Source organism: Brassica napus, chromosome C4 (assembly GCF_020379485.1).
Source record: "Brassica napus cultivar Da-Ae chromosome C4, Da-Ae, whole genome shotgun sequence".
Taxonomy (NCBI): Eukaryota; Viridiplantae; Streptophyta; class Magnoliopsida; order Brassicales; family Brassicaceae; genus Brassica; species Brassica napus.
In genome coordinates this window covers 3,087,905-3,228,239 of record NC_063447.1, presented here as the reverse complement: position 1 = coordinate 3,228,239, position 140,335 = coordinate 3,087,905, and the positions used below count along the sequence as shown (strand labels likewise).

Below are 140,335 nucleotides of genomic sequence, written 5' to 3'. Positions count from 1 at the left end.
ATATCTGAAAATTGCCATCTTGTGCGGCTGCAACTAACATAGTTCCTCCATACTTTCCACTTAGGTGAGTTCCATCCACCACAATGACCCTTCTCTGATACTTAAAACCTTTGATAGAAGCTCCAAAAGAGAGAAATAGATACTTAAATCTTTTCATAGAATCAAGTTCTATCGCCGTGATAGAATCAGGATTTGCAATGGAGATTTGCTCGAGATATGATGCCAGACGCGAATACCCTTCTTCTGCTGATCCTCTCACCAATCTTTGTGCATATAACAGTGCTCTGTATGAAGTGGTGTAATCAAGCGCCATGCCAAACATGTTCCTCATTGCATCAGTGATATGCTGCGGAGTTATCCCATCAATGATTCCAACACGATCAATGAAAAGACTACCTACATACTTCGGAGTACAGTGTCTCCGCTGAGCGATTCGGTCTCCCGCTGAGCATAAATGTTTTTCCACATACTTTGTTACCCAAAACGTGTTTGTCCCATGTTTGACACTCGCTCTGACCTTCCATCCACAATAGCTAACCGGACATGTTGCCACAACGAGAGTTTTCGTTGATTTGTATAATCTGAAAGAAAACTTACCCCTCACTGCTGCCAACCGCAGCTCTGAAAGCAGTGCACCCTTGCTAACAAAACTCTGGTTGACATAGATGGTACCATTCGATTTTCCTCCTTCAATAGCATTTGTCTTAGCATATGCCTTTTGGATTTCTTCAAAACAAATATTATCATCATCTTCCTCGTCCTCATCTGGAACCTTTCCATAAAGACTGTAATCCCCACCATTCTGATCCGTTTCACCAACAATAGAATTATCAGCATCCTCCTCCCCATTTTCCTCCTCCCCATCTTGATTTTCATCTTCAACAAACTCATTATCACCAACATCTTCATCATCACCACCAACATCTTCTTCCCATTCACCAGCTTCATCATTATCACCAACATCTTTTTCCCATTCACCAGCTTCATCAATATCCCTTTTCTCTGAAACCGTTTCGACCTTGCTGCGGCTTGATACACAAAGACATACTCTATGGGTTTTGAGTATCTCCAGCAAGTTTCGAACTTGTCTATCACTTGTAACATGAATGGGAAGACTGCCTGGAGCCATCATCATTTCTGCTGGTAATGAGTAGCTAATCTCCACACTCACTGTTCTCATGTCCAGGTTATAATCTTCTTGAGCCATTGCAACAAGTTCAGCATGTGTTGAATCTTCATTCAATAAAAACAATCTTGCTCCTTTGAGATCATCAACCACAAAATCCCAACGGAAATCTCTCAACAACCATTCTCCATACACTGCATGTAACTGAAAAATCATCTGCAAATATTCAAAATAAAACACATTAGTAAACATAGAGAAAATGAAGAAGTTCAATAAACATTGCCGCAGACGACTTAGCATTAAGTCGTCCAGAAGACTTAAAGGTAAGTCGTCTAAAGAGGTCACTTTTGCAATTGAAAATTAAAAGGGACGACTTAATTCTAAGTCGTCCGGCTTTGTTTGTTAAAAAAAAAACTTCAGACGACTTATATATAAGTCGTCTACGAGAAACGGGCTAGTTTTGCATTTGACCGAATCGTGTCAGATCTTTGACTATTTCTGGACGACTTATAATTCAGTCGTCTCTGGGAAAGTTAAAATTTCAATATTTTATGAAAACTTGACGACTTACGTGTAAGTCGTCCTAAGGTTAGTTTTGTAATTGAAAAATAAAACTTGAAATTTAACTTTCTCCAGACGACTTAGATGAAAGTCGTCCAGCTAAACGACTTAATTTAAGGTCGTCCGGGATAAGCAAGGTTTGACCAGAAAATTGGGAAAAATTCTGGACGACTTTGCTTTCCCCGGACGACTTTAAATTAAGTCTTCTGGAGGGACGACTTTATATTAAGTCGTCTGGTTAAAGTTAAATTATGAAGTTTTATTTTTCAATTACAAAACTAACCTAGGACGACTTACGTGTAAGTCGTCAAGTTTTCATAAAATATTAAATTTTAACTTTCCCAGAGACGACTGAATTATAAGTCGTCCAGAAATAGTCAAAGATCTGACACGATTCGGTCAAATGCAAAACTAGCCCGTTTCTCGTAGACGACGTATATATAAGTCGTCTGGAGTGTTTTTTTTTAACAAACAAAGCTGGACGACTTAATTTAAGTCGTCCGTTTGACCAGAAGACTCATCAGTAAGTCTTCTACATACAGATGACTTACTAGTAAGTCTTCTACGCGAACAGATCTTGAAAAAAAATTCAAATTCGTACCTTAAACTAGGTGAGATGACTTCGTTTGCACACAGGGTCTTCTCCAACCACCCAGAACCTCAAACGAAAGCAACCGTAAGTAAAAACGAAAGAAATATGGCTCTGTCAACCATAGCCCATATTTTGAATCAAAAGCTTGAGTTTTTTGGATGAATATAGAGAGAAAGTGAAAGAAATGTTGTTTTTAGTTCATAACAATTGAAACAGAGAGAGTGTAAAGAGATTTACGTGCATTAAAGGGCATTAAAAGCTCCAAACAGTTCGTACAAGGTTGTTGCCACTATTCATTGCAGTGGCAATATTGTAAATACTTGAAGAAGATGAGGTTGAGACAGTAAAGAAGCCATTTTCGAAAAAAAAAAAAAAAAAATGTTAATGGCATTTTCGTAGATAAAATGCAGGTGTGGGGTTAAAATCTCAAAATAAAAAGGAGTCAAAAGAAAATGTTAGTTTTCTGTTTGACTTCAAGTTTTGAGTCACTTTTGCAAAAAGCCCAAAAAACTAAGATACCGTATCTTATATTATGTTAAGAACTTCAATTTAAGAAACGTGCAATAAACATGCTCTTATACCTTCTGGCCTTTCTAAGACTAAATATATTTTTTTTCTGCTTTTAGATTTTGTGAATTTGTACTAAATATTCTTTTTTTTTTTTTGTAACACAAACTTCATTAGCTAGAACTTAAAACCCCAAAGGGTACAAAACAGAGTTTTCAGAAAACAGAGCATGTTTTGCCAACACATCGGCCTCACTGTTCCTGCTACGAGGAATCCAAATAAAAGAACAAAATCTGAAAGGAACAGCACAATGGAGGATATCCGCAACTATTCCATACAGTTCCGGAGGTGCCGACTGCGGCTTGAGCGCTGCTACCAGTTGAGTAGAGTCAGACTCGAAGATAACCTGCTGGATTCCCAACTCTTTACACTTCATAATCGCAGCTCGAAGGGCCAAGCCCTCAGCACTAAGCGGAGATCTGACTGATCTCGATGCAGTTTCAAACTAAACCTTACTACCTGTATGCTTCATAACCCAGCCGAATCCTGCTGTATTCGAGTCACCCCTCCACGCCGCATCGACCGCAACTACTGTAGTTCCTTCCGGTAGCCTCAGAGGAAGGGGTATTGCCTTCTTACGTGGTGTCACCTTTTCCTGGGCCAGGAACCATTCTCGGGCCATAACCACCGCCTTGGTAATAGTTTCTTCCGGGGTTGATGTCTTGTTATTGAAAATCAGGTTGTTCCTGGCTATCCAGATCGCCCATAAAATCCATGGGACCAAAGACCCATCTTGTAGGCCGACTGGGGGAAGTGAGACTACTCTACAAAGGTCGGGCCACAACTCTGCCAAATCTACCAATCCTCTAAGGTCAAAGCATGTGCTAAGCGGAGCCAACTCCCAAACCTTCTTAGCAAACCTGCAATGAAGAAGAAGATGATTCGTAGATTCAATCTCATTGCATCTTTTGCAGTGTTGATCAACGTTTATATGGCGTGCCACCAGTCTCTCTCCTACTGCTAGAGCTCCTTGAAAGATCTTCCATAGGAAGAGCTTAACCTTTGGCGCCACTGGTAGCCTCCACACATCTCTATGCCAGTTACTCAGAGTTGAGTTAGCAAAATGGCCATCATCACATTCTTCCAGGGCGGCGTAGTAACCTGACTTAGTAGTGAAAGCGCCAGATTTTGTCTTCAGCCAAACCAGCTTATCCGGAGCCCCGGTAGTACTCGGTTTAATGAGCTTGATTCTCTCCTCTTCAAAGGGGATCCATCGTTGAATAGCTTCGCTGTCCCATTCCCGCGTGTTTGGCAGGAAAAGGTCTGACACTGTAAGGGATAAGCTGTCTTCATTTGCTGGTCCCATTGGTCGCTCCTGTTGGGTGAGACTCAGCCATGCATCGTCCCAAACTCCAACTGAAGCACCGTCACCAATCACCCAACCCGCATGCTTAAGCGCCAAATTTCTCCCTACCAGGATCCCATGCCACCCGTGGGAGACCGATGAAGCTTGTTGCACTGTAAGGAAGCTTTCCTCATGACAATATTTGCCAAACAAAACTCTACTGAGCAGGCAAGAGGGGTTATTGATGAGCCGCCAGCTAAGCTTGGCCAGGAAAGCATCATTAAAACATTCAAAGTCTCTCACCCCCAGTCCACCCAGAGATTTAGTTTGTTTCATTTTGTCCCACGACACCCAAGCCATCTTCTTGTTCCCATCCGGTCCATCCCACCAAAAGCGGGTGAGGGCCGATTGGATTCTTCTAATCAGTGATGCAGGAAGCTTAAAGCATGTCATGGAGTATGAAGGAATGGGTGAGAGGACACTCTGTAGCATCGTTAACTTTCCAGCGGTAGAGAGTTTCCGATTAGCCCAGCTCTTTGCCTTTTGTTCAATTCTACTAACTATTGAGTTGAAGAGATCTTTCTTTTTGCGCCCAAAGTGCTCGGGGAGGCCGAGATACTTGCCAACTCCTCCCTCACCATGAATTTGCAATATGTCTGCAACCCTTCCTTTCAGCGCATCCGGAGTTAGCTTGGAGTAGGTTACCGAAGATTTTGCTACATTTATGGACTGACCGGAAGCTGGTTTATATTTTTGCCAAATCTCCTTGAGGGCTAAACTGCTGGTCTCAGTTGCTCGAACGAAAAACATAGTATCGTCCGCAAAAAGTAGATGGTTTACTTGAGGACACCCTCGCGCAACCCGGATTCCTTTTAGACGACCATTTGCTTGGGCTTTGTTACATAGTCCCGAGAGAACTTCACTACACAATATGAAGATGTATGGTGAGAGTGGGTCTCCTTGCCGGATTCCCCTACTCGGTTTAACTCTTCCTCTAGGCGAGCCGTTGATGAGGAAGGCGTATGTAACTGAAGTCACGCAAGCCATGATCAAAGTAACCCATCGGCGATGAAACCCCAATCTCAGCAGAACATGCTCAATAAAGTTTCACTCTAATCTGTCATAGGCTTTGCTCATGTCGGTCTTGACCGCCATTGAGCATCTCTTCTCAGCATCAGAAGTCTTCAGATAGTGCAAAACCTCATGCGTGATTAAGACATTATCTGAGATGGCTCTACCGGCAACAAAAGCGGACTGGTTTTCTGAGACAATAGATGGAAGCAGAGGCTGCAGTCTCTTGGATAGCAACTTAGAGATAATTTTGTAGTATACATTGCACAGGGCTATCGGTCGATAGTCAGCCACTGATTTCGGAGACTGTATCTTCGGTATCAATCGGATAAAGGTCTCATTTACTCTGTTCGGGAGAGAACAAGTAGCAAAGAAAGCTTGTATCTCCTCCACAATTTCCTTTCCAATGGAATCCCAATTGGAATGGAAAAAACTAGCTGAGAACCCATCGGGTCCGGGCGCTTTGTCGGAGTGAATCGAGAAGACTGCATCCTTAATCTCTTATGACGTGGGGGGGCTAATCAGTTGCTCATTCTCAGGATCAGAGATAATTGGCTGGAGTGCTTCCTCGACTATCTCTCTCCTGTCTCCGTGGCCAGTAGTGAATAATGTCTGGAAATAATTCACTATAGCTTTGCTGATTTTGTCCTCCGTGTAAACCAACTCTCCTGATGCATCCTCGAGAACAGAGAAGGCATTGATCCGCTTACGATTTCTGGTAATAGCATGAAAGAAGCCTGAGTTTCTATCTCCCAATCGGAGCCACAGTAAGCGACTTCTCTGTTTCCAATACTCTTCTTCTTTCCTGTATCATTTGCCATGTCCGTTTCGGCTGCTTCCAGAGCCTCCTTCATCTTATCGATAGCAAGTCTACTGTTACGTTGTTGCTTCTTACTCCAGTAGGAGATTGCGCTTCGGGTAAGGGCTATACGCTGGGTGACTGACTTATTACGAGCTTCCCTCCACGTGGTTTTGATCAGTTCCTGAACTTCAGGGTTATCTCGCAGTCGTCGATCAAAACGAAAGACGCCCCTTCTCCGTTTCTTCTCAGGTTCGAAAATGGAGGCAATAGGTTTATGATCACTTCCTTCGTATGTAAGATACACGCTTCTGGCTGTAGGGAAGCGCTCTGCCCAATTGGAGTTGGCAGCAGCTCTATCAAGCCTACATCGGACCAAATAATCACCTCGCTGCCCTCGCCAAGAGAGAGGATCCCCCGAGTACTAAAGATCATATAGGTCTCCTTCTGAGTAAAAGGTTCGAAGATCATTGTAGGAGCTTTCAGGTCTTTGTAGTCCCCCCTCTTTCTCAGTTTCATTTAAAATGTCATTGAAATCTCCTGTAATGAACCAGGGGGCATCTCTAGCATCTGATACTGATATCAAATAAGTCCACAACTCGCGGCGCTTAATATAGTCTGTGTCAGCATACACAAACGAGGAGAAGAAGCTCTTGCCCTCATATTCCACTACCGTATCGATCAGGTTAGCATTTGCTTCAATGACTTCCACTTTAACTCTTTCCTTCCAGAGTAAAGCTAAACCTCCCGCACCATGCCCCATTGGGGAAACGATCTCAAAAAAATCAAAGCCTAGCTGCTCAAGTTTCTTCATTACAAACTCGTTGGGATTTTTTGTTTCAGAGAGAAAGAGGATATACGAATCAATATCACGCTTGATATCCTTCAGATGTTGGACCGTCGAGGGATTCCCTAACCCTCGAACGTTCCAACTTACAATTTTTAAGGACCGAGAGTTGACGGATTGTGAAAATCCGTCTTCCTCTTGCGGGCTGGTGGAATGAGATTGCAGAGGGGTTGGTTATCTGAGCTTCGCGTTCCTGATCTTTGCGGTTCATCCCTGCGAGAAGCTTTACCCACTGCCCCAGTACCACCGCTGCCACGAGCTGTACTCAGCTTTCTTCTAGCCAAAGGCGGTTTGGTCTGTTGGGTCTTCTTCTTCTTTGAGCAGGAGCCCTGGAGCGTTTTTGGACTACTCTGAATTCTTCTTGGCCCTGGTGGTCGACCAGGTTTGCGTTTTAAGATCGGTTCTGCCATCTCAGGTGGAGCAGTCTCTATCGAGGGCCCGAGCCGTTGGAGAGCCGGAACCCGGGGGCTTACAGTTGTTGGTTCCTCTAAAGGGGTCATCTCATGGCTAGCTAACTCCGCCAGGAGCATAATTGTACCTGCTTCCTCAACCTCCCCTTCTTCTTCTGCTAGTCTAAATCTCTCTTGACGCGCCGCTCTTTCGGTAGGATCAACACAATTGGTGTACTTTGTCATGACATCTCTAACTTCTTCCATAGCTCCCTCAAGGGCTTCGTGAGGGATTTGTTGCAGTAACTGAGGTGATCCCTCCTGAAGGGGAACCCCCCTAGCAGGAGTCTCATTTACACTCCTTGAAGAGCTTGATCTTTCCCGTCTTTGAGTTTCTCCCATAGTTTGTTGTTTCCTCTCTGTTCTTGGACTGGCCTCCTTCTGCTCCTTAGAGTATAAATTTCCTTTAATGGGGGGGGGGGATTTTGGGGAGTTGCCCCTGATTATTTCTCTATACTCCATCTGCCTTTTATTTGCTTTACCTCTAGAGAGGAGAGTCTCTCCTCTGTCCCTAGGTGCTTCATAGCGGGATCTTTTGTAGGCTGGAGGTTCTCTGTGGTAACCACCACTTAGTCTATCTTTCAGGAAATCCCGAGATCTTTTGTACGTCTGATGAGAAGTATTGTCATGGGTGACATCTCTTCTTCTCTCGTAGTGTGGCGGGATATTTTGAGATCTAGAGGAGACCCTGTTGTTAGTGGTTTCCCTATCGCTCCCCGTGTGGTGGTTCATTGAGGATTGAATTGGTGGTGGGTCTTTTTCCGCAAGTTGGCGTGCTGCTTCCGCTCTCTTCTGAGCTTTGAGTTCCAGACAGTCTCTGAGTTCGTGATCCAGACGACCGCAGACAGTGCAATGTTTCTCTAGTTTTTCATAAACTAGAGTGGCCGTGACCTCTTCTTCCTCCGAGAATTCCACTACGGTTTGTTTGATGAGTGGGAGCCGACCATTGATGTGGACTTTCATTCGGAATACAAGGGACGTAATCTCCGCTGTATCATAGATTCCAATGTTTTCTCCAATGGTACGTATCGTCGCCTCTGTCCACAAATGGACAGGGATTCCTTGGACCTTAATCCAGAATGGTATTAAAGATGGGAAGTCTGGTGATGTAGTTGGCTGCCATCTCCCAAGGATAATCATCCATTTAGCATAGTGGAAAGGTCGCTGCTCCAGAACCGCTAAGAGATCTGACTCCTGAGCGAACTGAAATTGGAAAAGACCTTGGCCAAGGTCCGAGCCCACTGGTTTCACCTCTGTCTTCCAATGTTCAGTGAAAAAAGGGATGAGAGACCAGACTTTCTGGACTGAGGGATTGGTGACTTTGCCTATGATGGTAAGAGTATGCTTCTTGAGTAAGGCAGAGTTATCCGACGCCGGAATCTTAACTCTGGCTGTTCGCGGGGCCTGGTAGGGTTCCAATTGTAAACCCTTACCCTTATCTACAGCTGGTAAGCGTCTATGAGCCATGGTTTCAGGTTTGTAGGATACTGGGAGTATTACTATCAGAACTAGTAGCCACCAGTAAGGGAGATAGTAACTGGGGAGAGCTTTCCTAATCTGCAGACAGCTTGAGGATTAGGGTCTTTCCTTCTTCATCAGTTAAGCCCTTCTAGCAGGCATGGGTAGCCGGAGAGGTGGACGGAGGCGGTCCCTCCGACCATGTCGGGGGAGTGAACCCGGCGGAAAGGTCTGCACGCTCAAAGGGAGAGTTGTAATATCCACAAGCAGAAAGAATTTGAAAAAGATTTCTGGTTTGCAGGAAAAAGATGCTAAACCCGGAAAGAAACCGCTAGATAAACCGAGATTGCTACAAAGGTCAATTTGCTATGGACCGTTCTTGGTTAGTGTGCCTGGGAGAGAAAAATCTTTTTTTGCACCTTGACCCATTTGAAAATGTACTAAATATTCTAAATAATGAAAAACGTACTGTTTTTTTCTTCTAAATTTGGTTGTCTTTTTTCATCTACTAAGTTTTTTTTTTTTAAACAATCTCTAATATATGCCGAAAATATGGTTTAGACTTCTCCAAATAATAGTGCACATGATGATAGTATATTAATTACAATTAATATTCCGAGACTTTTAAAATGGAGTGGCGGCTTGACGGTGTAGCGTTATGCGGAGGGTTACAGCCTTTGTTGATCAAAAACTCTGGTGATTAATTTGAGTGATATGGGTTATGTAGGTAGTTATAGGGAGAAGTTGTTGTAAGCTGAGTAAGTTTGAGATTCAAGGGTGTGAGAATGTGACAGTGAAGGGAGTAAGCACAATGGTTACTCTTCTAAGGAATGGATCTATTGCTGTAAGAACTTGGATGCAACAGCTTCGTTGAAGGCGGCTGAGCCGAAACTAGCGAGACTAACCATGATGATGATGATGATTATGAGAGGTGTCAAAAAGAGGTGCAAGTATTCGTTTCCAAGAAGTGGTGGGAATGGGTTCTGTTGAAGACAGTGTAGGAGAAGCTGGAGTATCTGCCTTTATGGATCAGTGTTGGTGAGTTTCTAACAACATTACCAATGACAGGACTAGAGGACTGTCCTAACTTGGAAGAGATTAGGATCAAGAAAGAAGGAGACTGCAGAGGTAAACACAAGCTAGATGAGCCAGAGCTAGACCTAAGCTGTCTTGCTCTCTATCCAAAGCTCTCTAAGATGCAACTAGATTGTTGGGACACATTCGGTGACGTATTGACTGCACCTCCCTGCACATGCAGATGGATTAGAGTTTGTGGAGAGATTCTTCTTGACTGGAATTGGTAACTTGAGCTTAAGAGCGAGCTCAATTGAGAAATGTATAAGACCATTTAAATAAGCCCAATAAATTTCTTCAATAAACCTTCAAAATATAGGGCAATAAACTCCCTCAATCTATTGATACATCTTTGTTTTCCAGCTCTCGTGAAACTCCATGCTCCTCGCAAGTCATTGTCATGACCTAATCTGTTGAGCTAAGTCTTTAACTTAAGCCAAAAATGCTCAGCGCAAACCACGACGGTGTCCAGTTGGTTCCAGTAAATTATCAAATATATTTGAAGTACTAATGATGTAATTTAAGAAGTTAATAGCTACATTTATATGCTTCATTTTCGTTTTAAATTATACACTTTAAAGTTAAGAACATAACTATAAATTAAGAGTTTCAGATTTTAATTTATATATTTATTAAAATAAATAAATTTTCGTTTGTTTTTAGAATCAAGGTTTTGTTCGACTTGCTGATGATAAAAACGGTCCACTTACTTCTGGTAAACCATAGGTATCATTCATTATATGACACGTGAAATTTCTGGAACTGCTTCGTTACAAGACGTCCACGTCATCAATAAATTGATATGAAATTTGAATGAAAAAAATGCAAACGACATGCAATGGAACATTGTGAAACTGAGAAAGCTTGTGTGTTACTTTAAAGGAAAATCTAGCTAAGGAAACGAAGTTTCACTTCACTTCACGTCACCACTTATCTACTTACACGTCATTCTCATTTTCCACCGCTTCTTTATTTCTTCGGCTATTAAATTCACAACCGGGCCAAAGCACACCAAAGCTTCCACTATATAGACAAAGGTGGCTTAAAATAGATAATTCAATAATTTCTTTTTTTAAGTATTAATTTGGGTGTTGGAGTTGTGTGATGCGTACATTGTTCAATGATCTTACACTTGATACACGATGAATAATAGAAAGAGATATCAAATCAAATTGATAAACAAAAATCTTGAGACATCATTAACTATTTTTGATGAACGATTAAAATAGAAAATTCGCTAATGGTATCGCATCATAGCCAGTTAGTTAGTAATAACTCGAATTAATGTATTTCTGGAATGGTTATTAGAAAATTATGGAGTTTGGATAACAGAGCATAATATAGGTCAAGGATGGGAAAATGATCTTGAAAATATAATATATATTATTGACTTGGGTTCTATTATCTTTGATTAAAGAAACGATTGAGAGTATGTCATGTTTATCCGTTTAACAAAGTCTTGGACTATTGTAATGTACAATCAGTGCACTATTGTTTCGAGAAACCTCTTTAGTTATAGTTGCATGTAATATAATGTCATGAGACTACTCGATGATCAATATTTACTTCCTGATTGAATACATGTATCCACTTTCATATTGTGTAATTGTAACCATGTACTTTTATTGTAACAACCCGCCCCGTGGGACCCAGGCTGACAGCGCTGCAGCGCACCGACCCCAACCCCTCCATTATGGGAACTACCTGCCCCATAATTAGGTTGTTGGTGAGATTCGAACCCCCGACCTCACCCTTTAACAGCCTTCCCACAAGACAAGCTGTCACCAATTGAACTGCAGATCAATTGGTGACAGCTTGTCTTGTGGGAAGGCTGTTAAAGGGTGAGGTCGGGGGTTCGAATCTCACCAACAACCTAATTATGGGGCAGGTAGTTCCCATAATGGAGGGGTTGGGGTCGGTGCGCTGCAGCGCTGTCAGCCTGGGTCCCACGGGGCGGGTTGTTACATAAAAAGTCGACTTTTTATGTAACAACCCGCCCCGTGGGACCCAGGCTGACAGCGCTGCAGCGCACCGACCCCAACCCCTCCATTATGGGAACTACCTGCCCCATAATTAGGTTGTTGGTGAGATTCGAACCCCCGACCTCACCCTTTAACAGCCTTCCCACAAGACAAGCTGTCACCAATTGAACTGCAGATCAATTGGTGACAGCTTGTCTTGTGGGAAGGCTGTTAAAGGGTGAGGTCGGGGGTTCGAATCTCACCAACAACCTAATTATGGGGCAGGTAGTTCCCATAATGGAGGGGTTGGGGTCGGTGCGCTGCAGCGCTGTCAGCCTGGGTCCCACGGGGCGGGTTGTTACATTTATATTGGTGAAAGCGTATTTAATTATTGTTTTCCCGATTGCGAAGTTGAGAATTGTCGAATGCTAATGACAATGATATTATGCTATCAAAACATATCATTTCATAAAAATGTTTCCATGTTTTCTTAGTATATATACAGGCGTATATGACACTATGAATATAAGCAAACACATAAGGAAAAATAAAATCTGATGTCAAAAGTAACTCTCATAAAATTTTATGCAATATATGATATAGTCAGAAAAACGATTGTTTGTATAGAAATTATAATTGTATAGAAGTCTAGACTTCTACATGGTAACAATTACTTCTACATGGTAACAATTTTTGGTTGTGAAGATCAAATATATTATGGAATTGGCGCCATAACTATAGTCAATTAATCCAAAACATCACAGAGACACATAACCAAAACAAGAGTCAAAATCAACCTCTCACTCTCTCCCTCACGTTCCTACTTTAATTGCATATTTTCTCTAAAGATCAATCTGCCTTTGTTCCTTATAGATGCATGCATCTAACATACTTTTCTTCTTTTCCTCAAGAATATATATCAAACGACTTTGTCTCTACGCCTCTTATTTGGTTTGCTCATAGATGTGTTGTTGGGCAAAATGAAAAGAGGAGAGCTAAAATTTACCCAACTATTTCAAAAGTATAACTCATATAAAAAATAAAATATGATGAATATATCTTTTAAAATATAATCTTACAAGGTTAATTAATGAGAGTAAGGTAACAAAATCAGCAACAACTACGAAACAAGCAAAACTGATTGCTATAGCGTAACTTTAAATAATGATCTGTGACATGTACAAAATGTATAATAGATCCAGCAAAGAAGGTGAAATGATTTAGTTGAAAATGTCTCATATGAATAGACCTTTTGTTCTCGATAAGGAACTAATTTCTCAGTCACTGTTGCAAAAAAAAAAACAGAAAAGGTTATGATATTACCAATGCAGATACAACTTTGTATTTTAAAATATTGTTAAAGTCAGTTATTAATTTTTTTAAAAGTTTAATGGATAACTCAATGAGCATAATCACGAAAGCGTACAGTGGCTTGCAACTATAATTTATTTTCTTACCTTCTTTTTGCCTTAGAAAGTGAGAAGATTAAGATACGTAGGGCACGCATTATCTCATCCCTACTCATCTTGCCGGTCACAAAACACATATGCACATATGTACAGGTGACACATGCGTCGACATATAAAGGCGACTATTAATCCACTGAAGTACCCACGCTCTTATGTCCATGCTTATACAAGTAACTGAATTAATTGTGTATAAATGTACTATTAAGTTATAATTGTAATACAGTTTTATCTTAAAAACTAGAATTTTGGGGATTATATAATTAATATGCAAGCTTAAATTATACGTCAAGCATTCGTACTCTCTGGGGATTATAGAAGTCTTTTAGATGTTTTTTTTGTTTAAACATCAACTTTCATTTACCAAATCGTGAATATATACAAGGTTTCAATTGCATAGAGATTTTAACCCCACATACAATGCCGAAATCTATTATTATCTAGTAACACTTAGAAGGATCTTACGCTACCCAATCATGATCAACATCGTATTTTTTACCACTACAAAGACGAATTCATCCCTCGACTCGGGATGAACCGCCTCTTAAACCACCTAATTATATCACAAAAGCGAGAGTACAAAGCAACTTCAAACCACTCCATTCACCCTAACTTAAGAATACTAATCAAAGTCCACAACGGCTGAAGCCATAAGATTGGAATGGTGCGCTTGTCCAACCATAACGACACCGGAAGGTGCATTTTCTCAGTCGGAGGATCCCATGGTATGAAGCTTCAACTTGACTCTTGCAAGGGGGATTAGTTAAGCTTATACGGATGCCGAGAGACACGAGTCTCCATTATCCGCTTGAGCCACAGCACCATTCCTGTGCAACTTTACTCTTTGCATGGGCAATGGTTTCTTTTTAAAATATTGATGTATTAAGATTTAAAGTTTATGAATTCTAATTTCTATAGAATAAAAATATTAACAGTTGTAAAAAGAAGATTAATCAGGATCCTTCTTGAATGCATTATTTGTAAGTAGGAGAAAACATAAACTTTTTTTTTTTTTATCAACTAATAACTTTAATATAAAAAGAGCATAAAAGCCCAAGAGATAGTTCAAGTACAAAGCTGGACTTTAGCAATTGAGTCCGCTAACCCATTAAAATCTCTAGGAAGAAACGAGAAACAACAGAATTGAAAAGATGAAGATAGAGAAACGATATCCGATAGTACTCCAAAGAGCTATGTAGGTCCCCGTTTCTGGTTGATTGCTCTCATGAGCACTTGTGAATCTGATCTAAGCCAGATTTTGGTGAAACCGAGGGAGGACGCGTGGAGAAGGGCTTCTCTAACAGCTAAAGCCTCGGCCATACATGCAGACGAGACGTGAAGTTGGTTAGATGAGCCTCTGTTGATCTCCATATCAGACGAGTCGAAGAAAATCCAGCCAAAGCCCGCCTTAGTTGATGATGCGATCCAGGCCGCGTCGGTATTACATGTGATTGTGTTTGGTGTTAGCTCTTTCTCCGGCGTTGATCTAAGATTCAGCTTCAGGGCCTTTTGGGGAGCGAGTTGTGCTGCTTCCCATTCTCGTGCTGCTTTGATGGCTTTGATTAGCGCTTCCTCAGGCGTCGAGATCCTTTTCTCGAAGAGTAGCCGGTTCTTTTCAACCTAGATGATCCAACAGATCCAGGGAAAGATGTTGATCGAGATACCAATCGGGGGAAGGTTTCTCCAATGTAGTGAGGCCAGGAGGTTCGCCGAAAGGGAATCACAACTAGAAGAATCGAAAGGAGTTTCCCATGGACCTAAGCTCCACAAATCCCGAGCGAACCGACATTGAAAGAGGAGGTGGTCTGTAGTTTCAATGGCTCCACATCTGCAGCAAGCGGTATTCTCTCTCATTCCTCTTTTTTTGTAGATTGAAGCCCGTGGGTAGGGCCTCATGTAGGCTCTTCCATAAGAACAACTTTATTTTTGGTGCTGTTCTGTTTGACCAAACTAACTTTCTCCAGTCGATACTGTTTGTTGTTGCAGGAGACGAGACTTCAGCGATGTTTTGTGTCAGTGCCATGTACCCTGTTTTCGTCGTGTACTCCCCCGACGATTTGAGGTTCCATATGTAGGTGTCGTGTGTCCCCAGACGGCTCGGCCTTATTTGGAGGATGCGCTCTGCGAGTTCCGGTAAGGTTATATTAATCTTCGCGACATTCCATTCCCGTGTCTCTTTAGATAGGAGGTCAGCCACTAAGAGATCTTGGTCTTGTAGTGTAGATGGTCCAAATGGACGGGTGTTGCTGCCATTATCAATCCAAGAGTCCTTCCAAACCTTAGTACTCTCCCCGTCCCCAATAGATTTCCCTAGGTGGCTGATTAGAAGGTCTCTCCCCGCTATGATTCCCTTCCAGCCATGGGAGGAACCCCCTTGAGATGGAACTGATAGGAAAGATTTACTGTGACAGTATTTCCCTAGGAGAATACGAGAGAGTAGACAATGTGGTTTAGTAAGAATCCTCCAAGCTATCTTCCCTAGTAGAGCGATGTTGAATAGCTCCACGTCTCTGAAGCCTAATCCACCCAAATTCTTAGGTTTCGTTAGCTTATCCTAAGAGATCCAGCAAATTTTTTTGTTTCCTTTGTTGTCATCCCACCAAAACTGTGTGAGAACTGACTGAATCTTCTTGCAGAGGCTTTTAGGGAGTTCAAAGCAAGACATAGCAAAGGTTGGAATAGGAGAAAGGACCGACTGGAGCATTGTTATTTTGCCGGCTGTGGAGAGGTAGCGTGAAGACCATGATACTGCTTTCTGCTTCATACGATCCACTATGGAGGAGAACAAGTCCTTTTTTCCCTTCCAAAATGTTCTGGTAAGCCCAAGTACTTCTCCACTCCTCCCTCTTTGTCTATTCCTAGTTGCAGTTTGACCATTGAGCGCACCTCCTGGGGAGTTTTTGATGAGAAAGAGATTGACGATTTAGCAGAATTGATCTTCTGTCCTGAGGCATACTCATAGTCTTGTAGAATTTGAAGTAGAGTAGCACAGCATAGGGGATTAGTTTTAGTGAAAAACATTGTATCATCTGCAAACAGTAGATGATTAATCCTTGGGCTGTGGTTTGAGACTCTGATTCCTGCTAGCGTGCCTTCCTGTTATGCTTTTTTGCAGAGGCCAGACAACACTTCCCCACATAGGATGAAGATATATGGGGAAAGCGGGTCCCCTTGGCGTATTCCTCGATGTGGGGTGACGGTCCCAACTACTGTGTTGTCTATGAGAAAGGAGTAAGATACCGTTGTGATACATTGCATAACCCAACTGATCCAGACCTCGCAGAAACCCATCCTTTCCAGTACCCGCTTGATGAAAGACTACTCGAGGCGATCGTACGCTTTGCTGATGTCGGTCTTTACTGCCATAGTGCAATGAATCTCCGCAGCCGAGATCTTCAGGTAATGTAATACTACATGTGTAATAAGAACATTATCTGAGATAGCTCTTCCTGGTATTAATGCAGATTGATTTTCCGAGATTGAGTCTTGTAGAATAGGTTTGAGTCTTATAGACAGTAGCTTGAAAATCACTTTGTAATAGATGTTACAAAGAGTAATAGGCCTATAATCAGCTACACTTTTTGGCACGTGTATCTTGGGTATAAGTCTCACATGAGTAGCATTGATCTTGTCTGGGAGACAGCCTGATGAAAAGAAACCTCTAATTTCGTGGACCAATGCAGGTCCCACCAGATCCCAGTTTGTTTGGAAGAAGCTAGCTGAGAAGCCATCTGCACCAGGAGCTTTATCTGGGTGGATTGCAAAGAGGGCTTCTTTGATCTCTAGTGGTGACGGCAAACCGGTGAGGGAGTTGTTCATTGCTTCAGAGATACAAGGTGTAAGGGCTCTTATTATTATATCTGAGGGATCCAGGTTTGAAGAGGTGAAGATATCTTGAAAATAAGAGGAGATAACCTCCACTATCTTGTCGTCCTCATAAACCGGGATACCTGCAGAATTCTCAATGACTGGAATCCTGTTTCTTGCTCTGCGACCCTTTGTAGAAGCATGAAAAAATTCCGTGTTTTGATCTCCAAGGGCTAGCCAAAGTTGGCGGCTACGTTGTTTCCAGAACTCCTCCTCCGCTTTATACGCCTGCAGGAGCTTTTGGTTGATGTTTGAGATGAGGACATCATCTGAAGTTGAGCTTCCCATCGATGTATCAAGAGCCGCTTTTAGATCTTCAATGGACTTCTGGCTGTTGATATAGTGAATTATGCTCCAGTCCGCAACTGCCCTTCGAACTCGGGAGATCTTCATCATCACAGGGCTGTTTTCATCTCTGTTCCAGGCCCTCTTGACGAGTTTAAGTACCTCTGGATTGTCTCGCAATCTCCTATCATACCGAAATATTCGACGTCCTTTGCGGAGAGATGCGTTGAACACGGATAGAACAGGACGATGATCAGACCCTTCATATTGTAGATAGTGGCAGCGTCCGTACGGGAAAAGGTCTGACCATGAGCTATTTGCCAAAGCCCTGTCCAATCTGCAGTGCATCGTGTGTGAGTGTCTAACTCCTCGCCAGGAAAGAAAATTCCATGTATGTTTAAGATCAAAGAGGTCGTTTGACGATAGGAATGTTCGAAAGGTGCTGGAGGAACTTTCCGGTGGATCTCTGCCTCCCATCTTCTCGGAGTTGTCTATGAGATCATTGAAATCTCCCGTAAGGAACCAGGGTTCAGATCTCGGGTCTACTAGCGAAGTAAGATGATCCCAAACTCTCTGTGTATTTTGTATTTCTGGGGCTCCATAAACAAAGGTACTGAAGAACTTCGTATCTTTGTAACAGATAACATCATCGATGAAGTTTTGATTGGAGGACAGTATCTGAATATGGATATTGGATCTCCATAGGAGAGCCAAGCCGCCTGCGCCTGGCGATTCAGAAGGGACAAGAAAGTAGGAATCCATGTTCAATGGCTCCAACTCTTTCAGTACAAAGGTATCAGAGTTCTTTGTTTCCATCAGAAAAATTATATCAGGGGAATTTTTTTTATTCAGTGTGATGAGTCTCTGGACTGTTGTGGGATTCCCAAGCCCACAGCAGTTCCAGCTCAGAACCTCTAAGGAAGCGTACGTCTTTGTGCAGGAAAATCCAGTTGGTTTCCGGCTGGCGAGTGCTCCCTCGAAGGTGGAGAAGGTCCCGGATTAGAGGGTTGGGATTGAGGTCCCGAGATGTCAGCGGGGGCATCAGCGGTGATGGTAGCTCCCACCTTGGGAGGTTTCGGAACATTCTATTTTGAGCCTCTCTTTTGAATTTTACCGCCTGACATCTCACACCCACCTTGTTTCTACTTCCCAAAAAGGAAAGTTCTTCCTTTTACCCAACAGTTTCACGGTTTTAAACAATCAAAACCACCTTGGGGTAACTCCCGCCGGTCCCTCCGGTCTACCGGATCGATTCCAGAGTTGATGGTCACTCCTCTGAATCGAGTCCTCAACGCATCCTCCGCTTCCCCTGTCTACGTCTACTCAACTCTCTGCATTTACACGAACTCGAACGCACAACCACCTTGACCATGACGACCTACAGCGCAACCTCCTCTTGACGTTCCTCCCAAGAGCTACCTCGCAAACGTATCAAGGCCCACGAGCTTGATACATCCGCTCTTGTCAAGGAAAACTCCCTCACTCTGATAGGGCGCGTAATGAACCCAGCTGAGCAGTGTGTAGAAGCATTTATCTCAGCGCTCCCAAGGAAATGGATCTTGCGGGGTAGAGTCTCCGGATCTGCCCTAGGAAGGAATTGTTTTCAGTTCAGATTTGAACTAGAAGAAGACCTAAAATGGGTTTTAGCTAACAGACCATATCACTTCTGCCACTGGATGCTCGTTCTACAAAGATGGGAGCCAATTATCTCTCCGAGCTTCCCCTCTCAGATCCCGTTCTGGATTCGTCTGGAAGGCCTCCCACTCCACTATTGGCATGAACAAATGATGTATAACATTGCATTTGAGCTGGGAACCCTGGAAGACTACGCCATTACAAAATCCTCTGTAAAGATCAGGTTGTCGGTTAATGCGCTTGAACCTTTAGTTAAAGAAGCCCTGATAGAGTTTGCTCCAGGCCAAGAACTAGTGGTAGCCTTGGAATACGAGAACCTAGAACTTCACTGCTTTGTGTGCTTTAGTCTATCTCACTTGGCCTCTAAATGCCACACACGCAACACCTCGCCACAAAGAGCCCCTGCTACAAGCTCTCTGAATGAACCTAACAGCCGTCAGTTAGAGCGAAGGGGTTATCACCACACGTCTCCGTTGAAGCTCCCTCCTAGAGAAGAAAATTTCAGCCAGCGCGTTGATAGATATGGAAGACCGTTTGGCGAAAGAATCAAGCCTGCACAGCCACGAGGCCAACCTCTACGCAACAAATTGACTCCTCTAGCTCAAGATGTCAGCCCTCAGGGAGAGGTGCCCAACCGAGACTCATATGCTCCGTCGAGTCCCCAAAGTCAGCTAGCCCACACTGACTATGGCTCAGGAGACGCCCCACTCCGCCATCAAGCGAGACGCTCCCCGCGATCCCCGCGACCCTTGCAGCAACTGCAATGGCGTGAAAAACGTAAACAGCCTCTTCACTCAACTCCGGACCGGAGCAAGGGCCCTGTAACTTTGCTTACACCCACTGATAACAACTCTAGGCTGAGACCTCCCCTGGAACGTAATTTAGCCACCTCCGACTTCCCAGCTCTCCCCACAATTCCAACTACTGAGGAAGTTCTGAATGAACTGCGGGAGGTTACAATCCAATATGCCAGTTGTGCTGATCCGGTGGAAAGAGCAGCGAGACAGCAGCGGATTCTACAAAGTGAAACTGAAGGCTTAATGGAGAAAACAGCTGCGTCCATTATCGAAGCTGCAACTGTGAACTATCATAATGTCTTGCGTGGCAGCTCTTCTACGGAACACGACACTCAACGTGAGAACACTATTGTACAAGCTCCCCCTTTACCAGCAAGCACCTCCACGCTCCCTCCTCCAGAAAGGAAGAGAGGTCGTCCCACGGGGACATCTAAGATAGCTAAAACGTCAAAAACTTCAAAGAGCCAAGCGAGTGGAGCTCAAAAAGCTCTAGCGGGAGCTAGTTCTAGAAAGCGTAATCTTCTGACCCCTCAAAGCTCACCAGCTGCCTCTTCTACTCCTCGAGCACCCAGAAGGAGAGTCTCCACACCCAGAAAACATAAACTATAAGTTTATAAATAATTCAGTTTTCTTCACACGGAAGGTAATTCACTTTATCAGAATTCATGCCAGGTAAATAAACTCGTAGGACTATCATTATAATGATTAGCCATTATTTGTATCGCATACGTAAATTACCTTTTAATTAGCACGCATGTAATCATGAAATGGACTATGGATCGTAAAATAGTCCATCAGACATTTTTTAACTTTGTTGACGAACAGAAATACACACGTAGACAGTGTAAAATATGTATAATCCCAATCATACAGTGCAAATTATTATCTACAAAATTTTATTATATGGTAAACTAGACAAATTACTTTTTATAACAGTACTATATAATCAAACGTGGTTTGATCCCTTTTAAATCATTACACATAGAGATTTGATACGTCAACACTGCTAATGTTTTAGTTCATCAGCAAATATAGAATAATGAATAAACTAACAAATGGATAATGGTAGAGATGACAATCATGGACTTGGACCGCGGGTCTGTCCCGTAAAGGACTGTAGCGGGATGGTATTGGGACGAGGTTTTCTAGGCTCGCAAATTTGCGGACTTCACGGGACGGGTCTTTGCGGGACTAGGCCTTTTGCGGGATGGGCCGAAACGGGTCATGCGGGATTACAGGGACCCGCATTTTTTTTTCATTTCTTATTTTACCTGAAAAAACGAAAGAGAGAGAGAGAGAGAGAGAGAGAGAGAGAGAGAGAGAGAGAGAGAAAGAGGTTCTTGTGACTTTTCCCCATAAAACATAAGGAGTTCTGGCGATGATGATTCGAGCTCCGGTGATGGTGATTCGAGATCTGGCGATGACGACTCCAGCTCCAGCGATGACGATTCGAGTTCTGGTAGTGTTTTGATTTGGTTTTCTCTTTTTATTACACACAACTATGAATTGCTTTATTACAATGTGGATTTCTTGTTTAAGTTGATTGGTTTTGTTTTCAGTACTGTGAAATGGCGTTTTTCTTAAATTAAATTTGGTTACAATGATATTATTTAGGAGAAAAGTTAGTTGTATATCATGTCACTTGTATAATTTGACGAAGTGATTCACGATTTTTTTTGAAATCCAAAGAATTACAAAGAGAGATGGTTTGATGAAGACATACAACACTTGAGCCAAGTTATTACAAAGACAACAACTCAATCAGATTCAAACTTAATAAAATCTTAGGCTGATAACAAAAAAAAAAGTTTTTAACTCAAGAATGCAAGCACAAACGGAAGTTTATGGCATTGATTTTGATAAGGCTTTAGTGAATCTTAATGAGCTCTCTTCAACTCTCTTACACAACTTTTCAACTTGAACATTCATGAAGGAAGTTGTAGTAGGCGGTTTGATAAGGAGGCATCCCGCGGGACGGCCCGCGAAGGCCTATATGTTTTGCGGTATGGGTTTGGACCAGCATTTTGAGGACCGCAGCCCGCGCGGGACAGACCCGCTGTGACCCGTTCGATGACTAACCCGCCGCGGTTCGGGACGGGACGGGATGGGTAAACCTGTTTGACATCTCTAGATAATGGTACAATGGTGGGAGATTTGTCATGCAATTATATCAACCATTCATAATTTCAATCACTTTCTAATTGTATTGAAAGTTCAACACATTGAAGTAGTCTGGCTTTGGTTTCAAAATTCTCAACTTTGCTTAAGAAAAATCACAACTAAGCTGGACACATCATATCTTTTAGTGGTTATTTATCAATATTTTGTAATTATTAGTAGACCACGGTACGATGAAAATATTTAACATTATTTTTTTTCGGATTTAAAATATGCAACCATGATAAGATTCGATATTATATGTGGATAACCGAAAATTCAACACATAGACTGATGTTTCTCTTATATCAAACTACCAATACATGTAGTTTGCCATGCAAGTAATTTTTACGGTAGTATTTTCATGTCATCTTTTACAAAATTGTGCTTCTTTATAAACAAAATTTTCTATTTAATCATTTCATCGTATTTTTAAACTGATATTAGGAGGAAAATGTTTCACTTATCTAACATACATATACTTAAAGAAAATCTAACAACCGCTAAGATTCTAGTTCAAACACATTTCTAAACTTAAAACATTTGCTATGAGATAAAACGCTAAAAATTATAAAGAAAAAGGAGAAATAGATGACATTTCGAAGAGTGATGACTTGATGAGGATGTACTATTACTATATCTATCAAAGTTTTGCCGGGAAAAGTACCAATTTCGATCCCAACAATTTCAGTCGTGCCAAATACGACCCGAACAATTGATCAGTGCCAAATACGACCTCAACTCAATTATAATTCAAAAAAATTACCCGAACTTCTTAAAACGTGCCTAAATCTACATTGACTCTAACAGAAGTTAGTCAGCCATTAACAAGATAAAACGACGTCGTTTTGATATACGAGAAAAAATGTCAATTTCGACCCCAACACTCTCAGTCGTGCCAAATAGGACACGAACAAATGGTCAGTGCCAAAAACGACTTCAACTCAATTATAATTTAAGAAAAATCACCCAAACTTTTTAAAACGTGTCTAAATCTACATTGACTCTAACAGAAGTCAGTCAACCGTTAACAAGATAAGACGACGTCGTTTTGATATATATATATATATATTTTAAAAATATGTTCATTTCGGGACTCAAACCCGTGCCGGGATATCCTCTTAAAGGGGCACACTAACAATTAGACTAAAATAATTTTTTGAAATATTTTTACAAATTGAAATTCCCCACTATATAAACTACTATTCTTTTTCATCTTATCCAATTTAAAACTTTGGTGATTGCTTTATATATTTTAGTTATTGTTTAATATGTCTAATATTTTGTACAACATATCTTAGTGAAAGAAAGGTAAAAGGCCTCTTAACATTTTTGAACAAAATATCAAAATATATAATATTAACTTTGAAAAATAAAAAAAATTCCACTTAAGTTTAAAAATTAAAAATAATTTAAATAAGAAAATTGTATAAATAAATTCAAAGTTTTAAGCATATTTATGATCGTATAATAATAAAAATATTTATTTATATTTTAGTAAGATATAAGTTTATTAAAGATATGATAAATAAAAAAACATGTTAATGTATTCATATAAATCAGAAAAAATTGTCACCAAAATTTTAAATTGGATAAGATGAAGAATAATAGTAGTTTATATAATTTCAAATTTGTAATAGTATTTAAAAAAATTACTTTTATCTAGTTGTCAGTGTGCCCATTTAAAATGGTATCACAACACGGTTTGAGTTTAGGAATGAACATATATATATTTTTTAAATACATATATAAATATATATATATCAAAACGATGTCGTCTTATCTTGTTAACGGTTGACTAATTTCTGTTAGAGTCAATATAGATTTATGCATGTTTTAAGAAGTTCAAGTAATTTTACTTAAATTATAATTAAATTGATGTCGGTTTTAGCACTGACTATTTGTTCGGATCCTATTTGGCACGACCGAGAGAACAAAATGTTTTCTTTTCCACAACTTTACTTTAGACTTTGGAGGACATCGAAAGTACTTCACAGCTAATAATACCTACAATTCATATCATTGACGGAACTTTAAACAACGAGCGAATCAGTATTGATTGATTCCCGGAAGCCAATACTTTTTACCTTTTTAGATAAAAATATGGGTATAAACTTAATATTGGGCTAATATTCGTTATTTGATTGCGTGGAAAAATATTTTGCTTATTTGATTGCCATATTTTGCTAATATTTGTTCATCTTAGTCATTATTGATTACGCGAGAGATTGTTCTATTTTCTCTTTCCTTAGAACAAGTAAAAGAAAAGAAATTTATAAGTTATTACAAATGAAAAATAATGGGATTGTAATTCGATATGGGAGTAACGAGTAAGATCAGTTCGTGAGAAGGTGGACTTTCTGAGTTAGGATTTTTCTCGAACAAGTAGGGTCCAAAAAGATGCACTGCTCTTGCTCTTAAGATCTATACATCACATTCAACTTCTCATATGCTTATCGCCACTTAAATTTTTTTATGATCTGGTGTATTTTATTCTATTATTAAAATATATATTTGCAAAGCTTTTTCAAAAAAAATATATACTATTTAGGCCATATATTTTATATACATTAGCTAGTTCAAAACGCAAACGATAGAAAAAGGAAACTGTGTTTAATTCATTAATATTGATGTCCGTAGAAAAAATGGACCAATTAGTATGTATATTGGTGCTTTTATTCAACACCCTACTTTAATATCCATATCAGTTTTTTCTTCCACATCAGCTCTTTTTCTCACACAATAATTAATTCAATAAATATTTAAATTTTAATCATCTAGAAATTTTGTTTTAAAAATCATCATTATATCCATCTATTTAATTCATCAAATCTTCTTATTAAAAATAAACAATTATCAAATCTAAGTCATTTTAAAATAATCTATAACTAAACCTTTAATATTCTAAAATAACTAAGAGTTCAAATGTAGATTCTATTTTTAAAAACTCATTTTTAAAGATAGAAACAATTTTTTTGAAAATTAATTAGAAATTAAAATAAAAAAATTATTAAATAGTTTAATAAATAGATTATTTTTATTAAATAATTGAGATAAAATAGTTAGAGTGTATAAAAAATTTCTTCAATTTTAATAATTAATAACATAACGACATGTGACCTTTTTTGGACTCTATTTTATGATATTCAACTCCAAATAATCCACCAAAGTTTTTTTGGTTTTTCAACACCTTCATTACGGATAATTTATTCGGTCTAAGAGCATCCGTAACGGTAGTTTTTCACCAGTTCTTAGCACTAGTTCCTAGGTTAATCTGAATAAAATACTATTAACAAAGCTAAGTTTGCTAAAAATCGGTCCGTAATTAAAGAGTTTAAGCACTGAGTCCTTAGTGACGTGGCTTTCGAGATATCTTCGAAGATTGAACGAAGCTTTCGACGATATCTTCGAAGATACATACAACAAGGAGGCCCAACCCAATAAGCAAAGGAAACATGCTTATATAGAACGAAACAGCGAAGAAGGACACAACCGTTTATGGAATGACTACTTCAGCGAAGATCCGACATTTCCGGCACATTTATTCAGACGCCGTTTCCGTATGAACAAGGAATTATTCTTGCGTATTGTCTATCGCCTCTTAGAGGACGTTCCATTCTTTCGACAAAGAAGAGATGCAACCGGGAGGTTTGGTCTTTCTCCACTACAAAAATGTACGGCAGCAATTCGTCTGCTTGCTTATGGTTCTGCAGCTGACACGGTTGACGAATATCTCCGACTTGGTGAAAGTACGACAAGTTCAAGAAGCAACCCAGAAAGATGTGCAGCGGGCTTTTGGAGTATTGCAAGCTCGATTTGCGATTGTGAAAAACTCGGCTCTTTCATGGGACAAGAAAAATATAGGGAAGATTATGAGAACATGTATCATACTACACAATATGATAGTCGAAAATGAACGAGATGGATACACTCAGTACGATACATCTAAATTTGAAGAAGGAGATGTAACCAAAAGTTCACGGGTGGATATGTCTTATAGTACCGGCATGCCTACAAATCTCGGTAATATGCTTGGCATTCGGAATCATGTTCGCGATAGGCGTATACATGAACAATTGAAAAATTATTTAATTGAAAATATTTGGAACAAATTTGGTGATGAAGTTAATAATTATTGTATCTTTATATTTAATCATCCAATAAATAAAAATTTTAATTTCACATGTTTTAAAATTTAATTTTTTTTTATTCCTAAGAACTCCAAATTAGAGAACATAATTGGACATACAATTTTGAAACTCCGCGACGATGTCTTTGTCTTTTTTATTTAATTTTTTGTAAAAAATAATAATAATTTAATAATGCTAAGGACTCCAACAACAAGAGACATTTATCTAAGAGCACCCGCAACGGGAGTTCTTAAGTGAGAATCCTTAGAAAAAAATAATTAAATAATCAGTGGACTTCACCAAAAGTTAAGAATTCAATCCTTAAAATTCTTAAATAAGAACTTTTTTTTAGTGAATCCTTGCACTATTCGCGGGTCTCCAGGCGATCCGCGATCGGTTGATATATTTTTTTTTTATTTGAAAAAGAAAAAAAAAATAATACTTAAAATATCAAAATACACTTTTTATAAGAATGTAACACCATTACGGGTGCTCTAAAGCTATCAAAAATTAAATAAAAAAGACAAAGACATCGTCACGGGGCTATCTTCCTCCCGACACATCAGCTCTCTTCTTCTTCTTCACTAAAATCTTGAACAAATTCAAAAAACAAACACTTCCAAGATTTGCTTTCTCTTCTCTTCTCTCATGGCTCCCTCCACCATCACTACCACACTCTCCGACCTCCCTGACGTCATCTTATCCAATATCTCCGCCCTCGTCACCGACACACGAGCTCGCAACTCCCTCTCCCTCGTCTCCCGCAAGTTCCTCGCCCTCGAGCGATCAACACGCTCTCACCTCACTCTCCGCGGCAACGCGCGTGACCTCCACCTCCTCCCCGGCTGTTTCCGATCCATCTCCCACCTCGATCTCTCCTTCCTCTCCCCGTGGGGTCACTCTCTCCTCTCCTCTCTCCCCACTGACCACCAGAACCTACTCGCTCTCCGTCTCCGCCTCTGCTTCCCTTCCCTCGACTCCCTCGCCGTATACTCGCGCTCTCCGACCTCCCTCGAGCTTCTCCTCCCTCAATGGCCGAGGATCCGCCACGTCAAGCTCGTCCGCTGGCACCAGAGACCTTCTCAGATCCCTCTGGGCGGCGACTTCGTCTCAGTCTTCGAGCACTGCGGCTTCCTCGAGTCTCTTGATCTCTCCGCTTTCTACCACTGGACGGAAGACTTGCCTCCCGTTCTCCTCCGTTACGCTGACGTGGCGGCGAGGCTCATTCGTTTGAATCTATTAACGGCGTCGTTTAACGAAGGTTACAAGTCTAGCGAGATCGTTGATATAACCAAAGCTTGTCCTAACCTTAGAGACTTCCGTGTAGCGTGCACGTTTGATCCACGTTACTTCGAGTTCGTCGGTGACGAGACTCTCTCCGCCGTATCCACCACCTGTCCTAAACTAACAGTCCTCCACATGGTTGACACGGCGGCTCTAACGAGTCCTAGAGCTATTCCTGATGGTGGAGACTCAGCTGTTACAGTGGGGACGCTAGTGGAAGTTTTCTCAGCTCTACCATGTCTAGAGGAGCTTGTGCTTGACGTAGGGAAGAATGTGAAGCAGAGTGGTGTGGCTTTAGAGGCATTAAACTCGAAATGCAAGAAGTTAAGAGCTTTGAAGTTAGGACAGTTTCATAGTGTTTGCTCTGCTACAGAGTGGCGGCTAGAGGGTGTAGCTTTATGCGGAGGGTTACAGTCTTTGTCGATTAAAAACTCGGGGGACTTGACTGATATGGGCTTGGTGGCTATAGGGAGAGGATGTTGTAAGCTGAGTAAGTTTGAGGTTCAAGGTTGTGAGAATGTGACGGTGAAGGGAGTAAGAACAATGGTTACTCTTCTGAGGAAGACTTTGACTGATGTTAGGATCTCTTGCTGTAAGAACTTAGATGCAACAGCTTCGTTGAAGGCGGTTGAACCGATCTATGATCGGATCAAGAAACTGCATATTGATTGTGTTTGGTCTAGTGTAGAGGAGGAAGGAGGTGTGGAGGAGACTAACCATGATGATGATGATGATTATGAGAGGAGTCGGAAGAGGTGCAAGTATTCATCGGGTGAATCGTTGAATGGGTTCTGTTCTGAAGAGAGAGTGTGGGAGAAGCTAGAGTATCTGTCTTTATGGATCAATGTTGGTGAGTTTCTAACACCATTACCAATGACAGGACTAGATGACTGTCCAAACTTGGAAGAGATTAGGATCAAGATAGAAGGAGACTGCAGAGGCAAACACAAGCCAGCTGAGCCAGAGCTAGGCCTAAGTTGCCTTGCTCTTTATCCAAAGCTCTCCAAGATGCAACTAGATTGCGGCGACACTATCGGTTACGCATTGACTGCACCTCCCATGCAGATGGATTTGAGCTCGTGGGAGAGATTCTTCTTGATTGGAATTGGTAACTTGAGCTTGAGTGAGCTAGATTATTGGCCACCACAAGATAGAGATGTGAACCAGAGGAGTCTTTATCTTCCAGGTGCAGGTCTGTTACAGGAATGTTTAACTCTGAGGAAGCTTTTCATCCATGGAACGGCTTATGAGCATTTCATGAATTTTTTGTTGAGGATCCCTAACTTAAGGGATGTGCAGCTTAGAGAAGACTATTACCCAGCACCTGAGAATGATATGAGTACAGAGATGAGAGTTGGCTCTTGTAGTAGATTCGAGGACCAGTTGAACAGCCGCAACATCATTGACTGATACTAAACACTAAGTAACTTCCACCCCCATTATTACATATGTATTGACTTCAGCTTCAGTTCACTCTAAATGTTATGTTTGTAAAAGGAAAGATCAAGATGATATACACAATTTGCAATGATGAATGATTTCAGAAATGAAAAAAAAAAAAAAACAATTTTTACATTATAACTCAATGAAGATTCCACATATTCAGAGAAAGAACCCTTGGCTCAAATCAACTAAACATTTTATCTTGTAAAGATAGTAAGTGCCAGTACATAAAATATTTTGCGTATGTACAATCCCGTTTGCAGTAATATAAAAAAAGATCCCAAATCTAAGAAGAGTGTGATATTAAATAAAAATCCGAATCTGCTTCACCAATAATGTAGAGGAATCAAGAGAGATATAACACGTACAAATTAAGTTCTAATAACAGGACCCCTGTACTGAACTCTTCGTATCACAAAGTCATCAGGCGGTTGATATTCCTCAAGCCAAGTCACGTCTGCTACCACTTCCCCATCCACTTCTACTTCACCTGCTCCGTTTCACATCGCAAAGTAAATTACAAGTCACTGTATAGCTTGAATTGTTGTGTTCTGTACTGATTAAATTTGAAACAACCTGACTATATTAACATGATAATTGTGTTTCGAGAGCTTAGAGTATTACCGGGCAAGTCTTCCCTTCTGGATTTACGGAAGTAAGTACAATGCCGATCATGGTCTGAAGAGTAAGGTGGAGCTAAGATATCAATAATAGCACAATGGGTGATGGCTTTAAAACAATGAATGTTGCCACCGCTTCTCGGGTATAACGTGGTTGCTGGGGTTGGAGCCGTCATCTCAGTATCCTTCACCAGTTTCGCGGGTCTTCCTGCTTATGAATTAAGAGTTTACAATTTAGACAACAAGAGTGATTCGTTAGAACTTGAGAGCTAGAGAAGAACAACAGTAATACCTTGTGATGGATCTTCTCGTTCGGTCAGGTCAGGCTCTATCCAGTCATATGACTTCACATGCATTGAACCATATATGAGCTTGCTGACCACAGTCATGCCCGGATGGTTATGAAGTGGTATCATAGATGAAGGTGGCATACAGAAAATTCCAATCTGTTTTGACAGAAAAAAAAATGAACCAAAGTGAGAGATAGTGATAGTAGAAGTACAATGAGGACAAGACATCAGCGAGAGACACTCGGAATATGACTCAAACTGTGGTTACTCATACTTTCTAGATCATTTGTCATAGGCATTTTTTGGGCAGACTTCAGGTTCATGGCTTGAATGGTTGGTTCCTGAGATTCTCTCAAGGAGTATGGATGCCCCCTATTCCCCTAACTTTGAATATGCCGAAGAAGAGAACATTAAATGTCAACTAAAACGTCTCAGGATTGGCTATAGAACATTTTTGACTTCTTATCTCTACTGAGAGTTTGGTTTTGACACATAAGCATTCCTATATAAACCTAGGAACAAGAATGGGGCTCCTATGCTATGTTTCATCTAGGACATCCTAAGTTAGATCACAAAAATACACACACTTTTCTGAAGACTTTCAAAACCCCCTAGTAGTAGCCATCCATAAACTTTAGCACCATTTAATACATCAGCCATAGAGTTGTCAATGAGTAATGCTTACAGAGAAACTGTCACACTCATGCAAATGAAGATACTTTATTGCTGGGGGAGACTGGTTACTTCCATTGAGAGGACCAGACCTAGTCCGTGCCAGCTGAGCTTCCTGCTCGATTCCAACATCAGAGGGCTTGATTTTCTCTGGAACATAAAATACAAATGAGATTCTAAGTGCAACAGGAAGACCACTGGCATATAAGACAAGAAAACGTAAAGTAAGATAAACGATTACTGCCACCAACAACAACACCTTAACCAAAACAATCATATAAAAACTTTCACATGTTGGGGACCATAATAAATCATTAACAATGATGAGAGAAATAAGAGAGTGGAGAAAGATGTAGATACCCAAGACATTGCGAACTTTCTGGAGAGCCTCCTCAGGGATTGGCCCGTCTGAAGAGAATGAGGCCTTGCAAGTATTGTAAAGCCTCTGAGCAAAGTAAGGCATGATCTGAAATCCAAATTCTCAGGCTCGGCAGTTATCTCCCAAACCAGTGAAAGGAAAAAAAACAGAGGAACAGAGCTTCTTCTTCTTCTAAAACACAAGCGGTGACGATACTAAAACTTGATGGAAGATATCATATCCACTTGATCTACATCATACAAGCATCTGAAACAAAGAAGAGAGCATTATCTCAAAACTCTCATCTCTCACTCTCTCTCTCAATAAAAAATAAAAAATAAATAAAAACAGAAACTTTTTAACTAAAGATGAGCATAACACACAGACTGGTTCAAAATCAATAGCCGTAAAGGTTAATTAAAATCACGGAACCACATTGATTGTGTAATCGAAACTGAGTCAAGGTGAAGCTACTCGCATCATATAACGGCTCTCATAAGCCCGACACTAGAGAGTTCACATTGCTCTGCATATAATCGAATTGAGCTAAACTGATGATTCAATACACAGATTCCAATAAGACATTGTGATCCGATTCTCAATACAGATTAAGATTCATCAAATCGGAGATTCGTTTTCTCAGGTACACATTAAGAGTCGAATCTGAGTTAAATTAGCAGCCACAAAGCAAAAAAGAAAACGGCAGATAAGTTTGTTGTGAAGAAGAAGAAGAAGAAGAACCTGAAACAGAGCCCGTCGCGTAAGATCCGGAAGGAATCGGGTGCAAGTTGAAGAAGGATGAAGAAGAGTAATAATTTATTTATTTTTAGCTATAAAAGAGTAAATAATTATTTATTTATTTATTCTTCAAGTGGGAGGCAATATTACGAAACTACCCCTTAACATTCACCTAACTTAATATCTTCTCTCTAAAGCTCTCTCGAGAGAGAAAGAAAACCCTAAGATTGATTGATTGATTTTTGATTGGAGAAGGAGACGAAAAGCATGGCAGGAACTGGACCGATGACTCAGGACTGGGAGCCCGTGGTGATCCGTAAGAGAGCCCCTAACTCCGCCGCCAAGCGCGACGAGAAAACTGTCAACGCCGCTCGTCGCGCCGGCGCCGATATCGAAACCGTCAGAAAACGTTTGTTTCTTAATTCATGAGGCTGATTCTGATTCCTAGTTATAATCCGCTTAAAAGCATAGGCTCTCTCTGGAATCAATTTATATTATATTAGATTTGGTATTTTGGATTTGCGATTTTTTTGTCCTCGATTCGATTTGAGCTTTAGGGTTGATATTATATTATCAGATTGATATTTTAATCTTTGAATTTGAAATTCAAGATATTTCTTTTGTGCTGTGTTTAGATAATGCTGGAACCAACAAGGCAGCATCAAGCAGCACTTCCCTCAACACAAAGACGCTTGATGACGACACTGAGAACCTTACTCGTAATCTCTCTTCACTTTCGCCTGATGCCTTAGTTTTGGTTTGAGGTCTATTAATATTTGAAGACTCTTATGGCATGTGATGGTTATAGTGTATTGATGTTTTTTTTTTTTTTTTGTCTACGTTTGATTCCAGATGAGCGTGTGCCTACAGAGCTAAAGAAAGCTATTATGCAAGCCCGCACTGAGAAGAAGCTAACCCAGTCCCAACTTGCTCAAGTATTTTTTAACCCCCTTCTCTGTCTCTCTTGTTATTTACCTTTAACTCAGGTAGATAACTTGTTTGTTTGTTTCTTTATGTAGCTCATCAATGAGAAGCCACAAGTGATCCAAGAGTACGAGTCTGGTAAAGCTATCCCCAACCAGCAGATCCTTTCTAAGCTCGAGAGAGCACTTGGTGCTAAGCTCCGTGGTAAGAAGTGATGATCATCAAGTCCTGAAGATGAACAAATCTTAATCGCTGTTTCACTTTTCTTAAGGACTATGTGGTAAACAACAATCAGTGCTTCCATGTAATGTCGTCAAATCTTTTCTCGTATAAGCAAAGATAAACCGTTTGAAAGTTTCGTTTATGTTTTCACTCTTATAATCTTTGGGAGTATTGTTATTAGCAATTATAGTAGAGTCTCACAATTCACAAACTTCCAGGCATTTACAAACCATACATCAAGAAAAAAATCAAATCAAACCAAAAATCAAAGATAATTAGTCAAACTCGACCACGGGCATGTCTTCATCGTGGGGAGTAGCCATGACCCAATCACCATCTTCATTCTTGAGCATACCTTTGTTTTTCTCCACCCACCAACACTCGGGAACCAAACACTCCTCTTTCAACAGGGCACAAGATTTGTTAACCAACGCTATGTTTCTGTTCACTTTCATCTCGTACTTCTGGTTCTTCCCATTCCATCCCGCTACTACATGTAACATCGCCTACATCCATTGAAACCATAAACCATTAAGACCAATGTCGGTTCTGTTTTATTTCAAAAGCCAATATTTGTGTTGTTGAGTCTATAGATAATGACTTGCCTGAAGGTTATGCCAGTCACCAGGATGATGGGTTTCTTTAAGATAAGGTGAAACTCTTGTATCGATTTTGAGTTTGGTCCCAATGTTGACGTACCCCATTATCTTAGCTGGATAACGTGTGATAAGATCAATTTCGTTTTTCACGTGCAATATCCTCACGTTATCATGTCTGTTGATTCTGTTTAAGAATTCTCTGTTGCCAACTCTCGGAGAACCAAACACAATAGCTGTCACCGGGGTCACGTCGCTAGAGCCGCTTGTAACGTTTTCTGCCAGGTCCAGTGCTGCGAGAGTCGCTATAGTTGCACCTAGACTGTGTCCCGTGAGGACTATGCTAGGCTTCTCGTCCTTGTATAGCTCTAGCAGCTCTCTTATCTATGTAGTTACAAGCCGGGTTTGACTCATATCAAGTAATCAAACAAAATTCGTGTCTTATGAATATGTGGTTTTATAAAAGAAAACTAGCTTTTGAACATGTTTTTACATTTTGTAATTGAAAACATTTATGATTGATCAACAATTTTTCAATTATTGGTTGATCCTATTGTTTTTGGATGTTCAAGCAATCAAAATGACAAGTTACATAAGTTATTTGTCATTTGATCATTTTTTACTAAATGAACTATTTTCTATTTCATTTATTAATAAATTAACTATTTAGCATGCTTGTGCATATTTCATAACAAAATTGATAACATATCTTATCAAATTTAAATGGATCAAAATTTGCTTTATATGCCAAATATTCATCCCAATTATTTCGTTTGATCATTATCTTGTAATAACTCTGATGTTATATTTTCATTTGTTTTGTGTGTGTGTGTGTTTTATTTCTTAGTGTTGGGGCCAACTTATACTTATACGAGTTAAATGAAAAAATGATTGCATCTTCTTTAGTTCACTACCTTAGTCAGAAGCTGTGAACGTGCACTCATCTTGGTGAAAGGTGAGTCAGGATTAGCCGTTGTATAAATAGTGAACCATCCAAGCATAACCTCAGGACCATCTCGACCGTCCATCAACAGTTCCTCTACCGAAGTCAACTTGGCTCCCATCACATTAACCCACTCGTAGTTCCTCGTCGTCCCACGAAACACAACATAGATCTCTCTCCTTCCAATCTCAGCCGTCCGCTCATCAGACGTCACCGTGATATAACCGATCCAATTAGTCTCACGGTCCCAAGACTCTCTTGACATGGAGCTTAGAAAGAAGGCTTCGTGGTCACTTACACGAGCCGTGGCGTAAAGGAACGAAACCACGTCGTAGTGTCTAGCGTCGTCGAGCATGACTTTGTGGAAGAAGGATGGTTTGCCATAACGGCTGGCTCCACAGTAGATGGAGTTTTGGTCGTTTATGAAAGTGTCGTAAGTGGCTTGACAGAAATCGCCTGCTCGAAGGATAAGACGGCGAAGTGAGTGGTCAAGTGGTTCCAAAAGGTTTTGCCAATTGTCTTGGCCGAGAAGCTCTTCCCATGATGGTTCGGCCATGATTTGATGATATGATTTCGTGTGTATTGTGTGTAACAAGTAACACATTGATTGAGGTTTTATATACATGTAATCGTGATAACCACTTTTTCTTTATTAATGAACATTTGAATTGATCTTGTATATATATGCCTTGGAATATGCTAGTGTTCACTGTTAAACTGGTCAACACTCAACACCGGATATTAAATCTAAACCAGTTGTTATCAAAAGTTTGATATATATATTAGTTTTACCTTTTGATTTCGAAATGTGAGTAAGACACTAAAACTTGGTTACTCTATTCCAGTTATAAAGTTATGGACCAAATATGGAAGCCATATAAGGTTCCTTAATATTTCTATACCAAAATATGGTTGAATCTCAAAAATATTAGTTATGATCAAATACAGATTAATTAGAAAACATAGCAATTTTTTTTTATAAGATATCTAAAAATTTAGTATATTTTTTTATAAAAAGAGGCAGAAAGTTTTCAATCACACTTACTTATACGACATAATTATCATAATATAATTGAGTAAAATGAGTTTAAAAATGACATTGATTTATTTAATGGTTTTATAACCGGCATTTTATTTGTTTTTATTAAGATTTACATATGACAGTTCTATTTTTTATGACTAGCCCCAAGGATCATGTCAAGGTTATAGAAGCTCAAGGTGCTGTGGCAGAGAGTGGAAGACCAGACATTTGCTTGGTTATTGGAAAAATGATTCTTCTAACTCCTGATGACATGTTCGAGCTATTGTTGGGACAGTTTAGCCACTTTTGATCTCTTTAGAAAGACTCTCTTTCACTCTCATTGTCTCTGTTGTTTTCTTATGTATTAGAAAACACATGATGAATCTAAGCCAATGTTGAATTTGCCAAACTAGAGTGCCATCTTGTCTAGAGAAATCAAGAGAATGGGGTGTTAATTGTTGATAAGTGTATTTACTCTACAAGTTCAAGATATTTACTTCTATGGCTATCAACGTTTAAAATTGAAGTTGGAAATTAATTGTCACATAGAGGAAACAAAGTCAAGGTCTATGGAAACATAGTCAAGGTCTAAAATAACGAGGAAACTACAAATAAGGTCTAAAAAGAAACACACTCTCTCTCTCTCTCTCCTAAAAAGAGCTTCAGTTGCTACGGATGGAGTCGTAGATGCCCCACTGTGCTCCCGTCAAAGACCCAATCATCAGAATTCTTGGTAGCAGTCCTCTTGTGAAGAGTCCGGCTAATCATATCTTCTGCACCGTCTGCAAGAAAAATACTCATTTCATCAGCAAACATAATCAATAGTTTGTGTCTCAAGAAAGTGTAAGAATTTACCTCTGCGATTGTTGTTCCCTTGGCATGGTTAACGAAAGACACCATGTTGTCTGCAGGGTTGGAGATGATGGCGCAGAGAGCTCCACTGACATATCCTCCTCCGGACACCACAAACCGTGTAAATCCAAGCAAACCATCAGTCTCATAACTAAACAGTTGTCAATCTAAATTTTATCTAACCATCTTTGTTAAAGTAGGTATGTGAGAGATATAAATCTAACAAACATGATATCTTTCATATACTAAATCACAAGTCAATTAACCAATAATTTTATAACATATCATTTATCTAAAAAGTAAAATGGTAAATGCACTATTTCTCCATGAAAACTATCATATATCTATCAAACTATCACCTCATATCTCCCCCAATTATAAGTTATAAACTTATTTTTTTCCTAAATCAATGGTTCAAATCTATTTATCCCCGAATTAATAGTTCAAAACTTAATTACACATAGACGATGGTTTAATCGGTTTATTTTTAACCAAACAATTTTAAAACCAAACAAAAATTCAATTTTATTAGTTTTACCTTTTGATTTTGAAATATGATTAGGACATGAAAACTTGGTTTATCAATTCCAATTATAAAGTTGTTGACCTAGTGTGGAAGCCATTTTGGTCACAAATGGTTTGATTAAGATTCACTAATTAATATTTCTATTCTAATCCAAAATACGATGATTGAAATTTCCTGGTTGAAGCAAATTGTTGTTTCTCTGGTGATTCCGGACAATAATCTCGACTCCACTGTATCCATTTCTAGCTTAGCTGAGAGCTATGGCTATGATCGATGTCGCGATCTCTTTGTCTCAATTCGATCTGCGAAGTAAGTGTAGAATTCTCGTTTTCTTTTTGATTTGCTGAGTGATCTTTTGATCAAATCAATGTACTAAAAGTTATTAATTAATCTAATCACTTTACATATTAATCTTTTGTATTTATCAAACATAGTTGTCCCAAAAAAAAAAAAAAAAAATACAAACATTTAAACGTCTCTTTTATGATCTCAATCGAATTTGAGAAAGCCCATAGAGAAAGCCCAATAAAGTAGGATCATCACAGGAATGATAAGAAGCAGCTACGATGCTCGTCGTCGGCGAAGCAAACGGATATTTCTCCGGCGACTCGCTCAACGGATCTCTTCGGTATTTTCATCTGCTGGCGATCTAAACCTATCTCCGACCTCCACTGTATCCATATGGCTCTAATCGATGTCGCCATATCCTGTCTCAATTCGATCCGCGAAGTAAGTGTTAATGATTCATGATCCGAAAGTGCCTTTGATGAGAGTAATTGGGAATTTCAAGTTTTCAACTTTTGTGTGTGTTTTGGCAGATAGAACAGGATGTGAAGGATGCAATTGTGTATATTGATGCTGGGTGCACTGAAAGTTTCCAGCTTGCAGGAGCTTTCCCTTTGTTCTTGGAGCTAGGTGCCCGTTCCGTCTGTAGCCTTGAGAACATGACTTCCCTCGACGCGGTAAGCTTGTGTAGATTCTGGTTTCACAATGATGGTTAAGGAAGAGGGGATCAAACCTTTTTTATATTTGTTGGTAATTGATTTGAGGATGTAGACAGAGAATGGGAAGATTGTTATCAAAGTCAGCTTAAACACCACTTAGATTGTCTTTCCCAAAGTTATTTTTTCTTTTTTTTCTGTTTCTTGTAATTGGTCTGTTTGATTCGATATTCTGAGCTAATGTCAAAGGATGTGACTGTTGATGTCTTTTTGCTATATATAGGTGGCTGATTGGAATTCAAAGGTTGATTGTGCAAACAGAATTGTGATTATGACTTCTCGCCTTCTCAATGATGCTCATCGATATATGCTACGGTGCCTAAGCACGCATGAAGGCGTTCAGCGCTGCTCAGTATTCACCTCTATTTCTGAGGTGCAACTCTATCCTTGATCTCAATTTTTTTTATCTGGAACAGAAGAGTTGGGTACATTTGTATTGGTACTTTTATACAACGTGTTTATTATAATCAGTCTAAGTGGAATTGAGTCACTTATCTAATTACTTCACTAATTTTATCTGGTAGGGATCTCACTCAGCCTGCCCTGATTCACCACTTGGTCCAGACGCGTATAGGGAGTACGAAACTTTACTTGTTCAGGACTACAATGAACATACCAAGAAGAGCGAAAAAATATCGAGAGACAAAGGGGTTCCTAAGTTCTCTTCCGCACTTGAATCCCTCACGATGGAGCCTATCACAAGTGACAATGTTGGTGATTCATCAGGTGATGCAGAAGGTTTGGTAGTCTCGGTGCACCACTTCCCCTTGATTATTTGTCCTTTTACTCCTAGAGCGTTTGTCTTACCTTCCCAAGGATCAGTTGCCGAAGCCTCCTTGTCCCGTCAACATGAAGATTCTCTTAGTTTTGGACTGCCTCCTATAAGCACTGGATCTATGTCTGATACTGATGATGTTCCTCCTGGTGCAACTCTTACCGCACATTTTCTCTACCAGCTAGCTCTTAAGGTAAGTTAACAACACTAGAAGATTTCTCCTGTTTATTTATCTGAAGTTTGTGACCACGTCATTGTAGATGGAGTTGAAGTTGGAGATATTTTCACTTGGTGATGTATCAAAGAACGTTGGGAAGATTATGACAGACATGTCAAGTCTTTATGATGTAGGGCGTCGAAAGAGAACTGCCGGCTTGTTACTTGTTGACCGTACACTTGATCTTATCACTCCCTGCTGCCACGGGGACTCACTTTTCGATCGAATCTTTTCATCATTGCCTCGTGGAGAGAGATTTTCTACACAAGCACAGCTTAAGCAAGGGGTTCCAAGCATCGACCGTCCTTCTCTTCATGTTCAGGTGCCTCTTGGGGAGCTGTTAAATGAAGAACCAAGCAAGATTAAAGAGTCTGGTCTTCCTGAAGGAGTTGAAGCTTTCTTACGTGGCTGGGATTCATACACTGCTGATCCACAAAATGAATCTGACAAGAAATCTATTGAGCTACTAAACGGATCGCTTGTAGCCACTGAATGTTTTAGAGGGACGCCTTACTTAGAGGCCATGATTGAAAGAAGAACGAAGGATGGAAGTGTACTGGTGAAGAAATGGCTTCAAGAAGCTCTGCGCCGCGAAAACATCTCTGTTAACGTGAGGGCTCGTCCTGGTTACGCCACGAAACCTGAGCTCCAGGCCATGGTCAAGGCGTTGTCGCAAAGCCAGTCGTCTTTGTTGAGAAACAAAGGGATTATTCAGTTAGCGGCAGCTACAGCCGCTGCGCTTGATGAATCCCAAAGCGCCAAATGGGATGCTTTCAGCAGTGCGGAGATGATGTTAAATGTAAGCGCTGGTGATACGAGCCAAGGTCTGGCTGCTCAAATCAGTGACCTGATAAACAAAAGTGCTTTGGCAGAACTTCAAGCGAAGAAGAACGAGAAACCAGATTCATCATCATCACGAGGGCTTCTCTCTTTCCGAGACGCATTGCTTCTTACAGTAGTTGGTTACATTCTTGCCGGAGAGAATTTTCCTACAGCTGGCTCAGGGGGACCGTTCTCTTGGCAAGAAGAGCATTTTCTCAAAGAAGCCATTGTCGATACTGTTCTCGAGAATCCTTCAGCAGGGAATCTCAAGTTTCTAAATGGGTTGACAGAAGAGCTTGAGAGCAGGTTGAACCGCCTAAAGTCAGAGGACGCCAAAGAGACTCCCTCTGATGATCAGTTAGACATTGATGCGCTTGATGATGATCCATGGGGAAAATGGGGAGATGAGGAAGATGAAGAAGACAATAACAATAGTAAAGCGGACGAGTCTTATGACGATATGCAGCTAAAACTTGATTTGCGTGATAGAGTAGACAGCTTCTTTAAGTTTCTCCACAAGCTGTCGAGTCTAAGAACAAGGAATGTACCATTAAGAGAAGGCTCATTGGCTTCGGAGAGCAGCTTCCCGGGAGATCCATCTGGAAACAAAGGGCTACTCTATAGGCTTATAACAAAGGTGTTGAGCAAAGAGGAGATACCAGGTTTAGAATATCATTCCTCAACTGTAGGAAGGCTTTTCAAAAGCGGGTTTGGAAGGTTTGGTCTTGGTCAGGTTAGTTCTCTCTCTATGTTATTTCTTCCATTTCCCTCATCCCATGAGAAATTAAGAATACACATTGATGTTTCTCAAAACTATTGCAGGCAAAACCAAGCCTTGCAGACCAGAGTGTAATTCTTGTCTTTGTCATTGGAGGAATCAATGGTCGAGAGGTGGGTTACTTCACCACAAAGTCACTCAATATCTCTGGTTTTAGACTTTATATTTGTAGTAACGGTCTCTGTTTTCTTCATTGTCAAGGTTATGGAAGCTCAAGAGGCTGTGGGGGAGAGCGGAAGACCAGACATTGGCTTGGTTATTGGGGGAACAACTCTCCTTACTCCCGAAGACATGTTCGAGCTATTGTTAGGACAGTTCAGCCACTTTTGATTTTTTTTTCAAAAACAAACTCACTCTCTTTCATTGTCTCTCTTGTTATTATGTATTAGAAAACACAGTGAATCTAAGTGAGTGTTTAACCTACAAAACTACCATTCCTCTCTCTTTGTAGTACTTCCTTTTTTAACTCATCCCCCATGACAATACACATTGATTGTATTTAGCAAATGTTCCCTCCGCCTTAGTCATAGTTTTTCTTGTAGTTTTGGGATCTATGAATTTGTTTTGTAGTATCTTTTTTTTTGGCAACTGTTTTGATAATTCAAATATTTGAGTTTGGTTTTTAGATATCCAATTGAATTTGGTATGAAGTTTAGATGATACTCTAACCGAAATACTGTTAGCACAATTTCACCAATGCATATTGATATTAGCAAGTAGCACACTACTAAAACACTTGCGTATATATTTCTTTAGTAGTTTAGCGTTTGCTTCATGTGATAGCTTGCCTGGTCCTACAAGGTTACAGCAAGAACTACTGTTCAGTTGTCTCTTTGGCGATAACAAAAAAAAAAAAAAAAGAACCCACCAAGTGTGTGCCATTGACATTTCCAGCTCACGGACCATCCTTGGTTTTCCAAGCTCTTTTGCATTCAAGCTCAGGGCAGGCTGATGACCAGGGGCCAGCAGTGCACCCGCCCAGGGCCCATTGTTGGAAGGGGCCCATAATCTTTTTTTTTAATGTAGTAGTGTAATTCTATTTTTTGTAAACTATACGTATAATGTTTTAGAAAAACGAAATTAATAAATACAAAATTTATAAATCTAACTTTATGGAAACAAAATCTTATTTATGTTAATTTGATTAAACTTTTACCAAATTATAATTAATATTAAAATATTATAATCAACATTAAAAGTAGTTATCTAATGTGAAATTTTTAGGCATGAGTGTATTTCATCAAGACGTCTTCAGTGACAATACAATTTTAATACTCTCAAAATCGTTGATTCTTCAAGGATTCTTACATTGTTGATTAGTTTATGTAAGTGATCTTTAATATTTTTTTTTACTATCCTGTTTTTTGTTTAGAGATTACTTATTTTTTTTGGTAGAGCAAAATATTTTTTTCGTTTCTAAAACGTTTGAGGATTTTTTTTTGTTTTCTTGTTTCAGGTATCCATTTCAGTTTCACTTTCAGCTTCATCAATTCATTTTTTGATTCTTAAATCCAGGGGTACTTTTCTTTTTACTTAAATTTTAGAAATTAACTTGACTTTTGAAGTATAGCCGACTAAAGATATTATATTTTGAAGGTTTTTGTATGAAAAAATGATTTCATTCTCAAGAAAAAAAAAGCTATAAAAAGAGCAAGACTGTTTTACTTTTATGGTTGTGCTTACCTTTTCAAACGAAAAGGATTTTATTTTACCCTGTAACTACAATTTCAAAATTTTAATTTCATCGGTTAAGGGTCACTTTTTTTAATTTTGCCCTAGGGCCCGTAATAGGTTTGAGCCGGCCCTGTTCAAGCTTAAGCAACATCAAATCCCAACCACCGCCATTACATTCATACGCTTTCAGACAAGACACCAACCGAGGTTTCTTTGTTTGTTCTGTCTGAAAGCTTTGAGCCGATTGCTAGGACAGTTCATAATAAGCTATGTATTGAAAACACACAGTGAATCTAACTTACAAAACTTGAGGTCCATTTTCGAAAGAAAACAAGAGACTCGGGTATTAACCGTGAACAAGCGTTTTTACATATATGGTCCCTGAGGTTTTGTAATTTCAGAGAAAAAGCATTAATTAAGATAGAAATCTCAAATCCCCTTTAAACCTCGAAGAATCACACTTCACACGAAAAACCTCAGAGTGAACACAATGGCAGCAATGAAGCTCCTTCTCTCTCAAGCTCGCCGCCAATCTCTCACCAGACCCTTCTCCTCCCCATTCCCACAAATCCACAAACTCTTCTCATCTTCTCCATCCTCAGATCCGAATCCAAACCCTCCGCCGCCGAATGAATCCCCCAAAAAGCTCGAGCCGGTGTCGTACGCCGCCAAACCCTCGGAAGATCTTTCTCGCTTGACGCGAGAAGAGATGCGATACACGAAAGACTCTCCTTCGCTCGCTCCCGTCTCCTACGCGCAGCGCGTGGCTCCTCTCCCGGAGGATCGCGTCGTGAGCGAGGAAGATCGGGAGAGGACGCCGGAGGAGGTGGAGACGGAGAGGAAGAGGATCGAATCGGAGAATCGAGCTAGGAGAAGGTTCTTGAGAGCTACAGCTGTGGAGGAGGATACCTCTTCGCTCCCTTTGCCGACGCTGCTTAAGCCGGAGCTGAAGCATGGGAAGAAACCTATTTTCGATCTCATGGAGGCCATTAGAGAGATAAAGGTCAACACTTTTTTAATTTACATCATTGGTTTTGTGTGTGTTTTGATATCAAAGTATTAAACTTTTGCTTGTCTCGTAGCTATATAATGTGGATATAGCGGTAGACGCTGTGGTTGTGTTTAGAAGTTGCTAAGCTCTCACTGCTTGTGTTTTTATCCACATGGTTCGTTTTGTGTGTGTATTATATCAAAGGCTTAAACTTTTGTGTGTTTGATGTTTCGTATTAGTTGAGTTTCGTTATTGTTATAATGTGAACATAGAAGGCTATCAAAGGAGGCTAGGAAGCTGTGTTAGACACTGTGGTTGTGTTTAGAAGTTGCTAAACTCTTCGCTTGTTTCACCTTGGGGAACTTTAAACGAGTAAAGATGATGAAAGTTTTGTTTAATGGTACTACTGTGAGAGGTGTGGATTATATGAAACTTGTAATTGGTGTTGTTGTGTTTGACTTTTAAGTAGAGTGAGTGAGGAGAGAATGATCAGGACTCTATATATTTATACCTTGGTTCGTATGCTGTTTCCATTTTTGATGGTTCAGGGCAATGCTAAGGCCAAGTTTGATGAAACTCTTGAGGCTCATGTGAGATTAGGCATCGAAAAAGGCCGATCTGAGCTTGTAATATTCTCATTCTTATCCTGTTTTTGGAATCATTTTCCCTGTTTCTCATGTTTGGACCGACTGTGATCACTGTTTTAAACTGCAGATTGTTCGTGGTACTTTGGCTCTACCACACTCTGTTAAAAAGGTACCAATAAATGTCTCCTTAATCCTTCATGTGACGTTTTTATATATAAGCCATTTAGTAAATATAAATGATCTTCCTTGTTCAGGATGTGAGAGTGGCTTTCTTTGCCGAAGGTGCTGATGCAGAGGATGCAAAGGCTGCAGGAGCTGATGTTGTCGGTGGTCTTGAGCTTATTGAGGAAATCCTGAGTAATGCATTGTACTTCATCTCCTTCCATAAATCACTTCTCACATGACATTTGATTGGTAGATGATTATTCACACTTTATTTGCAGAAAGTGGCAAGATCGACTTTGATAGATGTCTTGCAACTCCGAAAATGATGCCCCGTGTTTACAAGGTTCTTAGCATTTAAGCACTTATATTCATTTATAACATGGTGAAGGTGATATATTCTCACTCAATATGCAAATGGTTTTGTGTGGTTGGTTGCAGATATCAAGGATTCTTAACAATCATGGTCTGATGCCTAACCCCAAAGTAAGTTGGTTTATTCACTCACTCAACATCTTACTCTAATGTATCAGTCACTTTAATTACGTTGAACTAAATCAACATATGTTATATCTGTTGTAGCAAGGGAGTGTGACCAAGGATGTGATGAAAGCAGTGAAAGACGCAAAAGCAGGACATACCAAATTCAGAATGGATAAAACTTCCATTCTTCATGTGCCACTTGGAAAGGTTACATCTCTCCCCCCAAAAGACTTTATAAAATTCATTATCTATATATATTCATGACAAGAACGATTTCCTAACCAGATGAGCTTTCCTGAGGATGCTTTGAGGGAGAACGTTGGTGCATTCATGAACGCCCTTTTACTGGCTAAGCCTGCCGGATTGAAAAAGAGTAATAACTCCATACCCCCAAGCTTATAAGTTTGTATGGGGAGATCTTTGTTTTGCTGATTTGAGTGTGTTTTCTGCAGCTTCGAAATATGCTGGTTATGTGAATGCATTCCACTTGTGTAGCACGGTAAGCTTGTGAACCAGTTCCATGTTTTAGACTCTCAAGTAAGCTGTTAAAATAAAACAGATATTGATGCTGGTTGTATATGCAGATGGGAAAGGGTTATCCTGTATCGATACAGTCGTTATCTAGAGCAGCAGATCACTATACCAAATTACAGCTCAAGTGAGTGAGAAGTAGACTCCAAAAGATAAAAGCTTGTTGTTTGCATGCGTTATTTTTATTTTCTCCCGGGGGAAGTTTTATTACTTGTTTCCTAATGCTGAATCTTTGAAAACAGTGTTATGATTTTGTTGTTTACTAGGGGGTTAGTCTTTTTCATAGCTCAATGGATTCGATTGATTGATAAAATCAGTCAAATTCATGTCAAAATAATGAAATGACATTGTTTAAATTGTTACTCACCTCATTACTTATTTTTAAAAACATGACTTGGATCTTGCATTCTTATGAAGCTCTTGGAAGCATGGTAAGAGTTATTACATTGGTTTACAAGCCAACTTCTTCAAGACTATGTGTTCGGTTTTTGAAAAACTCTTGTTCTCAGTTTAGTTTTTTTTTTACTTGTCTGAATCTTATGATTCTTATCTACCTACTACAGTTACGTAATAGAAACCTATCTGATTTCGTGTGAGAGATCTCAAGCAAACCGATTGAAAAGAAAAAAAAACTTGGCGGGTAGTTGAAGCGTGAAGACACACCGCACTCCACTAGCTAACACGTGCCACCATCGGTTAAGCACGCTTTCGCCGGTCGCCGTTAGATTCATCTCAGATTCCAAACAAAAGCTTCCCATGGTTCTTATCCCGCCACGTCAGCAACGTCACCCTCGTACTCCCTTTAACTTCTTCTCCTTCTCTTCACAAAAAAAAAAAGGATTTTTAAAAAATATTAATTCAAAAAAATATCGACTTTCTCGGGGAACGAATCTGATCAGAGACTTCTTCAATGGCGCAGCTACTCTCCCCTGTCTGCACCGATCTTCTCAAGTTTCAGAGCTCTGTTCTCAGCTCCAGATCGCGTCATTTATCAGCAAAGACTAGCGGTGCTGCTGCTTCGTCTTGGTGCTTACGAAAGAGGCGAAGCAGCGGCTCCATCGGAAGATTGAGAGTTGCAACAGAGGACGCTTCTTCTCTCTCCACCGGCGACGTCGCGGATGATTACTACGCCGTTCTCGGATTGGTAAAGTTTGTAACTTTGTATAACATCCATCCAAAAAAGGTTCTGACTTTATCTCTCTCTCTCTCTCTCTCTCTGTTTTCAACAACAGCTTCCAGATGCGACGCCAGAGGAGATCAAGAAAGCTTATTATAACTGTATGAAGTCTTGTCATCCTGACTTGAGTGGGAATGACCCTGAAACCACAAACTTCTGCATGTTCATTAACGATGTCTACGAGGTAAAAGCTTTGACTTTTCAATAACTTTTTTTGGTAAGTCTCAGTGGTGTTTAAGGTGTTTGTTTGTGTTTGCAGATTCTTAGTGACCCTGTGCAGAGAATGGTTTACGATGAGATCCATGGGTACGCAGTGACTGCTACCAATCCTTTTCTCGATGATTCTAGCCCGAAAGATCATGTCTTTGTTGATGAGTTTGCTTGTATAGGTAAGTTTCTTAAGATTTAGTTTCATTTGAGGGAGGCCAAGGCTGATGATGATAATGTGTTTATTGTGTTAATAGGATGCAAGAACTGTGCCAATGTGGCTCCGGATATATTTAAGATTGAGGAAGACTTTGGAAGAGCAAGGGCTTGTAACCAGCGTGGTAACCCTGATTTGCTTCAGCAAGCAGTTGAAACATGGTTAGCCTCTTGTGTTCTGTTACATGCTGCAAGTGATTGTGGAGAAACTGATTAGGAGTTGCCTTCTTTTTGTGTTTCAGCCCGGTTGATTGTATCTACCAGACTTCTGCGGCGCAGTTGTCATTGCTCGAAGATGAGATGCGTAGGGTTGAAAGAGTTAATGTAAGACTGAGCATTTTCTCTTTTAACTCTCTCATTGTTAGGCATTTCTATATTGGTTGTTGTCATTTGATGGGTTCAGGTTGCTCTGATGCTTTCTGGAATGGGGTCAGGAGCTGTTGATGTTTTCAGAATGGTAAGAACCTCGGTAGTAGTTCTTCATCTTTCATATAACTGATGATCAATCTTTGGATTCATTGCAGGCGAGATCTCGATGGGAAAAGAGGCAAGCAAAAGTCTTGGTATGAACTATCATCACATGCACATTCTAAATCTCTTCTCTTAGATGACATAAGAGCACTTTGTACTTTTCTTATGTTTTTCAGAATCAAGCTAGAAGTAGAATGATGAAGCGGAAAAGCACAGACGAAGAACCTTCCTATTGGGATAACCTCTGGGGGAAAGATAATCAATACCAGAAAAGCGGTAAGCATTAATAGTAAACTCCTCTCTTCCTCTTTGTCCAATGATCATATAATAACACATTTACTCTATGTCTGTGACAGAGGAAGAAGTACAAGAACGGGCACAGCGAGCCGCCGCAGCAGCCAGGAGATGGAGGGAATACTCACGAAGAGGCGTGGATAAGAGGCCCACCTTCAAACTCCCTGACTCCTCCTCCTCCAGAGGAGACAACTGAAACCACCACCTTCAGACATGATAGTAAAGTATATATGTAATAACTTCACCGTTCTAGAAGACTTGTATAGCTTTCTTCCCACATCGATTTGTGGAAGATGAAAAACAAGTGTATAAAACATTTTCACTTTTATATGTTATACTCTTATGTATATAAAGTCTCCAACGCCTAGATAAAATAGTGGACACCTAAAATATTTTCAGTAATTTTAGTAACCAGATAGTGTTGCAAACTTAAGAGATGATTTCAGATAATAATATCCATAAACACCAACAACCAGTGATCTGATATATTTGTTTATTGAATGTTCTAAAGAGCTCTGCCTTAACCATCAGTTAAGGACAATTATTCTGTGGAACACAAAAAGAAAATTCTTAATTCTTTGCATTTGGGTAGAGAGCCCAATCTCTTATTCTTTGTGGTGCAGTGTGTTGTAACTGTAAGGTATATGATAATGAACCTAAGCTGAAGATCCAGCCAAACGTCTTCTTGATGCATTAGAAGTCGAGACTTGACTCAACTTGTCTGACTCCTTTGGCTCATCCCTCTCTCTAACTGGTGTGTAATGCCTAAGCCACACTCCCGTGTACACCTAACCATTCAAAAAAATCCTAAATGAGACAATCCAAGTTTCAAAACATCTTATCTCTGCATGTGAGCTACTAACTATATATTACCTGTTGTGGCCTCATGATCTTGGTGTCAGGATCATCCAACGACTCTTTCCAATGAGACAAGTATCCAGCCATGCGAGGAATAGCAAACAAGACAGTAAAGAACTCTGGTGGAAACCCCATTGCCCTATATTCAACAGGTCCAGAGTTAGATGTTGAGTGAAAATGAACATGAAACCAAACTTTTTACCTGTATATTAAACCAGAGTAGAAATCAACATTTGGATAAAGCTTCCTCTTAACAAAGTAATCATCAGAAAGAGCTGCCTTCTCCAGAGCAACGGCTACTTCAATTAGAGGATCTCTTCCAACTATGGAGAACACTTCATCCGCTAGCTTTTTGATGACTTTAGCTCTTGGGTCATAGTTTTTGTACACACGGTGCCCAAAACCAGACATCTTCCTCTTCCTAAGACAGTCAAAAGAGATGAAAAACATTGATGGAAAGTCTCCTTAATTAGCATATAGTTTCAAGCATTTGAGTGGTTTTACCTGTTTTTCACACCCTCAATGAACTCTGGAATGTTATCAACACTCCCAATCTCTGACAACATCTTAAGCACAGCCTAATGGAACCAAAGCCATGAGCATACAAATACATCAGAAGAATGTACGTATGAATAGATAGCACACCTCGTTTGCACCACCATGAAGTGGACCGTAAAGCGCACCCACAGCTCCAGCAACAGCAGTGTACACATCAACACCACTACATGAACACACTTATTAGTCTCTCCATCAAAGTGACCAAGACTCAAAAATCAAAGAGGTGTGAGTCTACCTAGAGGCAAGATGCCTAGCAGCAGCGGTGGAGCAGTTCATTTCATGCTCCGCGTGCAGTATGAAGAGGATGTCCAGCACCCGAGCAAGCCGAGGGTTAGGTTTGTAGGATCGGTCTCCCCTGTGAGAAGATACAAGTTCATGTCAGGTCTCCATTGCATGTGATATAATGAGATGATGGTGAGGGACATGCATACATGGAATCGAGCATATAGAGGAAGTTCTCAGCATAAGAAAGGCTTCCTGAAGGGAGAACGGGAGGCCTCCCTGCCATCCTCAAGTAAGCAGCTGCTGCAATAGTTGGTGCCTTCCCAATAATGCGAATAATTTGTTTATCTCTAACTTGCTTTGAGTCGTAAATATCCTGTCCCTGCAACCAATAGATAAATTCTAGTTAAATGTTTATAAGTAAAAATGTAATAGTGAGCTTAGAAAGGCCTGACATGATTATTAGCGGAAGAGTGTAATCTTTAACTTACCCTGAGAGCAGGATTAGCATCAGGGTGGAAGATGGAAAGAGCACTCATTGCACTCACAAGAACTCCCATGGGGTGTGCATCATGAGGCATGGACTGTATTATATCCTGCACGGAAGTTATCAAGAAACTCCAGTTAAGGTATGAGAAACATCTTGCGTAATTACTTGGATGGACCAGGATCATCACAGAAAGTACTATTCTAAAGTCTAGTTTTGGTATATGTTAATTCTGGAAATGTTTTAAATCATAAGCGCTAGGAAGATATACTCATAATCATGGGGTACAGTGCCTAGTATGCCTTTTAAGATTAGGAATGATACATTTATTGGGATAAAGATGTTTTGCTAAAGGAAAAAGTAAATCGAGTTTTGAGGCTAGTATAAATACGAGTCTAAGATATTGTACATTTGTTCATTCACATAATCAATATACAAACTCTACCTAAATAGTATTTGCCTCGATTCGTTTTTCTCTCTTAAATTTCTTTGCTAACTTAAATTCGCGTTTGTTCACAATAGTATCAAAATTAAAAGTTCACATGGAACAAAGGAGTAGGAACTCACTAGAACTCCTTGTGGCACAGCTGAATGCTGAGAAACAGCAAACTCCCAATCAGATAGCTGACTTTCAGAGGGTAGATTCCCATACACTGCCCAAGGACAAAAAAAATTCATCAATACAGTTTGATCCTAGCAACCAAAAATACAAGTATTTATACATCCAAAACTTTCAGACAATAAGTTATACTAGCTAGTTCAACAACATCAAGAAGCTGCAACATGATCCAATACTTACTCAGAAGATATGCAACCTCAAGAAAAGTACTGTTCTCAGCCATTTCCTCTATTGGATACCCACGATAACGTAGGATCCCTTCATCTCCGTCGATGTAAGAGATCGAGGACCGAACAGGAGCCGTGTTCAAGTAACCAGGATCGTACAGTTTAATCCCTTTGTCCTCCTTCCCCATCGAAATCTACAAAACCAGTTCAGATCTCAGTTAAACTAACAATCAGTTACTTGTCCCTTACGCATAAGCTCTCATCAAACCTAACAATAACAAGACTCTACTACATACCTTCTTGAGATCAACGGCTTTAACGGTACCATCATCTGAGACTGGAACCTGATACTTCTTCCCTGTGCGCTCGTCGACGACCGTCAAGGCTCCCTTCAAGGATCCAAGCGGTGGAGGATTGATATCCGCCGACGTGGTCCACCGCTCGATGGCTGGAGATCCTGATTCCAAGGAATTAGCTGATGACAGATGCGCTGAGAGAACGGCTAACCGAGCTCTAACTCTCTCTGATATCTCCTCCATCTTTCAACACAACAAAAGATTATTACACAACAAAGAAATGTTGTTGAAGAAGAAGAAGAAGAAGGAAAGGGAAGTTTAAGCAAGCTATATAACACGTGTTTCTTTCGCATGCGGACAAGAGTATTGACTGGGACCTACATATCCAGCTTTGCGACCTATCTCTTTAAGTTAACCTACTCTAGGTGATTGAAGAGTAAAATATACGCACTTCTAAAGATACGACACGTGTTACTTAGCTCCATGCTCGTTGCTTTCAACGCTTGGAAAAGCAAGTAGAAGTCCTCGATTTGCTAAATTTGATCCTTTGAATTAAAAAAGAAAACAAAACACAATAATTGGCAAAGTTGATGGGCCAAATTTTTAATGTAGGCTTATGGATGAGTAAATGGGCCACTTGATAGCACGTTCACTCATTTTTTGTTACAATTGCAAGTTTGGAACCAAACCAACATTGATGTTATGTATTTAGAAACAAAAAAATAACTAAAAGGTTTTGGGTTCTAAGTAAATCTTCTTGGATAGAAACTCATATCATTTAATTTTCACTTGAAAACATAATTTTGAATAAGATTTGAATTTTATTATGTTAGATAATCCAGAAGTTTTTTTTGGGTCTTTTGACATGGATGAGCTTTAGGTTCTGTTTATGTTTCTATCATTATTATGCTTGTTTTTGGTTTTGGTTATGTACGACATTCGGCTTCCATAATGCAATACAGTTTCAGAGTTAAAAAAAAGAAGAAGATAATCCAGAAGTCTTTTTTTTGAACTTTAATTGAAGAAGCGAGAAAGTTTTAACCATTAAATCAATATATTGTGGGTCATGTTATGTATTATGATGGCATATATGATGTCTCATTATCCAATAAAGCATATACTGACAAGAGATTAGTCGCTAAAATCTAACGCAAAATTGCATATAGTAGAGCCATAAAATAGTCAGTCATGAATGAGTAAACTAATTATAGTTAAATGACTCGAACTACAATCTAGACCTACATGACTCGAACTACAATTATAGACCTACATGGTGAGCTATAATATACTGTGACTGCGTACCAACATATGTATAGTTATCAAATACATGAGAATTGATTCTCTCGTGTTTATTTATTAATTTTTGTGGAGAGTGATAGGTCTCTAATAAATGAAATGTTAAAAGCGACATGTCGTATATAGTTTCACTTGTACCTAAAATTGGAATTCTGAGTTCCCCCACGTGAGGCTCTGAATATATGAGAGTGATAGCTATTTCTTTCAATTCATACGTCTTATACTGAGTTATACTAAACGAATGATCTCCTTTTGTCTTGCTAACCCATTATAAATCAAAACTCATGAATTATTATTTCTAATTAAAAGATAAGTTGCACTGGTGAATAACTATGTATTTTTCATGCATGAATTTAAGCCTGTTACACGTCTAGGAAATTACTAAAATCAATTTATTTTACAATAACACATTTTACATCAAGCAAGGCTATATAGTAACTGTTAAAATTAACAGCAAGAAAGTACGTGAAAAATAGATATTACATACTATTGTATAAAAAGGTTTTTCATATTAATGGAATTTCACCCCCAAAAACAACAATGAAAAGAGAAATGTGTGAAAGCGGCAAAGGAAAGGCTATTTTTGCAGGAAGAAAGCATGCGAAAGAGTAGTTGGATTTAGACAGATGACTGACGAAATAGTATTATTTTCTAGTTTCTCCTATTTTTGGTGTTTTCAGTGATTATCATTAAAATATAGAATCATTAAATATACTTAACCTCTCATTAGTCACAATCACATCCACATCCACAATATAAGAAGATGATTATATACTAAAATTTGTTGACTCAATCATTTGAGGGTGTCATCACGTCAAGAGTACGTAGTATGACAGCATGACGCAAACTTTCATATTGGTCTAAACCATGCATGTAAGTTTGATTCTTGAAAAATCAACACAATAACAACACAATAAGCTGAGTTGTCTGTCCAGCAGTTGACACCTCAACTTTTTAGAAGTCTGAAGAGGTGACATGTCAATAAATGAAAAAAGTGTAGCACCAATAAGAACATTTCGTTTTTCCATGTCATCGTGTGGTGCTTTACGTTTTCTTTTTCCTTGATTTGCCCACGATGAATTGGAGAATAAACTAGAGACTTAGAGAGAGAGAGATCAGTTCGTCGTTGAAGAACGATGCCGAAGATGAAACATCTTTTGGAAACTCCACATCGGATGAAGTAGTGGTGTTGGCTGCGGATTCAAAGACCATCACAGGTTAGACGAGTCGCCTAGACCAATGATCGATCCCGCCTCTATTCAGTAGCTCTAGCTCGAGCCCATTTTTTACTTTATATGTCTCTTCGTTAGGTTTCGGCAACGTCTAGAACGTGATCTGCCAGCGGCTGTGGATGGTGTTTATTTCAATTTGATTAAGGAAAAAGTATCAAGCCCATTTAGCTATGGCAATCAGCTTGTCTGATCCTGATCTGACAGAGAATGCAGATGCAGCTCAGCTTGATGCTGCTAAGCGGATTAGCCTTAAGGTTAAGGCTCCGGTCACCGACACAAACTTGAACCAGAAAGTGAAAGATGGTTTTTGCGATGTGCATGTGATTACATCTAACTCCTTTCACAAGGGAAGATACAATGTGTATGGTTTTTGTTGTGTATGGGATCTTCAAGCGATCTCTGTTTCAGAAAATGTAGATTACAAGGTGATTTTGAATTTTTGGTGAACTGGTTAATTGATCTTGAACTGAAAGAGCTGGAGAGTAGAACATTTATTTTGTCTTTCGAGTGTCCAGACTTTGTTCGTGGTCAGGTGTAAGTGATTTGACTCAGAAAACTCCATATATAGTTGTAGAGTATATGGGTGGCCCCGTTGAGAATGCGGATGAAGCATTGAGAAGGTGGATGCATCGAAGCTATGAATTAAGGAACAACTTTACAACAGTTCTAAATTATTTCAAGTTTGTCTATTCTATCTAAAATAGTTGTATATATATCAAGTTATAAAAGTAAATATTTAGATATTAAACTTTAATTATTTACATTATATCAGTTTGCATATTTTCCATATTACAAGTTACAATGAAATATGGAAGATATAATGAAATGTGAAAACTGATATAATGTAAATAACCAAAGTTTCCACGACAAAAATATGGAAGATAAGAGGTTGCGGAAATAAAGTAAGAGGGAGTATGGCATTGACAAGTGATAACAAAATAATTTTTGTGAGAGGTACACGAGCTTTTTTATAGTAAATATAGAAATATTACACAATATATATGGGATTAAATTTATAAATCAAAGTGATATATTCGAACTACAAAACTTCAAAAAGAAGTATACACACAAGTTAATAGTGATATTCTTTTATTTTGAAAGGTTTAGGTTTATATCCAAATTAGACTAAATATGAGAGTTGATACCAAATACAAAATAATAAACATGTTCTTGATATTATGAAAGTACATATTTACTTTTTGTTTAAGTTTTAGTTTTATCCATTTTAAATATTTATGTTCAAAAAAATATACTAAATTAAATATATTATTCTTTTGTTTATATTATTAATTTATATCAGATACTAAAATAACAGTTAGAAACAAAATATATGAAGACTCCCGCGGCGTAGCGCGGGTTATTAACTAGTTGAGCTCAATAACACCAAAAAACATAATTTACTACTCTTTCCGTTTTTTTAAATGGAAGTTTTGGTATTTTCACACATATTAAGAAAATATATTATTCATGCATTGTTTTTAAAATTTTAATGTTTTTTAACCAATAGTTTTAAATTTTATTGAAATTTGCAATTTTTGTATAGGATAATAGGAAACATAAAAAAAAATTTAAAACTTATATCTTAGTGAAACGGAGGGAGTATCTAACTAAAATTTCATCTTCTCTCCTCCTTTCTCTTCCTATCTCTCTCTTCAACTCTCTCTCTAAAAATCGAATTTTCCTCTCTTTTTTTTTTTGTTATTCTGCAAATAAGCCCTTGATTCTTTGATAATTATGCAAAAATTCTCATATACACACATTTATTTGATAAAACCAAAACATGTGTATAACACACTTATCACACATATCAGGATGTAATTAGCTTTTATTCACCTGAAATTTTACATATATTTCCATAAATCAATACTAGTACTATTTTGCGACTCTTCAATATTTTTGTATGGTCAGACTGAAATTCAGGTTGTGTCGTTTCGTTTATATCAGTGCACTGCACCACTCTTCCTCCGAACAGCTCTCCCTTTTTTTTTTTTGTTCATTACACTCTATCTATTAAATATTTATATATTATCTAAAACAAATTTCTTGAAATTTTTAAATTATTATCCAATAGTAGAAAACAAAAAACGTCGTTTCATCTGTTATTTTCCTTTTCTATACACACACATTTATATACACACGGCTATGAACTTGTTCAGGACCCATATACACACCTAACCCCATAATGACTTGAAAATTTTATTAATAATCTGAAAATATTTAAACTAAAAACAACATAAACTACATTGAAACCATCGTCTACTTTGGGAACAAACACAAATCTCCTCTCTTTTTCAGGGACCTAATATTTAAATTGTCTTTATTCTGTTTTTTTTCTATTACCGATGATGACGTAATCCCAGAAACAGAACCACCTGAAACAGAGCATTAGCCAACAAGCAAGATCCGTAACAACACCGAGAAGTAGACGCTTGAGATTTCTTCGACGACGGATGAATAGTAACATTCCTCCCGCAGAGATCAACTCCTGTCTTAACGACACTAAACTCATCCTCCGGATTCAGACACAACCCTCTGTTCCCGCTCAAATCCAAATTCTTACCCAACCGTCTCAAAAAACTCGAATCAAACGGAACCACGCCGATCAGCGAGTTCCTGCTCAGATTCAGATGGAATACATGAGGCAAAGCACCAAACCCTGGTGGGATCTCTCCCGTTAACTTATTATCAGCGAGAGACAGCGAGCTGAGATTCATCAGCCTCGTGTAACTCTCCGGGATCGCGCCGGAGTATCCCGAGTTCTCGAGCTGGATCTCTTGAAGCTTGGGGAGGAGCCCCAGCTCGACGGGGAGGGGCACGTGCATTGGATTGTTATCCAATATGAAGTACTGTAAGCTCTCGAGCTTCGAGATCCCTTTCGGGAAAGCTCCTCTGAGTCTGTTGTTGCTCAGCGCTATAAACGATAAAGACCGAAGCTTTTCGACTCCTTGCGGGATGGCTCCGGAGAGAGCGTTCGAGCTCAAGTCGAGTTTTTGAAGCGTGCCCAGTTGGGAGATCGTCGGAGGGATGAGGCCCGTTAGCGAGTTGTAGCTTAGGTCTAACCCCACGAGGCTGTTGAGGTTTCCCAGTGTTAGAGGGATTGCGCCTGTGAGCTTGTTGTAGCTGAGATCGAGGTGGAGGAGACTCTTCAGGGAGAAGAGAACGGGAGGGATGGCTCCGGTTAGTTTGTTCTGTGAGAGGGTGAGGATTTGTAAGGATGTGAGGGATGAGATGAGAGGAGGGATTTGTCCCGAGAGGGAAGGGTTTGATCTGAGGCTGAGCTGTTGGAGAGAGGAGTTAGGGAGGAGCTTGATGGGGAAGATGATTGTGGTTGGGGAGTGAGTGAAGCAGTTGAAGAAGAAGACTGATTGTAGAAAAGGGAGGGTGAAGATCAAGTGAGGGAACGAAGCTGAGGATTTACAAGACGGGTTAGGAGCTGAGCCGAAATCGAGTCTTGAGACGTGAGGTAACCGGTCTGGACCGGTTTTGCATTCGATCCCTGGCCAGGACGAGCCAGGTGCGCAAGGGTTTGGGTGAGACTGACGCCATTGTTGATCTGATGACATTGAGTCCATGATTGTGAAGAGAGTCTCTGACTCAGAAGGAGGCATTGAGACTGTGTTGGCTTCGCAGAGGAAGATAGGTGTTATCAGGAGATGGAAGAGGAGTGAGGAAGGAGAGGGTAAAGCTCTTTTAGTCTTCATTGTGTAATAGAGACAGAGAGAGAGAGTTTTTGGTGATATTATTATACTGAGAATTCTTTAGTATTTTTTAATGATGTTAATTAGAATCTTTTAAGTGTGTGTTTGAGTGAAGGGTTTAAGGATTATGGGACAAGACAAGACAGAGACACGTGAACAAATCAAAATCTAAACAAGGTATGATAAAAAAAGTGAAGAGTTGAAGAAGAAAGCTAGTAAAGAATACAAAATAGGTTTCGAGTGTGTGTGAGAGATGCAATTATAAATGGAAGTGACTGAAAGTGACACGTGTGGGGTCGTGAGAGACAAAGAGGTAGGGACTCTCAGGAACATGAGATTGGTAAGAGAAGGGTAGACACAAATTAGAAAAAGAGTACTTGATGGGTTTTGTAAGGCCATACACACATGTTTCTTCTTTATTCAAGCACTTTTTGTTTGAACCGATTTTGAGGTACTTATCTTTGTTGGTGTTATTCTCGTGAATACATTAGCTCCTTGACTCTCTCAGGTTATGTGGAGTGAGTCTCTCTCTTTCTAACCATGTGATAATTATAAATGGTCTTACAAACAAACAGAAACTGACACTGTATTAACAACACACTCTAATTCATTAAAGGATATGTTAAAAATCACAAATTGAAAACAAAATGAGGCTTAAGAAAATATGTAAAAAACATTGACCATGAAACACAATGTCCGTTCCAACTAACCGGATACAAGCATCAATTTTGAAGAAAACAATACATGGTAAGAATTTGATGCAAGAGGTCAAAAGACAGCACACCAGATGACAATCACAATGTGTAGTTAATCCAGGCTGTCTCGACTGTATCTCACAATAGTTCTTGACTGTTCACTCAATAGTTCTTGAATTTTATCTATCAAGTACTTCAATTCATTTTCCTCTTTAGATATCTTGTTTAATCAAAAAGCTAATAAGGAAAGGCTCTTCAAAAGTAGTGGGCACAGTATGTCTCCCTATTCCATCATCCATTGTTTGAATTGTAGCCCAAACAAATCATATATTGTTAAGAAATAACTTATAATTTATAGTATCGAGAAATTTAAATAAGAGTAGAATTTGATACCCGTAGGAAGCAAATAACACTAGTATAAGGGAGAGAGTTTATTATAAGGAAGAAGAAGAATATGTAATGGTTCTTTGATTATAAACTCTTGTTCTTGTTTATGGTGTACAAAAGAGTGAGATGAGTGATGATATTTATAGTGAACAACAATACATAAAATAACAAAGATAGTGCTTAATTTGGTAAATGAGTGGGTGATCATAGTGTTTGATGAGTAGATGATCATAGTGCTTGAGGAGTGGATGATCATAGTGCTTGAGTTTGGTAAAGAAGTGGATGATCATTTCAATGCTTAATTTATAACACTCCCCCTTGATCATCCATCTTGTATTACGTGGTGCCTCGTTAAAAACCTAGTCATGGAAAACCCAATGGGAAAAACCGTAGTAAAAGTAAAAAGAGTACAACTACGTAAGCTCCCCCTCGAATGAGTAGTCATAGAACCTTTAGAACAATGATAGATTTTCATCTCTCAAATTGTAACATTCTCTTTGGTTGTCTATCTTTTGTATGTTCTTTGTTGCCTCGTTAAAACCTTGTCATGGAAAAACCCAATGGGAAAAAAAAAACCATGATAAGGAAAAAGAGTACAACCACACTTACTATCATATTTCTTTCTCTGGAAATAATATCTTCAGGATATGCATTCCAATCAACTCTCTTCAGAGAATTAAGCTTAAGAGAATAAACTCTATTCATTTCTATTATGATATCTAGGGCCTTTAGACTTCTTGTCCATAATTCTCTTTTGACTTAGACAATAGTTTATTGGTCTATTTGGATTTCAAACCAAATTTCTTACATATAATCGTATAGAAATTCGTCTCGTACATACGAATTATTCATTTGTAACTATAGAAGTTACTATTATGATTTTCTTTCTTTTCATATGAAATTACATCTTTCAGTAATGAAAAAGATTAATAATTTTCTTAAATAACACTCTTACGTATGGTATTTCAGGACCAAACATATACGAGCGTCTTAAATAAAATACTTTAAGGATCTTTATGATAACATCTTAGTTTTAGATCTCCAGTTTAGAATACATAAAACAATATAGTATTGTCAAGAGTTTTCTTCCAAAATATAATTTTTCTATAACTCTTCAGGAGTTTTGATTATATTCAAATCATGATTCTATTGATTTATAATCTCTTGATAAATACAAATGGATACATTTGTTAACCTTATAATATTTCATATATTCCATAAAATAGTTTGTTTCAATTCGATCGAATATGCAGAGTTCCCGGGAACATGATTTTGATATCATCAATCCTTCATGGATTATACTTTCAGGGATTAACATTTTTCAAGTGAATTGTTTCATTCAAGTTCTTCCTTTATTACCAGACTATAAGGAACTTGAAACTAGTTGCATCTACCACATGAAATTATGTCTCTTCACAATTAATTTCATATTGATCCTTCTTTGTGTGCAACGGTTCATTTACATCTCAACACCTTTTAGTGTATGGACTACTGGTCCAAATACTTCTCTATTTCACAAGAAGTTTATATCTTTGTCTATTGCATCTTTCTGATTTGGCCAATCATTTCTTTGTGTACACTTTTCAATAGACTTTCTTTCATGATCCTCTTTCTCATTTATTATATCAACTGCTACTTTGCATGTATAATATCATCGACGTCAATTTTCTTATCGGTTCCATTTTGTTTCATACATGACATAACTTATTGAGATCTCTTCATTTGTCTCAGGTACCTGAATTTTCGTCAGTCATGTTTAATTTCTCTTCTAGAGATCATACAAAACTATATTGCCTCGTTTTGACCATTATCAATATATGCTCCTTTTTCATTTACGAGGATTTATCTTTGGAACCAATCTGTCTACCACGCTGCAGGCGTGACTAGCAGTTTGATATTGTTCTTGTAGAACATTTATTCTTATTGGAGCATTTACAGCTGGTATATGTGACTTGATCACTATATTTATATGGGTCGTGTCTGGCAACTGCTTTAGTAAGTTTTGAAATGAATTATCTTTTGGACTTCTATTTCACATTGTGTTTAGCCCGAGGATCAATGATAATTCATTTCAACTTATTTTCTTTTCCAGCTGTTTATTTTCTCCCCCTTATGTTGGAAGTACTAACTCACTTTTAGAATTCATGTATAGCCTTACTTATAGTTTTCGGGGATGGCTCTGGATTCTTAAGTGTCAATAGAGATTTATATCCAACATATATTTCCAACCTCATTTGAAAACACATCTTCATTTGAAGCTCTGTGGCGGAGCAACATCCAACATTCTTAGATGAAAATGATTGGTTTCTGATTCTATACCAATGATGGGGAGAACTAGTGAAAATTTATTGGCTTGATGCGATCCAATGTTGCTCAAAATGTTTAGCACTTATCTCAGTGAATGTGCTATAGTCGTTAAAGACTTTAAGAAGTGAATTCACCAATATTATAAAAATGCATAGTGGGTGATCAGTCCACTAACATCTTCGTTATTTATGCCAATATCTTATTTTGGCTGGTGAAAACCATATTACCCTTTTATCTTATGGGTAAGCAACATATGTCAAATCATTCGGAAGAATCTTCTGGTTCTTATATGACTATGCATATGACCTTTAAGTATATATTCGCATTATTAATGAACCAAAATGGTCTAACTGATTCATGCCAAATGTAAACTTCTAGTTTACTATACATTTATCTTCATTATACTAATCTTTGTGTAGTACAATATATAAGAGGCTGTAGATATTTTCTCTAAAATACTTATACTGCTTTGAGAATTATTTCTGATTGAAATGTATATATCATTTCGTTTGCTTATTGTCTCAACATAAGTGTCTCAAAATCTTACGGATTTACTTTGAGAAAAATTCATTAATCTTAGTTTTAGTGTAAACATAATCTTCTGGATGTTTGACTTATCATAAAAAGTGAGATTCTTTAACTCTTCCCCTCGAGAGTATAATACTACAGGTTTATCAATCTCGAATGTATCTCATTTTCTTAATCAACAACATATCCTACATGGGTTATGTATTTTTCGTAGATCCTTTTAACTTTTGATACTTATAAAAATACAATACCTTAAGAACTTTAAATTGCATTCTTAAGAACTTTAAATTAAATTTTTATGTGCAGTAATACTATGTATACTTCTGGAGCATCATATATATCCTCTTTTTAAGCATTCTATAAGTTTTACTACCTTGTATTGTACACACAATAAATTTTCTTTCATCTTCAGATGAATTCATAATTTCTTTTCTTTATTACCATGTTTATTTTCTCAACTTTAAGTGAGAGTATGAGTTCTATAAAGAAACTCTTTGGACCTTGACCTCATTTATGCTCACGTCTAAAACCACAATTTATGAGTTTTTAAATGTCATATTCTCTTCAGGAGAATGAATCATAATCAACTAGACGTGATTTATCAATAGATATTTTTTCAATATATATGCATCATAAAACAATTTCTTGAAGAAATTTTACTTTTAAACTTAACATCCAACATAGTTGGCTTTATTTACCGACTTCAGGTCTTGTAATCTTTAAATGCAAAATACAAAATGAGCTTTAGGTAATCACTTCAGGTGATAATACCTTTTTTATATATATTATCTTCCAAAACTTATGGATCTTTTAGAGTCAAGCTTTAAACTTAAAATCCTCAATATAAATGGTAATAAAATCAAAATATTTCAAATATATATAAATATGTATTAACAAAGGTGTCTTATTATATCAGAAAATAAATAAAACTTTCATAGTAATTATTATATAAACTATATTATTACTCTCATGCTTTTTAACAAAGTTTAACCTATCAATCAATTTAATGAACAAATTTATATCACTGCCAACTTCATGCAAATTGATTTATCTAATCAAGTTTGTTAAACTTGTATATAAAGCATAAAAATACTTATCTTATAAACAGAAGTATATCGGCGATGAAAGTTTCAGCTGTTCACGTTTCTGAATTGGCTGATAACTTGTACATATCTTTCCGAGAGAATACACAATCCTGAAAACTTTAAATTTTTGCTCATATAAACATGGCCATTACATTAGTAAATATCAACATATAATCCAAATTCTTTTATGATATTAGACCAAAGACTAATCGACAACAAAACTAACCGATTACAAATAATTTCTTTTATGATGTTAGACCATGAATCATAAAGTATGTTTCCTTAATACCATTAAATCATGAAGCATATTAAAGTATAATAAGCAAAATTTAATTCATAAAATAACTATTATTCTTACATATAGACAAGCGTTGATATATATATATATATATATATATCATTGTCTAAAATGACTATATATATATATATATATTTTTTTTTTTTAGAATTTCGCAATTTTAAAATGAATCATTTATTATGAACTTCATAATTTAAAAACCGTTTACATTAATCATACAAGAAATTACAAGGAGAAGCGATGTAAATAAAATTAAACCGATATTCATCTTAAATTCACTCGGAGTAAATTCTCCAACGAATAAACCATAAATAGAAACACAAATAAAAATGGCACATAAAAACAAAAGTGCGCGAATCATCTTTCTTGAAATGAAAAATCGGAGGAGAGCGATTTGAAATTTTTGAGAGAAGATGAAATGTTTTGGATGATGAAATGGAGTGAAAATGAGTTGTATTTATAGATGAAAATTACTGTTCATGACCGTTGGAGAAAGGGGAAATTTTTGAAAAATTTTCTTTGTGACCGTTGGGGTTAAATCGAGTGCACCAAAAATTAGTCTGAAAATATCGTATTAAACGGTCAATCAAATCTATAAAATTTCATAAAAGTGAAAAATTATGACAATGAAATATTTATGTTATATGACAACAAATCATGCGACGGCTCAGCCGATCAATGCAGAATAATAAATAAATTATACGGCGGCTCGGCCGACCAATTAATAATAAACAGAATATAAGGCGGCTCAGCCGACCAATAAATAATAAACAGGATATAAGGCGGCTCGGCCGACCAATAAATAATAAACAGGATATAAGGCGGCTCGGCCGACCAATAAATAAATTAAATTACTAGTAAATAATATAGGCGGTATTCCGGCCATTATAACATGATATAAATAATAGTAGAGGCGGTATACCGACCATTATAACAGGGTATAAATGATACAAATAAATTTTACCGAATCGCAGAGTGATCGTGCTGATAACGTGTTAAGAAATAACTTATAATTTATAGTATCGAGAAATTTAAATAAGAGTAGAATTTGATACCCGTAGGAAGCAAATAACACTAGTATAAGGGAGAGAGTTTATTATAAGGAAGAAGAAGAATATGTAATGGTTCTTTGATTATAAACTTTTGTTCTTGTTTATGGTGTACAAAAGAGTGAGATGAGTGATGGTATTTATAGTGAACAACAATACATAAAATAACAAAGATAGTGCTTAATTTGGTAAATGAGTGGGTGATCGTAGTGTTTGATGAGTAGATGATCATAGTGCTTGAGTTGGTAAAGAAGTGGATGATCATAGTGCTTGAGTTTGGTAAAGAAGTGGATGATCATTTCAATGCTTAATTTATAACATATATATAATATTACTTGTAGCTTAATGCAACACAAGGGCAACAACCATTAGCAACAACATATACACTCTTTTTATCTATAAACCAAATTAATTCAAGAGGTTCTTAAATATCAATACAAAAGATATTTTCAGTTGTTGTAAGTTACTATTAGAAAATGTCAGAAACATGCTAATTAGAAGAAGAAAAACGTAGAGAAGAAAAGAAAAAAAAAGGTCAAAATTTCAAACGTTGAGTGATTGTACTACACTTGGCAATAATGTAGCAGATTCTTTTTTTTTTTGTAAGTAGGTACATGTATGTGTTGTATATGTAGTGAATGATCTAATCTCTAGCCTTGACTCACTTGAGTTGTAAAATCATATATGGCCTACAACGAATTGATCAAACAAACGGTCATAAAAGTACCTGAAATAGTAGTACAAGACTCTTAAAACCTACCATTACCAACACCATCATATTAATCTAATACTTCTTTCACATTTCTTCTTCCCTTAAACTGTTGCCGGTTTTTTATGCATCAAGAAAGCAAAAATAAAACACTCACTATGTCATTTTTGTTATTTTTTTTATTTAATCCAAAGTAATGCTTTCTGGATCTCTCATTCATCTTCTTTTCAGTGCTTTTAGATTTGACACCACTTCCAATTATATTATCTCCTTTTGCTTTGTGCAGAGTTTTTCCTACATATATCTATGCACCATCAAGATATACTCTATTATATAAATCCATAGTTACAGTCTGAATATAATGATTCCTCGGATTATCAAATGCTATATGTTTATCTACCTACAAAAGCGGGTTTATAATTCTGTTATTCAGTAGCAGTTGATTGATAAACATGGAAGAATATCTGCAGGTATTTTCTTACAAAGATATATTTAATCTGAAACAGCTCATGTGGGTGAGGGTAAATCAATAGTGCTAATAGCTTACAATAGTATTCATAGCTTTCTTCTCTCTAGACCATGTGAATTAAACAGGTTACCTGTGGTACAAAACGCAAACAAGAGAGGGAAAAAAAATTTGAATCTACATGAGAAAAACTGTTGGAAGAAGTTACACACTGTTGTTACATCTGTCTGTCCTTATTTGTTGTTTTTGTCTGAATATGTGAATCAAATCCAACTTCAAAAAGAATCTCAAGGTGTATAATATAAGAAGCAAACAAGAGGCTTTTAAAAAACATGTTTGTACATAGTTTTTTGGGGTCATTTGGTCACTCCTTTGTTGTGTAATCACCAAGATTTCCATCTAAAAATAAGAATGGTCCATTAACCCCTCTAAGAAGACAAGACAAAAGCTACTGTAGAAGCTTTAGAGCAAGAGGGAACATCTTTATCAAAAAGAAGAAAACCGATTAAATCTGGATACTGTACCTTTTAATTATATCATGGGCTCCCTTTTCTGAAACAACATGAAAAAAAAAACTGCAGAAGATGATAGAAAAGCAAAACAAAACTTATATGATTATGTTTCTGAAACACTTTTGGTCTTGAGTCTGCTTTAGCATTTGCGTTGAAGAAGCTTTTCTGCTCAGTTAGTTGAACATCCTCATAAAATTGCTTGCATAGGCCATTGGCTTCACATCCGGGTGAGGCTGTGAAATCACAAGAAAAAAAAACAGAATATCAGAAGAATATTCAAAAGAATCTAAAACAATGATGCAAAAGCTAATACTAGACTCACCACTGCTGTGAATGTAACAATGTTTGGCTTCATATCTGGAGCTTCAAAGCGAATGAAGGCTCCCTTGTTACCCATCTGCAACAATATAAAAGTTGATGTCTAAGTAAGAATCAAGTATGCAAGTTGGTGTTGTCACAAAGCTGATAAGAGGAGTTTCAGATGTTTACCTGATCACAGTAGTTTGGTGCAGAGAAGACGGTGATGAGTTTACCATCATGATCAACCTCGTATCCTTCATCCTTTACTTCATGTGACCGCACCACCAAATCTTCCACATTATAAAAAAAAACTATCAGTCGATATCAGAATCAATTGGTGAACACCATCTATTACACAGGGAAGCTACACTGACCTAGATTGTTGTCTTCCAAAAACCTTTTCGTTACATCTCCACCAAATGAGAGACCAACTCCTCTCTTGCTTGGGCCTCTTCCAGGGAGAGATTGAGGATCACTCCACAACAGCTCACACATCAATCCTGAAAAAAAAAAACATTTAACAAGATTAGATGTATTCACAAAAAAAAATTTACAAAAGATGTGTATCAGTGTATATGATGGAAACATACCTTCCTCAGGAGGCTCACAGAATCGATCAATGGCTCTGATGTCTGAGAGCTTAACGCCATCGACACTGAAGAGGCCTCCATGCACCACAAATATCTTCTGGTTGATCACGTGAGCCAAAGGAAGATAACAGAAGACCTCGGCAAAGAGCTCAACGAACTTCTCACTCAACTTGGACCGAACCTCACCCTCAAAGCCATATATCTTGTTCATGCTCTTGCTTTCGTGATTCCCTCTAGCTAGATAAATGGCTGAAAATTAACAAACAACAATATGGTTAAGCAAGAGAAGTAATACAACAAGTTATCAGAGTAGTTAGAAGAACTTACATGAGGGACTCATGCATTTAAACGCAAACAGCGTCAGGATTATCTCGACAGAAAAGGAACCTCTGTCCACAAAGTCACCATTGAACAAGTATGGATTCTCCTCGGAAGGGAGGCCGTTAAGTTCAAAAATATTCAGGAGATCATAGAACTGCGAAAGTAAAATAACGTGTCAAAAGCAGAACCAATACAGGTATACAACACACTACACAGTCCTTGATAAAATCAGTTAGTATAATGCAATTTCAAACATGTACAGTCAAAGAGAACTGAAGATTATGGAGGCTCTCAGATTCATTTGAGAGAAACGAAAGCCTACCTGACCATGAACATCACCGCAGACCGTGAAATGTTTGCCGTTAGGTACACTGATATCAACCAGGGAAGGCAGTGCTTGCAAGATTTTCCTTGTCTGTAAGACAATTTGATATGCATACCTACAAATATTAAGCAAAAGATTAAAGCCGTTAGCCTACAAACAAATGAACAATGTGTTAATTAAGCTCAACACTACACCAAACTATACAAACCGCTTATGCAATGTCTTTTGGTTCTTGAACTCTTCCAGCATCTGTTTCACAAAATCCAAGGTGACTTCCTCTCCCTCGATTCTAGCACCAGAGTATTGTGATTCAACCTCTACAATGATATTGCAAAGAAGAATATATCAGTAGAATTGATAAAGGGGATACAACCTCTATTATGTGACAACAGGTAGAAGATTGATTACTAGTCTAAAGCTACAACTACTGAATGAAAGACATGTCATAACAAACAGAAAGATAAGCAAGTAAGATGGAGAGATACCAATTGTGTGGAAGTCAATAGACTCAGCCACCGAGATCCGTTCAGATACAGGTACAGAGATTGCTTCTTCAAATTTCAGTTTCTTCACTGCTTTCTCGCACTCCCTTAGCTTTCTTGTCGCATCAGGGTCATTAGGACAAATCCTTTTAACCTTAAAATAAAAAAATAGTAGACCATGTCAGCTATACATGAGACACACACACAAATCTCTCTTAACAGATAAAGTGATTCCATCACCAAACTCTTCATACATATTATTATATCATTTGATCAGATCAAAACAATCAAGCCTCCAACATTTCATCTTTAACTATTTTGACATTGCTCTAAAAAAGTCTAGGACAAGATTCAAGAACTATCAGAATGACAGCTACCAAACGATAGAGGTTGCTTACAAACATTACCTGTTGGAAATCTTTTAAAGCATCCTTAAATTTTCCCATGGCAAGATAAGCAGCACCGCGTCTGTAATAGCCCTGTGATTCAGTTTATATAATCAGCAAACCAACAAGGCTGAATGTGTAAGTGATAACAAGAGTAAGCAAACAATGTTTACCTTGGAGTATTTTGGATCAACTTCAATGGCCTTTGATGCATCCTGTATCGCACTGCCATATTCCTCCAACTTCGTGTGAGCAAACGCACGGTTTGCCCAATACACAGCGTTGTTGCCGTTGAGTTCGATAGCTTGTGTATAAAGATCAATAGCCTGGGAGAACTTGTGACCTGTAAGCAACTAATAATAATTAGATTCCCAATAAAACAGTGTTGAAAATTGAAATCAAAACTGGTTCTGAAAGATTCTGTTAATGGTTTTTTTTAATGAAAATGTACAACAGACCTTTAAAGGCTTCGTTGGCCTGATTCTTCATCTCCTCGGCCCGTGAAACATCATTCTCAGTCTCCATGTTAACTTATCTCTAACTCAGATTTTTTTGGCTGTCTTAGTTATTCAGTGAAGCCAGAACTGATTGAACACAAAGAGTAATAATCACAATCAGCATCTACTCAAAAATTCAATTAAGTAATTAAGTTCTACTTAAAAATGAGTAATTTTAGAGCTTTAAAGATTGCAATGATACTCTCAACCTAAGTAAAGTTTAAATCTTTATTCATCATAATACATCAAATTGACTTTAGACACATGTAACGAGATTCAGAAGTCATTCCACACAAAAAAAAAAAAAATCATTCGTACACAATCAGTTAAGTTGAAACATGAACAGAGAACATAAAGTTGTTCTGCATCGTTTGGACATCATCTAAGGCAAATTCATGGACGTAAGAAGTGGATAAGGTCAGTTACAGATAAATTCAATGAAAAGATGTATTGAAAAAACTCAGATAAGATATACAAAAAGCAAAACAGGACAAACAATAGAAGGAAGACATGTGTTTTGTCTGAAAATTAGCAGAAGTCCAATTAATTAACGAAGGTAGATTTGATACCTTAGCGACAGAGGAAGACGTAAGAGAGGTCGACGAGTGTGAGGCAGGCGGGTTTTAAGAGAAGGCCAACGAAACCTAGGTTGGTCAATAGATTTTTATGCGCTTTGAATCTATGGCAAGGGTTTTTGGAAGAAAAAAAAAAGTATTTAACTTTCTTACTAAATTAATTTACCAGTAGCAAGAGGGAAGTCGAATATAAAAAAAAACTATAATTTCATATATGGAAAATAAGATAAAACAGTTCGTACGTAAATATATCTCGTGTGCTGGTATGGGGCTTTTGGGCCTAGTAGTCACGGGTTTATAAGTCAAGAGACGAAGACCGGTTAATTCCAATAGTAAACATGTTAAGACTTTATACTGAACGGTTTAATTATCAACTTAAATACTTCTACAACAAAAATTCAATATACAATAATTTTTCGGTTTTGAATTAACCCAGTTTATAATATCATATAATTCAATAAGGAATAATTTTTAAAAAGTCTTATGTAAATATAAATTAATAATTTGTATATATATAAATTTTATATAAGTATAATTAACAAAACATTATATTATTTTTTAGAATAGAATTCATTTCTATTTTCCTTAACACTTCAATATATTTTGATATATTTGGAAAAATTGTATCTAAATTCAGATTTAAATTTTATGAAACATACTTTATATACACTAAATAATATAATAAAATAACTAAAATTTTAATTTCTAAAAAATAATTAATGTAGATACTGTAATATATTTTTATTTTATAAAAATATATTCTAAATACATAAATTGTAGTTTTAGAAATTAATAAAATATCATAGTCTCAATATTAATAATTTTTTTAGAGTTTTTACTGTATATAAGTATATAAGTGTACTTAAGTATTACACTTTATAACTGGATTACACGGTTTAGTTAAACTAAAATAAACCATTCAATATAAAGTCTAATAAAATAAAAACTTACTTTCAGCTTGTTATAAAGATGTGCTTCTCGATTATTTGGGTTAAGGCACAAGAGTGTTAGATTCTTATGTTAATTCGAAACGTCTCCTGATGTTTGTTTAATCAAACCAAGAGTCATCGAAAATGAATCCGATTAGTGTTTTTTTTAAAGACAGACGGCTTCTGTATTAGTATCTTTGCTCAGAGAAGAACACAAATTTTTTACCGTTCATTTCCAACCATATCATTTTTTAACCATCGAAGTTTTACGCTATACAATCTATAACACATAAACATACAAACACTTTCGAAATCAAGAAAGCAAAGAGCAATGTTTCTTGATTCTTAATCTTCCATCTCAATGCTTTTTTGTTTCTCGTTCAGCCTAAAATTAAACACAGAATAATAAAGTTAAAATCCAAAACATGTATTGGATTATATATTTGTAAGAAAAAATAACAAAAATGAATCATACCGCTTTGATTGCTTTCTCAACAGAATCCCATCCAAACCGGTCAACATAATCTTGAACTGATTTTCTAGCATCAAGACTCATCATCTGTAAAACTCTTCTCTGTTCATCTGTATAGCTCGTTCCTTCTCCAACATGCATTCCAAACTGAACGTATTTTCTCACAAAATTGGAGTAGATGTACGCTGCACCACTGAACATTGGTAACACCAACCACATGCAGAACAAAAGTTTCAAGTATGGCCAAAACGGTAGCCTGCAAAATACCAAAGACAACAATTAATATTTTATATTAGTCTTATGTACATATTATAGTAGTACTTGTATTTCTGAATCGTAATAGAATTTTAAGAGGAGTGTCATTATTATTACCAGGCAAGCACTCTCCAAACGGATAATTCGAATATTGTAATTAAGGAGTAAATGATCCAATATGTAAGCCATTGTTGATCATCTAACATCGTTGGACTCTCTATTGCTCGTAACGATGCATACCTATTCATTCATTGAGTTAATAATTATTTATTTTTATATATAAACCATGAAGTTTAAAAATTGATTCACTTACAAAGGGTAGAGAAGCATAACTCCCGGCCTGCATGTACCAAGAACATGAAGATGTTAAATAAACTTAAAAAAAAATCTTACGAGACAAAGATTTGAATGAAAAACATACCCAATCAGAGCATCAAAACGTTTTGCAATTACAATAAGTACACCCATTTTTTAGCTTTTACTCTGTCTGTCTTAAAAGATTTTGTTCTTTTTGTTTATCTCTTTGAACAAACGTCTTTAGCACTATGGCGTTGGATATATACACAAAAGTTAAAATTTTCTTCAAGCAAGAATCTTTTGTGAATAAGGTAACAAGCAAGGTAAAGGATCTGCAACCTGTTGATACATTTCATGAACTTATATATTTCTTCCATGTTCGAGGAAAATAAAAAAATTGGAGTAATTGTGGGTGAAAATTTCACATGAAGGGAAAACTAAAGTATTAGGTTTAGTATAACTCTCTTCAGTTAATATTTTAATATTTTAAACGAGATTCTTTTCTTTGTGCACAAGAGTGAGTCATCAATAACTCGTGCATTAATTACTGATATTGGACGTATTATACAAGTTGATAATGATCATTTAGTCCGCGGCTTTGTGCAATTTGGGTAATTTACTTGTCTAATCTGAGCCTTTAACTGATTTTTCTTACCCATGTACAATGTATACTTGTCTTCATTAAATTAAGTTTATTAGTGATCATTTTATGTGAGAAAGATTAGTATTTTTTGTCACTGAGCTGGTAAAAGTAACATTTATGTTGCCTCTCTTTCTACGCAACTATATACTTTTCTTTTCATTATTATCTTATTTGATGAGGAGTTTTTTTTGTCACTGGGCTTGTAAACAATCACCTAATATGAAATTGTAGTTTCTTCACACGCTAACTTGATGGAGAATCAGAGCATTCAAATTTCAAACCACGTGAAGAAAATTTACAACGAAAGTAAATAAAGCCCTACCAGATCTCAAGTTCCTTCCTGAAATTATGTTTACACAATCTAAAGCTTAATTTGTAATGAAGGTGGATATGTAGATGTTGCTCGTGAAGAAAATTGAATAGAAAGTAAGTACAAGGAAAATGATGGGGGTATGGGTAAAACCAAAAGGAGTTATATAGTTGCCTTTTGTAACTAAAATTAATTAATGCAAATCTATGATAGGGTTTATGGATAATGACTACACATGTGATCATAAGTAATCCTCCCTGGGCTCTCTTCTCTCATTTACTAGATTAGTTTCATCTTCCCTAATTATATTGTCCCCTGCATGTGATGCAATTCCTTGCTTGAATTAATATGTGGATGATATTACGGCAAAACAATAAACCTCTAATATTTAAGATGCCGTTGGACTAACCAATTTTCCAAGAATAAGACTCTCGAACATAAGATTTCGAAAAGACAAAACCAATGAAACTATTTATCGAGCCATTTGTTCTTAAATCTTAACCCAAACCATTATTATTTTTCTTAAGTTCTGCGTTTGATTTTACTTTTTAGTCTAAGAACACTAATATTTTATGTTTTTTTATTTAACTTGAAATATCACACTTAGTATCCAAACGTAAACACAAATTCAAAATGTATAAAAGGGCAATTAATTAAACCTGAATTATCACATTCTTGGCTCTCATGATACATGATAAGTTGTAAAACTTCATGTCAGTTGGGTTAAGTTTTGTTTAATTGGAATACAATAATTCAAAAATATAATAGCATTAATACTATACCAGCTTCATATCAATGTAGGAGTAGGGCAATAAAAAGAAAAGAAGAAATAAAAAAAGGATTTACCCAAAAAGGAGAATTTCCAAAAGTTGATTCTGATGAGAAACAGAGCCCATACCTCTCTTTTTTTCCATAGACATGAAAGAAAAATTGGATGGTCCTCCTTCAATGCTCTCTCCCACCCAATCCAAACCCAACTCTCTTCGTCTTCTTTATTTTTCTATTTTGTTATTTTCTACTCCTTAATTCCCATCAATTTTCAGATTGCGATCTAAATGTATATATACATAGAGAATTAAAAGAATTAGGTATGAGATTTTTGTTTTAGAGTAATGGTCCATTTTCTTTCTTTATTTTTATTTTATAACATTTCAGTTTGAATAAAACTACCAAACCTTCTGTTTTCTGCAAGTGGGGTTTTAAATACTTTCAAGGAAATATTCTTTTAACAGAAATTGTAAACCAAAACAGAAATCAAAACAAAAATAAAGTGCGAAGCAGCAGTTAAGTGGTACTGAATTAATTAATAAGAATAGTATCTTTAGCCAAGAACATTTTAATTCTCTTAGCTAGATTTCATCTTCCCTTCTCACTTCTCCTTCTTTTATTTCTGATCACAGTCTTACAAACCCAGGTATAACAATTAATATGACGCACACTAAGTTAACCTAAAAACTCAAGTTTTATAATCAGAGGTTCTTCCTTTTTTTTCTTCATCCAATTCTTGAATCTTGGAGTGTTTTTCATTTCATCTTCTTTTTTTGGTAATCATACGCTCTTGCTTTTCTCCCTTGAGATCGATCTTAGAACCTAGATAGTAGCTAGCTACCCTTAGCTATAGTAGATGGAGTCCAAAAATATTTTATTTGATCTCTCTCAGCTTGTGTGTAGTGTTTGACTGTGTTTGGTTTATCTTTAAGCTATAGGGTTGATATAAATGGAGGGTGGTGCGAGTGATGAGGTAGCAGAGAGCAGCAAGAAGATAGGGAGAGGGAAGATAGAGATAAAGAGGATAGAGAACACCACGAATCGCCAAGTCACTTTCTGCAAAAGACGCAATGGTCTGCTTAAGAAAGCTTATGAGCTCTCTGTCTTGTGTGACGCTGAGGTTGCTCTTGTCATCTTCTCCACTCGAGGTCGTCTCTACGAGTACGCCAACAACAGGTAAGATAAACATCTATTAACTTCTTTTAGATCTTGATTGTTTGTTTTCTCTGGGTTTTGAATCTTTATGGTTTCTTTTCTCTTCTTTTAAAGTTTCTCTGAGCCTCAACTCTTTGTTGAAAACTTTGATTTATATGTGTGTACCAAAATTAGGGTTTGTACCCAAGAACCCTAGTTTTGCTTTGGGGGAAACTCTAGTCTATTTGCTTCTCTTTCTTGAAAAAGCTGTGAGGTCTTCTATGATAATAATTAATAAGCATCTCCATACCTTGTACCAGTCACTTTTTCTTTTCTTTTACTAGATCTTTATAGTACAGCCTATCTGTATGTATCTATGTATGTCAGTTCTACATGACATTTCGATAAATTTGATGACCCATCAGGTTTATTTCTGCAGATTGATCATAATTAGGATTCCATCATAGTATTGAAAAAAGTAGGGTTCTTGACAAAATATAATATTATATGTCATCATATATGGCTATATAAAGCTAAGTAGATTCCTTAAAAACTTGATACACTAGCTAGGGGGAGACGGGTGTTTTGTCTTCTGACACTTCTCTATAAAACCAGTCATTTGATCTGTTAAATCAAGAAATGTTTAGGGGACAAAGCTTGTGGTTGTGTCACTAATTAATTAATCATCAATCAATCAAAAAATAAAAATAAACAGAAAATTTGACTTTTGATTATTATTTCCCCCACTCCAAGTTCGGGACTAGTCATTTCCATTTCTATCAAAGTTTCCAGCTATTAACAGCTCATGTTCTTTTCTACATTTTGATTGTTTTAGAAATATTAATCTGTTGATTTTTGGTTGGTTGTTACCATAGATAAGTTGAGGATCTATTATCTAATTTTCCTAAAGTCAAGTCTCATATCTGGATTTAAGACTTAACTAGAAAATTTGTAGTTACAATGTAGACTTCACACGACTAAAGAATATTTTCATTATTTACCATCGTGTAAAGATTCTACATATAGTAAATGTGTATGTGACATCACGATTTTATAAAAGTAGGTTTAGTTGAATACCCAACTAATCTGATTAACAAAAGAGGAATGCATTAGGTCTAGTAGGTATGTAGAAATTTGTAATTTCTAGGTTTCTATTTTCAAATGCGTAGCTAAAATTTAGACTATCTTTCTTATTTCAAACGTCCTCATGCTTTAATGCCTTTTGACATTTCTCAACCTCAACTTGTCATCATACATCACAAATTAAATAGTGAAAATGATAACGTTATATAAAAATATGTCTAGCTTTTTTCTCAAATTTAAGGATCTAGGAATTTCACTTCCTTGGTTAAAAAAGTAATCGCTCCCAATTAATTCTATTCATTTACACATGTTGTAGTACTAACTAAAACTCTAATTCCGGTATAATATTTATTATATATATATATATATATATATTTTTTTTTTTTTTTTTTTGAAACACTTTTATTATAGCCAAAAATACATGTTATAAGGGAAATCTCAAGTCTAGTAGTGTTTTCGAATCTATAAGGAAATTTGGATTTTGTATTATATGAAAATTTGGACACATTGTTAGACAATTTCCATTCCTAAGAAGCTTATAATAAGGTTTCATATTGATGGTATTTTTATTTTTACCTACCACAAAAATAAATCAACAAAATGAAATTAGACATCTATACATTAGTACCCATATAGTAAGTCCTCAAACAACGAACATCAAGTGACTAAGACCTAATGTCACTCTTATAATGAACTTGGTTATAATATATCAAACGATTCATAATGAAATATTTTTGGTCAAATCGATCACTGAATAGATTAACCATGCGTAGAAGTCGATAAAGATGTTATTTATAGGATATGTACATTATGTCCAGTGGAAGAGCCACATGCAACAACATGGGGGCAATGAACCCAACAAGATTAAAAAAAATAGTGTAACTTAAAGCTCAATCTATATGATGTCCCCACTCATAATTATTTTTTGCTCTCATACCTTTTTTTTGCCCCCAACAGAAATATTTTCTGCCTCCGCCAATGATTATGTCTTTGCTTATAGCTCTCTAATTTACTAACTCTTGTATTTTCTTTTTGTGGATGTTGGTGAAATCGTACAATTAATGAAAAGTGTAAGAGGAACGATTGAAAGGTACAAGAAAGCTTGCTCCGACGCTGTTAATCCTCCTTCCGTCACCGAAGCTAATACTCAGGTAAGCTTCCATAGTTAGTTACTTTACCACTACGTTTCTTCTTGTTTCAGTTTCTGACTTTACTGAATCCCTTGTGGGGTCGAACACTTGATGAAGTACTATCAGCAAGAATCGTCTAAGCTACGGAGACAGATCCGGGACATTCAGAATCTGAACAGACACATTCTTGGTGAATCTCTTGGTTCCTTGAACCTCAAGGAGCTCAAGAACCTGGAAGGTAGGCTTGAGAAAGGCATCGGTCGTGTCCGCTCCAAGAAGGTTAATAACTTTCACTTCCTTCAATCCCTTTATATGCTTCGACTTGATCTGATTCTTGACCCTTACGTTTTATTCTTGGCCCAGCATGAGATGCTAGTTGCAGAGATAGAGTACATGCAAAAAAGGGTAATTAAAAGACATGTCTTCCTCAACAAGTAACCCTACTTTCTATAACAATCTTCTCTTTCGTAACATAGCTCCCTTTTATGTTCATGTAGGAGATCGAGCTTCAAAACGATAACATGTATCTTCGATCCAAGGTCTTATCAATACATTTATTTATTAAAATACTATTGGTATAAAATTATTGGAAGTTGATAAATACGAAAATAATACATTTATTTATTAAAATTTAATATATTTTTAATATCGCATAGACATATATCTTTTACAAACATAGCTAGGGAGTATATGCTTTTTGTTTGCATTTTGATTTCTTTTTTCTTTCAATATATACAGTTTATCTCTTCGATGAGCAAGTTAGTTTAATATATTTCTACAGATTAGTGAAAGAGCAGGAATGCAGCAGCAGGAAGCGAGTGTGATACATCAACAAGGGACGGTTTACGAGTCGTCTTCTCATCAGTCGGAGCAGTACAACCGGAACTATATTCCGGTTAACCTTCTTGAACCAAATCAGAACTCCTCCGACCAAAACCAACCACCTCTCCAACTTGTTTAAGTAAAGTCTAATCAACAAAATAAGCTCCTTATGCATATGTCTATTCATGTTACAATTATGGTTAAACAACTTAAAATAAAGACGGGTAACGATTTGAGAGGGACCTAAGTTACATATGTACCTTGATTATTTATATGTAATGTATTGTGTACGTTCCAGCTAGTAACTTTAAGACAAGAGACTTAACTAAATTTCTAGTTTCTAATAAAGCTAATACATAATTTACACCAGAGAGAACGTAGATCGTACCTTATGATTACTAATTGTAGACAAGATCACTGAAACACAGAAGGGTTTGTGGATTTCGAGAGTCTTGCATGCCAAGTAAATTCAGTGAAACAGGATCTTAAATCGAGCGACATGTCATGAAGGAACAAAAGGATGCGTTAAGGTCTTTGACAGCGAGTTACTAATGCTGGTGGTAGAAGCTAGCAATCCTCAGATTAACACTGTGCAGTATATGAGAATCTGTTAGTTCAATGAGAGTTAGAAAGGTCTCTTGAATTAGTGAGGAGTATATATATAGCAGGGGAATGAGATTGATGCTCACGGTGCTTAAAGAAATGTATACCTGAAAACTAAAGCGCAGGCGATGAGGAAAGAAGCTTGAAATGAGAAACTCATGATATTACAAATGATGCATCTCTCACACCATGGTTTTATATAGTAAACCAAGATTCCACTGTTACAAAGCAAGGACACATGAAAGACCTAACTTTTGCTGCAGCAGAGCAACCCAAAGGAGCGACATGTCTTATCATGAGCAGTCAAATTAGAATGAAAACCTCTCATAGCTAAACTGTTGTCTGTTTCTATGCATGTGTTTTGGCATCTGTCTTAGTCTCATGTGGATATTGTTTTCTATAATAATTTTAGCTCTCAACGCAGCAGGATGTGATTAATTAGGTTAAAAGGCATGATACTTTCTATCAACATGATAAGAAACCACTTAGTGAGCACTCTTTTCTAAAAATTGCGCATGCTAGTGACAAAAATCAAGCCTAAATTATCAATGCATCCCATTTGCAAAAGGGTGAAATTCTTGAGGAAAAGTAATCACAGAGCTACAAAACCATAGCAAATCTCCTTTAGCGTAATTATAAAACCTTTAAAAAATCTCATCTTCTGTTGTAAATTGTAAGTAACGGAAATTTACATCACTTATTCTCTGTTCATGTAAAGATCAAAGTGAAAGTTCACAGTCTTAATCCTCCAGGAAGATGCACATTTATCTTTACAAGCTGCAGATCTCCCATAAACAATTAGAAGTCTCTATGTTCCATATACATATCAACACACTATTTATGTTGAAGTCATGAGAGAGGGAGCATCTCTTTTAACACAAGGCTGATAAATGATAATGACAAGGAGAATGATTTCAAAACAAGCAGGTAGTTGCTTACACTCTGCTACTTGTAGTATTCATATGCAGCTTCAAACTGATTTCTCATATCCTTAGAAATGCAGAGATCATTAATTATTATCAGTTTTTCTTTCATACGGATTGTGTTGGGAGATTATTAATAAGTTAGCATCAGCCAATAAGTATGAAGAGCCTTGGACAAAGAAAAACTTGGGATAGAGATATTCCAAAACATGCTTACTCCTCATAACCATGAACACTAACTCGATATCATTAATGCAATTTCTTGCATTAGTAGCGAGATATTTATTGGTTTGGTAGAACTTGGGGTTTGTAACTTGAATGCATGGAGGAACCAGCTTGCAAAATTTACTCCACGAGTTTATTACAGCAACAGCACATCTCTGATGTACTACTGCCCCTCTTTAATGCTAGTATATCTTAATGTTTGGTCTTTCTCATGTACTTGTTTGCGAGACACATCTCTTAGGCCTGATTAAAAATATAAATGCTCATGAAGAAATTAATGGAGCGAGTATGACATGTGTTGCTCTGTAGGCATGTCAATCTATATATATTTAGACTTTGACTTTTTCTTGTACCTTTGTTTATGTATGAAGTATGATGAGTTTCTCTTTTCTACCAGCCTCTTTTGATATTAATGTCTATGATCCTTATTTATTATAGCTTCTTCTTCATGTTAGTATCTTTCAAAATGCAATGTTTCTGTCTTTTTCAGTTTTATTTTTATGGGATACATTTCTCTGGACGTTCTTGAACGGTGGTTGAGTAACAGGGGAACTACTACATTATTATTCAAGATCAAGAAAAAAATAAAACAGCAACATCATCAAATATAAAGAAGTATCCATCATAAAGACTACTAGAAGCTATAGGACACTTAAAACTATACTGAGCACACACTGCATAGGATAATTAACTAAGATTGCTTTAATGCAAACTGAGAAATGAAACTCTCTTCTTTTCAGATTCTAGGCTTAAGACGACCTTCATTGGCAAGCTTGAAGGTCTGGGCCTGTTTTGTGGCTGCCTTGGTTGAGGAAAGTCCTGCCAGAAACTGGTCTCTGACTTGAGAGGTTGTGAAAGGGAACTGATTGTTGACCATTGAGTTTAACCAAGACGCTGTGCCTTCACGGTAGAGAGATCCAATGGCATCGGTGCGGGTGTTGGAAAGAGCCTGAAGAAGGTTCATGTGAGGATCAAACCCTGGAATGCTACTGGGAATACTGACTGCACCAAAAGCTCCTCCAACAGTGCCCCACCAGCCAAGAAGACCCCATATCAATGTAGGGTGGTTTCTCCAGTAACTGCACAAAGATTAACAAAAGTCAAATGTGAAACCGTATTGTATTGTATTTTAGAGAGGAATGTTTGTTACTTACTCGCATGTTCCAGTGATTGGTGGAAAAGGAGCAGGAAGGAAGGGGGTTCCAGGAGTGCCAGGGTCAATAAAAGGAGTTGGTGGGGTTCCTCCAATGATGGGTGTGCCTGGGTCAACAATGGGTGTTGGTGGAGTTACAACAATGGGAGTACTTGGTGGAGGAGATGAGTAATATCCACCGGAAGGAGTTGGTGGGGTTTCTCCAATGATGGGTGTGCCTGGGTCAACAATAGGTGTTGGTGGAGTCTCAACGACTGGAGTACTTGGTGGAGGAGATGAGTAATATCCACCAGAAGAAGGAGGGGTTCCTCCAGTACTGGGTGTGCCTGGGTCAACAATGGGTGTTGGTGGAGTCACAACGACAGGAGTACTTGGTGGAGGAGATGAGTAATATCCACCAGAAGGAGGATTTGAAGGCGTGGAAGGGCGTGAAGGCCTAGATGGGTGTGAAGGCCTTGAAGGGTGTGAAGGTGTGGAAGGGTGTGAAGGTGGAGTTCCACAGTGACAAGGAGGACTAGTGTGTGATGGAGTATGAGAAGGAGTTGAAGGAGTGTGAGATGGAGTGGAAGGAGTTGGAGTGTGAGAAGGAGGAGTTGGGTCGTAAGGTGGACTTCCACAGTTAGAGGGAGGAGTATGTGATGGAGTTGGAGGAGTTGGAGTGTATCCTCCGTGTGATGGAGGAGTTCCTGCATGTCAAACAATAACGATGATCAGTCAAGTAAAAACACTAATTAAAATCAAGATTCTTATTAATGCATACAAAGTTGGGAGTGCATGTGTGTATGTGTTCTTTTTTTTTTGCTTACCAGAGGGAGGAGATCCTGCATTTGGGTCTGGAGGAGAGTAGTATGTTTTCTCATCCTCAAACTTTATGGAAGCAACAGAGGCAAAGAGCTGCTGGGAGAGTACAGCAGCAAAGATAGCCCAAATGGTAAGACTCTTCATCCCTCTCATTTTAAAAACAAAGAGAAAGCAGAAGTGTTTGTGCAAATGGTGTTGTGTGGTAGAATGAAACCGGAAACTAGGATTTATAAATAGAGGGAAGCAAAGGGTTTTTGAATGTTTTTGAAGTAAATACAAACAGGTGGAGTTGTGTGTGGTTAGTTGATATGTTGCAGGTGCATTTATACTATCCCATTTATTACCCCTGGTGATTGCAATAACACTTGGAATTCTGAATCATAATTAAAACAAGAAAACAAAAAAAATACTGGAAAGAAGAGTCAAAATTAATTTTTCATGCAAAGGCATGGACGCGTATGAGAAGCTGTCTCCCATATGAATGATTTATCCGTATTACTGTTTACGTTTTCATTTCATTAAACTCAGTACGTTGCTTATGTTTTTTTTTTTTTTGCACATTTGCTTATGTTTTATTGCATGACACCTTTCACATTTGTATCTGAAAATGCAAGCTAGCTCTGGTATCATGTGAAGCTAATTAATCCCAAGTAAGTTTCCACTCTTATGAGTGATTACAATGTAGGGCAAGCCTCTAATCAAGAATCTAGGTAGACTTAACGTAGACCCTTTGTCTTTGTGCTTCTCTAAGATTTAGTTAAGGAGATACTTATAAATTAGTAGTCGCCTGACGTTAAAAGAGAAGTCAAAGGTCACTTGACTCTTCTCGACTTGTGGACAGGACATAAATCATTGGTGGGCTTAGTGGTTTCCAAGTTTTGGGCTAATTAGTGGTTTTTTATTGCTATTTGATTTGGTTTTCACCTAAATATATAGTTTGCATTTAAGTGACATTTAAGTTTGAGTAACAATAAGAGTGGTAACAGTAGATACAGCAAAGCTATTAGTAAAACGTGGAGATGCACAGAGGTCACTGGTCAGGGAGAAGAGGACCCACAAGAAGAAATAAGAGGAGATGAAAAAAAATTGATTAGAGACTGAAAAATATGAAAAACAAAAGAAAAACGAAAGATAAAAATTGTAGTAATAATGTGTAGGTTTAGGTGGGTCTGAGAATTTTTTTTTTTTTTTTGGTAAAAATTTTTACATGTAAAAGTGTGGGTCTGAGAATTATAACCATTTATGTTGATGCTTCACAAAATAATTCAATTCTCTTACTGTATAGGTTCGCTGGCTTCTGCATTTTTCTTTTACTATTGTGATCTGATTAATTTGTTAGGACTTGTTTTTATATTTGAAGTTATTTGGAGTTTGCATTTGGGATTATTTTCTTATTATTATGGTGGTGAACTCATAAAACTCTACACAACCACTTTTCCACCATTTCAGTTCAAACCCATCTACAACAACGATTGTTTTTTTTTCATCTAGTCACTTTAGATTAACAAACGACAAACTGTTTTTCCGCTAATGCCATTTGATATTTAAATTAGTGATTGCTTTTCTAATTATCTACATATATTTATTTTAAAATTTATTGGTTGAATGCTCTTCTTTCAGGACTGAACTGAATTTAGGAGCTAGTTCCCAAAGCAAATGGCTTAACTAAGAACCCGGACACAATATATATTGTCGCGTCCGACATATTTTGATTAGGGCCATGGGAATTACGGGTTTGCTAGTACAAACTCATGATTAGCGTCCTTCACCCACTTAGACACTAGACACCACGTGAATAAACATTATCCCATTGTGATGTTACGGTATGACATGTGTAACTGAAAATAAACTAAAATAAAATCATCATTTACATTTCCAATACTAACTAAATATTCCGGTTTTGAGAAATATACGCAAGAGCCAAGAAGTGACATTTGAAAGTCTGTTAGTTGGTATATCATTTCAAGTCCGTTGACACTTAGAGATGTCTTATACGGTAGATGATTTGTTTCTTTATTAGGATAAATACAGAATATACTCGCATACTTATCTTCTTCTCTTATTGTATTAGGCTTAGAAGACTTCAGACTTGTAATGTGTATGCATTAGTTGACTCATAGGCCAAAGCAATAGAAAGGTAACTGAGTTATTGTGCGAAACAAGCATCTCCCCGTATGTCGATGTTGTTAAAGCGGTGTAATCCATCAGAAATGGCAAATGGTAAAATCAACTTTGATAGGATATAGTTTGGTGATTTCCACTAATGGTTAGAACGGTGGTTTAATCTGAATTGATAGCATTTCAAGAACAAGATGATTTATGTGTTTAAGGACTTTATTGAATATAAACTAGAGATAGCTCAAGTAGCTTTATTAGGCAGAAAATTAAAAAAAGGAAAAGACTTTAGCTTTGTCACCAAGAACACAAGAACTTAAACTGATATTTCATTAAGGATAAGAGGGGCTGCCTTTCACGGCAGCAAAGTTACTTTGTCACAACACATTACAATCCTATTTATATTTTATACTACTAACTCACTTGCAAAGGAACCTAACACACATGGGTTTATAACATAGAAATGGGCTTGTTGGTATTGTCTTGGGCTTGTCTTGTGTACTCTAATATGAATCACTCCAAAAACTAGGGCAGCAACACACATACAGACTAGTTTAACTCGAAGCGTTCAAAGCGATCCAACTAACCAAACGTACTAAATTAAATCCCCGACCATTCAAGGAATCAAAGTCTATATACTTATAATATACACATGCAAATAATATGTTTGTGGCTACCTGTATGCAGAAGTTATAATTGCACTTTTCGAGTAAAACGTTTTGAATTATTAAATATGTAATTTTAGTAGGGTTTGCTAACTGATCATAGATATAACAATACTGTTGATGATGATTGTCGACCATCATAACGTTGTATAATTGTTGTTGTCAATGTCAACCATCATCATCATCATCATCACCTTTTCTTGCGGCTCCTACTCTTCTAATAATAGTTTACAAGACAAATCACAGCTTAAGATAATCGCCTAATGTGAATAATTCAACTAAGACTCTTTATTGTTTAGTTTTTTTTTAATGTTTGAATGTTTGTGGTTTTTGCTAGTTTTTGGTTTTTGTTTTTGTAGAAACCATTTTTCATCCAATCAAGTTTTTGGTTTTTTTTTGTTTTTGTAAAACCCATTTGAGTTGCTAATCAAGATTTTCAATAAATAGATTCCCTAAAATTTAGGGAAACTAGTTTTTGAAAAGTTTAACCAATTTATGAAAAAAAACCAAAAACCAACATTTGTGAACTTTTATGAAGAAAAATGAATTTTGATTTTTTTTGTAGAAACTACTACATTTTAATTCATTAATAATTAATATTTTCATAAAAATAAAATTATCATAAAATATTTTGTACATTAAATATCATTTAAACAATAATGTGAAATATTTTAATTTGTGTTTCATATCTGTAAATAAATTTATATATTTTATAAATAATATATTTAATTTTAAAACTTAGTTATTAGTTTCTATAACTAAAACAATTGAATTATTTTAATAATTATTAGTCACATTAAAAATAAAAACAATTATAAAAAGATAATATGTTTTATTAATAAAATGTGTTGTATAATCCTGAAATATAAAAATTACCATTCAACTTTAAGAAAATATAAATAATTTATATAATAAATTTATAATTAGTTTCAAAATTCTATGTACTTAATTTTTGTATAATTTATAATATTTATATAAGAAGAACTATTGCTTTTGAAGTTTTAAAAATTAAAATAATTTATATAAGAAAAATTTCTAAGTAGTTTCGAAATTTAATATTTTTATTTTTGCATAATTTATATATATTTTATGATTTATATTTTTCATAAAAATATAATAATTTAAATATGTTATAGTATTTAATTTTAAAATAAAAATCACAATATTTTAATAAATTTTAATTGTAAAATCTAAATATTTATTGTTATTTTGTTGTATTATTTTAAAGTAATGTATTGATTAATTTTTGAAAATAAAAAAAGTACAGTAAAACCAAAAACCAAAATCAAAATCTAAAAACCAAAAACCAAAAAGTAAAAGCTGAAAACTGAAAACCAAAAACCAAAATCTAAAAACCAAAAACTAAAATCTAAAAACCAAAAACTAAAACTAAAAGCTATCGAAACAACCATCACTTTAATTACTTTGTTCTGCAAACCGACGATGTAAAGTAGCATCATATATGCTTAGTGCCGCTACAAGGTTAGGAAACCCTTTTAAATTCTTTTGATATTGCTCATACATGCACTATATATTAAGAAGGAATCTCTTAAAAGCGACTTCCTAACCAGTTATTCGTTATTTACTTATTCTAAACTATCCTTTCTTCTATCAAACATATATTTTTATCTTAGATGCATGAACAATGCCAAGAAAAATTAAGTGCTTAAATTTCAAGAATCAACCAATTGTACATACAGTTTATCAGTTTGAGAATACTGTAACGTTCGAGCGTGATAAACTCCCTAAAGTGTACACAAAGAACTAATCTTATGCACGTACTAGAAACCTTAAAATGTGATGAATAATTCGATTAACCCGCGCAGTTTGCAACGTAACTTGGACATAACAGAAGCAGCCGGCCACAGCAGATCTTTAGGGATTCGCGTATAATCTCATTTTCCCAGTAATGCTATAAATCTAATGGAACATTTCGTCAGCAAGTGTGTTTTTAAACTATACTGTGCTATTATTATGAACACATGAATATAAAATATTATGAAATTATTTAAGAGGGAGATTATGCGGATCAGATTCATATGTTATACATTCATTCACAGTCTTGGTTATAGCATATTCCAACTCCCAAGCACATGCAACTGTCTCTCTTTCTGTCTCACTCAAAATTCAATAAAAACAAGAAAATACATTAAAAAGTCAACCTATAGTTGTTTAGTTGTTAAGAAATAATTTTGTTAGTTGTATTGTAAATTTAACTAATATATTTAGATCTAAATTATTTGTAGATAGATAATACACATATATTGTAGATCTACAAAGATGAATTGCTAAATTTTTAGAGACGCGAAGATACATTATTTCCATATGGCATAGACCAATAAATCTAGCAATGTTTTAGCAATAATTTGTTTTTCTTTTCCACCAACTAGCCGTTCTTTGATACTGTCAGTATATATAACATTTTCTCTTCTTTTTTTTTCTCAGGAAAAATATTGGATTTGTTTATCAAAAATTTCTGTTTAATGTAAGAACATACTACATGCTATGGAAATACTAGTTTCTTTGAAGATTTACTACGTTAGTCTATAGAGAAAATGAGCCAGACCAATTTCGATAGGGTAACTATTACTTCAATTTGAACGCCTCAGTTACAAAAAAAAAAACTATTACTTCAATAATGATTTCTATTATATAATGAAACATGAGTTATATTCATATTTAATTCCATAATCACCTTAATACATGTGTATATGCAGCTGCATAACATGTTTAGTGTCACCGTCTGTTGTATTAAAAATGAAAAAGATAATGCAGCCTGAGCTCTTAAGGAACTGTATCTTGAAGATCAATCATGTGTCAGAGCCACCCCCAAAGAAGAATAAAAAGTCTAAAAACAAAGAAAAAAAAACTAGAATAATATCACTTGGTTTGACCTTAACATTCACAAAAAAAATCTCCACTTATAAATACTCAGCTCATAATCCAGATTTTTGCAAAACTTGATTATTAACAATTGGTTAATTAAGTAACCAAACAAAAACAAAATGGCTCTAGAACCAAACTTCCTTCTCTCATGGATCTTCCTATGCATAGCTGCAACAATCTCCAGCACACTTTTCTTCTTCCGCAAGAAACATCACAAGTTCACATCAAAGAAGCTGCAGCAGCCCAAGAAGAAGCTTCCCCCTGGAGAAATGGGGCTTCCATGGATAGGTGAAACAATGGAGTTCTACAAAGCTCAGAAAAACAACAGAGTTTTCGAGGATTTCGTGAATCCAAGAATCATCAAGCATGGCAACCTCTTCAAGACAAAAATCATGGGCTCACCAACAATAGTAGTCAATGGAGCTGAAGCCAACAGGCTAATATTATCTAACGAGTTTAGCTTAGTTGTAAGCTCATGGCCTTCTTCTTCTGTTCAGCTAATGGGCATGAACTGCATCATGGCTAAGCAAGGGGAGAAGCATAGAGTCCTTAGAGGGATTGTAGCTAATAGCCTTAGCTACAATGGGTTAGAGTCCTTATTACCTAACCTATGTGACACCGTCCGGTCTCATCTTGAAACCCAATGGCGAGGCAAGGAAGAGATTAGTCTCTACCGTTCCACAAAGGCTCAAACCTTTACTGTGGTCTTTGAGTGTTTGTATGGGATCAAAGTGGAGCTTGGGATGTTAGAGATCTTTGAGAGGGTTCTAGAAGGAGTTTTCGCTTTGCCTGTTGAGTTTCCTTGTTCTAGGTTTGCTAGAGCGAAGAAAGCTAGGCTAGAGATTGAGACATTGCTAGTTGAGAAGGTTAGGGAGAAGAGAAGAGAAATGGAACAAGAAGAAGGTGATGAGAGACCAAACACAACACTATTCTCAAGGCTAGTACAAGGGTTGATCAAAGGCGAGATAACTGAAGAAGAGGTTGTAGATAACATGGTTTTGCTAGTGTTTGCAGCTCATGACACAACCTCTTACGCCATGGCTATGACTTTCAAGATGTTGGCTCAGCATCCAACTTGCCTTGACACTCTCCTTAAAGGTAACAAACAAAACATAATTTAGCAAAAAAAAAATAAAAAATCATACTCAACTCTCTTGATTTCATCTCAGAACATGTTCAAATAAAAGCAAACAAAGGGGAAGGAGAGTACCTCACGGTTGAAGATGTGAAGAAGATGAAGTATAGCTGGCAAGTTGTTCGTGAAACAATGCGCTTATCTCCTCCAATCTTTGGTTCTTTCAGAAAAGCAGTTGTTGATATCAACTATGGAGGTTTCACTATCCCAAAAGGCTGGAAGGTGAAGCAACATCATCTCTATACATTCTTTTTAGTCTCTAAATCAAGAAATAAATACTAATGTAATAATACTTTGGTTTGAGTGCAGGTACTGTGGACAACATATGGAACTCATTACAATCCTGAGATTTTTGAAGATCCGATGAGTTTTAATCCTTCAAGGTTTGATAAGGCGGTACAAGCATATACATATCTTCCATTTGGAGGAGGACCAAGGCTTTGTGCAGGTCACCAGCTGGCAAAAGTCAGCATCCTCGTTTTCTTGCATTTCGTTGTGACAAGTTATGATTGGTCCTTGGTCTATCCAGATGAGACAATCAGCATGGATCCTCTCCCGTTTCCATCTCTAGGAATGCCTATCAAAATTTCTCCCAAGGTGTCATTATGATAGACTAGAGCCATGAATATGTTGTAGTCTGTATGTATGCTATATTCAAAAACAAATACTTGTTCGTTTGAAACACAGAGTTCCTGGAGAGGACAGAAGACTCATCATGTCTTTCATAAACTATGGACAGAAACTAAACCAATATATGTGAAACTGATTCAATTTATTGACTTGATGAATTTTTTTATGTTCTGTTTCTAAGAGTAGCTTTCTTTGAAAACTGTCATGACAACAGCGAACCAACTAGTCAAAACAACTGTGTGCACATCTGCTTCTTTAGTTCATCAGCCATTACTTTTATCCTCTCAACTACTCTTCAAACTTTCCATAATAGTTTTTTACTTTTTTTTTTCTCTTCTTTGGTTTTAGTCTGTGGTTGGTACTTTGCAATCGTTGTTTGAACGTTGCAACTAAAATATGAAGAAACCTTCTACATAGCTTGTGTTTGTGAACGCTGTGGCTCTTTAAGCCGGCAAAAGATCCATACCATAGAAGCTCAAAGAAGAAGGAAATAAAGAGAGCTGAAGCATACCAAAAGAGACATGGAAAAGATACGTGAAGACGAGGAGAAGACCATTGGAGAAGCAAGCAACTCAACTGAGGAATCGAGGGGTACAATCACTGAACGGTTTGATCCAGTGGATTACACAGAAGATGGCTCCAAGGATCCATCTAACTCACAGACGGCCAACTCTGAAGATCATGATGTCAGTGAGTATGAAATGGAAGACGAGGAGGTTCTAGAGCTTTTTAGACGTAGTAGCAGCCTGAGACCAAAGGTAGCCAAGACCAACAACTTTCCATATCCGAACAAATCTGAAGAGATGGTACTACAGTTCTCTGAAGACACTCCTGCTGAAACAGAACAAACAAACGTAGAGTTTCATAGTATGACCGATACCAGCGCGATCGCCGGTCCAGGCGCAGAGGATTTGGATTTTTCTGTAATACTTGAAGGAGTCAGGTCATCATCAGATTCAAAAGAGGATAGTGTTGACTCATCCAGTGACTCTGACCTTTCTAGTTATTACTTTGACGGGTCCTTACCTGTTTCAGCTCATGTGGAAGAACCTGAAACCCATCAAGATGAATCTCATCTACCTAAAGATGAAACCCAGGTTAACTCAACCCTAAACAAGCATACAACACATCTCTCTCTCTATACGCAACAATCACTTGTTGTAGCTCTAGCTATTCTCGTTTGTTTACTAAGACACTAGCCATTATATTTTTTTGCAGATGCCTTTACTGCGCCTTAACCAACCAGTGCAGCAACTAACTTCGTGGAGGAACTGCTGCGGACTCCTTGAGCTTCTCCGGGCTGATGATCCATAGAATACAGGTACGAGAACAAGTTGACCTAGAGACTATGGTCTGGTACCTAATCCTAATCTAGAATGAATGTATATTTGCAGAAAATAAGGAATAGAAACATAAGCACTAGTGCACTACACCCCAGAGCTCAGAGCCACATGTTCATAGAAATTAGACATGTGACATGTTCTAGTAACCATCACATGATCACATCATGGTTTATAATAGTATGTTCTTCATGTTCTGTACTGTCAAACAATCTATTAGCAACAAGTCTATCTTTGTAATTCAGTTAACAAAGCGATATCAAATGCATTCATAGCCTAAAAGCCAAAGATTCATCAATCATCTCAAACAAACAAACAAAGAAAACAAAAACATCACAAACTCAGAGACCAAAAAGTTATGGGGCACCTATAGGACTGCAGAACTGCAAAAAAAAGTTATGGTCTTCAGCTCCTCAATATTACTGAATCAAGTCCGTTTTGAGTAGCATACAACAAACACTGTCGCTGCTACCAAACCCAAAGCTCCCACCGAGCCAGCAGCAACCACTGGCCACTGCAATTGTAAACATTCTTGGTCACTATCCTTTATGTCTCTAACTCCATTAGTAGTAGGCTCCTCCATGATCCTCTCGTTCAACACAAGCAGCGTCTTCTCACCTTCTTCAACCTTCTTCAACAACTCCTCCTTCCTCAACTCCAACTCCATCTCCCTCTTCTTTAATTCACTCAAAGCTTCCTCCGCCCGCTTCTTCTCGAACTCGCAACTCTCCATCTCCAGCACACCCTTCACCAAACCCATTTCAAAGTCGGAGACTTTCCTCTTCAACTCCTCCATCTCCACCTCTTTCTGATTACCCTTCTCCCTCATCTCCTCCTCTGCTCTAACCTTCTTGCTCCTCTCCTCCATCAGCCTCACTTCCAAAACCCCAACTTTCCTCTCCAAGTCCCTACCTTTCTTCTCGACCTCGCCTCTCGCTTTCCTCAAACCCTCCGCTTCCTTCTCAAACCTCTCAAAGCTCTCAACTTTCTCCGACAACTCCTTCTTCAGCTCCGCCGCCGTTACCTCCCTCTCGTCTCCGTCTCTCAAAGCGTTGACGAGATCTTCGTGGATCTTCGCCACCTCCCCCTCGAGCTCCACGGCTCGGGCCGATACAGATTCCAATCCCTTCTTCTCTTCCTCTAACTGCTCGATCTCCGTCTCCATCTCTTCGAAGCTCTGCTTCATCTCCGCTTCTACGGCTCTCATCTCCTCGATTTCTCCTGTCAATCTCTCAGCCTTCTCCTTCAATTCCAGATTCTCCCGTTTCAATTCGTGGTTCTTCTTCTTCTCCAGTTCATCGATTCCTTGATCAGCGTTGACCATCTCCTTCTCAACCCGATCGTCCGCCATTGACAGCTGATCTGTGAACAATGTTCGCGCAATGGAGGAGTATTGAGTAATATCGAGTGATCTACTTTAGGCCCAGGCCCATATGTATTAAGCCCATTAATACATGGCTAAAGCAAGTCGTATGGAGAGAGTCGTCGCCTTATTAATGATAGTTTACTAGTAAATGATTAAAAGTTAAAATTCATGATTTACAACTTTTTGTGTGGTTTTATACTACTTATGATTTATTATTATAACTTACTTTAAGTATCCATGAATTATAGTATTAGTAGGACATAGCTAAAGCAAATCGTATGGAGTCGTAGCCTTTTATTCTTGTAGGATGGGGATTATAAACTAGAGAATGACTTTTAGTAAAGGATTAAAATGTGCCATTAATGATTTACTACAAGTTACTTTAAATATCCATTAAGTAAGTGAGTTTGAGGAGTTTGAAGAATATAGTTACATTAATATATGTAACAGCTTCATTTATTGCCAGCTAGATGTTTTTTTTTTCTTCAAAATAATGATTACTAAACTTTTTTCCATTTTAAGGGACGCGGTTGATTTTATGAATTGTGTATTCTGGTGAGCAGTGATGACTGCTTATTACACGGATAAATAGATTTGTCTTGTCTGTGTACAATGAATATAACACATGAACTCGGTTCTTTGACAGTTGGACTATTTGGATTATGGATCTCAAATGCAATGTGTTCATCTTAAACTTAAACAAATATCTATCGACGTTGGAAATGGTTCTCTTTGTTATATAGCATGTGACCATGAGCTCACCCTAAATTAATTGGGCCAGACGTATGCCATTACTTGCTCAATATCATTAATGTCAAATCTCAAATGCAAGTGCTACCTCGTGATTCAATTTAATAGTAACTTTCTTATATATCGCAATTAGTAGTTTTTCATAACTGCGAACCGGCTTAAATAAATCAGAACTTTGATTTTAAGTTTTCAAAGAAAAAAGTGCTGAGATCTCTTTTCCCATATATAGAAGCTAAAAGAACATATTAAGAGAGTTAAAATTAAACTAAATAAAAAAACACTTTTTAATCGAAAGGAAGAACAATCTTTGAGTGTCATCATTATCTTCAACCTCCGAACTTCATATCTTGTTTATCTAAGCGTTGGAGAAATGAAGTGAGGACTTTAATGGTCTTGATCTTACATTGTAGAGACATTATGTAACCAGCTGTCTCTTCGAAGAGCGCGTCCACACCAAGCGCCGTTCCTCCTGGAATAATCCTCTGCAACGCCTCAATCTTCTCTTTTACCTCTTCCTCATCTTCATCTACTTCACCGGACACACAGACGCTTGCCTTAGTCTGCGAAAGTCTCCGTTTGGTTCTGCGCTCAAAACCAGCGGCAGGTGATTCAACGGACACTGACCATGACGGTGAAAGAGATCTAGTAGTGTCAGGAGTAGCTAGAGTTTTCTCCATTGTAAGTTGTAACTTGTAAGAGAGAGAGAGAGAGAGAGGAATGATGTTGTTGAGAGATGGAAAGTGTATGTTTGATATATATAAGAGTAATGATGGATTTGTTGGATAAAATGGCAACTGTAATAAAGTGTGGCCGGTTCAATCTCGCTTTACTCTGGTTTACCATGAATTGATTGGGTTTTAAAATAGTAAATGAGTTAAGTTTAGAGATAATACTATTTTGGTTCACTACAAGAAAACAGCAAGGATAGCAAGGATACTGAGGGAAAAAATCGTCGGAATTTCGTCGGAATAACGTTATTCCGACGACATACCGACGAAACAAGTCCTCGGAAATAATTCCTCGGAATTTTTTATTTCCTCGGAAATCCCTCGGAATTTTCCGACGGAATTCCGAGGAAACAAATTTCCGAGGAAATTCTGAGGATCACTAGTTTGTCGGAAATCTCTTCGGAATATACCGAGGGAGAACTTCGTCGGGATATTTCCTCGGAAGTTCATCGATCGATGCGTTTTTGGACATATATCCATCGATCGATTCGTTTATAAAAAAACGTTCGGAATATACCGAGGGACATCTTCCCTCGGTATATTCCGAGGAACATGTCCCTCGGTATATTCCGAGGAAAGGTGTCCCTCGGTATATTCCGAGGAATATGTTCCTCGGTATATTCCGAACGTTTTTTTATAAACAGATCGATCGATGGATATATGTCCAAAAACGCATCGATCGATCGAGTAAAAAATATAATTAATTTCCTCGGAATGTAAAAAATATTAATTTTTTTAAAAAAATAAAATTTTTGAAATTTAAATTCGAAAATATAAAATTAAAATTAAAATTGAAATCATATTAATTAATATTCAAAGTTTCACAAATAAAAATAAAACATTGCGAGTTTTTGGAAAAAAAAAAAAACTACGCGTCTGGCACGTCCGGGAACACCTCGTTCGGGTACATCCTCTGCATCATCTCCATCATTTGCTGGCGAAGGGGAATCCTGAAAATGGCTGGAATCCCGAGACTGGCTCCCCGTACCACCACGACCACGACGCTGTCGAGGCCGGGTCTGATCATAATGAGACCTGTAAATTAAAAAAATATATTTAATAAATACAGAAATAGATAAAAATTAATTTTTTTTTTAAAAAAAATCTCAAATAATAGTTTTTAATCACAAAAAAAGATTTATAGATATTAAAAATATTTAATAAATATATAAAAATAGTTCTAATAAACAAAAAATAGTTTTAATAAATAAAAAATAGTTTAATAATTACAAAAAATAGTTTTAATAATATATATATATATATATATTAAAATATTTTTAAATCCCAAATAATAGTTTTTAATCACAAAAAAAGTTTTATAGATATTAAAAATGTTTTGTAAAATCCAAAAAATCGAATTTATATACAAAAAAGATTTTGTAAAATCCAAAAAATCGAATTTATATAGAAAAATCGTTTTGTAAAATACAAAAATCGATTTTATATACAAAAATCAATTTTATAAATACAAAAAAAATAAAAAAAATATAAAAAAATTCTAAATCAATTCAACAAAACAAATTATTCAACCAAATCACAATTCTAAACCTATTATACAACCAAATCACAATCCTAACCAATCACCCTAACAAAAATCTATCAAAACTACACAAAAACCTAACAAATAGAACCTAAGAGAGTGAGATAGGGTCCTTACATGATTTGTGTAAGAGAAGAGGGAGATCGCCGGAGATATCGTCGGATTTCAGGGGGAAATCGCCGGAGAGAAGAGAGGAGTCGCGCAGAGGAAGAAGAGAAAAATGGGGAAGAAGAAGGGGCTCGTGGTTATAAAACCTAGGGTCCGACGGATATTATCCGTCGGAATTCTAATTTCAATTTTCGCGAAATATTTGCCCGGTAAAATGAAAATATTCCGAGGAAATTCCGACGGATAGTAAAATATCCGTCGGAATTTCTTCGGAATATTCCGAGGAAATACCGAGGAACTAGTGTTTGGGGTTTCAAAACATCAATTTTTTTTGCTGTATTTCATTTCTTATACAATTGTAAAGCATTCTATTGAGGATTCTTTGTATAGATGAGCATAAACCATGAAATAACAAATTTCAAAACTAATTGAAAGTATTCCCTTTACCGTTCATTAAAAGGTATAAGTGTTTCTCTTATGTTGTGGGATTTCGTTCATACAATCGGAAAAGTGTTAATTATACGGTAAGGAACAAATTTTTGACTTCATAATGAACGTAAGACACTTAATAAGGGTTATATAGGTGTTATTCAAACCGCAAAACGTTGTTTTCGGTTTAAAAACCATATTTCCTCGGAATTTCCTCTGATTATTCCGAGTGAATTCCGAGGAAACCCTTTTCTTCCTCGGAATTCCGTCGGAATATTCCGAGGAAATTCCGAGGAACTAGTGTTTGGGGTTTCAATACGTCAATTTTTTTTTAAACGGATCGATCGATGGATATATGTACCAAAACGCATCGATCGATAGAGTATATCAGGTGTTCCTCGGAATTTCCTCGGAATATTCCAAGGCTTTTCCGAGGAAACAGGGTTTGGGGTAACAAAATCTCGTACTTTTTTTTATAAACGGATCGATCGATGTATATATATCCAAAAACGCATCGATCGATCACTAAGATGGACCAAAGCGTAACAATGTGATCGATCGATTAGATTATCCCATCGATCGATCGAGAATCTCAAGCGTTCCTCGGAATGTCCTCGGAAAATCTTGTAAGTTTTTGCATAAACGGATCGATCGATGGATATATGTCAGAAAACACATCGATCGATCACTAAGATGGACCAAAGCGTAACAATGTGATCGATCGATTAGATTATCCCATCGATCGATCGAGAATCTCAAGCGTTCCTCGGAATGTCCTCGGAAAATCTTGTAAGTTTTTGTATAAACGGATCGATCGATGGATATATGTCAGAAAACGCATCGATCGATCACTAAGATGGACCAAAGCGTAACAATGTGATCGATCGATTAGATCCCATCGATGGATCGAACAAAATCTCGGGAGTCTTTTTTTAAACGCATCGATCGATCTTTATTTGTACAAAAACGCATCGATCGATCTTTATTTGGTTGTGTTTTGAGTAGTTTTTAATTCGTATTCAGCTTTGCCTTGCTAGATAAACCAAATAACTAATATCTGAGTACCATTCTTTCAGCTATCAACTGCAGGCTGTGAAACATGGAAAAGCCACAAACATTGATCAACCAACAACATCCATGCTTTTAAGAATGTTCAAAGGATTCAAACTGACTGACCACTCAATCTACTCAAATTTTCTCATCTTGGGGCTTGGTATACACTAGGTTCGCTAGTACTACCATGTTCATAATCAGTTTCCCCATGATGATACCAAATTTTGTAACTTCGGGTAAACCCACTCAAATATAGATGAGTTCAAACATCCCACTCTTTAATAACCTTTCTATTTTTACAATTAGAGCAATGACATCTTAACATACCTGTTTTTGCTTCCGGTTATCGGTGAACTAACCCCATGAATTCGGTTATACCTCGTTGGTATTCTTCCGTAAGCAATCTCGTGTTCGGATCCAAATGAGGTCGATCGATCCAAGAACGAAAATAATTTGAAGAAGACATATTTTTTATGAATCAAATTCGTGTGTAAATAGAGTAAGAGGGAGGATGAAGATATGGAGTGAATAAAGAGGAAGATGACTGCTTGTATTTATAGTTTAAATCCTGCCGACAGACCGAGAAAATTCCGACGGAATTCTGACGCCAACGGCTAGTTCGTCGGAATTTCCTCGGAATTTTGTAAAATCCCTCAACGGCTCTCCAACGGCTTTAATATTTCCTCGGAATTCATCGATTTTTTCCGAGGAACACATTTTTCCTCGGAATTTCCTCGGAATATTCCGACGGATTGATATTTCCTCGGAATTCCGTCGGTATATTCCGAGGAAATTCCGAGGAAACCAAATTTTGTGTTTCCTCGAAAATTCCTCGGGATATTCCGAGGATTTCATTTTCCGTCGGAATGTCCGTCAGAATACCGTTGTTTTCTTGTAGTGGTTGGATTTCTTATGCTCCATGTTCCATTCTTTTTTTCTTACTTTAGTGTAACGTTCGGTTATGAACGAGTTTCGGTTTGGCTAGTCTAGGAATACGATGTAAAACTGAAATTCCATTAAAGAATATATTTAGTAAATGAGAAATGGTAAATGTTACCATCAAAGCTGGTCCAGTTGTATTTTTTAGTATATATTATTATCCTCGTGTTTCGGATTGTGGGGGTTATTCTTTTTTCTTACTTGGGTTATACATAGATTTGGATCTTGCAAAAGAGACTTGGTTTTTCACGCGCCATGTCGACAAATTTAGACGTTAGTGGCCATGCACTCACTTAAGTGGATCATGTTCACAGCTAAATTGGATTTTGTTTGTTTGATAACTGCGTATCTTGTTTAGAGCTAGAGGTATTAACTTTGTATCTAGTAAAGCCTCAAGCATTAACTTTCTATTGTATAGGATTATGTGTTGCTGCTTACAGACCGGTTAAGTTGCAGTAAAGTGGCATTTTATCATATACCAACCATAAAAGATGGAGTATTAGTTTATAAAGTGGCATTTTTTGTGTATACCGTAACTTATTTCTCACCTTTTCTGAACTCTTAACAAAATTTTAGGGTTATAATTATGTAAACTTGAATCGAGAAAACTATTATAAACTGTCCAGAAAGTAAGTCAGACGAGGACAAATCCTAATCCTGGCAAGTTGTAGTAGTAGTAACTACGCAGGGTAGTACGGACGAGACCATTATAAGATTAGAAGAAAGACCACGCGCGAGAAGGCAGCGGGTGGGGGGGGGGGATAAGAAGGAGAATGATCCGTTTCGGCATGTGCATAGGAACAAGGGAGTGAAGAATAGGGGACCTACACAGAAAGCCCAAAGAGAAGGCAAATTAGAGAGAGAGAGAGAGAGAAAGAAGCACATGACATGTGCTCTCACATGAAAATCTCCATCTTTCAGTGTCCCATCCCCATGTGCCCCTCTCTACATGCATACACCGATGATGATATCTATAGATACATCGATGATGGATGAGATCGATCGTGATCAAATAGATACTCTAATACTCTAGTAATACTCTAGTAAGAGATAGATAAGATCCACATGCATATCTATCAGGCATGGTGTCCACGTGGCACTTTTGTAGGTCCCCACTCCTTATAAAAAATACAAGCAAAAGTAAAAGAAACAATATCTAACTTTAATGAATTGGAGACTTGATTCCTTTTTTTTAGTAGTAGCAAAATTAGAGGCAATTATTTGGTGGCTCGAGAAAATGAATTAACATTTGTGAATGTTTTAAAAAATGTCACTGAGAAAGCGTTGAAAATGAATTAACAAAATTAGAGGCAATTATTTGGTGGCTTATAAGGCTGTGATATTTGTGAATGTTTTAAAAGATGTACTAATAAGCAAAGAAAAGAGACGTAGATAACATGTTTCCAAGGAGGGGACGAAGAGGGTGTTTGGTTTCTTGGGATTGAGATTTACAACCACGAAATCGGGTGTCTTTGGCATTTCACCATCTACCGAACTGACACTTACCCCATTTCTAGTGTATCTATTTATTTATGTATATCAGTTTACATTAAATATGCTACAAAAATACTACTCTCTACATTATTCTTTTTTTTTTTTTCCTTCTAAATTTTATTTATTAGAAAAGTAGTAACCATACAAGTCCATTACAAAAAATATTTAACCCACCAAAAAACCCAACACAGCTAAACATTACAAAGGCCAACAACGGCCCATTGAACAATTAGCCAACACGAAAGTGGAAACGCATTGACTACGCAGCCACGTGTTCAAACCACAGTGAAAGAGAAACACGTGGTTGAAATCACCCCTTCATGTTCCCGACATGCAAATCGACAACGCCGACACGGGAAACCACCGGCTCACCGGGACCAAACCTCACGATCACAGCCACCACAACTCCACGGCATCCACCATCATTGCCAGAGCACTAACTCTCGGAGAGCTTCAATCAAACTATTTTGAGATCTCATCCGAGCCACACCCACACAGAACAAACATCACATGTACCAGAATCACCCACCGGCGGAGAACGTCGATAAACCATCATCGAGATATCATCCGCCGCCCCAACCCTTTACAACCCAAGAAAGCCAGCCGCCATCGCCGGAGAAGAAGGCAAAGACGCTGGAGACAAAAGCCGGACGACCATCGAGAGTAACGACGCGACGCCGGAGACAGAACCGGCCGACCACCGAAGAAAAAAGTGCGTCGCCGGAAACAAAAAACGATCTGGAAAACTTTCTTATCCCTACTCCTTGTGAAAGATTAAATTTGGGAACAAGGAAAGTAGAGAAAAAATCCTCTCTCTAAAAGAGAGGAGAGATCCTTTTTACTCTCTACATTATTCAATTTCAGCTTTCACATTCGTCTTGGAATAATCAAGTCCTTGTCATTTTAATATCTCTTTTTTCTTCCTCTCTAGTTATTTCCAGATGTCTTGTAATATTCATATTTAGGAGAGTTTGACGTTTATTACTAGAACCATTTTTGTTGTTGTTACAAAGTAAAACGGATATTTTTTTTTTTTGGGTTCTAAATGTTAAGAGTAAAACGGATATTGTAATGGGTTGTGGTTAAGACAGGACATGATATGTTTTTTTAAGCGGAAAAGGGAAGAACCAAGAAGTGATTATTTGCGACTTATAAATAATAGCTTCTTTTAAGCAAAAAAAAGAAGTGATTATTTTTTATTGAGAGGGGAAGTATTTCTATAACGCTGGAGAAATTGGCCAAACAGCTGGGTCCATCATGGTGGTCCCACCGCAAGCGTTATTTGTCTCCTTTCTCCGCCTCATTTGGTTGCAGTCGGAGTGGTTATACAGTTTTGAAACTTACTTCCATTTTGCTGTAAAAGATTTACATTATAAAAAAATTAATTAAAGATTCTAAAGAAGGAACAAAAAAAAGCAAGGCTCTCATAGATCAGAAGCAATCACTCCCATCGCTACAATATTAAATGGGGTTCTAAACAAATAAAAATAGTATTTTAGTAGAATTTAATAAAGGAAATTGGCCCTGATAACAATAAAAAAACACAAATTTACTAAGAGCATCTCCAACTCCAATGCAAAATGAAATGGATTATACAGTTGTGAACAAACAAAAAATGCATTACTCCATATATGCAGTAATACTTTTTTTTGTTTGTTCACAACTGCATAATTCACTCTATTTTACAGTAAATTTTGCAGTGGAAATTGAAAATGCTCTAACTACTCAAAACTACTTGTTCTCTCTTACTTCTCTTCTTGTCTCTTTCTATCCTCTCTCTACAATCTAATTTTCATTTTTTGTTATTTGGAAAATAAACCCAATTTAATAATTTGATTAACAAAAATAATTTAAGTGGTATACTAAGAGCATCTCCAACCATTAGAAACTGGGTAAGATTCTAAAAAAATAAAAAATTAATATTTTAATTGAACAACTACATTTTTTACCTTTTTAAATTCTAAAATGTGTTTGTGGCCATATAATACATTTTGACAAATTAAACCCTTACAACTTGTATAAATGTCTAATTAAGTTGATCTACACCATATCAATCAAGCAACAAAGACTAATACTGACACACTCTACTGAACAGGAACGAGCTTGCATCCTGGTGGTTTTGGAGGTATAATCTTCAACCTAAGGGTCTATGAGAACTTTTCTTAAATTGCAATGGCTTTGGTGGAAAAATCTTCACTCTTAGAGGCTTCTTTCTAGTATCCTTAAACCTCATTACAACCACCAATTCTCTCTTACCCCCAACACCTGTAGCACTCACTTTCTTCTGATCAGAAACATTCCGAAGAAACGGATGCTTCAACAACTCCTCAGCGATTCCTCTCTCATCTGGATTCCTTGCGAAACAAGTCTTTAGAAACTGCCGTGCTTCCCAAGGAAGATATTGTGGAATCTCTGGTGCGTTTCCATTCAACAACTGAGGCATAATATCCTCTGAATCTGCAAACGGCCATGCCGGCTCTCCGGTGTACATCTCCAGAACAACGCAACCTAATGACCACAAATCCAACTTACTCTAGGGACATGTAAAGAGGCGTTCCCAAGAACGGAGAATCAAACTCCCAAATTACTCTGACTCCTCTACAGCTTTTGTAGATATCCCAAAATTACATATCTTCAACTCATACGTAGACTTCAAGCAACCAACACTATGAAAAGGAATATAGTTGACTATGCAAAATTAAAGAAAACAAAAGAAAACAACAGTTAAAAATTAACATGAACATTAGTTTATTTTTCAAACATAGTCGCATGTAGTTGTTTTAACTTTTTTAAACATACAATATATGTTTATTGTACATAAATATTATGATATTAGCATTGTATTTGTATTGAATATTATTTTTTTATTATATACTAATTATTTACAATATTAAATGTTTTTTTTATATTTTCGGACTTTTAGCGCATGTAAAATTATTAGTAATACAATAAGAAAGTAATTATTTGAATTGTTATTTATTTTTATATTAATTTTATATTATTCATGTACATTAATATTAAATGTTTTGAAAATTGTTATTATAAATAATATAGACGGACTAGTTATTCTTGGAAAGTAAAAAAGTTATATATTTACGAAACGGTAAAAATGATTTTATATTGATTTTATATCATAGTTATATTGATTTATATATATATATATATAATCAACCGTTAAAATTAAGTAATTGTTACTTTAATGAAAAATTTGTTAAGATATATTGTCATTCAAAACAATCATTAATGTTTATTATAAATAAAATTAATTCACTGACAAAAAAAATTAATTGTTTGTATTTTAAGAAATATTTTGTTAAGATTAATTAATACTAAAAATAAGATTAGTTAGTTTATAGTGACATTAATTGTAACTAAAAGTGATTTTAAGGGTTAGTTCATATTGGTAATTCAATTTTAATAAGATCGATAAAAAGTCAAAAAACATTTAATTCTTCAAACATTTGCAGAAGATATCTTTATTCGTAAACTATTATTATATAAGCCTTTTAAAATTAGATATAAATGTTTAATATTGTATTTAAACAATATTTTGTCTGTTTTATAATAAATGTCATTTTAATTTTTTTTCTTTTTTAAAAAATGTCATTTTATAATTCAAATGCAAATAATACTTATTTTCAAGCTGAAAAGAGAGAGTACTAGATGGAAAGATAATTAAATCTTATATATTAAAACATAAGTCACAAACTTGATTCATGTGTGATTTTTTTTTTAAAAATGGACTTAATGGACCTAATGGGTCTATTCCTAAAAAATCATGTTACATTTAATTTCTAATCTTATCATTTAAATTTTGGGTCTACCAGAAATTTTTATTGGGCTATCAATAATTGAATTTAAACAATAAATGATCCATATGATTTATATATAATATAAATTAAATAGATATAATTTAATGTTGTAATACTATACCTCCATATGTTAATTATTTAAATATTGTTGATGTTAACTTTTAAAATTATAATTTTTTTAATAACAAAAATGATATTATCTAACAATGATTAATCTTTACTACCTTAAACCAATGAAAACAAGTTTTAAACTATATATTTTATTTTAAAAATTAAACAAAAACTAAATGTTTAATTATTTACTCGATAATATAAATCTATGAAACGAAAAGTTTAATTTTAAAAACTTTCTAAATTTGTGAAATTTTACAATATTTTTGAATATGACAATAAAACAATATTTTACTAATCTTTATATATATAGTTACGATTTTAATAATGAAATAATAATCCGAAAATATATATATAGAAGAAGATACAAATACATATGAAAGTTTGAAATAATCTATTCAATGAAAAAAATATACAGTAAACTTATTATATTTTAAAAATTGATATACACGTATATATTATAATATATACCAATTTAGAATTAAAAACAAAATATTTATATAAAAATAAATGAAAACAAAAATCTGTTCGGTTGCACGGATCGAGATCTGGTTCACATTAAAAAAACAATACGTTTTATGATTACTTAACTTATTTTAAAAATCAGTACGCTTTATGGAAAGATAACTAAATTCGCCATCCTTTACTCCGCCTCCGTTCGTGTGAGTCTCTCTCCTCTTTCTCAAAATTCGGTTTGGTTTGGTTTTTATTGGCAGATAAAGGATGGTTCCGAGTTTTGTGAGACCCGTCATGGCTCAGGCGACTCGCGGATTTAGCAGATCGGTTGTATCTCGCCGCAGCTTCTCTTCATCCGCTGGTAAATTGTTTCAGCATCAAATATCCAGAGCTGGTACTAGAGGTGTGGGGCCCTATTCTAATTTCTTTTTAATTTAAAATTAAAGATATTTTTAGTGATTTTTAGTAAAAATTAATGTAAATTTCTTTAGAATATAAAGTTTGAAGTTTACTAACATAAAAATATATATTTATTTTAATTATATTATTAAACTTGTACATATTATATAACATGGAATACATTAACAATTTTATTATTATATAAACTGTTCTTACTTTATGTATTGAACACTATTTAATAATATAAATACACCTATATATACAAATAATTGTTTTTAAAAAAAAAGGGCCCATTCAAATGTTTCGAAAGCATACCCAGAAGCCCGGTTCTGCAAATATCTTTCATATTCGCAAGTTTTTCTTAAGAAGAAAGTAAAATATTTTGGTTGTTTTCTTTTGTCATCTGTGATTGTAGAATTCTCCACGGGACAAGGCTTGGTTGATATCTTCCGATTTGTATCACGTGTTTTTGCAGGAGCGGCTACGGCATATGGCCTTGGTATATTCCCTTATTGATTTTCTGGATTGGTTGCATTTTATCCCCAAATTGATTTGAGTTTAACAGTTTGTGATTTTTTTCTTATATCAGGTAATGTTACTATTAGAGAGGTCTATTTAAAGAAGGAAAAACTGCCTGCAAAAGAAGATTTTGAAACATAATTAGGATAATGATATGCTAATTCCTAGATAATTAGGATTATGATTATGTATGTTTTTTTTTGTTTGAGACTATGTTTATGCTTTTGATAGGCATGGGCATTCGGGGTCCCAATCGGGTTTCAGTTTTATCCATTCGGGTTTTGGTTTTTCGGGTTTATCAAAATCAACCTCATTCAGGTTATATAAAAATTCGGTTCGGGACCGGTTCGGGTTCTATCGGGTTCGGGTCGGGGTTAGTAAATCTTCAAAGAACCGGTATAACCCGTTGTACTTTCGGGTTCGGGTCCCAATCGGTTCTTCGGTTTAAAAATACCTGATTTGTACATATTTTGTAACTAAAACATGAATAAAATCGGTTCTTTGGATTTAAAATACATGATTTGTACATATTTTAATAGCCAAAACATAAGTAAAATCGATTCAAAAATAAGAAAAAACATCAAACGTGATCATTCAAAATCAAGCGAAAGATAAAAATAGTTAGTGATAGAAAGAAAACCAGATAAATGAAATCATAAAACAAAAATTAAGTTCTCATGAAATGAGAAACATTATTCAATGAAAACAAAACCAAAATCTAAAAACTGCAGGCTTCAACCGCCACATTCCACCATCAACCTTCGTGTAACAGATAATTATTTTAGAAGTTCAATAATATCTTAAAGTATTTTGGATACATATTAAGAATTAAGATCATATTTGGTAGAAGTTCTTTTTGTGATTTTAAATGTTTCGGGTTCTATCGGATATCCATTTAGGTCCGGGTTCGGTTCGGATAATACCCATAACCCAAAATACCAAAAAACAGGATTCATTCGGTATTTATTGTGAGATAACAAACTAAGTCCCACATTGGAGAATTAGACAAGGAGTGTCTAATATATAAAGAGATGTCCAACTCTAATAGTACGAGGCCTTTTGGGATGGAAACCAAAAGTAAATCCATGCGGGCCTGCCTCTTAGGCCCAAAGTGGACAATATCGTACTAATAATCGGAGAATATAGAACTGGACACGAGATTTAACAATCCCAACAATTGGTATCAGAGCGGTTGACGAGAAATCTGCAAGAAGACCAAAATACCCTTCGAGTATGAACGGGACCCATCAAGTTAGGATTGGGAGGTGTGTGTGGCAGAGATCAAGTTAAAAGATTCTGGAAGTCAATTGTGGGACACGAGATGAATGTGATCTTTAGTTTGAGGGGGAGAATGTGAGATAACAAACTAAGTCCCACGTTGGAGAATTAGACAAGGAGTGTCTAATATATAAAGAGATGTCCAACTCTAATAGTACGAGGCCTTTTGGGATGGAAACCAAAAGTAAATCCATGCGGGCCTGCCTCTTAGGCCCAAAGTGGACAATATCGTACTAATAATCGGAGAATATAGAACTGAACACGAGATTTAACAATCCCAACAATTGGTATCAGAGCAATTAAAGTTGCACAAACACAAAGATTATAAGAACTTCTCTTCTTATTAGATTTAGAAACTCTCTCAAAACTAAACCTTTCAATGTGTTTCTCTTGATGGAACATCTCTCCATGAGAACTCTTTATATAGGAAGAAGCTACATCTTTTCCTACGAGCGAAGCTACATCTTTTCCTAATAATAATATGGAAACATTCCTAAGCTCGATATGTTTTCCTTTTTCCTTAACCCATCAAACTTCACTTTAATGAGTTAACTTGCTCCTCAAGTTAATTGGAATTATCCAACATTTATATCGGGTTCGGATTCATTTTTATCGGATCGGGTTCGGTTCGAATTTTCGGGTTCAGTTTATTTGCTCAACCCTAGCTTTTGATGTGAACGGAAAAAAAAGTTATATATTGATATATTATGTTATCATTTTTTGCTAATCAAACCCTTGTTCGTGCAATAATTCATTTTAGTGTCATTTGACGGGAAAACGCAATCAGAACTGGCTTCATGCATCAACATATACTGTTTTGTCTAAATAAAGCTGTCTGCTTCATGTATCAAAATAAAGTTGCGACCATGGACGCTGGCGAATTTGGGGGTGTACATTATTTAGAAAGAGCAGAGCGGAAATTGTTGGGTGTGTATTTGAGAATAACCCATTTGTGAGAGCCACATTTGTTGTTAAGTGTATCTGAAAAAAAAAGAGATTCGTAGAGGCAGAGAGATGGCTTCTTTTTGTTGTTGCAATGGGGAGTTACATGAGTTCAAAAGCCTGCCACTGATATGCCTCTACCATTACTTCCGCTGATCTTGGCTGCCAAAACAGATATGCGTATACAGGACATTAATAATGTGAGACGATACTTGCATGTATGATTCTGATAATGAAAATAGTATTTTGTGGATTAGATGAGCTTGAAACTGGATGGAGGGTGCTGGACCTGGATTCCGCGCCCATTCGAAGAAACAGCTGGAAACGCAAAGAAGTGAGGTCTAAGGAACGAGTATAAAAGAGAGAAGGGACGTTCGGCTTTGCAAATGATCTAGAAAAGTATGAGCGATCACAGTTTGAGTCATATTCTGAGTTTCTCATAACTGATGTCTTGTCTTTCATTATACTTCTGCTATCACTATCACTCACTTTGGTTCTGTCAAAACAGATTGGAATTTTCTGTACTTACTTCCGCTAATCCAAAAGGGAAGACTTAGCCGGTAATGCTCTAATCTCTGGAAACAGGCTTCTCATTGCTTCTGTCTGAGACAGTACGGAGCAGGTGAAGTAGAAGTGGTAGCAGACGTGACTTGGCTTGAGGAATATCAACCGCCTGATGACTTTGTCATACGACGAGTTCAGTACAGGGGTCCTGTTATTAGAACTTGATTTGTATGTTGATTAAAGTTGGGTGGAGTTTTAGAATTTTACAAGTTATTTTTTTTTAAGTTGAATGAATTTGATGAATTGGTACCACCGAAGCTTTTGTATAAATTATCATTGATTATTATCGATTATCAAGAATTTCTATATATTTTTTTCTTCAAACTTTCCTTCTAGAATAACATATACATGTTTTCTAAAAAGCAAAAAAAATCATGAATATAATTATGTGATATTAAAATATTTTTCTTTTTAATAATGAGTGTTTTAACATTTTATCTTTTCTTGCTTTGATTTTTTTTTAAAAGTTTTCTATAATTGTTGTTATATTATTATTTAATATAAAATTATGAATTTTTTCATAATGTTGTCTCTAATGGTTTTATTATAATTTTCTTTTTATTATCACTCACTTAACAATTAAAATGTAATACAAAAATTTTGTGTTTGTGTGTATGTGTATGTGTATTTTTTTTGTTTCATAGATTTTAAGAATCGAGTATACATGATATTTCCAAAGTTGGTTATTATGAGCCAATCTAAAGAAAATTAATTATGTCCAATAATTAAAGATTTTAATAGAATTACAAAATCAATGAAAACTAAACTTTTTTAATAACAAGAGATTTTACCTAGAATTTAAAAGTCAATAAATCAAAACAAAAGATTTTAACAAGATTTTTAAAATACATAATCTAATAACAATGAATTCTCTAAATTTTCTAAATCAATTAAAATTCAACCCCCAATAATCCCTTTTAATATCACATTATTTTTAGATTTGAGATCTTTTTATATTATTGCAAACGAGATTTTACATACTGACTTGCCACAAGGTTGGCTCTGTTTATTGCAAAAATATTTTCTATAGTGTCACTTCCTATTGTTACAAAATAAAGTTGCTTAGTCCATTTGAGTGATTATTTTTCATCCCCTTCTTCCATTTGGGTTCTCCCATGCAGATAATCAGAAATATTACCAATTACGATGATGATGAATGGATGAAGATGTTCAGCAACCAACAGTGATGTGGTATCAAAGCTACACCCAACGAGAAGATACATGGAAAAAGACAACACATATACAATTTTAGTGCAAACAAATTGAACCAAAGAATGAATGATTTGAAATACATTATTAATTTTTAATGCATGTGGAAATTGTTGCCACATTAGCTACTAATAGTAACATTAGGAGAGGGTTGTTTGATCTATAATCTGAAGTTCTTAACATGCTTACTGGGCCGTAGATACGTTTTGAATCTCACCAGCGGTTTCATAATTTTTGCATAGATTGTTGGCCAATGATGAGATAATAATACGGTTAGGCCAACGAACATGAATTCACTTGTAGCATCTAAATGTTTCTTTCAATTATTTGTTTTAGTTAAGTTATTTGTGAATAATGGAGATTGATTCTTCATAATGTTTAGAAACTTAATTAACTGTTCCAATTTTCTCATTTCCACGTTGTAAGGGATCATGATCCCACAATCGCTTATTGTAATTTTTATCTATTCAAATCAATGAAAACAACAACAAAAAAGCAGTCATAACTATCCAAGAGAAAAATGTGTTTTTAGTTTGTTTTTTAACAAAATTTATTTACTTTGAATAGATTTTAATTGATATCAAAGCACATGTTTTTAGATAACACTTGGTGATTCTATTAGTGGGACTTATCAGTGTGAAGAACTATAGCAAATACGGAACTATCCACAGATTACTGACCTATCTAGGGACCTGTGAGGATTCTCTTCACTGAATCTGTGATATCTTCATCTAGTTATAATGTACTGTTTTTTTTCCATTTATGAATTCATTCATCATTGCAAATTGTATACATCATCTTTGATCTTTTCTTTTACAAACATAACATTCAGAGTAAACAGAAACTGAAGTCAATGCATATGTAAAAATGGTGTGGAAGTAACTCAATGTTATTCTCAATCAATGATGTTTCGGCTGTTCAAATGGTCCTAGAATCTACTACAAGAACCAACTCATATCTCTGTGCTCATATCATTCTCAGGCGCTGGATAACAGTCTTCTCTAAGCTGCATGTCCCTTAAGTTAGGGATCCTCAACAAAAAAAATTCATGAACTGCTCATGAGCCGTTCCATGTATGAAAAGCTTCCTCAGAGTTAAGCATTTTTGTAACAAACCTTCACCAGGAAGCGAAAGACTCCTCTGGTTAACATCTCTATCCTGTGGTGGCCAAAAAAATGAACAACAGCAAAAGACCTAAACAATGAATCAAAACCATGATTGCAAGACAGTCAAAATACTAATTTACACAGACATATACTGACCTGTCTAAAAAACCTAAAAAAACTATCTTCTCTGAATATGTGATATCTTAACTGAGTTTAGTCTAACACTTCATTTCATCACATGCAAATTCTATACATCATCTTTGATCATCGCTTTTATAAGCAAAACATTCAAAGTATAACAAACCTATCAATACTTCTTTCGAGTTCAATGCCTCTAAAGCCACACCACTCTGCTTCACGTTCTTCCCTACGTCAAGGACAAGCTCCTCAAGACATGGTAAAGCTAAGAAGACCTCTATCAACGTCCCCACAGTGACAGCTGAATTGTCTTTTAGAATAGCAAAATTTTGTATAGTTTGTTTTAATATTCGCTTTCCTTTGATTTAAACTTAAATCACAATAATATTAGTCGATTTATTCATCTTAACTTCTTCGTATCATATTTGAGGTTTGCATGTATTAAAAACTAAATTTGTTTCTTTATATGAGCAATGCTATTGAGTTATATTGGCTTAAATGTGAGTACTATTAACAAAAGGTTTGTAGAAAATTTAATTTATCTTAGCATGGGGACCTAAGCTACTTATACACATTCAAATATATCAAATATTAGTCCTCTATTCAAAATAACAAATTTAAGAAACTCTTTTTAAAACAAACTTCTCTTAAGTATATAAAATCTATGCACTTCCTTATATAAAAAGAGTTTAATAAGAGAATATAGAGATGATGAAGCTATATAACCGGTCGATTGCTTCGGAAATGTAGGAGTAGATGAAGATCGGTTGAAATAAGCCGAAATTATGCTGAAAATAACATTTTACTTTGACTTCTTGATCGCCAGTAGGTATATTTGAGGCCTCTTTTACATTTGATCCCTCTCTGAGACTGTTGATCCTGCAAATATCTATGTTGTTTCAGCATCAACTAATTGTTAAAAACACATTTATTATGCGTTTAGCTAGATACGAGATCATGTGACATATTTGTGCCGTATAAATGAAAATTAACCTAAATATAAACTCATACTGCTATGTCAATTCAAGATATATGAACTTAAGTTTTGTGTGACGTATCACATATGTTATATTGCATCATCGAACAAAGTCTATAAAGCTTTGCGAGGGACAAAATAAATTTTCAGGCTTTTCCAAAGTATAGTGGTGACAAAGATCATAAATATGAATTTTATATTTATAGCTATGATGAAAGTATATCTGATATTAAAGAAAATAAATAATGATTTGCGTTGATTCAGTGAGAACTTAGGGCATGATTATCGCCCGTATGTAAAGCCCATTTCTTCTTATTTTGGGTCGAAAAATTAATGTAAAATAGGTGAAAATATTACAAACGGACCGAAGAACTTCTTAATTAAGAAGTTTATTTCTCCGTCCTTAAGGGGCAGGTGGCAGAAAATGAGTGGGTGTAGGGTTAGAGGAAGAGAAATTCGTGTTCGGTGTTTTCATTTTCGACTTCTTCTTGTTTCGAGCTCGTCGGCGATTCAATCGCCATAGCTGTAATCCGTCGAAATCGAAACCGCCTCTGTGCATGTTCTCTGTGTAAATCCTCTCGGCGAAATCGAAACCGTCTAAACCCCATCTCCTCTGTCGATATCCCCTCGGCGAAATCGAAACCGTCAGACTCCATCTCCTCTGTCGATATCCCCTTGGCGAAATCGAAACCGTCTCACCCAATCTCCTCCGTTGAAATCCCCTCGGCGAAATCGAAACAAGAAGAAGTCCATCTCCTCTGTCGATATCCCCTCGGCGAAATCGAAACCGTCCAAACCCCATCTCCTCTGTCGATATCCCCTCGGCGAAATCGAAACCATCTCACTCCATCTCCTCTGTCGATATCACCTCCTCGAAATCGAAACGTCTCTCCCCCTCTCCTCTGTCGATATCCCGTCGGTGGTAGCTCCTCTCGTTGGTAGCCGATATCTAAACCCTCTCCGAGCATAGCCCAAAACGAGGTACGTGTTCCTCCTCTGTAGTTTAATTCAAGAATTTTTGTGGGATTATACGATTGGGTTTGTGATTGGTTTGAATTAATTTGTGTCTGAAAAATTTGGTAGACTTACTATATAAATATAGCAAGAATCTCGTCTACGATGATCATGAATTTGCGATGATTCTCTTTCTTTGAATTTTTTTTCTGAATCTCGTCTGCTATATGATACTTATTTTTATGTGAATCTCGTGTGCTAGCTGAAAATATATCTTATCTGAATCTCGTCTGCTATCTGAATCTCCTCGTTTGTTACATTGTTATAGATAAGTCTTCATATTTCTTATCTGAATCTCGTCTGCTATTGCTATCAAAATAGATTGGTAGAGTGACTATTGTTTTAAATGTTAGCTCTGCTTTTGTACCATTTCACTGTGGTGGTTAATGCTTGCCAACTGTTGTTTAGTTTGAAACCAAATTCAGGTTTATATTTAATTGAACTGGACTCTGTTTGTAACCAAGTTTGCTTGATCTTGATAATTAATTTGCTTGAGAAGTGTATTTAATGCTTGCGAAGTGTAGTTTGTTTGTAACCAAGTCTTCGTATTGTTTGCTCTTAGTTTAGTGTAGGTAGTTTGAAAGTTCAAACGAAATCACGTTTTGATTTAATGAACCTATAAAATTGAAAGCTTTGTAGTAGTAAAGTGTAATAACTTTTGATTAGACATTGGTAGTTTATGGTTAGTCTTTAGTATTGGAACTTATTACACTTAAAGTTTCACCTATTTAACGAAACTCATCCTCTTTTATATCATATACTCTCCATCATCTTCTTTCTCTCTTCTGTCATCAAATAAGTAACCATTCCGGCTTCTCTTTATTACTCCCTTCTCTGTTCTTGTATCTATCGATTCGATGCATCCATATAGTAATTCCTCTAGCTATGTAGGACTTCTCAACAGTCAAAATGAGAGTGTTCTACAGGGAAACTTTCATTATGAGAGTTTTCCTTCTAGTATGAACATTGGAGCTTCAGATATCCCTCCCTTTAGTTCACAACAATCTGAGGCTCCAAGTCCCCAAGAAGACACACCAGCCCAGCGTAGGGAGAGAAGAAAATGGAGCCCTGCCGATGACGAGGTTCTAATAAGTGCCTGGTTAAACACTTCTAAGGATACTATAGTTGGTAATGACCAAAAGGGAGGGACTTTCTGGGAGCGCGTTGGAGAATACTTTGCAGAAACTCCGCATGCTAAAGCGAGTGGTGACAGGAGGATGCATCTCAACTGTAAGCAGAGGTGGCACAAGATCAATGATCTCACAAACAAATTTTGTGGGGCCTTTGCAGCTGCCGAGAGACAACAGAGTAGTGGTCAGGGTGAGAATGATGTTCTGAAGGCCGCTCATGATATTTTCTATAGTGATTACAACATTAAATTTAACCTTGAGCACGCATGGTGTGTGTTGAGGTATGAACAGAAATGGATCAACCTCAACACTCCCAAAGCTACTGGCCCTGCAAAGAGGAAAACTGGTGACGAATCCGCACAATCTTCAAGTGTCAATGTCGATGATCATCAGATACGGCCTGAAGGGATCAAGGCTGCAAAAGCAAGAAGGAATAATGGTTCAGGGAAGGCTCTCGATGATTATAAGACCATTTGGGAGATCAAGAAGGAGGATTTGGCTATGAAGGAAAAACTGTCAAAGCTGGCTATACTAGACACTCTCCTTTCGAAAAAAGAACCCCTAACTGAGTCTGAAGATGTTGTCAAGAACAAACTACTCCTCCAGTATTTCTGAGAATGATGTGTTCAAATAATGTGTTCTATGGTTTTATATGTTGCTTTGTTTGTATGTTCAATATGTTTATGCTCGTTGCTTCATGTTTCTAGTAGTTGCTTCATGTCTGTTGCTTACTTAATTTGTATGTTGACTCTGTTCCCTTCTAATATTTATGCTAAAGCTTCAGTTGTGGTTCAAATAAATTTTTTAATGGTCAATCTGTTGCTTACTTTGTATCTTCAGTGTGTATAATTTACTAATATATTTAATAATTTTTTTTTGCAGGTTAAGTAACAATGAGACTTGATTACAGCTATAGTCAGCCATCACAATCAGATACGTTTGGTGGGCACACAGTATCCAGTGGCTACGACGAGACAGCCGATCTTATTCGTCGGGATCAAGAAGAAATAAGAGACAACATTGCTGAGCAAGTTCATTACCCGCCTCAACCTGAGGTGGAGTTTGGAATCCCGCAGATATGTTACTGTGGTCGTCTACCCCTTCTCGCAAGCTCTCATTCTCGAAATCATCCAGGTAGACTATACTACACCTGCGCAAATGTTGATGATGGCGACTGCCATGTTTGGAAGTGGTGGGATGTCGCCGTTATGGAAGAGATGAAAGCAAGGGATTTACACACCCTCGAACTGGCTCAAAAGGTAGATTCTCTTACCCTTATGGGTGACTATGTGACTGAGCAGAAGGTGGCTAAACTAGAGGAGATGGTTTCTAAGCTAAGTAACAAGAATCCAGTGTTTACCAATCGGTTTGAAATGGTTGTTGCTTTCATGGTCGTTGTTTTAGTCGTAATGGGGATGATGGTCATGTTTAAGTAGACTGCTTATGTATTTTAGCTGTAATGGTCGGGTTGTTGCTTTGCGGTTTGTAATAAGGACTTATGTATTAGGGATGATGGTCATATTTGAAATGGTTGTTCATGTCGGAAATGTGTAATATGATAAAGAGTATTTGTATGTATTTTACTTCTCTCATGTCGGTATGGTGTTGTGATCACCAGAGTTAGAAACATATAAACATGTGAAACAACACAACAAAACAAGCAAACAACTGTCAGAAGAAACTAACAACACAACAAAATTATCAAATCTGGTGTCACAAGATTTCAAAACTATTAACATCACGGGAGTTTATAGGGAAAATATCAGAAGGGAAACATTGTGTGCTATAAAAATATAACATCTTCTCTCATTACCTTCACCACAACTCATCTCTCTTGAACTCTCTTTCCAAACATTTTCTCCCCATTCATTTTTTTTTTAAAAATGGCTTCTTCTTCTCATTATCATTACCACAAAGATGATGATGTTGAATTTGAATCCCTTTTTGAAGAATTATTAGAAATCCCAGATACTTTTCCCGAACCGAAAGAGCGTAAAAAACGTATATTTATTGAGAGAAACCGGGAAGAAGGCCACATCAACCTGTGGAATGATTATTTTTCTGAAACTCCTACATACCCTCCCAATATATTTCGGCGACGGTTTCGAATGAGCAAGTCATTGTTCCTGCGTATTGTGCATCGTCTCTCTACGGAAGTAGCTTATTTTGCTCCAACACAAGATGCAGTCGGAAGGTCAAGTCTATCACCGCTCCAAAAATGCACTGCAGCCATTCGTCAATTAGCATATGGTGGTGGGGCTGATACAGTTGACGAATATGTAAGACTTGGTGAAACCACAGCTCGAAAATGCTTGCACCAATTTACCGCGGGAATTATCCACTTGTTTGGAGATGAATACCTAAGACGTCCAACAGCGGAGGATCTTGAAAGACTACTCGCTAAAGGAGAAGAACGTGGATTTCCCGGGATGATTGGAAGCATCGATTGTATGCATTGGGAGTGGAAGAATTGCCCCACCGCTTGGAAAGGTATGTATTCACGAGGAACCGATAAACCAACAATTGTGTTGGAGGCCGTAGCTTCTTATGACCTATGGATATGGCACGCATTTTTTGGAGCTCCAGGTACTATGAACGATCTTAATATTCTAGATCGATCACCTGTTTTTGATGACATTATTAAAGGAATAGCTCCGCAAGTCAACTTCAATGTCAACGGAAGGGAGTACGATTTCGCCTACTATCTCACGGATGGTATTTATCCGGAGTGGGCGACATTTATTCAATCTATCCGACTACCACAGGGTCCAAAACATTCACTATTTGCTAAAACCCAAGAATCTGTCCAAAAAGATGTTGAGCGTGCCTTTGGAGTCCTGCAAGCTAGATTCGCCGTTATTAAAAATCCATCTAATTTATGGGATAAATCTAAGATAACAAATATTATGAGAGCATGTATCATACTCCATAATATGATTGTCGAAGATGAACGACGTACACAGACTCAAGATGAGACGTTTCAAGATGAGGATATTTCTTTTTGCGTCAAGATGCCTACCGAGCTTTTCAGTACACTTGATCGTCGGGCAAAAGTTCGGGGTAGACCAATCCATAGACAATTAAAACTTGATTTGATCGAACATATATGGGATCAATTTGGGTTTGAAAATTAAGATTTCATGTTTAAGTTTCTATGAATTGAATAAAAAGATGCTTTTATGCATTTTTTTTTTCAACTTTGTAATCTTTTTTTTTTAAATTTTTGTTCAACTTTGTTATTTTCTTATGTTTAATGTTATATGTTTTGTTATAAAGTCCTCTCAAAAAATTTACAAAATAAAAAAAATATTACTATTTAGCTAAGAAACTACAAAAGTATCTACCAATAATCTCCATTTTTAATTAAGTATCTTAACAAAATCTCTTAATCTAATTATATTAATAAACTAACCTAAGATATGCAATTAAATTCCTAGCAATGAGGATGCCCTTACTGTCCCACAAAATCTAATAATATATTATATAATCTCAGAAAATACCAATGCATAACTAGATACTCTAATGTTTGTGCAGTTTAACAGCCTTTATAAAAGCTCTAGTTGATATCTCATAGTTGAAGCTCTAAAATCTGAGATCCTATTTACAATTGGTTGAATTGTGATTACTGATTAGCATTCGGTTAAACTGAAAATGTTAACATATGATTGAGTTGTTCATGTTGAGATAATTTCCCTAAGACACACATAGCAATAATTAAAGCATGATCAAGAAAGTATTATATGTGTATTAACTTCTATTCTGAGATAACCTTTATTAACCTTTAAGAACAATCATGAACTCTTAATTATTAATCGATTTCTTTAGGTTATAAAATGAGGGGGAAAAGAAGATTCAATCAATTTCTCCCTTGATATCCAAGGGGAACAAAATCTTCACAAATCTTTTAAAAGAATGCATTGTAAGAGCCAATCATTACTTCCTTGAACTACTGTTTATATAAACAACAGTGGTAAAACATTGTATCTCTCTCTACATATGTGTATGTGGGGTTGATGACGAAACAATCCATCTTTGGAGAATCAAATGTTTTTTCCAAAATTTGAAGTGAGTAATTCTCTAGGATAACTTAGAGAATCTTCAAATTCCAAACACATATAGAGTAAAAAAATGTATGATGCATTACAAGGTTTAGAGAATAGTTTTTCGTTTCTGGAACTAGAAAACTCAATGTATCATCCATTCAATATTTGATATGCTAGAAACTTGAAAACTTGTTTTCATGTATTTAATTACCATTCCAAAACTAAAATGATTGATCATTAAAAAAATCTAGCTGCTTCCATTCAAAACCTATAATCTAATCACGATCCGGTCCCCTAATCTGAACCCAACATCAATACAATATATATATATATATCTAATCAAGACTTTCTCAAAAATCAAAAGCCTAACTATTTCTCCACTTAGGGTTTTAATACATGGAGCATTCTACGATATAAACATATATATTTGCGGTATGTAGCTAGTTAATGAAACCACAGATTCATAAGTCTCTAGTAAAGAGATCAAGAAACAAAGTTAAATGCATATATTTAATTGAATGCAAATGCACATATTCAATCAAACAAAAGCATAGTTAATGGAGAAATGTATTACCACAAAGTCTCACCAAGATCATGAGAATCTTAAGAGAAGCCGAAGGGAGAGGCGGATGAAGAAGAAGAGTCCTCTCTTCCACCACCCATCTCCGTCGTCGTTGGCTTCTTCTTCTTCTTTTTGAAAGGAATCCCTCTAGCTTTGGCCTGACACTCCCTAACCTCCCTGAGATAAACCCTTATTGCTCCACTAGCGAAAGGGTTTGTTTCCGGAGATCCACCGTTCTCCTCGTAAGCCGCTCTCAGCCGTCCGATCAAAGCGTCGAGACTTCCCCAAGCTTGTCTGAGAGGACATGTGCAAGGAGCTGGTGGCTCAGGCTGACCGTAGAACATACAGCCAGGCACGTGCACTTTTGTCTTACCGAACTGGTCTAAGTACCTGAGGAAATCAAGCACGTGGTTGCAGTTGCAGTGAGACATCGGCAGTGGCGGTCTTTGGTTCCTCAAGTACTGTCCGAAAGTGTTCCAGTCGCGTCTCTTCTGTGACTCGTAACGGCTTGGTGTCACCGGTGGCTCTGATCCTGATGATTCCATCGAGCTCTTTCCTCTATCTCTAGGAGATGACATGATATGATCTTGTTGATTGTAGAGATAGAGAGATGTTGTTGAGGTTTCAGGGGTCTTTTTATATTTTATACATGGATCTGGTGATTTAGGTAATAAGAAGAACGAAAGGTTTGAGTGAGTTTGATGAGAGGGTGAAAGTAATAGTAATAATGGAGGATAATGTTGACGTTAGAGAGGACATGTCATGGGGCCCGTTTCAAACTTTGCTTTCTTTTCCCCTCTCTCTTTCTCACATTTCTCTCTCACACATTTTTGGATTATCTCTCACTTTTCTATTCATATGAAATAACTATTTTCTCTTCCTAAGGAGTAATTAGTAATAAATTCATGATATTGTAGCTTTGCAATAATCACTGTGTAAAGAGGATTGTAGAGTTTAGACCCTTCGGGTTATTTAATTGTAATTTTAATGATTATGCGGTGTTCTTAGGTTTTCATATCGTTTGTTAATCATGCATGTAGGTAATAGTGTGTTGTACTTGTATGTTCACATTTTTATAGTCTTAAATACAAATGTATATATATATATATATATCAATGGCAGATTGGCAGATAATGTGTGTCTACATTCGTCGGACCAACGGATGTGGAATACTTCTCCACATGTTGTTCGTAACAAATATATATGGGTTAATTTGCCATGGCTAAAATCACAAATATAATTAAATGGATGACATTGATTTTGACGTAATATTGAGTTAATAACATTTAAGGTGAAACTCATCCGGTTATACCTTTTATTGCAGCAAGTAACCGGTGACAAATGAAATAGAAATAACGTCGACACTAATTTATATACCCCACGATTTAGACGTTCTGTTCATAACAAAGTTGACATTCAAATTACCATACCATATTGATTCACAAAGTTTTGTACCATATCACCAAAATAGTACAAGACATCAGTCCTATCACAACCCCTAAATACTAAACCCTATCCTAACCTCACTCCTAACCCTTAAATACTAAACCCTAAATCCTAATCACTAAACTCTAAATCCAAATATAAATCCTAAACTTAAAAATAACCCTTAAACCCAAATATAATCCCTAAACTCAAATAGAATGGAACATACATGGAAGAAGTTAATGATGACTTCAATCTCAATCTCAACTTCTAAATACTAAACCATAAATTCTAATCACTAAACCCTCAATCCAAATATAAATAGAACGGAACAAAATACATAGTATATATTGATGAAATTATGAAATGTTTATGATTGCATGTAAGAAGTTAATGTTGACCCCAACCTCCGCATCCATATACTAAATACTAAACCATAAGCCCTAATCAGTAACCCTAAACCCAAATATAAACCTTAAATACAAATATAATTCTAAAACCAAATAGAATGGAACAAAATAAATAGTATAATATATATTGATGAAATTATGAAATTATGAAATTATCAAAATAGTATAGGACTCTTACTCTATCCACAACCTCTAAATATTAAACACAAATCCAAATTTAAATAATAAACCATAAATTGTAAACATTGGTATGAAATGAAAAAAAAAAACAGAAAATGAAGAAAAAATGCAACCGGTAAGAAGAAAAAAAGAGAAAAGATAAAATTGTTATTATTATTATAAAATATACATAGAATATCGGTTTGACCTTTTTTTTTTGGTTAGTTTGTGAATTATAAAAATTTTGAACTTGTGGGGTGCAATTCCCCATATATAAATGGGTATTGTGTTATGAAGTCAGGTTGATTTGTCAACGAGTCAGAATTAATAGAAAAACTGTTGGGAAATTATCGTTTCCTCGATGCCAACAAGATAGACAAATTGTCATAGCTTTCGGTCTTGAATTGTTGATATCCTTGTTATCTCAGTAAAATCCTTGATAAAAATCCAATTAAAGCCTAATTTAACGAAAGATTTAATGAGTCAATTTGCTCTATATACACCAATATTAAGAAAATGCCCTTATGCTCTTTAAACCTCAGATCTCTGTAGCAATTTGTTCATGGTTTCCCTATAATGCCCTTCTCTCCACTCCACGAGCTAAGAAACTACTGACACAAAAATCACAGGAGATATGGACCCAGAAGTCGTAGCCTTCTGTTCATCTTAGGTTTGCGAGTAGGATGATTGTAACCACAAGATTTTTTATTTTTTAAATAAATTTTTATCATCTTTCTAATCTATATCTTTCCATCATCGTCAATGCTCACCATCTCTTTTAGTCTTCTCTTCAATTCTCACCAACATGAAATCAACCGATTTGTTTCTCTTTATGTAAGTTTTATAAGTTTATTTAGTTGTTAAATGATATACGTTAATTTTTTTTCATATTCTTTCTTATATACATGAAGGCTGCCATGTGATTTAAGAATTAGTTAATAATAAGACATGAGCCCATACTAGAGTATATAATATATTAATGATGTCTAACATGTTTACTTAGAAGTTAATGATATACTTTACGTAGAATTACATAAAGGATAATAATAATGTTAGCAGCTATTCAAAATAGTTAGAGTTTACTCTGGATATTAATACTATATCAAAAAACCAATATCACATGGTTAAAGAATGCCTGTAAAGATGTAATATTTATATTAATCTACAAAAATATTGTTAGATGTTATATGAAAACATAATGGTACCCCAACCGTCTTAAATATTAACATATAATGTAATTTTCGATAGTAACATTGTTAGAAAAATAAAAATAGTATTGGACACTAATAATGAAAATCATGTAATTTTTTGGTTCGCGTAAAGTCATCTAAGTATATTTATGTCTACTATAATGTTAGATATCATTAAGATAAATCATTTTTGGAATGTTAGACTGCCTCTACAATATATTTACTCCTAATTAGGACCTTGTAATGTTAGGAGATATTCAAATAGTTAGAGTCTATATGATATTATTTTGTAACATCTTACCAACTATTTCTCAATTAGCCGGACAAAGTTTATAACATTCTAACCAACCAGGTAAATCAAGTAACGGTACCTAATTTGTAGCAACTAACTAGACATTTATTAGTTAACGATAACATGTTTTATAGAAGCTAAACAAATATGTATCAGTTAAAAATAAATGTAGCATCTAATAAAAAGTAAAATGTAACGTTTAGGTATGTTCTGATTGGTTAATTCATATGTTTTCTTTCATGAATCTCAAACGAAAAATTCAGACCATATAACTAGCACAATGGAAATGTATTGTCCGATGAAGTAATTGGGTAATAGTTCACAAACTTGTTCGAGATGGCAAATCCCTTATCCGAGATGGATCAAGACCTTGATGCAGAATCGTTAAAGATGTATTTGAGGCCAAAACGCTTGATTTCTTGTTCACAAACTCGTCTGAGACAGTGAGTCAATCAATCGAGTCAGATCAAGATCTCAACCCGGAATCGCTAGAGGACTCACAGTGAGTTGGCTGAGGATTGGCAAAGCTTGTAATCGATGCTTGCATGGTACTTGAGGATGAAGGAGAGAAATAGCCATGGCTTAAACGTTAACGCTTTCTTGATCTACTCTTCGGATTCTCCCATCTCAACGCTGGAATAACGTCAATATTGGATATGGTTGTTATTCTGCCAAGTTGTCTTAGCCATCATCATCACAAAATTCATTATCTTAGGCAAATTTCTGGGTATTTTTTAATAATTTCTAGATTTCTAAAAATCAAGAACAAAATAAAAGGAAAAGTGGGTTTGGAAAGTGAGAGAAGAGAAGAAGACAGCTGATTTGTATTAGTAGAAGTACTCGCAACAAATCTTAGCCATATCATGTAGGTTCATAGGTCAGTGGGGGTAATATGGGATTATAGGAAATCAAATAGTGTTTGGAATAGTGAATTGGTAGTTAGTTAATTTCGATTTTTTGTAGGTATAGGGAACCTAATTTCTCAAGATTTAAACATTATAATAATATGCACCAATATAATATAATAATATAATAGTGCATATTATTTGGATTTAAACATTATAATAGTTGTTATGACATCACTAACAAGTAACAACTATATTTTACCTATGTTTTTTTTTTAATGAAGGCATAATAACTATGTGACTATGGATCAACGAAGCAAAACCTGATATTTCCATTTTATGTATGGATCTAAATCAACACTTATAAGGTAAAACAGAGCCAGTTTCTCTCTCAAAGAAAAATCAGAAAATCATATAAATAAAAGGAAAACTACATTTTGTAAGAATATTTTATATTCTATGTGACCTATGTATCTATTGGTTTAATATAAAGTTCAAGTTCATATTAATGTTTTTAGATTCTAATATAAAGCGATACCGTGATGGATCGGTTTCGATTAATGAATTAGAATCCGGGTGTATTGATAACCCTCCTACTTTACCTTATATTCATAAATGTCCTTAATCTCATAATTATATAATATATGTTATATATATATTAAATAATGGTATATAACATATATGACTATACGTTGTGGTACGGTTATTATATCAAAGAGTTATGTTGGAATTATGGAGAGTTGTGTTGCTTAACACACACAACCGTTTGCCTAATATAAAAGACCTTATGCATCGTCTTTTTTATTCACGTAAGAAAAGTGAGAGTCTTTCAAAAACACATAATAATAATACTGATTATCAACAAGAGAGATTAAGGGAAGGTTTGGGGTTTCTTCTCCATCAAGGAAACCACCAAAGAAAGAAGGTTAAAGAGGAGAACATCAATTGGTGGGATTGCATCCAAGCATGGATCAAGGTTAGTGTTCCTACCTTCTTTAGAATCATGTTAGGATTGAATTAAGTCAAATCTAAAATTAGGTCTTGGTCTTGAAATAGATTAACATGTGGTATCAGAGCCATTCTAGATTTAATTAATTCACCAATTAGGCGTTTGGAAAAGTTATGAACATATATGGTTTAATCCATTTTAAAGAGTGTTCATGATCCATGTAAAAGTTAACATAAGTTCTCGTAAACTGGATGGCGTAGATTGTAAACGTACTTACCGTTAAAGTGCATTTGATCAAGTCTGAGAACAAGTGTATATTACGGTTATGAATCGAACTGCAAGTTATGCACGGATCTGGTAGTCGTTGACGTAACCTTATTTGCTTGAATTAATAATATGTTCCGTTAAAAGACAAGAAGGATTCACATCTCTGCATAAATTTTAATTGTTTAAAAGTGTCAAGATTTCACGATAAAGGCACATGCATGATTAAGGGGTTTTGTGTAGTGCGCCGTTACAAAAAGATTGGTTAGAATTAATTATTTTACTCAATTAAGTTACAGCAACATAAATTGCTGGTTTCGTTGATTCATGAATGCGTTTGAATTCATAATTATGAGTGAAATAGTTAATTCATTATGGTTAAAATTCTGGACGTGTTAACGGTTACTACACACATGTATGAAAAGTCAGCAATGAGAAGTTGTGTCATGGAACAAACGTGTGTATGCATGGTTTAAAAAAAAAAAAAAAAAAAAAAAAAACAAGGAACCGAGTGTTGTGTCTTTACGGTTAAATGCTTCCGCTGCATTTTATTAATAGGTAACTTGTGTTATGAAATATTAAAAAAAAAAAAAAATATATATATATATATATATATATAACATAATATTAGGATAAATTTACCTATTAATATTTTAATGTTTGTATAGTTTATAACATGTTAGTCACCAAAGTGATCTTGTTATTTACTTACAAATATTAAAATCTATAGAATTTATAATTGATCTTGATCAAGGATGCTAAATGACATAAAAGTTTGATTGATCAATTAAATTATTATTTATATTTTAGGAGATCACCCAAAGGTGGATCATTAAATATAATTAATAATAAGAAAAGAATTAATCATTTTCTACTATAGTGAATAATATGTATATCCAAAGATGACATATTTATTTGACTAAAGTTGATATGATTAATATTAAAGAATATATAATTAGCATCAATGAAAGTACTTATATTTAAATATTGCCCAAAGGTTATTTAAAATATAAGTGTTAAAAGTTTCTATTAGTCTGAATATATATTAAAGTCTCAAAGCACTAACGGGTAAACATGTATGAATGCTTGCAGCTTCATCAAATGTATTTGCATCTGCTAACTCTGTTGTAAAGTTTAATGGCCTCAACTATGGTGAGTGGTTCGAGCAAATCCGGTTTACACTGGGTGTAATGGCTTTGGACTCTGCCATACTAACTGATGAGGAACCCTCAGCTATTACAGTAGATAGCTCCGAATCTGAAAAGTCTCGTTATGAGAGATGGGAGCGATCTAACAGGCTGAGCTTGAACCTTATGAGGTTGACGATGGCAGAAAGTATTAAGCCATCAATGCCTAAGACAGAGAAAGCAAGGGAATTCATAGAGAAAATTAAGGAGTGTTCACAATCGGAATTGGCTGACAAGTCGATTGTAGGAAGTCTCATGAATGAGCTAACTACAAAGAAGTTTGACTGGTCTCAGCCAATCCATGATCATTTGACGCACATGTCTAATCTGGCAGCAAAGTTAACGACCTTGGGAATGGAGGTACATGAGCAATTCTTGGTCCAATTCATCATGAACTCTCTACCTCTTGAATTTAGCCAGTTCCAGGTGAATTACAACACCATTAAGGATAAATGGAACTTTAAAGAATTAAAGGCTATGCTAATTCAAGAGGAGGGGAGATTAAGGAAGATGAAAGATCAAGTTGCTAACCTCGTAGGTCTTGGAAGTGCCAGTAGCAGCAAAAGAACATCAAGTAGGAAACGCAAAAGGAATGCTAAAAACTTCGTGAAAGGACCTCAAAGTCAAATCCAGAAGGAAAAGAAATGTTTCTTTTGTAAGCAAGTAGGACACTTCAAGAAGGATTGTCCTAAAAGGAAGGATTGGTTCGACAAGAAAGGTAAACATTACAGCTTTGTTTGCTATGAAATGAATCTTGTTGAAGTTCCTAATAATACTTGGTGGTTAGATTCTGATGCTACTACTCATGTGTCTCATATTAAACAGGGATTCAGTTCGATCCAGCCCATAAGAGGACCTGAACAGTACTTGTTCATGGGAAACAGGATGAAGGCACAAATAGAAGGAATTGGGACGTATAGATTGATCTTGGACACTGGAAGTCATGTGGATCTTGAAGGATGTCTCTATGTACCTGAGTGTGCTAGAAATCTTGTTTCTGTTAGTAGGTTGGACAATTTAGGTTTTAGTATTAAGGTTGCACATGGTGTTTTCACATTGTACCGAAATGATTACTTTTATGGTAGTGGTATTTTATTTGATTCACTTTATAAGTTCAACCTTGATGCAAAGTTTTCTGAATCCTTATTTAATGTTGAAAGTCGAGGCATTAAGCGTAGCGCAATTAATGAAAGTTCTGCTTTCTTGTGGCATCAACGACTAGGTCATATTTCCAAAGAAAGAATTAAGAGGTTAATAAAGAATGAAATTCTTCCTCAGTTGGATTTCAGTGACTTAGATGTATGCATAGACTGCATTAAGGGAAAGCAGACGAAACATACTTTAAAGAAACCAGCCACAAGAAGCACTCAGCTTCTTGAGTTAATACACACCGATATATGTGGCCCTTTCGATGCTCCTTCATGGAGTGGCGAAAAATATTTCATCACATTTATTGATGATTACTCACGGTATGGATATACCTATCTACTGCATGAAAAGTCTAAATCTGTGAATGTCCTAGAGGTATTCATTGACGAGGTGGAAAGGCAGTTAGATAAAAAGGTTAAAATAGTGAGATCTGATAGAGGTGGTGAATTTTATGGAAAATTCGATGAAAGTGGACAATGTCCTGGTCCATTTGCAAAATTACTTGAAAGTAGGGGCATATGTGGACAATACACAATGCCTGGTACTCCTCAGCAGAATGGTGTAGCTGAGAGGCGGAACCGTACCTTAATAGAAATGGTTAGGAGCATGTTGAGTAATTGCTCATTACCCCTTTCTTTGTGGATATATGCATTAAGAACTGCAACGTATGTGCTGAACCGGGTTCCTAGTAAGGCAGTTCCTAAGACTCCTTATGAGCTGTGGACGGGAAGGAATCTAGTTTAAGACATCTACGTGTGTGGGGTTGTCCAGCAGAAGTAAGGCTATATAATCCACAAGAAAAGAAACTTGATTCTAGGACTGTCAGTGGATTTTTCATTGGCTATCCTGAAAAATCAAAGGGGTATACATTTTATTGTCCTAACCATAGTACGAGAATAGTTGATTCGGGTAATGCTAGGTTCATTGAAAACGGTGAAACTAGTGGGAGTGGTGAACCACGAAAAGTGGACATTAATGAAGTTCAGGTTGAAGTTCCTTCACCTGTAGTTCCACGTAAAGTAGTTGTTCCTATTGTTGCATCAGACTCTAATGACACAATAGGACAACATAATGATGAGCCAATTCCACTAGCTGAAAATACTGTTGATGAACATGTCATAATTCAAGAAGAGAATCGTGATCCACAAATACCTTTAAGGCGATCTGGAAGAGAAAGAAGATCTGCCATTTCAAACGATTACGTGGTTTACACTATTGAAAATGAATGTGACTTAAGCATGGATGACGATCCGATCTCATTCAAAATGGCCATGGAAAGTGACAATTCTGAAGAGTGGTTTGATGGCTCAAAAGAAGAAATGAAATCTATGGATGATAATCATGTATGGGACTTAGTAGAGTTGCCTGATGGTTTCAAAACCATTGGTTGTAAATGGGTCTATAAGACTAAACGTGACTCGAAAGGTAAACCTGAAAGACGCAAGTCTCGCCTTGTTGCTAAAGGTTTCACCCAGAAAGATGGCATTGACTATAAAGAGACCTTCTCTCCGGTTTCAAAGAAGGATTCTCTTAGAATTGTTTTGGCTTTGGTGGCTCATTATGATCTTGAGCTTCACCAGATGGATGTGAAAACCGCCTTTCTGAATGGAGATCTTGAGGAGGAAGTATATATGGACCAACCAGAAGGATTCGTGGTCACAGGAAAAGAAAATTTGGTGTGTAAGCTGAGAAAGTCAATATATGGACTAAAACAAGCTTCTCGACAATGGTATATAAAGTTTAATGATACCATCACTTCATATGGTTTTGTAGAGATCATTGTTGATCGATGTATCTACATTAAGATCAGTGGGAGTAAGTTTGTGATTTTAGTCCTATATGTTGATGATATTTTACTTGCTGCAAATGACATGGGTATGTTACATGATGTGAAGAAGTATCTCTCTAAGAACTTTGAAATGAAAGATATGGGTGAGGCATCTTATGTGATCGGAATAGAAATATTTCGAGATAGATCACAAGGACAGTTAAGTTTGTCTCAGGAAGGATATATCAATAAGATCTTAAAGAGATATAAAATGGAGAAATGCTCTGCAGGAATAACTCCAATTCAGAAGGGGGACAAGTTCAGTAAAATGCAATGTCCTAAAAATGAATTGGAGCGGAAAGAAATGGAAAGAATTCCCTATGCATCGGTGGTTGGGAGTTTGAACTATGTTCAAACATGTACTCGACCTGATATCAACTTTGCTGTTGGAATGTTGGGTCGATATCAAAGTAATCCCGGAATGGACCACTGGAAAGCTGCAAAGAAGGTTCTCAGGTACTTGCAAGGCACCAAAGAGAACATGCTTACATATAGGAGATCTGATCAGCTGGAAGTTATAGGATATTCAGATTCAGACTATGCCGGATGCGTTGATAGCAGAAAATCGACGTTTGGCTACTTGTTCCTATTAGCTGGGGGAGCAATATCATGGAAGAGTGGAAAGCAGTCTGTCATTGCTACTTCCACTATGGAGGCTGAATTTGTGGCATGCTTTGAGGCCACAATTCATGCACTATGGCTGCGGAACTTTATCTCAGGGCTTCGGATTGTCGACACTATAGCCAAGCCGCTGAGAATTTACTGCGATAATTCAGCAGCTGTCTTCTTTTCAAAGAACGACAAGTACTCGAAGGGTGCTAAGCACATGGAGTTAAAGTACCTGTCTGTTAAAGAAGAAGTTCAGAAACAGAGAGTGTCATTCGAGCACATAAGGACGGACATGATGGTAGCGGATCCGCTAACTAAAGGTTTACCACCCAAGGCGTTCAATGGCCATGTAGAACGTATGGGTATTATAGATAAGGCTTTGCTATTTTAGTTATGGGATGCTCATTATGTATTTGACACTGAGAATTCACATAAAGTTATGTTTCTGATTTATTTATTATGTTATCATTAAAGTATGTGTATACACTTATGGTTTGTAGATAACATATGGTTGGTTTGAGAAATAAAAGTTCTTCTCATATAAGGATTGATATAAAATTGGAATTGATTTGTGATACATGGAAGGGACTATGTCGTTTAATGGCATACAACCGCCATGATTCGATCAATTCAAATTTTTAGTAAAGATCAAGTGAATTTGATATAAAAGTGCACATTAAAGTTATTGAACCTTTAAGTAGACACAAAGGTCAAGTGGGAGAATGTAAGAATATTTTATATTCTATGTGACCTATGTATCTATTGGTTTAATATAAAGTTCAAGTTCATATTAATGTTTTTAGATTCTAATATAAAGCGATACCGTGATGGATCGGTTTCGATTAATGAATTAGAATCCGGGTGTATTGATAACCCTCCTACTTTACCTTATATTCATAAATGTCCTTAATCTCATAATTATATAATATATGTTATATATATATTAAATAATGGTATATAACATATATGACTATACGTTGTGGTACGGTTATTATATCAAAGAGTTATGTTGGAATTATGGAGAGTTGTGTTGCTTAACACACACAACCGTTTGCCTAATATAAAAGACCTTATGCATCGTCTTTTTTATTCACGTAAGAAAAGTGAGAGTCTTTCAAAAACACATAATAATAATACTGATTATCAACAAGAGAGATTAAGGGAAGGTTTGGGGTTTCTTCTCCATCAAGGAAACCACCAAAGAAAGAAGGTTAAAGAGGAGAACATCAATTGGTGGGATTGCATCCAAGCATGGATCAAGGTTAGTGTTCCTACCTTCTTTAGAATCATGTTAGGATTGAATTAAGTCAAATCTAAAATTAGGTCTTGGTCTTGAAATAGATTAACACATTTACCCTCAGTGACAAAAAAAAAACTACATTTACCCAAAAACAACATTTAAAAGGTAGATAGATGTAAAGGTATACTGTGCGTCTATAGTAGTTATACAAATACATAGACTGGCATCGACATTGTCTGACGTTTTCTAGGGTTTTATCACTTCAGGTTATGTGGAGATCGTTTTAAACTTTTTGTCAATTAATTTAGTAAAACTTCATAATACTTTTTAAATTGATGGACTAACCACTACAAAATCGCTATTTTCTAGAAAAACGGAGACAACAAAGGTTCCAAACCTTTTTGACATTCATCATATTTTAGTGAATGATGCAACTATGCATTAAAACAGCATTTTCATATTTTTTAATTTTTTCAAAATCTATTTGTTAAAAACCCATACGAAAATATTGCATTTTTCGGTAAATGCTCTATCTACTGAAGACTATGATCTTTAGTGTTGTTTTAAAATTTCTAAACACATTCTACATTTCTATTAATGTACATTAAACTCTCTTTCATAGTACATGAGCATCGTTTTATTTTTTTTGTCAATTAATTTAGTAAAACTTCATAATACTCCCTAAATTGGTGGACTAACCACTATAAAATCGCTATTTAAAAAAAAAAACGAAGACAACAAAAGTTCCAAACCTTTTTGACTTTCATCATATGTTAGTGAATGATGCAACTATGCATTAAAACAATATTTATATATTTTTGATTTTTTTTCAAAATCTATGTGTTAACTAACCCCCTACGAAAATATCAATTTTTTCGGTAAATGTTCTAGATACTGAAGCCTATGATCTTTAATGTTGTTTTAAAAATTCAAAACACATTTTACATTTGTATTAATGTATACAAAACTTTCTTTCATGGTACATGAGCATTGTTTTAATTTTTTTCAATTAATTTAGTAAAACTTCATAATACTCCCTAAATTGGTGGACTAACCACTACAAAATCGCTATTTTCTAGAAAAACGGAGACAACTAAGGTTCCAAACCTCTTTGACCCTCATCATATTTTAGTGAATGATGCAACTATGCATTAAAACAGTATTTTAATATTTTTGAATTTTTCGGTAAATGCTCTATATACTGAAGCCTATGATCTTTAGTATTGTTTTAAAATTTCTAAACACATTCTAAATTTGTATTAATTTATATTAAACTCTCTTTCATGGTATATGTGTATCGTTTTAATTTTTTGTCAATTAATTTAGTAAAACTTCATAATATTTCCTAAATTGGTGGACTAACCACTACAAAATCGCTATTCTCTAGAAAAACGAATACAACAAAAGTTTCAAACCTCTTTGACCTTCATCATATGTTAGTGAATGATGAAACTATGCATTAAAACACTGTTTTCCTATTTTCGAAATTTTCTCAAAATTTATGTGTTAACCACTACGAAAATATTGATTTTTTTGGTAAATGCTCTATATACTAAAGCCTATGATCTTTAGTGTTGATTTAAAATTTCTAAACACATTCTACATTTGAATTAATATATATTAAATCCTCTTTCATGGTACATGGTCATCGTTTTAATTTTTTGTCAATTAATTTAGTAAAACTTTATAATACTCCCTAAATTGGTGGACTAACCACTACAAAATCACTATTCTCTAGAAAAACGGAGACAACAAAGGTTCAAAACCTCATTGACCTTCATCACATTTTAGTGAATGATGCAACTATGCATTATAAGAGTATTTTCATATTTTTGAATTTTTCTCAAAATCTACGTATTAACCCCTACGAAAATATTGAATTTTTTGGTAAATGTTTTATATACTGAAGCCTATGATCTTTATTGTTATTTTACAATTTCTAAATACATTCTACATTTGTATTAATATATATTAAACTCTATTTTATGGTACAAGGGCATCGTTTTATTTTTTTGTCAATTAATTTAGTAAAATTTCATAACACTCCCTAAATTTGTGGACTAACCCCTATAAAATCGCTATTTTCTTGAGAAACGGAGACAACAAAAGTTCCAAACCTTTTTGACATTAATCATATGTTAGTGAAGGATGCAACTATTCATTAAAACAGTAGTTTCATTTTTTTGATTTTTTCTCAAAATCTATGTGTTAACCTCCACGAAAATAATGAATTTTTTGGTAAATGCTCTATATACTGAAGCCTATGATCTTTAGTGTGTTTTAAAATTTCGAAACACATTCTATATTTGGGTTAATGTATATTAAACTCTCTTTCATGGTACATAGGCATCGTTTTAATTTTTTTTGTCAATTAATTTAGTAAAATTTCATAATACTCCCTAAATTGGTGGACTAACCACTACAAAATCGCTATTCTCTAGAAAAGAGGAGATAACAAAGGTTCGAAACCTCTTTGACATTCATCATATTTTAGTGAATGATGCAACTATTCATTAAAACAGTATTTTCATATTTTTGAATTTATCTTAAAATCTATGTGTTAACCCCCCTGCAAAAATATTGAATTTTTCGGTAAATGCTCTATATACTGAAGCCTATGATCATTATTGTTTTTTTAAAATTTCTAAACACATTCTAAATTTGTATTAATATATATTAAACTCTATTTCATGGTACAAGGGCATCGCTTTATTCTTTTAAAAATTAATTTAGTAAAATTTCATAATACTCCCTAAATTTGTGGACTAACCCCTATTAAATCGCTATTTTCTAGAGAAACGGAGACAACAAAAGTTCCAAACCTTTTTAACCTTTAGCATATGTTAGTGAATGATGCAACTATGCATTAAAACAGTATTTTTATATTTTTGAATTTTTCTCAAAATCTATGTGTTAACCTCTACGAAAATATTGAATTTTTCGTTAAATGCTCTATATACTGAAGCCTATGATCTTTAGTGTTGTTTTTAAATTTCTAAACACATTCTACATTTGTATTAATGTATATCAAACTCTCTTTCATGGTACATGGGCATCGTTTTAATTTTTTTTCAATTAATTTTGTAAAACTTCACAATACTCCTTAAAGTGGTAGACTAACCACTCTAAAATTGCTATTTTCTAGAGAAACAGAGATAACAAAAGTTTCAAACCTCTTTGAACTTCATTATATTTTAGTGAATGATGCAACTATGCGTTAAAACATTATTTTTATGTTTTCGAATTTTTCTCAAAATCTACGAGTTAACCACCTTACGAAAATATTGATTTTTTCGGTAAATGCTATATATGCTGAAGCCTATGATCTGTAGTGTTGTTTTAAAATTTCTAAACAAATTCTACATTTGTATTAATTTATATTAAACTCTCTTTCATAGTACATGGACATCGTTTTAATTGTTTGTCAATTAATTTAGTGAAACTTCAGAATACTTTCTAAATTGGTGGACTAACTACTATAAAATCAATATTTTCGGGAAAAACAGAGACAACAGAAGTTCTAAACCTCTTTGCCCTTCATCATAAGTTAGTGAGGAATGAAACTATGCATTAAAACAATATTTTCGTATTTTTTAATTTTTCTCAAAATCTACGTGTAACCCCCTACGAAAATATAGAATTTTTCGGTAAATGCTCTATATACTGAAGCCTATGATCTTTAGTATTGTTTTAAAATTTCTTAACACATTCTAAATTTGTATTAATGTATATTAAACTCTATTTCATGGTACATGGACACCTTTTTAATTTTTTTCAATTAATTTAGTAAAACTTCATAATACTCCCTAAATTGGTGGACTAACCACTACAAAATCACCATTCTCTAGAAAAACGTAGAGAAAAAAGGTTCCAAACCTCTTTGAACTTCATCATATTTTAGTGAATGATGCAATTATGCATTAAAAGAGTATTTTCATATTTTTGAATTTTTCTCAAAATCTATGTGTTAACACCCCCTTACAAAAATATTGAATTGTTCGGTAAATGTTCTATATACTGAAGCCTATGATTTTTAGTGTTGTTTTAAAATTTCTAAACACATTCTAGATTTGTACTAATGTATATTAAACTCCCTTTCAAGGTACGTGGACATCATTTTAATTTTTTGTCAATTTATTTAGTAAAACTTCATAATACTCTCTCAATTGGTTGACTAACCACTATAAAATCGCTATTCTCTAGAAAAACGGAGACAACAAAAGTTCTAAACCTCTTTGACATTTATCATATTTTAGTGAAGGATGCACTATGCATTAAAAGAGTATTTTTGAATTTTTCTAAAAATCTACGTGTTAACCCCTACGAAAATATTGATTTTTTCGGTAAATGCTCTATATACTGAAGCGTATGATCTTTAGTGTTGTTTTAAAATTTCTAAACACATTCTACATTTGTATTAATGTATATTATACTCTCTTTCATGGTACATGGGCATCGTTTTAATTTTTGTTAATTATTTTAGTAAAACTTCATAAAATTCCCTAAATTTGTGGACTAACCACATCAAAATTGATATTCTCTAGAAAAACGGAGACAACAAAGGTTCCAAACCTCTTTGACTTTCATCATATTTTAGTGAATGACGCAACTATGCATTAAGACAGTATTTTCATATTTTTAGATTTTTCTCAAAATCTATGTGTTAACCCCTACGAAAATATTGAATATTTGGGTAAATGCTCTATATACTGAAGCCTATGATCGTTAGTGTTGTTTTTAAATTTCTAAACACATTTTACATTTGTATTAATGTATATTAAACTCTCTTTCAAGGTACATGGACATCGTTTTAAGTTTTTTTCAATTAATTTTGTAAAACGTCATAATACTTCCTAAAGTGGTAGACTAACCACTCTAAAATTGCTATTTTCTAGAAAAACAGAGATAACAAAAGTTCCAAACCTCTTTGACCTTCATTATATTTTAGTGAAGGATGCAACTTTGCATTAAAACAGTATTTTTATGTTTTCGAATTTTTCTCAAAATCTACGAGTTAACCCCCCTACGAAAATATTGACTTTTTCGGTAAATGCTCTATATGCTGAAGCCTATGATCTGTAGTGTTGTTTTAAAATTTCTAAACATATTCTATATTTGTATTAATTTATATTAAACTCTCTTTCATAGTACATATGCATCGTTTTAATTGTTTGTCAATTAATTTAGTGAAACTTCAGAATACTTTCTAAATTGGTGGACTAACTACTATAAAATCGATATTTTCGGGAAAAACAGAGACAACAGAAGTTCTAAAACTTTGACCTTCATCATACGTTAGTGAAGAATGAAACTATGCATTAAAACAATATTTTCATATTTTTGAATTTTTCTCAAAATCTACGTGTAACCCCCTACGAAAATATTGAATTTTTCGGTAAATGCTCTATATACTGAAGCCTATGATTTTTAGTGTTGTTTTAAAATTTCTAAACACATTCTACATTTGTACTAATGTATATTAAACTCTCTTTCACGGTACGTGGACATCTTTTTAATTTTTTGTCAATTTATTTAGTAAAACTTCATAATACTCCCTCAATTGGTTGACTAACCACTATAAAATCGCTATTCTCTAGAAAAACAGAGACAACAAAAGTTCTAAACCTCTTTGACATTTATCATATTTTAGTGAAAGATGCACTATGCATTAAAAGAGTATTTTTGAATTTTTCTAAAAATCTACGTGTTAACCCCTACGAAAATATTGAATTTTTCGGTAAATGCTCTATATACTGAAGCGTATGATCTTTAGTGTTGTTTTAAAATTTCTAAACACATTCTACATTTGTATTAATGTATATTATACTCTCTTTCATGGTACATGGGCATCGTTTTAATTTTTGTTAATTATTTTAGTAAAACTTCATAAAATTCCCTAAATTTGTGGACTAACCACATCAAAATTGATATTCTCTAGAAAAACGGAGACAACAAAGGTTCCAAACCTCTTTGACTTTCATCATATTTTAGTGAATGACGCAACTATGCATTAAGACAGTATTTTCATATTTTTAGATTTTTCTCAAAATCTATGTGTTAACCCCTACGAAAATATTGAATATTTGGGTAAATGCTCTATATACTGAAGCCTATGATCGTTAGTGTTGTTTTTAAATTTCTAAACACATTTTACATTTGTATTAATGTATATTAAACTCTCTTTCAAGGTACATGGACATCGTTTTAAGTTTTTTTCAATTAATTTTGTAAAACTTCATAATACTTCTTAAAGTGGTAGACTAACCACTCTAAAATTGCTATTTTCTAGAAAAACGGAGATAACAAAAGTTCCAAACCTCTTTGACCTTCATTATATTTTAGTGAAGGATGCAACTTTGCATTAAAACAGTATTTTTATGTTTTCGAATTTTTCTCAAAATCTACGAGTTAACCCCCCTACGAAAATATTGACTTTTTCGGTAAATGCTCTATATGCTGAAGCCTATGATCTGTAGTGTTGTTTTAAAATTTCTAAACATATTCTATATTTGTATTAATTTATATTAAACTCTCTTTCATAGTACATATGCATCGTTTTAATTGTTTGTCAATTAATTTAGTGAAACTTCAGAATACTTTCTAAATTGGTGGACTAACTACTATAAAATCGATATTTTCGGGAAAAACAGAGACAACAGAAGTTCTAAAACTTTGACCTTCATCATACGTTAGTGAAGAATGAAACTATGCATTAAAACAATATTTTCATATTTTTGAATTTTTCTCAAAATCTACGTGTAACCCCCTACGAAAATATTGAATTTTTCGGTAAATGCTCTATATACTGAAGCCTATGATCTTTAGTATTGTTTTAAAATTTCTAAACATATTCTAAATTTGTATTAATGTATATTAAATTCTATTTCATGGTACATGAACATCTTTTTAATTTTTTTCAATTAATTTAGTAAAACTTCATAATACTCCCTAAATTGGTGGACTAACCACTACAAAATCACCATTCTCTAGAAAAACAGAGACAAAAAAGGTTCCAAACCTCTTTGAACTTCATCATATTTTAGTAAATGATGAAATTATGCATTAAAAGAGTATTTTCATATTTTTGAATTTTTCTCAAAATCTATGTGTTAACACCCCCTTACAAAAATATTGAATTGTTCGGTAAATGTTCTATATACTGAAGCCTATGATCTTTAGTGTTGTTTTAAAATTTCTAAACACATTATATATTTGTATTAATGTATATTAAACTCTCTTTCACGGTACATGGACATCATTTTAATTTTTTGTCAATTTATTTAGTAAAACTTCATAATACTCCCTCAATTGGTGGACTAACCACTATAAAATCGCTATTCTCTAGAGAAACGGAGACAACAAAGGTTCCAAACCTCTCTGACCTTCATCATATTTTAGTGAATGATGCAACTATTCATTAAAAGAGTATTTTCATATTTTTGAATTTTTCTCAAAATCAATGTGTTAACACCCCCTTACAAAAATATTGAAATTTTCAGTAAATGCTCTATATACTAAAGCCTATGATCTTTAGTGTTGTTTTAAAATTTCTAAACACATTCTACATTTGTATTAATGTATATTAAACTCTCTTTCATGGTACAAGGGCATCGTTTTAATTTTTTGTCAATTAATTTAGTAAAACTTCATAATACTCCCTAAATTGGTGGACTGAGCACAACAAAATTGATATTCTCTAGAAAAACGGAAACAATAAAGGTTCCAAACTTCTTTGACCTTCATCATACTTTAGTGAATGATGCAACTATTCATTAAAACAGTATTTTTATATTTTTGATTTTTTTCTAAAAATCTACGTGTTAACCCCTACGAAAATATTGAATTTTTCGGTAAATGTTCTATATACTAAAGCCTATGGTCTTTAGTGTTCTTTTAAAATTTATAAACACATTGTACATTTGTATTAATGTATACAAAACTCTCTTTCATAGTACATGGGCATTGTTTTAATTTTTTTTGTCAATTAATTTAGTAAAACTTCTTAATACTCCCTCAATTGGTGGACTAACCACTATAAAATCGTTATTTTTTAGAGAAACGGAGACAACAAAAGTTCCAAACCTCTTTCACCTTCATAATATTTTAGTGAAGGATGCAACTATGCATTAAAACAATATTTTTATATTTTTGAATTTTTCTCAAAATCTATGTGTTAATCAACCCCCTACGAAAATATTGAATTTTTCGGTAAATGCTTTATATACTAAAGCCTGTGATCTTTAGTGTTGTTTTAAAATTTCTAAACACATTCTACATTTGTATTAATGTATATTAAACTCTGTTTCATGGTACATGGGCATCTTTTTAATTTTGGTCAATTGATTTAGTAAACTTCGTAATACTCCCTAAATTGGTGGACTAACCACAACAAAATTGATATTCTCTAGAAAAACGGAGACAACAAAGGTTACAAACCTCTTTGACATTCATCATATTTTAGTGAATGAAGCAACTATGCATTAAAAAGAGTATTTTCATATTTTTGAAATTTTCTCAGAATCTATGTGTTAATCCCTACGAAAATATTGAATTTTTCGGTAAATGCTCTATATACTGAAGCCTATGATCTTTAGTGTTGCTTTAAAATTTCTAAACACATTCTACATTTGTATTAATGTATATTAAACTATCTTTCACGGTACATGGGCATCATTTTAATTTTTTGTCAATTAATTTAGTCAAGCTTCATAAGACTCTCTCAACTGGTGGACTCCCATCTCCAACTCACCCCTATTTCTATCTCTATATTTTTCCCTAAAATAGAGAAACTCTATTATAGAGGTGAAAATGCTCCAATGTATGCCTCTGTAATAAAGTTCCTCTATTTATAGGGGAAAATATAAAGATATGATATTTCTACCTCTAAATATAGAGGCAAAAAGTAACTTTACTCTATATTTTCCTCTAAAATAGAGAAACTCTATCATAGAGGCATACATTGGAGCATTTTCAGCTCTATAATAGAGATCTCTATTTTAGAGGAAAATATAGAGGTGTACATTGGAGATGCTCTAACCACTATAACATCGCCATTTTCTAGAGGAACGGAGACAACAAAAGTTTCAAACCTCTTTCACATTCATCATATTTAGTGAATGATGCAACTATGCATTAAAATAGTATTTTCATATTTTTGAATTTTTTCTCAAAATCTATGTGTTAACCGCTACGAAAATGTTGAATTTTTCGTTAAATACTCAATATACTGAAGCCTATGATCTTTAGTGTTGTTTTAAAAATTCTAAACACATTCTAAATATGTATTAATGTATATTAAACTCTCTTTCATGGTACCTGGGCATCATTTTAATTTTTATCAATTAATTTAGTAAAACTTCATAATACTCCCTAATTTGGTGGACATACCACAACAAAATAGATATTCTCTAGAAAAACGGACACAACAAAAGTTCCAAACCTCTTTGACCTTCATTAAAACGGTATTTTCATATATTTTTTGAATTTTTCTCAAAATCTATGTGTTAACACCCCCTTACAAAAATATTGAATTGTTCGGTAAATGTTCTATATACTGAAGCCTATGATCTTTAGTGTTGTTTTAAAATTTCTAAACACATTATATATTTGTATTAATGTATATTAAACTCTCTTTCACGGTACATGGACATCATTTTAATTTTTTGTCAATTTATTTAGTAAAACTTCATAATACTCCCTCAATTGGTGGACTAACCACTATAAAATCGCTATTCTCTAGAGAAACGGAGACAACAAAAGTTCTCAACCTCTTTGACCTTCATCATATTTTAGTGAAGGATGTAACTATGCATTAAAAGAGTATTTTTGAAATTTTCTAAAAATCTACGTGTTAACCCCTACGAAAATATTGAATTTTTCGGTAAATGCTCTATATACTGAAGAGTATAATCTTTAGTGTTGTTTTAAAATTTCTAAACACATTCTACATTTGTATTAATGTATATTAAACTCTATTTCATGGTACATGAGCATTGTTTTAATTTTTGTTAATTAATTTAGTAAAACTTCATAAAACTCCCTAAATTTGTGGACTAACCACATCAAAATTGATATTCTCTAGAAAAACGGAGACAACAAAGGTTACAAACCTCTTTGACTTTCATCATATTTTAGTGAATGACGTAACTATGCATTAAAACAGTATTTTCATATTTTTGGATTTTTCTCAAAATCTATGTGTTAACCCCCTACGAAAATATTGAATATTTCGGTAAATGCTCTATATACTGAAGCTTATGATCTTTAGTGTTGTTTTAAAATTTATAAACACATTCTACATTTGTATTAATGTATACGAAACTCTCTTTGATAGTACATGTGCATTGTTTTAATTTTTTGTCAATTAATTTGGTAAAACTTCATAATACTCCCTCAATTGGTGGACTAACCATTATAAAATCGTTATTTTCTAGAGAAACGGAGATAACAAAAGTTCCAAACCTCTTTGGCCTTCATCATATTTTAGTGAAGGTTGCAACAATGCATTAAAACATTGCTAGGGCTGGTTGTGGACTGAGGCTCTTGGAGCTCGGGTTTCTTATTCCGGTGGTTGTTTGAGGCTCGGGTTGCAGCGACTATGATTTGCAAAGCTGCGCGGGATTGGAGTCAATCTATTGGAGTAGCGCCGCGGGCAAGCCGATTTCTACCAAGGCGTGGTCTCATGTATCATCAAAGACTTCAAATCCATGTGGCATTGCATCCCGGTCTAGTCTCTGCTTTTCCTTAACTAGCAAACCTTTTGTTTAGCTTGATATTGTCCTTCTATCATTCGGAGCCGCTTCTTCTTCCTCCTCTGTTGTTGTATTAGTTTTCTTTTTCTTTCTGCTACTTGTTTACTTTGTAACTTCTGTGAAAAATGAAAATTTAGTATAAAATTTAACATTTACACAAAAAAACTATGCATTAAAACAATATTCTTATATTTTTGAATTTTTCTCAAAATCTATGTGTTAGATCTTTAGTGTTGTTTTAAAATTTCTAAACACATTCTACATTTGTATTAATGTATATTAAACTCTCTTTCAGGATACATGGGCATCGTTTTAATTTTTGTCAATTGATTTAGTAAACTTCATAATACTCCCTAAATTGGTGGACTAACCACAACAAAATGGATATTCTCTAAAAAAACGGAGACAACAAAGGTTCCAAATCTCTTTGACCTTCATAATATTTTAGTGAATGATGCAACAATGCAATTAAAGAGTATTTTCATATTTTTGAAATTTTCTCAAAATCTGTATTAACTCCTACGAAAATATTGAATTTTTCAGTAAATGCTCTATATACTGAAGCCTATGATCTTTAGTGTTGTTTTAAAACTTATAAACACATTATACATTTGTATTAATGTATATTAAACTCTATTTCATGGTACATGGGCATCGATTTAATTTTTGTCAATTAATTTAGTAAAACTTCATAATACTCCCTAAATTGGTGGACTAACCACAACAAAATTGATATTCTCTAGAAAAACGGAGACAACAAAGGTTCCAAACCTCTTTGACCTTCATCATATTTTAGTGAATGATGCAACTATGCATTAAAAGAGTATTTTCATATCTTGGACTTTTTTTCAAAATCTACGTGTTAACCCCTACGAATATATTGAATTTTTCGGTAAATGCTCTATATACTGAACCCTATGATCTTTAGTGTTGTTTTAAAACTTCTAAACACATTCTACATTTGTATTAATGTATATTAAACTCTATTTCATGGTACATGGGCATCGTTTTAATTTTTGTCAATTAATTTAGTAAAACTTCATAATACTCCTTAAATTGGTGGACTAACCACTACAAAATTGCTGTTCTCTAGAAAACCGGAGACAACAAAGGTTTCAAACCTCTTTGACCTTCATCATATTTTAGTGAATGAAGCAACTATGCATTAAAAGAGTATTTTCATATTTTTGATTTTTTCTCAAAATCTATGTGTTAACCCTACGAAAATATTGAATTTTTTAGAAAATGCTCTATATACTGAAGCCTATAATCTTTAGTGTTGTTTTAAAATTTCTAAACACATTCTACATTTGTATTAATGTATATTAAACTATATTTCATGGTAAATGGGCTTCGTTTTAATTTTTTGTCAATTAATTTAGTAAAACTTCATAATACTCCCTTAATTGGTGGATTAACCACTATAACATCGTTATATTCTAGAGAAACGGATACAACAAAAGTTCCAAATCTCTTTGACATTCATCATATTTTAGTGAATGATGCAAATATGCATTAAAATAGTGTTTTCATATTTTTGAATTTTTCTCAAAATCTATGTGTTAACCCCTACGAAAATATTGAATTTTTCGTTAAATGCTCTATATACTGAAGCCTATGCTCTATAGTGTTGTTTTAAAAATTCTAAACAAATTCTACATTTGTATTAATGTATATTAAACTCTCTTTCATGGTACATGGGCATCGTTTTAATTTTTGTCAATTAATTTAGTAAAACTTCATAATATTCTCTAAATTGGTGGACTTACCACAACAAAATTGATATTGTCTAGAAAAGCGGAGACAACAAAGGTTCCAAACCTCTTTGACCTTCATCATATTTTCGTGAATGATGCAACTATTCATTAAAAGAGTATTTTCATATTTTTGAATTTTTCTCAAAATCAATGTGTTAACACCCCCTACAAAAATATTGATTTTTTCGGTAAATTCTCTATATACTGAAGCCTATGATCTTTAGTGTTGTTTTAAAATTTCTAAACACATTCTACATTTGTATTAATGTATATTAAACTATCTTTCATGGTACAAGGGCATCGTTTTAATTTTTTGTCAATTAATTTAGTAAAACTTCATAATACTCCCTAAATTGGTGGACTAACCACAACAAAATTGATATTCTCTAGAAAAACGGAGACAACAAAGGTTCCAAACTTCTTTGACCTTCATCATACTTTAGTGAAAGATGCAACTATTCATTAAATAGTGAAAGATGCAACTATTCATTAAAACAGTATTTTTATATTTTTGATTTTTTTCTAGAAATCTACGTGTTAACCCCTACGAAAATATTGATTTTTTCGATAAATGCTCTATATTCTAAAGCCTATGATATTTAGTGTTGTTTTAAAATTTATAAACACATTCTACATTTGTATTAATGTATACAAAACTCTCTTTCATAGTATATGAGCATTGTTTTAATTTTTTTGTCAATTAATTTAGTAAAACTTCATAATACTCCCTCAATTGGTGGAATAACCACTATAAAATCGTTATTTTCTAGAGAAACGGAGACAACAACAGTTCAAAACCTCTTTGACCTTCATCATATTTTAGTGAAGGTTGCAACTATGCATTAAAACATTGCTAGGGCTGGTTGTGGACTGAGGCTCTAGGAGCTCGGGTTTCTTCTTCCGGTGGTTGTTTGAGGCTCGGGTTGCAGCGACTAGGATTTGCAAAGCTTCACGGGATTGGAGTCAATCTATTGGAGTAGCGCCGCGGGCAAGCCGATTTCTACCAAGGCGTGGTCTCATGTATCATCAAAGACTTCAAATCCATGTGGCATTGCTTCCCGGTCTATTCTCTGCTTTTCCTTAACTAGCAAACCTTTTGTTTAGCTTGATATTGTCCTTCTATCTTTCGGAGTCGCTTCTTCTTCCTCCTCTGTTGTTGTATTAGTTTTCTTTTTCTTTCTGCTACTTGTTTACTTTGTAACTTCTGTAAAAAACGAAAATTTAGTATAAAATTTAACATTTACACCAAAAAACTATGCATTAAAACACTATTCTTATATTTTTGAATTTTTCTCAAAATCTATGTGTTAGATCTTTAGTGTTGTTTTAAAATTTCTAAACACATTCT

At 35.7% G+C, this 140,335-nt stretch overlaps 19 protein-coding genes across 35 annotated transcripts; 9 read left to right on the top strand and 10 right to left on the bottom strand.

Annotated features, from left to right (window-relative positions):
- Window positions 1-26,637: 26,637 nt before the first annotated feature.
- Window positions 26,638-28,986, top strand: LOC106361766 (F-box protein MAX2-like). Its single transcript, XM_013801570.3, has one exon. The coding sequence runs from the start codon at window positions 26,776-26,778 to the stop codon at window positions 28,819-28,821; it is 2,046 nt and encodes a 681-aa protein (XP_013657024.1). The 5' UTR covers window positions 26,638-26,775; the 3' UTR covers window positions 28,822-28,986.
- Window positions 28,987-29,038: 52 nt separating this feature from the next.
- LOC106361767 (plant cysteine oxidase 4) lies at window positions 29,039-31,660 on the bottom strand. The gene is made up of 6 exons (XM_013801571.3): window positions 31,536-31,660; window positions 30,797-31,061; window positions 30,450-30,586; window positions 29,767-29,920; window positions 29,479-29,682; window positions 29,039-29,344 (listed from the first exon to the last, which is right to left on the bottom strand). Exons 2-6 carry the CDS (start codon window positions 30,897-30,899, stop codon window positions 29,226-29,228), a joined length of 717 nt encoding a protein of 238 aa, XP_013657025.1. The 5' UTR covers window positions 30,900-31,061; window positions 31,536-31,660; the 3' UTR covers window positions 29,039-29,225.
- Window positions 31,661-31,679: 19 nt separating this feature from the next.
- On the top strand, window positions 31,680-32,820 carry LOC106361769 (multiprotein-bridging factor 1a-like). The gene is made up of 4 exons (XM_013801572.3): window positions 31,680-31,941; window positions 32,168-32,251; window positions 32,385-32,467; window positions 32,552-32,820. The coding sequence occupies exons 1-4, from the start codon at window positions 31,800-31,802 to the stop codon at window positions 32,669-32,671; spliced, it is 429 nt and encodes a 142-aa protein (XP_013657026.1). The 5' UTR covers window positions 31,680-31,799; the 3' UTR covers window positions 32,672-32,820.
- A 17-nt stretch (window positions 32,821-32,837) lies between these two features.
- Window positions 32,838-37,016, bottom strand: LOC106359195 (phospholipase A1-IIdelta-like). Its single transcript, XM_013798929.3, has 4 exons — window positions 36,094-37,016; window positions 34,189-36,020; window positions 33,284-33,658; window positions 32,838-33,184 (listed from the first exon to the last, which is right to left on the bottom strand). Exons 2-4 carry the CDS (start codon window positions 34,840-34,842, stop codon window positions 32,954-32,956), a joined length of 1,260 nt encoding a protein of 419 aa, XP_013654383.2. The 5' UTR covers window positions 34,843-36,020; window positions 36,094-37,016; the 3' UTR covers window positions 32,838-32,953.
- A 101-nt stretch (window positions 37,017-37,117) lies between these two features.
- Window positions 37,118-40,716, top strand: LOC106361770 (sec1 family domain-containing protein MIP3). Its single transcript, XM_013801573.3, has 7 exons — window positions 37,118-37,345; window positions 37,435-37,578; window positions 37,841-37,990; window positions 38,142-38,585; window positions 38,653-40,164; window positions 40,254-40,322; window positions 40,411-40,716. The coding sequence occupies exons 1-7, from the start codon at window positions 37,298-37,300 to the stop codon at window positions 40,537-40,539; spliced, it is 2,496 nt and encodes an 831-aa protein (XP_013657027.1). The 5' UTR covers window positions 37,118-37,297; the 3' UTR covers window positions 40,540-40,716.
- Window positions 40,717-42,316: 1,600 nt separating this feature from the next.
- On the top strand, window positions 42,317-45,043 carry LOC106361773 (50S ribosomal protein L1-like). The gene is made up of 10 exons (XM_013801577.3): window positions 42,317-42,886; window positions 43,423-43,500; window positions 43,589-43,630; window positions 43,716-43,818; window positions 43,905-43,969; window positions 44,065-44,109; window positions 44,206-44,313; window positions 44,392-44,479; window positions 44,559-44,605; window positions 44,691-45,043. Exons 1-10 carry the CDS (start codon window positions 42,374-42,376, stop codon window positions 44,766-44,768), a joined length of 1,167 nt encoding a protein of 388 aa, XP_013657031.1. The 5' UTR covers window positions 42,317-42,373; the 3' UTR covers window positions 44,769-45,043.
- Window positions 45,044-45,462: 419 nt separating this feature from the next.
- On the top strand, window positions 45,463-47,349 carry LOC106361774 (chaperone protein dnaJ C76, chloroplastic). Its single transcript, XM_013801578.3, has 9 exons — window positions 45,463-45,781; window positions 45,870-45,998; window positions 46,074-46,203; window positions 46,279-46,399; window positions 46,480-46,561; window positions 46,641-46,694; window positions 46,762-46,800; window positions 46,885-46,984; window positions 47,065-47,349. Exons 1-9 carry the CDS (start codon window positions 45,548-45,550, stop codon window positions 47,196-47,198), a joined length of 1,023 nt encoding a protein of 340 aa, XP_013657032.1. The 5' UTR covers window positions 45,463-45,547; the 3' UTR covers window positions 47,199-47,349.
- A 69-nt stretch (window positions 47,350-47,418) lies between these two features.
- LOC106361772 (citrate synthase 3, peroxisomal) lies at window positions 47,419-50,555 on the bottom strand. The gene is made up of 11 exons (XM_013801576.2): window positions 50,210-50,555; window positions 49,927-50,107; window positions 49,695-49,780; window positions 49,132-49,236; window positions 48,850-49,022; window positions 48,654-48,773; window positions 48,506-48,581; window positions 48,365-48,438; window positions 48,063-48,281; window positions 47,876-47,999; window positions 47,419-47,790 (listed from the first exon to the last, which is right to left on the bottom strand). Exons 1-11 carry the CDS (start codon window positions 50,450-50,452, stop codon window positions 47,659-47,661), a joined length of 1,533 nt encoding a protein of 510 aa, XP_013657030.1. The 5' UTR covers window positions 50,453-50,555; the 3' UTR covers window positions 47,419-47,658.
- A 4,362-nt stretch (window positions 50,556-54,917) lies between these two features.
- On the bottom strand, window positions 54,918-56,675 carry LOC106361775 (receptor like protein 29-like). Its single transcript, XM_013801579.3, has one exon. It carries the CDS (start codon window positions 56,436-56,438, stop codon window positions 55,074-55,076), a length of 1,365 nt encoding a protein of 454 aa, XP_013657033.1. The 5' UTR covers window positions 56,439-56,675; the 3' UTR covers window positions 54,918-55,073.
- Window positions 56,676-64,355: 7,680 nt separating this feature from the next.
- On the bottom strand, window positions 64,356-68,175 carry LOC106361776 (serine/threonine-protein phosphatase 5-like). Its single transcript, XM_013801580.3, has 13 exons — window positions 67,942-68,175; window positions 67,334-67,459; window positions 67,049-67,218; window positions 66,897-66,968; window positions 66,493-66,643; window positions 66,216-66,324; window positions 66,005-66,122; window positions 65,689-65,836; window positions 65,362-65,610; window positions 65,146-65,271; window positions 64,961-65,061; window positions 64,794-64,868; window positions 64,356-64,704 (listed from the first exon to the last, which is right to left on the bottom strand). Exons 2-13 carry the CDS (start codon window positions 67,398-67,400, stop codon window positions 64,645-64,647), a joined length of 1,446 nt encoding a protein of 481 aa, XP_013657034.1. The 5' UTR covers window positions 67,401-67,459; window positions 67,942-68,175; the 3' UTR covers window positions 64,356-64,644.
- An 842-nt stretch (window positions 68,176-69,017) lies between these two features.
- On the bottom strand, window positions 69,018-70,251 carry LOC106360084 (HVA22-like protein f). The gene is made up of 5 exons (XM_013799685.3): window positions 70,025-70,251; window positions 69,917-69,943; window positions 69,721-69,843; window positions 69,352-69,604; window positions 69,018-69,261 (listed from the first exon to the last, which is right to left on the bottom strand). Exons 1-5 carry the CDS (start codon window positions 70,069-70,071, stop codon window positions 69,235-69,237), a joined length of 477 nt encoding a protein of 158 aa, XP_013655139.1. The 5' UTR covers window positions 70,072-70,251; the 3' UTR covers window positions 69,018-69,234.
- A 1,761-nt stretch (window positions 70,252-72,012) lies between these two features.
- On the top strand, window positions 72,013-76,120 carry LOC106395092 (agamous-like MADS-box protein AGL5). Of its 14 annotated transcripts, none has more exons than XM_048753285.1 (7): window positions 72,115-72,144; window positions 72,554-72,797; window positions 74,908-74,989; window positions 75,086-75,247; window positions 75,332-75,373; window positions 75,466-75,507; window positions 75,750-76,120. In XM_048753285.1, the coding sequence occupies exons 2-7, from the start codon at window positions 72,571-72,573 to the stop codon at window positions 75,927-75,929; spliced, it is 735 nt and encodes a 244-aa protein (XP_048609242.1). In that variant the 5' UTR covers window positions 72,115-72,144; window positions 72,554-72,570; the 3' UTR covers window positions 75,930-76,120.
- A 1,962-nt stretch (window positions 76,121-78,082) lies between these two features.
- Window positions 78,083-79,720, bottom strand: LOC106392417 (protodermal factor 1-like). The gene is made up of 3 exons (XM_013833233.3): window positions 79,501-79,720; window positions 78,696-79,380; window positions 78,083-78,620 (listed from the first exon to the last, which is right to left on the bottom strand). The coding sequence occupies exons 1-3, from the start codon at window positions 79,646-79,648 to the stop codon at window positions 78,278-78,280; spliced, it is 1,176 nt and encodes a 391-aa protein (XP_013688687.2). The 5' UTR covers window positions 79,649-79,720; the 3' UTR covers window positions 78,083-78,277.
- A 3,865-nt stretch (window positions 79,721-83,585) lies between these two features.
- Window positions 83,586-87,092, top strand: LOC106375051 (taxadiene 5-alpha hydroxylase-like). Its single transcript, XM_048753343.1, has 3 exons — window positions 83,586-86,259; window positions 86,331-86,518; window positions 86,606-87,092. Exons 1-3 carry the CDS (start codon window positions 85,281-85,283, stop codon window positions 86,903-86,905), a joined length of 1,467 nt encoding a protein of 488 aa, XP_048609300.1. The 5' UTR covers window positions 83,586-85,280; the 3' UTR covers window positions 86,906-87,092.
- Window positions 87,093-87,255: 163 nt separating this feature from the next.
- On the top strand, window positions 87,256-88,510 carry LOC106391946. Its single transcript, XM_013832694.3, has 3 exons — window positions 87,256-88,023; window positions 88,145-88,247; window positions 88,321-88,510. The coding sequence occupies exons 1-2, from the start codon at window positions 87,448-87,450 to the stop codon at window positions 88,238-88,240; spliced, it is 672 nt and encodes a 223-aa protein (XP_013688148.2). The 5' UTR covers window positions 87,256-87,447; the 3' UTR covers window positions 88,241-88,247; window positions 88,321-88,510.
- A 1-nt stretch (window position 88,511) lies between these two features.
- On the bottom strand, window positions 88,512-89,667 carry LOC106391945 (peroxisomal and mitochondrial division factor 1-like). The gene has a single exon (XM_013832693.3). It carries the CDS (start codon window positions 89,615-89,617, stop codon window positions 88,694-88,696), a length of 924 nt encoding a protein of 307 aa, XP_013688147.2. The 5' UTR covers window positions 89,618-89,667; the 3' UTR covers window positions 88,512-88,693.
- A 901-nt stretch (window positions 89,668-90,568) lies between these two features.
- Window positions 90,569-91,175, bottom strand: LOC106394581 (transcription factor PAR1-like). The gene has a single exon (XM_013835148.3). The coding sequence runs from the start codon at window positions 91,057-91,059 to the stop codon at window positions 90,709-90,711; it is 351 nt and encodes a 116-aa protein (XP_013690602.1). The 5' UTR covers window positions 91,060-91,175; the 3' UTR covers window positions 90,569-90,708.
- Window positions 91,176-107,821: 16,646 nt separating this feature from the next.
- On the bottom strand, window positions 107,822-115,660 carry LOC106391947 (protein LIGHT-DEPENDENT SHORT HYPOCOTYLS 10). Of its 4 annotated transcripts, none has more exons than XM_013832699.3 (2): window positions 114,958-115,660; window positions 107,822-108,096 (listed from the first exon to the last, which is right to left on the bottom strand). In XM_013832699.3, the coding sequence occupies exon 1, from the start codon at window positions 115,508-115,510 to the stop codon at window positions 114,974-114,976; it is 537 nt and encodes a 178-aa protein (XP_013688153.1). In that variant the 5' UTR covers window positions 115,511-115,660; the 3' UTR covers window positions 107,822-108,096; window positions 114,958-114,973. The 4 variants fall into 4 exon arrangements, with proteins under 4 accessions (XP_013688153.1, XP_013688151.1, XP_013688150.1 ...); XM_013832697.3 differs by having other exon boundaries at window positions 114,945-115,659; XM_013832696.3 differs by having other exon boundaries at window positions 107,822-108,086; window positions 114,945-115,655.
- On the top strand, window positions 110,055-110,942 carry LOC106394224 (glutathione S-transferase T3-like). Its single transcript, XM_013834812.1, has one exon. The coding sequence runs from the start codon at window positions 110,055-110,057 to the stop codon at window positions 110,940-110,942; it is 888 nt and encodes a 295-aa protein (XP_013690266.1).
- Window positions 115,661-140,335: the final 24,675 nt, after the last annotated feature.

Excerpts from the sequence above, each read along its gene's own strand:
- LOC106361769 (XM_013801572.3), top strand. The coding sequence starts at position 31,800 with ATGGCAGGAACTGGACCGATGACTCAGGACTGGGAGCCCGTGGTGATC. Across the intron at positions 31,942-32,167 it reads TATCGAAACCGTCAGAAAAC|ATAATGCTGGAACCAACAAG; the intron begins GTTTGTTTCTTA and ends TGCTGTGTTTAG. Across the intron at positions 32,252-32,384 it reads CGACACTGAGAACCTTACTC|ATGAGCGTGTGCCTACAGAG; the intron begins GTAATCTCTCTT and ends GTTTGATTCCAG.
- LOC106361776 (XM_013801580.3), bottom strand. The coding sequence starts at position 67,400 with ATGGAGACTGAGAATGATGTTTCACGGGCCGAGGAGATGAAGAATCAG. Across the intron at positions 65,837-66,004 it reads GCGGTGATGTTCATGGTCAG|TTCTATGATCTCCTGAATAT; the intron begins GTAGGCTTTCGT and ends TTACTTTCGCAG. Across the intron at positions 64,869-64,960 it reads CACCAAACTACTGTGATCAG|ATGGGTAACAAGGGAGCCTT; the intron begins GTAAACATCTGA and ends ATATTGTTGCAG.
- LOC106391946 (XM_013832694.3), top strand. The coding sequence starts at position 87,448 with ATGGAAAAGATACGTGAAGACGAGGAGAAGACCATTGGAGAAGCAAGC. Across the intron at positions 88,024-88,144 it reads TACCTAAAGATGAAACCCAG|ATGCCTTTACTGCGCCTTAA; the intron begins GTTAACTCAACC and ends ATTTTTTTGCAG.
- LOC106391945 (XM_013832693.3), bottom strand. The coding sequence starts at position 89,617 with ATGGCGGACGATCGGGTTGAGAAGGAGATGGTCAACGCTGATCAAGGA.
- LOC106394224 (XM_013834812.1), top strand. The coding sequence starts at position 110,055 with ATGCATCCATATAGTAATTCCTCTAGCTATGTAGGACTTCTCAACAGT.
- LOC106361770 (XM_013801573.3), top strand. The coding sequence starts at position 37,298 with ATGGCTCTAATCGATGTCGCCATATCCTGTCTCAATTCGATCCGCGAA. Across the intron at positions 37,991-38,141 it reads TATTCACCTCTATTTCTGAG|GGATCTCACTCAGCCTGCCC; the intron begins GTGCAACTCTAT and ends TTTATCTGGTAG. Across the intron at positions 40,165-40,253 it reads GAAGGTTTGGTCTTGGTCAG|GCAAAACCAAGCCTTGCAGA; the intron begins GTTAGTTCTCTC and ends AAACTATTGCAG.
- LOC106361773 (XM_013801577.3), top strand. The coding sequence starts at position 42,374 with ATGGCAGCAATGAAGCTCCTTCTCTCTCAAGCTCGCCGCCAATCTCTC. Across the intron at positions 44,110-44,205 it reads GTCTGATGCCTAACCCCAAA|CAAGGGAGTGTGACCAAGGA; the intron begins GTAAGTTGGTTT and ends TATCTGTTGTAG. Across the intron at positions 44,314-44,391 it reads TTCATGTGCCACTTGGAAAG|ATGAGCTTTCCTGAGGATGC; the intron begins GTTACATCTCTC and ends TTTCCTAACCAG.
- LOC106394581 (XM_013835148.3), bottom strand. The coding sequence starts at position 91,059 with ATGGAGAAAACTCTAGCTACTCCTGACACTACTAGATCTCTTTCACCG.
- LOC106361772 (XM_013801576.2), bottom strand. The coding sequence starts at position 50,452 with ATGGAGGAGATATCAGAGAGAGTTAGAGCTCGGTTAGCCGTTCTCTCA. Across the intron at positions 49,781-49,926 it reads TGAGGTTGCATATCTTCTGA|TGTATGGGAATCTACCCTCT; the intron begins GTAAGTATTGGA and ends GTCCTTGGGCAG. Across the intron at positions 47,791-47,875 it reads AGATCATGAGGCCACAACAG|GTGTACACGGGAGTGTGGCT; the intron begins GTAATATATAGT and ends TTGAATGGTTAG.
- LOC106361775 (XM_013801579.3), bottom strand. The coding sequence starts at position 56,438 with ATGAAGACTAAAAGAGCTTTACCCTCTCCTTCCTCACTCCTCTTCCAT.
- LOC106391947 (XM_013832699.3), bottom strand. The coding sequence starts at position 115,510 with ATGTCATCTCCTAGAGATAGAGGAAAGAGCTCGATGGAATCATCAGGA.
- LOC106361766 (XM_013801570.3), top strand. The coding sequence starts at position 26,776 with ATGGCTCCCTCCACCATCACTACCACACTCTCCGACCTCCCTGACGTC.
- LOC106375051 (XM_048753343.1), top strand. The coding sequence starts at position 85,281 with ATGGCTCTAGAACCAAACTTCCTTCTCTCATGGATCTTCCTATGCATA. Across the intron at positions 86,260-86,330 it reads CCTTGACACTCTCCTTAAAG|AACATGTTCAAATAAAAGCA; the intron begins GTAACAAACAAA and ends ATTTCATCTCAG. Across the intron at positions 86,519-86,605 it reads CTATCCCAAAAGGCTGGAAG|GTACTGTGGACAACATATGG; the intron begins GTGAAGCAACAT and ends GTTTGAGTGCAG.
- LOC106360084 (XM_013799685.3), bottom strand. The coding sequence starts at position 70,071 with ATGGGTGTACTTATTGTAATTGCAAAACGTTTTGATGCTCTGATTGG. Across the intron at positions 69,944-70,024 it reads CGTTTTGATGCTCTGATTGG|GCCGGGAGTTATGCTTCTCT; the intron begins GTATGTTTTTCA and ends TGGTACATGCAG. Across the intron at positions 69,844-69,916 it reads GTTATGCTTCTCTACCCTTT|GTATGCATCGTTACGAGCAA; the intron begins GTAAGTGAATCA and ends ATGAATGAATAG.
- LOC106392417 (XM_013833233.3), bottom strand. The coding sequence starts at position 79,648 with ATGAGAGGGATGAAGAGTCTTACCATTTGGGCTATCTTTGCTGCTGTA. Across the intron at positions 79,381-79,500 it reads TGCAGGATCTCCTCCCTCTG|GAACTCCTCCATCACACGGA; the intron begins GTAAGCAAAAAA and ends TTTGACATGCAG. Across the intron at positions 78,621-78,695 it reads CCAATCACTGGAACATGCGA|TTACTGGAGAAACCACCCTA; the intron begins GTAAGTAACAAA and ends ATCTTTGTGCAG.
- LOC106361774 (XM_013801578.3), top strand. The coding sequence starts at position 45,548 with ATGGCGCAGCTACTCTCCCCTGTCTGCACCGATCTTCTCAAGTTTCAG. Across the intron at positions 46,562-46,640 it reads GTAGGGTTGAAAGAGTTAAT|GTTGCTCTGATGCTTTCTGG; the intron begins GTAAGACTGAGC and ends TGATGGGTTCAG. Across the intron at positions 46,801-46,884 it reads AGAGGCAAGCAAAAGTCTTG|AATCAAGCTAGAAGTAGAAT; the intron begins GTATGAACTATC and ends TATGTTTTTCAG.
- LOC106361767 (XM_013801571.3), bottom strand. The coding sequence starts at position 30,899 with ATGCCTTACTTTGCTCAGAGGCTTTACAATACTTGCAAGGCCTCATTC. Across the intron at positions 30,587-30,796 it reads GAAAGTTCGCAATGTCTTGG|AGAAAATCAAGCCCTCTGAT; the intron begins GTATCTACATCT and ends TTTATGTTCCAG. Across the intron at positions 29,683-29,766 it reads ACGAGAAGATCCATCACAAG|GAAGACCCGCGAAACTGGTG; the intron begins GTATTACTGTTG and ends ATTCATAAGCAG.
- LOC106359195 (XM_013798929.3), bottom strand. The coding sequence starts at position 34,842 with ATGTATATAAAACCTCAATCAATGTGTTACTTGTTACACACAATACAC. Across the intron at positions 33,659-34,188 it reads GTTCACAGCTTCTGACTAAG|ATAAGAGAGCTGCTAGAGCT; the intron begins GTAGTGAACTAA and ends GTAACTACATAG. Across the intron at positions 33,185-33,283 it reads GTGACTGGCATAACCTTCAG|GCGATGTTACATGTAGTAGC; the intron begins GCAAGTCATTAT and ends CAATGGATGTAG.
- LOC106395092 (XM_048753282.1), top strand. The coding sequence starts at position 72,571 with ATGGAGGGTGGTGCGAGTGATGAGGTAGCAGAGAGCAGCAAGAAGATA. Across the intron at positions 74,990-75,085 it reads TCACCGAAGCTAATACTCAG|TACTATCAGCAAGAATCGTC; the intron begins GTAAGCTTCCAT and ends CACTTGATGAAG. Across the intron at positions 75,508-75,749 it reads ACATGTATCTTCGATCCAAG|ATTAGTGAAAGAGCAGGAAT; the intron begins GTCTTATCAATA and ends ATATTTCTACAG.